The sequence below is a fragment of the Trichosurus vulpecula genome, chromosome 3, assembly GCF_011100635.1.
Source record: "Trichosurus vulpecula isolate mTriVul1 chromosome 3, mTriVul1.pri, whole genome shotgun sequence".
Classification (NCBI taxonomy): Eukaryota; Metazoa; Chordata; class Mammalia; order Diprotodontia; family Phalangeridae; genus Trichosurus; species Trichosurus vulpecula.
The window spans coordinates 207,072,229-207,216,407 of record NC_050575.1 but is presented as its reverse complement, the minus strand read 5'-3'; the positions used below and the strand labels follow the sequence as shown (position 1 = coordinate 207,216,407).

Sequence of the window (144,179 nt, the reverse complement as noted above, 5' to 3'; positions counted from 1 at the left end):
CTCTCTCCTCCTTACTATGTAGACTTACTAGTGCAATGCACTGAGGTCCTTGAAAGACACAGCACCCATTATCCACACACCAGATAATACAGATCACTATCAAAGCAAGCCTCACTATTTTTTTTCAGAAGTGCATAGAGCCTGGCCCCAATACAAAGTTCCAATTAATGACGTGAGATTGAAGAAACAAGTAAAAAGAAGAAAATACTGACAATAAACAAAGGTTTTGGAGTCAGGGATGTTCAAATCACAAATCTGGGAGAAGGAAAGAATACCAATTCATCTACAAATAAAACCTCCAAGAAAATTATAGATTTTGTATAAGCTATACTGGAGCTCCTGGAAGAAATGAAGCAAGCGTTTATAAATGATGATATAAATGAAATAAGAGCTCTAGGAGAAATAATGAGAAAGGAAAACAAAACTCTAGAGAAAAGAAGTGGAAGGAAAATATACAGCTAGTACAGAAAGTTCAAAGTCTTGCCCAAGAAATAGGTTCCTTGAAAATTAGACAGGATCAGACAGAAATCAGTGACTCCATGAGACAAGAAATATTAGAATTGAATTGGAAGGCTGAAGAAATATCAGAAAACATAAGGTATCTCTTACCAAAAACAGCTGACCTGGAAAATAGGTCCAAGGGGAGTTGATCTAAAAATCATCAGATAACCTGATAACTTCCACTAAAAACAAAAACAAAACCCTAGATGCCATATTTCAAGAAATCATGAGGTAAAACAGTCCAGAGGGCAAAATGAAAATAGAATACATTAGTCACCTCCTGAGAAAAGTCTCTAAATAAAAACTCCCAGGAACATCCTAGCCAAAACCCATAGCTTCCAGGTCAAAGTAGAAATTAAGATAGATATCTATAAAGAAAGAATTCAAGTACTAAGGAGCCAGAGCCAGGAACACATAAGACCTCTTAGATCACTATAAAGAAGAGTAGAGTTTGAAATACGACATTCTAGAAGGCAAAATATAAAGATTTAAAATTAAAAAAAAACTTAACTGGAAAACTGAACATAATGCTGTGGGGAAATGGGGAGAATAGGTCTTTAATGACATAAAGGACTTCCAAGTATTGCAGATGAAGATACTGGAGCTGAATAGATATTTTGAAATGCAAAGACAGGAATTAAAAGATGAATATATTTGAGCAATTGGAAGTTATATGTGATGGCAAAATATTTATCTTCTAATAGGAGAAATGTGTGCCCTCCAAACCCTATTGTCTTCAAGAATCAGAGAAGAGAACAAACAAGGCAGAGTTCATGGGAGAAGTTTTGTTATATTTTGACATTCTTAAAAGAAAAAATAAAAGAGAAAGAAAGGAGAACTCATTAGAAACAGGGAATAATGGGATAGAATTTATTATCTCACATAATTAGGTCTTAATTCAAGGAGGAAGGGGTAGGGAGAGTAAGATATAGATAAATTTCATTTTCATCTAAACTGGACGAAGGAGGGTTGAACATGGACACAGTCACAAAGAGTTTGGTATAAAATTGCATTAAACTTAATAGGGAGTCAGGAAGGGACAGGAAGATAGAAGGAGGGCTAAGATGGAGGGTAGTTTTAGTAAAAGACTAATCAAAGTGGAATTCCATCCAAAGTGAAGCATGAAGTACAGCATAAAAGAAAAGAAATAAATGACGAGAGCCAATGTTCAAGCACTGGGAGAGAGAAAAAGAAGAGAAATAGTAAAACAGAAGCAGGTTTCAAAAAAGTATAATGAAATATGATAGAAGAAAATACACAATTAACAATCATAATTACAAATGTAAATAGGACAAACACCCATAAAATGGATAGGGTATAGCAGAATGTATTACAAAGCAGAATGTAACAACTTGTTAATTATGAGAAATAAACTCAAAATAGAAAATTCACACAATTAATGTAAGCGACTAAAGCAAACCTATTAGGCTTCAAGTGAACTCAGAAAAGCAAGAATAGAATTATGGTTTCAGACAAAGGAAAAATAAAAATAAATTTCATTAAATGAGATTAAGTGGAAAATGTCATTATGCTTAAAGGCACTATAGTCAGTGAGTTAATATTAATATTAATAGATATAGATGTATGTGGACTGAATGGCGTAGCGCTCACCTAGAAAGGTGCCACAGAATGGAACAATCTAAATAAAGGAAAAACTAATTGATTTCTAGAAAGAAACAGACAGTAAAACTATAATAGTTTGGGATTTCAACATACCCCTCTCAGAGAAAAATCTAATTAAAAGATAGGTAATGAAGTTATGCTAGATCTCTGGAAATTACTGTGTGGGAACAGAAAAGAATAGATATGCTTATAGCTGTGTGTGGCACCCTTCCAAAAATTGACCATGTACTGGGACATGTATACCTTGTAAATAAATTCAGAAAAGCAGGTATATTAAACACAGCTTTTGACAACCACAATGCAATAAAATATATTCAATAAAGGGCCTTTTAATAAAAGATTAAAATTGACTGGAGACTAAATAATTTACTTCTAAAGAATTTGTGGATAAAAGCATAAAGCATAAAGCAAGACAAAGTAACAAAATTTTTGGAAGCCAACCAAATTTTCCTGAGGGGAAAATTTATATCTCTAAACTTTTTCTTCAACAAAAAAGAGAAGGAACAGAACAATGAAATAGGCATGCGAATAGAAAAAAAGAAAACTAGAAAACTAGAGAGAACCATTTCAGTGAAATGATGAAGTCTGCAACCACTGCAGAGAGTTGAGAGTCTTAGTAAAGGAAGTGAATATATCACTTGTAGACAAACTGCTGAAGAAATTTATCCACCAAAGGGAGGGCAGATAGAAGATAATAAATAGCAGTGATTTTTGAGAATGAGGACGACAGACACCTTTGAAGTCAGTAGAGACGCAACCAGTAGGCAGAGGCTGAAAATTAGCAAGAGAGTGGGGGTAATAGAAGGAGAAATTTATTGGAGAAGACAGAATGGAATGGGATCACTTGTACATGTAGAAGGGTTTGCCTTTCTCACCTGGTAGGCACAGACAAGGGAATTGCTGAAGATGGAGTCTTGTCCTTGTACCCTCAGAAATAATACAGTGTTTTAGCACACAGTAGGTGCTTAATAAATCCTTCTGAATTGAATTGAGAAATGAGGGATAGGCCTGTACGATGGCTGTCTGTGAGATTCTTGGGAACTCCAAAAACTATTCCTGGAGATTCCTGGCTTTCTTTTGGGCATCTTCCCTACTAGGATAAACTGACTGCAGAGGACAGAACCTCACCTGTTTCAGCCAGACATTGGTCGTCATCATCTGATTCTTCTCATCCTGTTTTTGGGTGGGGAGAAACAAGAGAGCTTATTCAGTGTGAAGCAATTGAACCAGACTAAGAAAAGGAGGGCAATTGCTGATAGCAGCCTCCCTCACCAAATGAAACACCCAATACTTCTCAGTTACCATGCTACTCCCTAATCTCTCCTGCAGACACAATGGCAGCAGGATCACTCTACTGGAGTGGATGTGACAAGGAGTGGCAGACTCCTCTGCCACTTGTATTTAGGTCTCTTCTCCATTCACATGGTCATGTCCACCTTCCCTCTCCTTCCTAAAGTATGCTTCCAAGCATGATATCTTTTTTAAAATTTTTATTTATATCTTATGTTTTTATATCACCTATATGCCCTAGTATATCCATCACCTCCTTCCCCTTCTAGGGAACCCCTTTTATAATAAAGTATTTTAAAAAGAGAAAAACAATTTAACAAAGTTAACCAATATAGTAAAAAAAAGTCTAACATCTGTAGAAATACTAGCTATACAATAAGACAAGAAAAAGAAGGAAAGGAGATGATTTCTCATCATATCTGTTATATCTTTAGAGGGAAAGGGTCCAAGTTAAGCCACACTGAGTTGTAAAGTTAGCAGCAACTGAGTGGAGCTGGAGTAGGGAGAAGGGTCTGGGTTGGATAGGGATGAGAAGGGCTGAAAAGAAAAGGAAGGAGCCAGAATGGAAGAGGAAGGACCATGTGGGTGGGAGCAGAGAGTTCAGTTTGGTTGGAAAGTAGAGGGCCAGCCTGGTAGGGTGAGCAAGAGAGTCCCATGTTGGGAAAAGACTCACCACATCAATGAGTTGGGCAATGGAGAGCCCAAAGCGGATGATCACCACATCGGAAGTGTTCCGAACTGGGCGTGACCAGCGATTATAGCCCCTAAAGAGGTGTTTGAAGAGGCGGTCTTCAGCAAGAGCATGGGAGCTATGCTTTCCTGGAGCTGTAAGGGAAGGACAAGAAGGGCATAGACTCAAAAAAAAATCAGAGGCAGGACTTGAACTCCGGCTGTCCTGTATTCAGGGGTGACTCTTTGCTATTCCCCACTGCCCCTCAGGTAATCCGAGCAGTTTATTAAGTAAAGGCAGCTATAACATAGGAGTGGAAAGAGTGATGGGCATAGAGCTGATTTTCAGATCCCTTCTTCAGACACTTACTGGAAGGGTGATCATGGGTAACTCATCTAATTTCAGTGAGACTTAGTTTGCACCAATGTAAAATGGGGATAATAATTCTTGTCCCTTACCTGCTTCACAGCATCCTTGTGAAAAAAAAAAGCACTCTGTATATTTGGTTTGTCCACACCTCTGATTTCATGGGTATGTGGAATTCCATCTGAGTTCCAGTGTTCTATATGAGTTTTCAGTGAAAAAATTCCTCCATCTATGAATGCACCTCATATTCTCAGAGTTTTCTAGAGGGCAGTGAGAGGTTAAGTGATTTGTCCAGGCTCACACTGGTAATTTATGTTGTAGGTGGAATTTGAACCCAGATCTTCCTGACCCTGAGGCTGGCTTTCTATATATTATAGAATAAATGACTCTGAAATGTGAATACAGCTAATTAAGGCCACTTACCTGCAGAGCTATGGAATGTCAAAAGGAAGCACCATACCACAAGTTTCATGATGGATGGGAATCTAAAGGTGAGGTGACCCATACTTTGGAAGGTCAGAGAACTGGTTTCTCCTGCAGATCATAAAGTGGCCTAATTATTGGATGGTCAGGCCTTTTTGCTGGTGGTCTAAGCTTGAGTCTAACTTTTCTGGGTACTCTCAGGAAACGCTCTAGAGCAGGGCTGCCTTGGGAACCTGTGCAGATCCAGAGGGTCAGGCAAGGGATGACTCAGAGAAGTCCTCCAGGAGGACTCAAGGATCTTCTTCCTGGAAAAATCAGAGACCCCATTTCAGGTACCATCTCTTCATTGTATCCCCTTCCCTCTAGCTACAAAATTACCACCCAGGTTCAGACCTTTATCATCCCTCTCTTGGACGACAATGATAACTTTGTAACTGGTCTTCCTGCCCCACATCTTGCCTACTCCAGTCCATTCTCCATATAGATGCCAAAATGATATTCCTAATTATAGTTCTGACCACTCCATTCCCCTACTCAAAAAGCTTCTGTGGGTCCCTGTTGACTCTAGGATAAAATACAAGCACCTTAAGCTTGGCATTATAAAATCTAAGATCGATTTTTGTCCAAACTTTCTTTTTTTTTAATTATAAAATTGACAACACGAACACTTCCATATAAAAGAACAGAAAAGAGACTACATATAAAACTGTAAATCCCTATTATATACAACTTGTTTCTTTTAAAGAGTGTATTAAATCAAACACAGGGTTAGCAACACTGCCCTGTCTTTTTCTGTCCCCTTCTGAGCTAACTTTTGTTCTCTATTGTGCATTTAAACGCTTCATTGATCCTTTTTTCCTTTCTATCAATATCTTTCCCAGCGCTTCTACATAAGAACAAAAGCCTTCCCTTGTGACAAGTAGGAGTAGTAGCAAAAACAGATTCACCCATAATCATTTCTAAACGCCTCTGGCTCATACGGCACATGTTCTCCATCACCTTTCTCTCAGGAGGTGGGAAGCAGGTTTCATCATCAGTCTTCTGGAGTTGTGATTGGCCATCGCACTGTTCAGAATTTTTGAGGCTTTCAAAGTTGGTTTCCTTTACAATATTGCAGTTGTTATGAACTATAAATTGTTTTTTTCTGGTTCTGCTCACTTCACCCTACATCAGTTCATATAAGTGTCCCCAAGGTTTTTCTGAAACTATCCCTTTCATCATTTCTTACCATGCAATAACATTCCATCCCTCACTATACTATACATTCCATATTATACATTACAAACTATAATTTGTTCAGCCAAGTAGTGAACATTTCTTTCGTTTTCTGTTATTTGCTACAGCAAAAGGTGCTGCTATAATTTTTTGTATCTAATGTTCTTTTCCCTGTCAGACATATCTTTTTTTAATATCATCTGCACTTCTAAATATCTCTCTCTTCTCTCCTAGTTAGCATCCCTTGCAGCAAAGATGAGACAGGGTGACAGAGACAGAGATATACAGAAAGACAAAGACAGGGAAAGCAGTTCAGCAAAACTGACTTATCAGCTAAATCTGATAGTATATTCAGTTGCATACCCATGGTCTCCCCACTTCTACAAGGAAGGGAGGGAGGTCCATTTTCTCATCTCTTCTACAAGAGCCAATTTGGTCTAGCAATCTGTCAGTCAGGGGTGGATTGGACCATCTGTTCTCTGAGGTCTCTTCTGTCTCTGAAACTTGGTGAACTGATGATGGAGAAAGGAAGACCTAGGAAGGGACAGGAGAGCTTATTCAAGTTTTGATGGGCTGGCACACAGAGGGGTCGGCTTTTTTCTGCTTCACCTAATGGGTGCAAGTTGTAGTCAGGCAGATTTGCAATCAATATAAAGAAGAAACTTCCTAATAATTAAAGTCACATAAAAGTTTAATGGGCTCAAGGCCTGGGGAAGTGGGGTCTCCCTCCCTTGAGGGCTTCTAGGTGGAAAACTATTTTTTGGAGATACTGTACAGAGGGTCCTCCTACTGGTACAGATTGGACTAGATGACTGTTGTTGTCCCTTGCTTCTTTGGGACTCTGTGCATCTCATTGAGGTCATTCAAATTCTATGTTCAGAACAAAATGAGATTTACCCATGAGATTTACACCTACCTTGCTGGGGAGAGGTTAAGGCTTGCCCAGGGCCACCTGGCCAATATGTGTCAGGGGCAGATTTTGAACCCAGGTCTTTCCAAGTCTAAGACCAGTTCTTCATCTCCTATACCATGTTGCACCTAAGAAAGGACTTTTTTTTTCCTGGAAAAGAACCTATGATTTCCTTGATGTATATAAATCATGGTGAAGAAATTCCCTCCAACCATGCATATTATTTGTTTGTCAACTTCAACCCAGGTCATCCTGACCCCAAATTTGACTCTCTACCCACCATACAATGCTGAATCTCATCATGATGAGGATGAGGATGAGAAGCTGCACAATACAGGGGATAGACAGCCAGCCTCAGAGTCAAAGAGACCCGGGCTCTGATTCTGCCTCTGACACCTACTAATTGGTACAGGACTCTCAGCAAGGCACTGAGCTTGGCTGTGTCCCAGGCACCTTTCTCAACTCTCTAAGCTGCCCAAAAGATGACTTTGGTGGTGAGAGTTTCCTCACTAGGAATTCCTCAGTGAAACCACAGGTCTGGACAAACAAGGATGGGCAGATCAAGAGATGATACATGGTCAGATTGTTCTATTGGACCCTTCGAAATGTTGGGAGAAATCCAAAAAAGGCTCTAACATTTTGGATGGATTCCCTGTGCAGGAAGTACATGGACCTGAGTTGCACAAGGTAGGAAGGCAGGAATAAGTTGCAATCTACATTGCTGGAGGGAATGTCCAAGTTGAGAAGATCACAGACCCACTTAAGTATTTACCTGAAGGACTGAGTCTGTAGAAGAAGCCAGGAGGCTTACCAAAGGTAGGTTGGGGGTAGTGTGATATAGTGGGTAGAGTGCTAGACTTGGATTCAGATGTTCCAGGGATTAAACTCCTCCATCAGATACTTACCATCTGTGTGACCCTAGGCAAGTCACTTAACTTCTCTGAGCCTCAGTTTCCTCATCTTTGAAATGGGGATAATAATAGCATCTACCTTCACAGGGGTGTTGTGAGGATAAAAAGAGTTTATATATATATATCATATATATACATATACATATATATAATGCTTTGCAAACCTTAAAACACTATAGAAATGGCAGCTATCATTACTGTTCTTAACAATGGGCTGCTAGAGCCTCCTTTCTACCCAAACTTTACAGGTAGCAGGCAATCCATGTAATAGCAGCTCTAGAGTAACCTTGGGAAGAAGTTTCTTTCCCCTGTGCTATGGCACATAATGACTAGAGAAGAAAAGAAAAGAACTTTCCCCAAATCAGAGGGAATTTCTCTGCTACGCCCAGGCAGGCAGGAGGCAGAACCTTCCCCAACCTGGCTCTCAGATGTTGTGAGCAGCTGCTAATGAACTTAAGGCATCTGAGTGGTACCAGGCAAGAGGGATCATTGCCCACTAGTAGGTGGTTTAATCTGCCTGATGTAGCTATTGGGAACATGGATATTATAGCCCCAAATCAGAACCATCCTGTATGCTAAGTCAGCTGCCAGCCTTCACATGATCTGTATTGCTTTTGGAGAGCCCTGAGGAGCTTTTACCTGTCAGTGGTCACCCCCCTACATAGACACATTTCCCTCGGTAATTGGCTCTACTCTGGCTTTCTAGTTGAGATGTGGTAAAGTTTACCTGGCTGACGGGAATGCTGATTAAGAAGGAAGAGAAAGAAAGAGAGAGAAACATAGAAAGAAACAAAGAAAGGAAAGAAGGAAAGAAGAGAAAGGAAGAAAGAAAGGAAGGAAGGAAGGAAGAAAGGAAAGAAGGAAGGAAGGAAAGAAGGAAGGAAGGAAGGAAGAAGGAAGGAAGGAAGGAAGGAAGGAAGGAAGGAAGGAAGGAAGGAAGGAAGGAAGGAAGGAAGGAAGGAAGGAAGGAAGAAAGCTTTATCATGTTCAGGTACGAACGATGACCAATGCTAGGTTTTCAGGGGACCTGCATTAATGGTGGCTAAGAATAATAGGCCACCTGACTTTTGAAACAAGCTGGAGCCCATGGGCCTCAAGTGGTAGACTGCCTCTGCCCAAGAAACTAGGAATGCCCTTCTTCATGGCTGATGCTCTCTTCTAACCCTCATGCTTATCCTTCCCTGTATGCTTCAGCCACTTGAATAATTCAGCTCTCAAATTAGCCAATACCTTACATCTCTCTGCATGTGACGTTAGAGCAGGGAAAATTCAGCAAAACCCCTTTTCCTCATATGAAATCCATGACCTTCACCTGACTCAGTGTGCATTCCTACTGTCAAAGTATTGCACTCCAGGCACTCTTTGAGATCTGGAGGAGCAGCAGAGATCTTAGTGGAACTGGGAGGGGGGCAGGGTTCAGTTGAAGGCAGGCTCTCTGAAAGACCATTGCTACTCTACCCCTTGTAATAGCCTGAAGATGATTGCCCCTGAGGCACTACACTTTACCCTCTCTACATCTTTCCTTTCCTTCAATCCAACATGTGATCACATTATCACAAATCTTCTGTTAACAAAGTCTGAATTAAAGAGATTTTACTGTATGCCCAGTCAAAGCAGGGACAACAACCCTGTAGTTCCTGAATCATAGGATCATAGATTTCTAATGAGAAGGGACTTTAGAGATTATGGGGTCTAACCTCCTCCCTTTACACATGAGGAAAACTAAATCTCAGAGATGGAAAGACCCTTATAGGACAAGGAACTGAACCCTCCTTTTTTGCAGATGAAGAAATTGAGGCCAGAGAGATTAAGTGACTAGCCCAAATCACACAGTGAATGAGAGAAGCATCATGTGAAGCCAGGTCCTTTGACTCCAAATGCATTGCTTTTCCCAGCATGCTGTGCTACCTGACTTAAAGAACAGATTCCTTAGAACTACAAAAGGCCATTCCGAAGGCTAGAAACTCAATGGAATGAGCCAATGGTCTGGACTTTTGGGCAAAGATCAGAATAATAAATACAAAAGTCTGACACTGATTCTGATGTTCAGTGGATTTGTCTCCTCACTGTGATGGGTGAGGATACACCTGAATGTGAATATGGTCACAATCTGATGTTCATCAGCCTGACTTCTAACCTTCTCGGAAAGGATCTGACCAGACTAAGATGCCTTTTCATGAGAAAACTATCTCCCAGTTGACACGTAAGAGCAATTCATGGATGGCACCTTGACAATCATTAGCTACAGACTGAAAAATGGTCCCAGGACCAAGGGACAGTGGCATGGAAAGGTTAATCAGGGATTATAGCAAAATTTTTAGGCTCAGATGGGATTTGCCTGAACATGCAATGTTCTCCTTCCTCACCTTTACCTCTTGGATGGGCCAGCTCCCCTCAAGGCTCAGATCAAGTGCTACCAGAGACCTTGCCTGGTTCCTCCAGTCTTTGGTGCCCCACCCTCATCCCCATTACTTTTGAAATTTTGTGTCTATTCTGTTTTGAATTATGTGTCTATACATTATTTCTCTCCAGTAGAATGTAAGCTCCTTGAGGGCAGGAATTTTTTTTTGGTTTTGTATCATACCACAGAGCAGGCATTTAATAAATAATTGTTGAGTTGAGCTGAGTTGAACTGAATGTATTGTGATGGCCATTCTGTAAATGGGTAGCTAAGGCTACAGAAGATTTTAAGTTTTTCTCTAAACCAGACTCCTGCCCCTCTACAATGTATGAAGTTGAGACCATCCTTGTGTGTGTGTGGGCATGAATAATAATTTGTAAACTGTGGATGCCCCCCCAAGATTCTGTTTGAACTTAGAAGATGATGAAACCTGAAGATGTGAAAATTGCCTCCATGCCATCCATACCTGCTGGTAGGTAACCCCGGGCCATGTAAAGATAAAATCCACAAAGGGGAGCTTTTAGAGAAAATAGAGGGAGATAAAATATGGGGAACCAGGAGAAGGAAAAGCATAGGGACCTTAGAGGCTGTCAGGTACAAACCTATCCCTCATTTTACAGTTGGAGAAACTGAGGCCCAGAGGCATTAAGTGATTTGTTCACAGCCACATAGGGAGAAGACATAAATTCAGATTCCCTGACTCCAGAGCCAGGGCACTTTCCACTGTACCACTCTGCCCTGCTACAGTATGATTGAGCATATGACACAACTTAGAAGACCCCTTCCCCCCAGCTCTGGATTTCCAAGAAAGGGAAAGACTGGTTCAAAATAAATTTTTTGTTGTTAAGTCATTTTTCAGTTGTGTCCAATTCTTTGTGATCCCATTTGGCAAAGATACTGGAGGGGTTTGCAATTTTCTTCTCTAGCTCATTTTACAGATGAGGAAACTAAGGCAAGTTAAGTGACTTACCCAGGGTCACACAGCTAGTAAGTGTCTGAGGCCAGATTTGAGCTCAGGTCTTCCTGACGCTGGGCCCAGTACTCTATTCACTGTGCCAGCTAGCTGCCCACACTAAATCTTTTAGGTAATATCAAGTTAGGAGTCTGTGAGCTCATCACTATAGAATTCACACCTTAAGTATACCTTTTGTGTTCTCCATACCCATTTGAATCCCAACACTTAGTACTTAGTACCTGTGTGACTACAGGCAAATTACTTTACACCTTTGGGCCTCAGTTTCCTCAACTGTAAAATGAGGAAACATGGACTCAGGGACCTCTGAGACCTTTTCCAGCTCTAAATGTCTAATCCTTTGAAGTGCTTTGCAAGTCTTAAAACCTATACAAATGCCAGCTAATTATTACACCCCTTCTTGGGGAAGATCTGATTGGGATCCTAATGTCACATGCCAAGTTCTAATTTGGGAGCAAATGAGGATGTGACCATGGCTGAGAAACTCCATTTGCACTGGGATGCCCCTTCTGGAGGAAGAAGCAAAATAAAACTGCTAAGAAACAAAGCAGGAGATGTAATAGGTCATGGAAAAGGAATATACTTGACAAGTTACTCCCTAAATTCTCAGTTCTAATCACTTAATCCTTCTCCTTTTGGGGAGGTAATATTTCACCCAAGCCTTCCAGATAGCTCTAAAGATTTCCAGGGAGCTCTCAAGTTTCCTTAGGAATCCATGCCAATTTCTTTCAACCCAGGTATGAAGGAACTCATAGGATCCCAGGATCTCAGAGCTGGAAGGGATCTCTGAAAGCCTGTCTCCTAACTGAAGCAGGAGCTTTCTCCAAAAGACTGAGAACATGGAGTATGGTAGAAAGAATGCCAGACTTGGAGAACAGAGATTACTTGGGCTGTGTCTTCCTCTTGAATCGCTATCCCAATTTCCATAACCATTGGCAGGTCAGGTTCTCAGAAGGCAATGACTATTGCCCCCCACAGAGTTCTAGGAGATCCCCCTGAGAAATTGGGATTTTTGATAATATTTCTCAGGAGCTCCCTATGGATACAGTATGATTGAGCACATGACACCACTTAGGAGACCCCCTCCCCACCTCTGAATTTATAAGAAAGAGCTGGTTCAAAGTGATTTTGTTGTTGTTAACTCATTTTTCAGACCCCATTTGGGGTTTTCTTGGCAAAGATACTGGAGTGGTTTGCCATTTCCTTCTCCAGCTCATTTTACAGATGAAGAAACTGAGGCAAACAGGGTACCTATGTGCAGGGAGGGTAAAAACCCCAGGAGGAAGAGGTAGATGTTCAGGCTCCTGTTTGGCAATTTGATAGCATCCCATAAGATAATTGCCCTGACCCTCAAGGCTTTGATCACAACATTTACAAAAACAAGCAAAACAAAAAGTCACCGTATTTCTCACCTACTTTCCCAGAAGGCAAGAAAATTCAGATTGGGAAGAAAATGGCCTGCAAAGTCCCAGTCTCTCAGATCACCTGTTTGTACGCAGCCAAGTCTTCCAGATACAAGCAAACACCATGGTATATACTCCTGGTTGTAGAGGCAACCTAATTCAAATCCCACCTCTTACACTGACTACCAGTATTGTCGTAGTGGGTGAGTCACAACTCTCCTCAGCTTCAGCTTCCTTAACTCGAAAATAAGGAAGTTGGACTGGTTGACCTCCAAGGTCTTTTTCCAGCTCTCCTTCTACAAAATCTACATCTTCTCCACATTTTGTTTAAGGAACAAGTCTTTATTTGGACATGTTTTCAGACAAGGTGAGGGTAGACATAAGGAAGAACTTCCTTATGATATGACCAGAGGTTTAGAACTATGAGGCAGAGAAGAGACCATCAAGCCTTGCCTAGGATCACACAGGTGAGAAGAGGTAGAGAAGGAACCTTAACCCAGGTCCACTAATTGCAAATCCAGCTCTCTTTTCACCACACCAAACTGGAGGTGCTGGAATGGCAGGAAATGGCAGAATGGAAAATGGCAGAGTGATTTTTTTTTCCTCAGAGGATTCTTAGGATAGGATAAGATGTATCAACAGAATAGGAGAGATTTTAGTTTTTTCTTCCAAGCTCTGTATGCATTCTTTCCTTCAGGCCTTTGCTTGTATCATTGCCCCATGCTGAAATGCCCTCCTTTGCTATCACCCTGCTGTCTGCCTAGTCAATTCCTACCTGTCCTTCAAGGCTCAATCAAAGTCCTTCCTATTCTATGAGGCCTTCTGACCAATTCGGCCCACCCTCTGGGTAGCATCACTCTATTGGCATCTTCTCATAAACCATTTAGTGTGGTTAGTTAGCTTTTCATGTAAATAGATCCTTTCTCCCTAACTAGACTGCAAGCTTCTAGAGGACAAGAACAGTGCCTTTGCATGCCTAGCATAGCATTTAACAGCTGCTCAAGGAAAATTTGCTGATAATATATTGTGAAACTCCTTGAGGCCAAAGATAACTTTATTTTGTCTGTCTCCCCAGTATACAATACAGTACCTAGAATGTATTGATGGATCAGTGGATAGATGGATGAATAGATAGTTGGTGGATTGCCTGAAAGTTCTCAGATATGGAGGCCCTCTCCTTTCCTCCTCCCACTTCACCTCCCCATTCCCTTCTTTCTCTACCCCTTCCTTCCCCTTCTCTTCTTTCCTCTCCCCTTCCCTCTCCTTCTCTCCTCTCCACCCCTCCTCCTCTCCTGTCTTTTCTTCTCCTATCCAATCTCTTCTTCTCTAATCCTTTCCCCTCCTCTCCCCTCTCCTCCCTTCCCCTTCCATTTCCTCTCCCTTCCCTTCTCTCTCCACCCCTCCCCTCCTCTCCATTCCTTTCCTTCCTTCTCTACTCCCTTACCCTGCTCTCCCTCCCTCTCCTGTCCTCTCCCCTCCCCTCCCCTCTTCTTTCCTATCCTCTCTTTCTCTCCTCTCCTCTCTTCTCTTTTCCTCTCATCTCTTCTCTCCTCTCCTTTTCTTTTTTCTTCTCCTCTCCCCTCCCTTTCTCTCTAATCCTTTCCACTCCTTTCTCCTCTTCTCTCCCTTCCCTACTCTTCTCTCTTCTCTTCTTCTTTCCTCCCCTCTCATCTCTTATTTTCTCCTTGAAAATGGGGCTAGTGAACTACTCCTTTAGCAGCCTTGGAAGAAAGAGTTTCCAGGATCCCTTTTCATGTTGACTACAAAAGTCCTTCACATGTAGTGTGCCCTGCAGAGATGTAGCTTCGTTAAGTCTCTTGGATACCATCAACAGGGAAGTAATTCTGCAGACCGCTCCTGTTCTTCCATATCTTATTATCTGTTGCTATTCTCACTGAGCACAATAATGAAGGGGAAGAGGATGAGCCATGCTAAGAATGGGACTATAAGAGAGGGGGAAATGTATCCTCCCTCCATATAATGAGATTTGACTCTGCTGGGACCTGTGTTCGAATCCCAATTCCGCAACTTACAACCTGTGTGCCCTTGGGTAAGTTGCTTTACCTCCCTGGCTCTCAATTTATTCATCTGAAAATGAAGAGAATGGATTATATGACCTCTAGGGTCCCTTCTAGCCCCCAAGCTATGACCAGCTGGGGAGGTTCACAGAAAGTCACAGTAGTACAAGGGTGATGACCTGAGTTCAAATCTCAGCTCTACCATTTGTGTGACATTGGGCAAGTGATGTAATCTCTCTGTTTCCTCATCTATAAAAATGAAAGGTTTGCTTTATGCGACCTCTGAGGCCCCTTGTAGCTCTAGATCTAGGGTCCTTGACCCCCGAATATCACTCAGAGGAATTTGAATTTATAGAATTCCAGACTTATAGCTGGTCAGAGCTGGATCAGACACCTTAGATTCATCTAATCCACCTCTCTCCACCCTCACCCTCAAGATTAGAAATGCCTTGCTCAAGGTCACACAGCCACTAGCTGTGTTAGTGATAAGCCCGGGAACTCCATCCCAGGCTTTCTGACTCCAAGGCCAGTGCTGTTGTAGCTAGATTAGAATGTTGATTTCCTTCCAATTCTGTATACGGGAGTGGGGGCTAGGGAGAGAGCTCGTCAGGAGGGTGGGGTGGGATGAGGAGTAGCAAAGAGTCAAATCAGTTAAACGCTCCAAATGGAACCAGCAAAAGTAAGACGTTCGGGTACTTCAAGGGGGTTAATAAGGAACCAGGCTTCTGTTCACACTAGGGCAATCTCAGTCTGAAAATCGTGGACTCTCGGAATATTAGAACAGAGCGGGGAGGAACCTCCGAAATTACCCCATCTGACCTCCTTCTTTGACAAATGAGGACAAGATGTTTTGATCAAATCTTCTCCCTGTCCCATCTCAAATGATTAACCTATGGGGGCAAATTCATTAATTTATAACTGGAAACCAAGAGGAAATCGTTCCAGATCTTTGGCAATAATTGGAATTGCCCTTTTCCTAAATGCAAGAAAAATATGAGGAGGAAAAGGACACTTTCCTTTGGTCCTTCAAGGAGAGGCCCTTACTGGCCAGTTTCTGCACATGTGTGGATGGGGAATGTGGATGTGAGTCCACAGTATTTTATATGAGTAAAGTAAGGTCCTTACTGAGAGTGGATGTTTGTTTGTTTGTTTCCACACTCAGGTTTCAATGATCTCTACCCCAAACCCCCAATCCATCACTCTAGCTCCTGGCTTCATTCTGGTCAAGTAATTTTCCTCTTGATTCCTAGCGCACTTTTGTTCTAGCCTTTTTGTATTCTCCCACACTGGTCTGTCTTGCAATATAGTTTTCATTTCTTCATGGGATCACAGATTCAGAATTAGAAGGGAGGGGTCACCTAGTTCAACCAAACAACCCCACCCCAACCCCTATCTTATAGATGAAGTAACAGGCCCAAGAAAGTAAAGTAACTTTCTCAAAAGCATCATAAGTGGCAGTGCTGGGATTTGAACCCACGTCCTCTGGCTCCAAACTGAGCCTTTCTAGAGTAATACAATGGATAGAGCTCTGGGCCTTTAGTCAGGAATAATAATAGCCTAATAATTAATAGCACCTGCCTCCCAGGATTGCTGTGAGAATCAAGAGATAATATTTGTAAAGCACTTAGCACACAGTGCCTGGTACATAGTAGGATATATAGAAATTCTAACTATAAATGCTAGGAAGATGAGTTCAAACCTGGCCTCAGACACTTACTAGTTGTGTGACCCTGGGCAAGTCACTTGACCTTTGTCTGCCCCAGTTTCAATTGTAAAATGGAGACGATAATAGAACCCACCTCCCAGGGCTGTTGTGAGGATCAAATGAGATATTTTAAAAGTGCTTATCACAATGCTTGGCACATAGTAGGTGCTTAATAAATGCTTCTTCCCTCCCTTCCTTTTTTTCTTCCTTCCTTCTTTTCTTCCTCCTTTTTTCTTTTCTTCCTTCCTTCCCACTGCATTACTGAGCCACATTCTACTTTGATTTAACACTGCCCTCTAATTCCATTCCCTACAAGAAGCCTGCTTAAAGCGAAGGGTAAGGCAGCAATATCAACCTCATTCAGACCATGATTTAGCTCAACTCTCCCCCAGTTTCCAGTCTGCTGTAGAAACCAAAGGCAATCCCCTCATGATGGGGAAAAAAGAGCATTCCTTTTCTGTCTTATTTTGTTCTATTAACACCTTGGGGACAAGGAAGAAGCAGTGTGGTATCAAGAAAAAAAATACTAGATTTGGAGTCAGAAGTCCTGGGTTCAAATCCCATATTTTCTAGTTCTTAGCTATGTGACCTGGAGCATGTTACTTTATTTCCCAGAGCCTCAGTTTCGTCATCTGTAAAATAAGGACATTTGATCTCTACGGTCCCTTTCTGTTCTACATCTATGTGCCAATCACGTTCACTTGATCAGCCTGCATCTATTTACTTTCATTAAGGTACACGTGGAAAACATTAATTAAAAGACAAGTACAGATGTAGTGCAGTGGAGACACAGCCCCTGAAGCTGGTCAGTCCAGTCTGGCCATAAGAAAAGTATCATCATACAGACACTCTGACATTTAGCTAGGAGCAGGCAGCTTAAAGCTGGCTTCTATCCCTCCCCCAACACCCCTACCTTCTATCTAGCTAGAGGTCAGAGCACGGCTGTTATCCCTCTAACACCAAACCCCAGCCGACATCCTCTGCCTCCTCACTGGCTGGAAGCTGGAGAACTATGAGTATCCCATTGATACCAGATTCCATCTGTTTCCAACAGGAAAGAGGACCTCGGCTGACTATCATTCTTACCTGGGGACATCAAAAGGGGTTGGCCATTCAGAGAATGTCAATGACCTGGCTGAAAGGAGGCTTCCAGGCTGCTGCTGAGAGTTCTCCTAAGAGGTCGATGCCTGGTGGAAGATATCTCCCTCCCCAAAAGCAGCAAATGGTTAGAGAGCAGAGGCGGGAGGTGGGAGGTGGGGGTGGACAAAGCAAGTTAGGAGCACTAGAATTAGATAGTCAAATCCAGTGGTCTGCTGTTCTTTTCTCTGGGTTCTTTGCTCAGCATCCAGAATGGCCAATGAAGTTTCTCAAGGAGATCAATTTTCCTATGGCTGCCCAGGGCCTGCAGAGCTCATGGGAAGCTTCTTTCCAGATGTTACAGATGTTTATTCTTCTACTTCCAGCAGCTAGAATGAAAAGCTGGCTGTCCTTACTGGAAGATGTTCCCTAACCCATGCATTCTCTTTGGTCATCTTTCTCTGTTTTTCTTTCTCTCCCTCCCTCCCTCTCTTCCACTAGCATCCCAGGATAGGGAGGAGGAGGAGGAGGAGATGGAGGAGGCGGAGCCACAGTGGCTATTGGGTCTGTGGGAGCCAGTTAGCAAATGGAGAGGGAGGGCAGAGTTGCTTCCAATTGAGCTGATAATAGATTTCCCTATGAAAGAAGAACCTAGCATTTCAGGATTTAATAGGCTGTGCTCCCTCCTTTTCATAAATGCTGCCCTTTATTATGTGTTAGCCATAGCCAGGACTGAAAATATCTAGGAACAAACAACCAAGCAATCAGATAACAAGGATTTATTAAGTACCCAGTATGTGTCAGGCACTGTGCTAAGTGATGGGGGTACAAAGGCAAAAGTAGAATTCTTACTGCCGTCGAGGAGCTTACATTCTAATGGGGGGTGGTGTGGAGAGGAAACTACATGCAGGTTTACAAGTATATAGAAAGCAGACCCAAAGTAACCTTGGGTGGGAAGGCTTACAGGACCTGAGCAGACCAGGAAAGGCCCCTGAAGAAGGTGGCTCTTGAGCTGAGTCTTGAAGAAAACCAGAGACCCCAAGTAGCAGGTGGGCAGAAGGAGACCATTCTCTGCATGTGATGTTAGAGCAGGGAAAATTCAGCAAAACCCCTTTTCCTCATACGAAATCCATGACCTTCACCATTCCAGGCATGGGCAAATGTGAATGCAGAGGCATGGAGACAGGAGGCGGCATAGCAAGTAGGCCAGTGTGGCTGGAGGGTAGGATGCGTGGAGGGAAGCATTGTATAACATGACTGGAGGGATAGGAAGAGGCCAGGTTGTGAAGAACTTTAAATGCCAGAGGAGTTTGTTTATATTTGACCCTAGACTCAGAGGGGTGGGAAACCTTCGGCCTTAAGGCCACACATGGCCCTCTAGGTCCTCAAGTATGGCCCTTTGACTGAATCCAAACTTCATAGAATAAATCCCCTTAATAGAAGGATTTGTTCTGTAAAACTTGGACTCAAAAGTTTGTTTATATTTGACACTAGACTCCAAGGGGTACCTTTTGACTGAGTGCAAGTTTTACCAAACAAATCCTTTTATTAAGGGGATTTGTTCTGTGAAGTTTGGATTCAGTAGAAGGGCTATACCGAGGATCTAGAGGGCCACCTGTATTCCCCACCCCTGTATTAGAGATAATAGGAAGCCACAGGAGTTAATAAGGTACGTTAAGTGACTTGCCCAGGGATCACACAGTTTGTGTCCAAGGTAGGACTTGAACCAATTATTTTCTTCTTCCATCTGACTGAAGACTCTTCTGTCTGCTCTAGATCTTTATCTATATCAGACTTGTTTGTCCTTTGTTCTCAAAGAGGACCATGACATCAAGGATATCAGACTTGATAACCATGAGTGTACCCCAAAGTGCTTTCCCAGAACCTCTTTTCACTTTACAGTTACTTGGTGATCTCATCAACTCCCTTGGGTATGATCATCATCTCCATGACAATGACTTCCAGATCTACCTTTCAAAGCTAACCTCTCTCCATCACCAATTGCCTACTGGACAGTCTGATCTGGATATCCCAAAGACATCTCAAACTCTATGTGTCCAAAGCTGACTTCATTACCTTTCTCCTTAAATTCAACCCTGGTCCCAACTTAATTATTTCTACTATTCTTCATCTCCATGTCTTAGAACTCCTAGTTTTCCTTCAAAGATAAGCACAAGCTTTACCTCTGATTTTCCAAGCTGTTTGTGACTCCATCCATCTATTTGGTATATGTTTATGCGTGTAATGGACGGATTGACCAATATTTCCTCATGTGGTTTCAGTTCTTAGAGCATGAATTGATATTTGCCTGCTTCAAATTCAATCACACACAATCTTTGATGAGCCCATTTCTGGCCATAAGTGGGTACTTACTATGTGATGACAAAAAGTCTTCTAAATGGGTATGAAACTGAAAAAACTAGTGGCCCAGGATGTCCCGAGCTGAAACTGAGTGTTCCTACAAAAAGCATGTTCTACCTGTCTCTCAGTCTTTTCCCTTGGTGACTTCAAGTGAACAGGGCTACTTTGAACTACTGGGTGGAAGAGGGGCAATGGCCACACTCTTTCACCAAGCTTCCATGTGTTTGCGAGCATGTGGCAACTCTGTTTCTTGCTGTCTTTATTCTTTCCTGATATTAGGCAAATGAGTATTCTGTGGTAGGTATCCAGAAAGTGACCTTGTGAGTCCTCACTGGTGATCACAGTTGGTAGCAGAGTCCAGTGGAGTTGATAATGGTAGCTTAGGAGTTCAGAGATGACCTAGCAGCAACCTTGTTGGCATTACCAGGTCTAGAGAGATAACAAAGTGGCAAAGAGTCTAGCCTGATAGCAATTGATCCCCATAAGGAATGAGCCAAGCAGCTGGGTGATGCCTGGTATATTCCCCTTGTTCAGTACCCAAGCAGAAAGAGGGAGAGAAAGCTAACCCCCAGCAGCAGAGTAGCATCAGCCTGACTCAGAAAAAGAGCCCAGTCTAATAGAAGAGAGCAATCTGTGTCCTGCCCAGTCAAGAGCTATATACCTAAGGGGAACTCCATGAGGTCTACATGAAGCAAGAAAAGTATTGCCAGGGCCAAGAGTAAAGAAGCATCCCTTGATCACATGGGTCCTCTACACATGTGCCTTGCTACAATTGTACTATAAATTTGAGCTCATTCTCATGGTGTGTGTGAAAGGAAAGAGTGTGCTTCTGTTTGGGGGGACTGTTTTATACAAATTTCCTTGTTATACCTCTTCTTGAAATCCTTTTTCTAAAAGCTAATGAAGTTCAACTTGTTGGTTGTTGATACAGAACACAGTGGTATTCAGAAGTCTACGAAATCCCAACCCCTTAAGGTAACCCCCAGACCCCAGAGAGGAGAAGTAAGCAACTCACTCTGGGGACCCCAAACCACAAGTTTGAATGGGAGTTGGGGAAGTTGTTCTATAAGTGGTGCTTTGTTGTTGTTCAATCATTTCAGTCATGTCCAGCCCTTAGTGACCCCATTTGGGATTTCCTTGGCAAAGATACTGGAGTGGTTCACCATTTCTTTCTCCAGCTCATTTTACAGATGAAGAAACTGAGGCAAACAGGGTTAAGTGACTTGCCCAGGGTCACATAGCTAGTAAGTGTCTGAAGCCATATGAGTCTTCCTAGTGCTCTGTGCACTATGATACCACCTAGCTGCCCTGTAAGGGGTGCTACATATATATTATGATGTCCCTGTGAGGAGATGGTGGATAAGTCACCTAGAAGGAAAACAAGCTCTCACAGATCACAAGTCAGGCAGTCTATCACTCATAGACATACAAATGTAGGCCCCTCCAGTTCTTCAGACCCACAGCAAGCACAGTCAGTGATGTGTATGGGTGTAGTGGGATGCAGGCTGATCAAGAGCCTAGAACTCTGGGTCTTATCCCTATCCCTGACTGCTATTGCTGGGAGAATTTACAGGGACCAAGTGGGAGGGAGACCTTGGGGTCAGTTCATCAGTGATTGGCTGAACTGAGACTCCTTCCCTCCTTATCAATTTCAAGGGCCTTGCAATTAGGAAAGTTTGCTGACATGATTATGATTGAAAGAGCCTTGCAGATCTTGTTGAAATGAAGCTGGCTTAAACCAGCTATTGGGCACATACACAGGAACTTCCTGGTGATGAGTTATTATTGCTGTCTTTTGTTTTTTTATGTTATCATAGTTTCCCCCAGTATGTCTCCCCCTCAGTGTCCCAGAGAGCCATCCATGTGAAAAACAGTTTTTTTTTAAAAAAAAAAAAGAGGAAAAGGGAAAAAAATCAGCACAACCGATTAATACATTGAAAAAAGTCAGAAAATACATGTGGAGCTCCCACCTCTGCAAAGGGGTAGGGTAAAACTGAATTCTTTTGAGCCAATGCTTATACTTTATAATTTTGAATATTCACGTTTCATTTTTTTCTTGTTTTTTTTCTATTTGCATTGTTGTAGCCATGGTGAATATTGTTTTCTTGATTCTGCTTACTTAGCTCTGCATTATTTCAGGTGGATCTTTCCTTGTGTCTGTGTTTGCATCACATTCATCATTTCTCACAGCACAGAAATATTCTATTACATTCAGGTACCACAATTTGTTAAGCCATTCCTCAATCAATGAACATCTATTATGTTTCCTATTCTTTGCTTTCATGAAAAATATTGCCAGAAATATTTTGGTGTATATGGGGACTTTCTTCTTATCAATGGTCTCCTTGGGGTATAATCCTAGTAATTGCATCTCTGGATCAAAAAGTATGCAGATTTTAGTCACTTTAATTGCATGATTCCAAACTGCTTCATTGTGGTAATAATTGTGCATATTATTTTTCTGATTTTGCTTATTTCATCACATCAGATTCATCATTGTACTCTTTTGTGGTAGCAAAAGGAAATGCCCATTAATGGGGGAATGATTAACCAAATTGTGGTTCATGAATAATAAAAATGAATGTGATGATAAATGCAGGGAAAAATTATATGAATTTATGTGGAGTGAAATAAGCAAAATTAGAAAAAGAATATACACAATAACTACCACAATGAAAATTGAAAGATGGAAAAAACTAAAATTGAATGCTGTGTATTCGTAATAACCAAGTTTGATTCAGGAGAAGAGTTGAGAAAATGTACTTCCCTCTCTTCTCTTTTTTTTGTAGAGGCAAGGGACTAGGCTCAGACAATTGATATGACCATCTTTCTGAAATCATGGAGAACAAGAGAATTTATAAAGGACTGAAGATGGACAAATTTCCTCATTAAAAAAGGAGGAAAGAATGGATCCAGAATATAGAGACTTACTATCTAGTTTGACATCAGTGACAAAATGGCCTTATTTCCATCTCTAATTAAAGTCCATATATTAGAGAGGAATAGCAGAGGGTAATACATAGAAAACCTGCCTAAGAGTCAGGACTAATGAGATCCAAGTCCTATATACTGGCCACATAACCATGAGCAGATTCCTTCAGCTCACATTCCCTAAGCATTTCTCCAAGATTACAAGTCACAGCCAAGTTGCTGATTTGCACCAGGGAAGGGTGTATCTACCTGCAACAATGGATTAACAGGTCCCAGATGTACTCCTAACTTCTCCAAAAAAAGACAACTCAGGGGAATATTACAGACATCTCGTGTTCAGCAAAATGTCTACCAAGTTCCCATCATAGGCTTGTAGATAAGACCATGAAATGTGAGCGAATGGTCATTTTTGTTGTCTATCAGTTGTCTCAGACATGTCCAACCCTTTGTGACCCTATTTGGGGTTTTCTTGGCAAAGATACTGAAGTGGTTTGCCATTTCCTTCTCCAGCTCATCTTAAAGGTAAGGACCTGAGGCAGACAGGGTTTGGTCACTTGCTCAAGGTCACATAGCTAAGAGTCTGAGGTTGTATTTGAATTCAGGATGATGATTGATTCCCACCCCAGTGCTCTATTCACTAGTGGAAAAATTGGAGGTGTGGCAACCTATGGCTCTCTATCCTTGGCTTTTTAATTAATTGCTTGGATGATAAAGATAAACTCTACCAGGCCCTAATTGGAGGCACCATCCCTATCCACTCTAGGTCCCTACCAAGCCACAAAGGAGGCCTTCCCCCAATGTCCACTCTACCTCCTGCCTAGATTCTATGCTGACCTACCCTTCCCAGTGGAGATAGGTAGGCCCCTTCAAGAACCTAGCTTTGAGGCTGACATGGCCACTCACACAGCTTCTGTGAACTGGGAATCACTAGCTACAATTATTCTGGTAAGACAAAGGTCTACTGGCCCTTACTATCTACATGCACCACAGGGACCACAGGACCTGGGCATCTGCCCTAATGCTGAACCCTGCCATATGTGAACATCTCTCCCAATTAGAATATCAGCTCCTCAAGATCACAGGTTTTCTCAATTTGCTATATGTGTCACCAACACGGTGCTTGACCCATAGTTAGTACTTAAAATTTTTTATTTATTCATTCATGATAACCTAGAAATTGTGTTTATCGAATTAGACAGGGCTGATAAAGAGCAATGGGAGGATTCCCACTTATGACAAGCCTCAACAGAGTGGTTGGCAAGGCAGAGCCTCCTTTCTGAAGTAGATGAGATATCCTTTGAGTGGACTGAATAAGTGGCTTGCTTGTAGAATCAATGACTATACATGTTGGGGAGTGGGGAGAGAGGCAGGAGAGATGGGGGAAGGAAACGAAGAGACAGGTCTAAGGTGAGGAATGAAAGACACGTCTGTATGGGTAAAAAGCATCCCTACTTCCCTAACCTCCATCACCCTTGCTGTTCTGTAATCTTTATGAGATGTTCAAGAGCTCAAGACCCTGTGGGCAAAGAGAAAGAAAAGAGAAAAACAGATGTGTCCCCAGAGGTTCCAAGGAAAGCAGGCTATATTGTGGGGTTATTGGGAAAATTGGGAAGTAGTCCCAGGTTGGAATTTTTGGAGAATAGCTGTGGAGAGGTGAGCAAAGGGAATATACAGACACTGATTCTGGTTATACATCACAGTGAGATGGAAGCAAATGCCTGACACTAGGAAGGCTTGGTAAATGCTCAATGGGTGATTGATTGATTGCTTCCAAAGCAAGTATGGAGTGAAGGCTGTTTTAGTGTCTGTAGATGGGATGGGAGGGATCAGTACCTGCTGGTGAGGTCAGTGGCTCCCAAAGCAGATGAGAATCACAGTGGTGCTTTGGTGCTTGGTATGAAAAAAGACGTCATCCCTACATAGGAATGCTACCTGACTGCTGGTGCCTTCCCTTCTTTAGGATAGGAGAGGCATTTCCTGGGCACATGGGGTTTTTAATATTGAAGCAGAATTAGGAATTATGAACTTCTTTTGAGTGGTGGGAGGCAATCTGAAGTGGTGGATAGAGAGCAGACCTTGTAGTCTAGATTAAGCCCTGTCTGGTGGATACTGTTTGGGTAAGCCAAGGCAAATTTAACCTCCCAGTTCCCTCGTGCAACTCTCTATGACCTATATATTATAGAGCAGGTGTTGATGTGCATAGGTAAAGAGAGTTTGCTCCCTATATCAATGAAAGCACAAGTTAGTTTCCTCCCTCACCCTCCTTCCAGCCCTCCAAAAAAGTGAGTTATAGGAATATGGGGAGAGTGAAGCTTTAGTAGACAGCACATGGACAAAAATTTGGATGGGAAAATGATATAAAAAGGGAAGTTGAGTTTTTTTTTAAACAATATTTTATTATTTTTTCCCAATTAAATGTAAAAACAATTTTAACATCTGCTTTTTTTTTAAACTTTGCATTACAAACTTTCTCTCTCCCTCCTCCCCCTCCCTGAGATAATAAGCAATTTGATACAGGTTGTACATGCACAATCATGTAAAACACATTTACATATTAGTCATGCAGTAAAAGAAAACACAAACCACAAAGAATTAAAGTAAAAAATAGTATGCTTTGATCTGCATTCAGATTCCATCAGTTCTTTCTCTGGAGGTGGATAGTACTTTTCATCATGAGTCCTTTGGAATTGTCTTGGATCATTGTATTGCTGAGAAGAGCTAAGCCATTCACAGCAGATCATCACGCAATATTGCTGTCATTGTGTACAATGTTCTCCTGGTTCTGCTCACTTCACTTTGCATCAGTCTTTCCAGGCTTTTCTGAAATCCTCCTGCTTGTCATTTCTTATAGCACAATAGTATTCTACCACAATCATACACCACAACTTGTTCAACCATTCCTTAGCCGATGGGCATCCCCTCAATTTTCAATTCTTTGCTTCCACAAAAAGAGCTGCTATAAATAAGGGAAGTTGAATCTTAAGACTAACGCAAAGCAGATTGCAGAGGTAAGGAGTTATTGCTGGTGATCGTGGGCACCCTGTCCTATTGTACTGAGATAATACACGTAGCCAAAGAACAGGATCATTGTGAAACTCAGGAGGTAATGTATGTAAAGCATTGTGCAAACTTAAAGTACTACCAAAATGTCAACCATTATTGTTGTCATGTGGTAACAAGAGCCAAAAAATTGAATGACTTTTTTTGGTGGGAAGAGGTTGGGATGGGGGTGGAGTGCATCCCTTTTAGAGTGGAATCCTAGCTGCATCCAGCTTTCTGCTTCACAAGTAGCAAAGGAGTTATGGAAGAAGGGCTTCTATGGGAGAGGAAAAAAAATAAGAAGGAAAAAAGAGATGAAGATGCAGAGGATCCACATCTGTGGGAGAAGTTTATAGAGTCAAATAATGAGACTGAGGAAAAGGGACAGGAGGAGGCCAGCCATGTGGTATGAGTAGAGGAGCACTCGTTATGGAATAAGAGGACCCAAGCTCAAATTCTGCCTTTTTACCTTTATTACTTAAGTGACTTTGGACAAGTCACTTACCCATCCTGGGTCTTGACTTCTTCATCTACAAAATGAAGGGGCTGGAATATATGGCCCCTGGCCTCCTCTCCAGTACTCGATTTATGGCCCTCTGACCTTACAATCGTTGAACACTTGGAGCTTAAAAGCAGACATGAAACTCTGCTTGTGGAGGAAGCTAGACATTCTGAAGAGGAGGCATCTGCTGATCCTCCGAGAAATCGTGAAGTGGACAGATTCACAGGTACCATCAGGCGAGGGGTCATAATAATACTCATAAATAATAACTGGCATTTGTATAGCGCTTCAAACGTTTCAAAGTGCTTTGCAAATACTATCTCGCTTTATGTTCACAAATGCCCTGTGAGGTGGAGGTTGTTAGTATTCCCATTTCACATTTGAGGAAACTGAGGCAAAAAGAGATTAAGTGACTCGCCCAGGATCACACACTTGGTGTTTGAGGCTGGTTTCTAACTCAGATCTTCCTGACTCTAGGCCCAGGTCTCTGTACACTGTACTACCTAGCTATTTCTAAGAAGCATTAGACCATAAGCTCATTGAGGGCAGGGATTGTCTTTTGCCTCTTTTTATATCCCTGCACTAAGTTCAGCACATAGCACATAGTAGGTGCTTAATAAATTTTTTTGATTAAAAAGGAACTAGTTGTGTATACCTCTCTCATGATGGGTAAAGCCATCAGTGAGCCAAACAAAGTAATACTCGTCAAGAGCTAGGTCTTCATAGCAGGGTCTCATTGGGCTGACAGAGGAAGCAAAGTAGTGAATCTGGGACTGAAGGTCCCCCAATCCAGTAATGTTCCAACTTCTTCATGAAGGGCGATAACAGCTGAGGGGCCCAGGTGAGCATGATCTTGAAAGTACTATTTCCAATTACTGGTAGAAGCTTCCTGTACCCTACTCATCTTAGAGGGACCATCTTGCATCGCACAACTCACAATGGGCAACCTCGGACGAAGGCTAATTGTATGAAACTATATCATTTGTTCAGTAGAACTAGGGTCCAATGACAGGCAAGCCATTGGTTTTGTTTTTTGTTTTTTCCAAAAGTATTATAGCGAGTGACCACTTCAGGAAGCCTATAGCTCTAAAAGCCTAATGGTCCACTAGTTTCTTCCTCTCTACTTTCAAATATGATTCTGTTTCTTCTCTTAAAAACTGAACAATCCTCCAGTTGATCCTGATTAACCTTCTAGCTGTCCTCCTAGTTTTGTCTTCCTTTCATGATCATACTCTTCTGATAGGTGAGAGTTCACCATGTCTAGCTAGTTCTGAAGTGCTCAAGGTGGCTAGCCACACAAGAAAAATCAAGTGGATTTAAAGTGTATATTTCCCAGGTTATGACAAACAGTAGGATGATCAGTGCATTGAGATAGTTCATAAGGACAAGTATCTTAGAAAGGTCCTCTAAGTTTGGTGCCATGGTCAGAATATAGTTTACTGACCCCTCCATTATACTTTTTCTCAACTAATCAATCCATCAATAAGCACTTATTATATACATACTCTGTATACCATCAAGCTAGGTGCTGGGGTATAGAGACAAAAATGAAATAGTCCCTGCACTCAAAGGGCTTCCATTCTATGGGAGAGACACGTTAAACCTTTCATCTCCAGAACTTCTACCCTAGGGTCCTGCTGTCCTGATTGGTATATACATCACCTCGGCATCCCAATAGTTCAAGTAGGCCCCAGTTTTGCTTCAGTTTACTCCCTATTCCTGCCTTGCCTCTGTGCAGTCTGCTTCTCCTCCCTCCCTTCACTTCTGGAACCATAATGAAATCAACCCTACCATTGTTCCTGGAAGGGAGTCTATCAATCTATTGTCCCATGGCCCTGTTCATCATCTCTGAAACTTTCAGGCCCGAATCTATCTGGTCACCACTGTCCTTTGTGTATAGTCTTCTCCTGTCAGAATATAAGCTTCCTGAGGGCAGGGCTATCTTTACTTTGTATTTGCATCCCCTGCACTTGGCACTGTTTTTGAGCAATAGTGTTTAATAATTCTTTATTCATTTATTTTCATTTGTTTCATTCATCCAGTACACATACGACTCTATGGAAAAATATATACAAGGTAAATACAGGGTAAAGGCCAAGGAGGAGCCACTAACAGTTAGGAGAATTAGGAAAGGTGTGATGAACACCAGAGGTACTTAAAGGAAGCTTTAAAGAAAGCTAGGACATCTAAGAAGCCAAGTGTGAGGAGGGAGAACATTCTAGGAATAAAGGGCAGCATGTACCAACACCTGGAGGAGAGAGGTAGAGTGTGACCAATGAGGAACAACCCAGTAGGTCACTTTGGCTGGACTGAAGAACACATGAAGGGAATTATGTATGAGCTGGGGAAGGTAAACCCAAGTCAAAGTATTAAGTCATTTAAAATGCAAACAGTAATTTGTATTATGCTAGAAGCAAAAGGAGGTCACTGGAGGGACAAACTTGCCCTTTAGGAATATTAGGTTTGAAGGTTTGTGGAGGTTGGAGTGGAGAAGACTTGAGCTGATCCTCCACAGATAACACCGAGCTCTACTGATTCAGAAGTGGGATGGCTGTGACTCTCTCTAAATCAGTGGTGATGGGATACTTGGCACAGCTAAAGTGCATAAAGTAATATTTTTACCTATATTAACAGCCTCTCATGGTACCCAGTGTCCTCCTCCAACTCCCAACTCACTGGGCATTAGGAGTAACTTTCTTCACATCTACCAGATTGGCTAACATGACAGAAAAGGAAAATGACAAATGTTGGAGGGGATGTAGAAAAATTGGGACACAACACTATTGGTGGAGTTGTGAACTGGTCTAACCATTCTGCAGAACAGTTTGGAACTTTCATAGCCCAAAGGGCTATAAAACTATGTGTACCCTTTGATCTAGCAATACAACTACTAGCTCTGTTCCCCAAAGAGATCTTAACAAAGGGGAAAGGACCTTTTTGTACAAAAATATTGATAGCAGCTCTTTTTACAGTGGCAAAAAATTGGAAATTGGGGAGATGCCTGCCTGTTAATTGGGGAATGGCTGAACAGGCTGTGGTATACGATTGTGATAGAATACTATTGTACTCTGAGAAATGACAAGCAGTTTTCAAAAAAAACCTGGGAAGATTTACACAAACTGAGGCAAACTGTGAGCAGAACCAGGAGAACATTGTACGTAGTAAGAGCAATATTAACTGTGAATGAGTAACTTGGCTCTTGTAAGCAATAGAATGATTCAAGACAATTCCCAAAGACCCCAATGCTACCAATGAGAGAGAACTGATAAACTCTAAGTGCACATTGAAACATACTTTTAAAGCTTTCTTTATTTTTCTTGTTTTTGTGTGTTTTCTTTTTGTTGTTGTTGTCATTTTCAGTTGTGTATGACCCTTTGTGACCCCATTTGGGGTTTTCTTGGCAAAGATATTGGACTGATTTGCCATTTCCTTCTCCAGTTCATTCTGCTGATGAGGAACTGAGACAAACAGGGTTAAGTCACTTGCCCAAGGTCACGTAGCTAGTAATATCTGAGGCCAGATTTGAACTCAGGAAGATGAGTTTCCCTGACTTCAGGCCCAGCACTCTATCTGCTGTGGCATCTAGTTGCCTTGTGTTTTCTTTTACAATGTGGCTAATATGGAAATATGGTTTGTGTGACTTCACATGTATAGTTGATATCACTTTGCTTGCCTTCTCAGTGGGTGGGGGAGGAGCAAGACAACAGGAGTGAATTTGGAACTAAATATTTTTTTAAATGAATGTTAAAAGGGCAGCTAGGTGGTGCAGTGGATAGAGCACCAACCCTGGAGTCAGGAGGACCTGAGTGCAAATCTGACCTCAGATAACTACCAGCCTTGTGATCCTGGGCAAGTCACTTAGCTCCAATTGTCTCCAAAAGAAAAGAAATGAATGTTAAAATATTTTATATATAATTGGAAAATATTTAACAAAATAAATAAAACCATATTTTTAAAGAAAAGAGCCATTTTCCCTAAATTTCTTTTTTTTTTCCAAAGGAGGCCATAGTGGTGATGGAATCCTAATAAAGCTGCCCCCAGAAGGTGGCCTAGCCATATCAGATCTTAAATTGTATTATAAAGCAGCAATCATTAAAACTACTTGGTATTGGCTAAGAAATAGAGGGGTAGACCAGTGGAATAGGTGAGGTACACAAGCCACAGTAGTCAATGATTATAGCAATCTACTGTTTGATAAACCCAAAAGACCCCAGCTTCTGGGATAAGAACTCACTATTTGACAAAACTGTTGGGAAAACTGGAAAATAGTATGGCAGAAACTGGGCATAGATCAACATCTGACACCATATCCAAAAATAAAGTCCAAATGGGTACACAATTTAGATATAAAGGCTGATACTATAAACAAATTAGGGGAGCAAGGAATAGTTTATCTGTCAGATTTATGGAGAAGGGGGGCCTTTATGACCAAACAAGAGATAGAGAACATTATGAAATGCAAAAGGGATAATTTTGATTATATTAAATTGAAAAGTTTTTGTAGAAAGCCAATGTAACCAAGATTAGGAGGGAAGCAAAAAACTAGGAAAGAATTTTTACAACTAGTGTCTCTGATAAAGGCCTCATTTCTAAAATATATGGAGAACTGAGTAAAATTTACAAGAATACATGTCTTTCTCCAATTGATAAATGATCAAAGGATATGAACAGGCAGTTTTTAGAGGCAGAAATTAAAGATATATACATATATATGAAAATCTATATATATATATCATATGAAAAAATGCTCTAAATCATTATTGATTTAGATGAAAATCAATACAACTCTGAGTTACCACATCACATTTATCAGATTGGCTAACATGACAAAACAGGAAAATGATAAATGTTGGAGAAGATGTGGGAAAGTTGGAATACTAATTCATTGTTGATGGAGTTGCAAACTGATCCAACCACTCTGGAGAGCAATTTGGAACTATGCCCCAAGGGCTATAGAACTATACATACCCTTTGACCCAGCAATACCACTTCTAGGTCTGTATCCCATAGACATCACAAAAATGGGAAAAAGGACTGCCATGTACAAAAATATTTATAGCAGCTCTTTTTGTGGTGGCCAAGAACTAGAAATTGAGGGGATGCCCGTCAGCTGGGGAATGGCTGAACAAGTTGTGATATATGGATGTAATGGAAACTATTATGCTCTAAGAAATGATGAGCAGGCAGACTTCAGAAAAACCTGGAAAGACATATATCAACTGATGCTGAGTGAAGTGAGCAGAACCAAGAGAACATTGTACACAGTAACAGCCACAGCGTGCAATGACTGATCTTGATAGACTTAGCTCTTCTCTGCAATGCAAGGACCTAAAACAATTCCAAAAGACTCATGATGCAAAATGCCATCCACATACAGAGAAAGAACTATGGAATCTGAATGCAGAGTGAAGCAGACTATTTTCTTTTGTTGTTGTTTTGTTTTTCTTTCTCATGGTTCCTCCCATTCGTTCTAATTCTTCTATACAACATGACTAATGTGAAAATAGGTTTAATAGGAATGTATATGTTGAGCCTATATCAGATTGCAGGCCGTCTTGGGAAGCAGGGTGGGGAGAGAGGGGGAAGAAAATTTAAAACGTATGGAAGTCAATGTTGAAAACTAAAAATAAATAAACTTTAAAAAAATTTTAAAAATTAAAAAAATAAAGCTGCCCCCAGCCCCAAGAGTCTAACTTCCTTATGGGCTCCACTGAAGAGCAGGTATGTCCAGATTTAACCACACAATCTGGCTCTAACTACACCATGGGCCCCCCCACTCAAGATAGCCACTGCCCCCCACCACTCAGTATCCTAACTTCCTCATATATGCCTCACTGCTCACTACAACAATAAGTATGTTCATGAACTATTTCTCACAGAAACAGCAGGTGTGTCCTTGTGATAGGATGTTAGCCACTGCCCCCAGACCCATTCCTCATATTTCCCACAGAAACAACAGGTATGTCCATGCATTCAACCACAACCACGTCCATCTAGTCTCAGACACAGCAGGATGTGGACCTCAAAGCAATTAAAGGGATTTTCTCTAAGTAGGTTCCTATGCAGTAATAGCAAAAGCTGTCCTTTCGGTGACATTATGATGTAGGGAAGCTTATTATAATATCATTATCATATATACAAGCCCCCCCCCCCAATGGGTTGCCCTATATGCATTGTGGGTAATTACATGCACAGTTTCATTGAGGCTGGGACCCTTCTGCCATTACTTAATCCCTTAATAAATTCCTCCTGCCTTTTTAATATTCATAATTTCTGTTGTGTAATCAACATCATTATACTATACATTTGCCTGTGTTGTCTTACTAAGTTGCTTGTTCCTCTTGGAACTCAGGCCATTGGAGGTGTCATTCCCAATAAATGTCTATACTTAGATTACACTCTGTCTGACTCAATTCTTTGAGATGGTCCCCCTACAACACACCATGAAACCACAACATTTGAACACATATAAAGGGTGATCAAAAAGGTGCTGTTTTTCTATTGATATGGCTGTATAGGAAAAATACTTTAGTCCTGGGGATTGTCTTAGTCATAAAATATTGACTAATGGTGAGTTGGATGCTGCAACTACTTCCCAAGATTTCTCTTTTTTTTCAGTTAGATGTGACTTTATGATTTTAGTACATAAACCAAAATTTATGCAACCAGAGCAGAGGCTGTGGATGATTCATATTTCCAATTGGGTGGGAGCACTCTCTTGGTCTTGTAGTACCGAGCCAGCTGGGTGAATTCGGCTCTCGTTCAGAATCAGATGGAATTTAGGATCCTTATCCTTTCTGTTTCTCTCAAGATGCTTTTGAACAGCAACAACTTTCTTGATCAAATGATAAACATCTTCAGGAAGATTAGGGGCAAGTCCCTTGGACTTTAGAATTCTCAAAATTTTGTTGCCAGTTACAAAGTGTACTTGTGCCATGCCATGAGAGTCCCTCAGGATCACACAGAACTTGGAGGGCATCGGGCCCTTCTTGGCCAGCTTGTAGATCTGCTCCTTCATGTCATCGTCATCCGAGGTGAGCTTCAGTCACGTGGGCACCCTGCGACGGTATGGCAGAGTTGACTGCGACAGGCCCTTCCCAGGAGTGTGCATGTAATCCATGATGGTGATGATCAGGCAGGGAAAGAGAGCCAAGATTTCTCTTAAGGAGAGTAGAACACAAGAGTGAGAACCCCATGATTCAGTGGGAGAGATACCTCCCATTGGCCCCTGGTCAACACCAGAGCTGGAGGGGCTGACTTTGGTCTGAACCTCGTGTTCCTTGATCCTCTGAATGAGATAAACAGAAGCCTCTTAGTTGGACTGCAAGTATGTATGAAAGTCTGCCAGTGCTTACATGAGTAAACATATAAGCCCGAACCTAAAATGAAACCCAGGAAAATATCTGGAAGATAGTGAATCCCAGGCACTCCATGTTCCCAAGGTAGCCTGAGAGAAGACTAGGTCCTTTCTGTATTGTGAATCTTGTGAGCTTGCCAAGCTCTCCTGGGGCCTGGGGGTGGAGGGTGGAGAATGTGGATAGACCAGCCTGTGGACAGACTGGATGAAATAAGAAACCAACAAGGTCATCCTAGCCCAGGATCACCTCCTGCCTAGATCTTTTCCTTTCTAAAATGTCCCCTGAAAAGGAAGCTTAGACCCATGATAAAAGATCTTATCCCCTGAGACTCCCAGAGTGAGCAAGGTTTTATCCTTGTTTGTTTGTTTTGTGTATTGTTGAGTAAGTGGGCTTGTCAGCATTGTCTACATTCTATGTCCTGACAAATCCAGCTGATCTTTTTTCCTGTGGTCTGATGAACTAAAGGAAAAAGGGTGAAGAGAGTAGAACTTTTCTGCTGAAAGTTCCAAAGTTTTCAAAAGATATGGTCTCATCTTTGTGTTCCTAATTCTGGCTCAGAGACCTCACCAGTCACCCTGATCTATGTATGTTTTGTCACTGGACTCTGATGACTCTGGAGGAGAGAGTGAGGCTGATGACTTTGCACAGCCCTGCCTCACTGAAATCCAATTCACTTGCAAGTCAAGACATTGCCCTGCTGATGTCATTGGTCCTCTTTGAGAAGGAAGGACAAGCAACAATTCCGGCCAAGTAGGGAATGAGGAGGGAGGGAGAAAGAGAGGCAGGAAGAGAGGGAAGGAGGAAGGGAATGGAGAGGCAGATCCTTTCCTCGTCTGCAGAAATTTATGGCATTACAGACTAGAGACTAAATTTGTGATTTACAGTATAATCTGTTTAACATGTATTTCTAAATTATGATGTGGGTATCATTCAAGTGTTTTTATATATGCTGAAATCTCTTAGGGAGTTTTTGGGGGTGCAGCTCCCTAGGATTGTTAAAAGTAGACTGAAATTCGCATACAATAGCATCCTGAGCCCTCTCTTACTTTTTTCCTTCATGGAGAGTGAAGGATTTATTGTTTTAGTTAGTATAGGGAATTGTGACTTCCCTTACTAGAGAATGCTCAGTCAAACAGAACTGAAGCTAGTTTAATAGTTTAATCTCCAGTGATTCTAAAAGTAGAGGGGGAAAAGAGCAAGTAGTTTTTCAGTTTGAAGTTTTAAATTCTTATAAGATGCTCAAGAACCTCTTAGATTAGCAGTTAACTCTCCAGCTTGGAAAGAAAAAAAGACTTGTTTAAATGAGAAAGCAAATAATTTGGGAGAAGACGAAATTCTGTTTAGGAGGGGATTTTACCTTACTACATGGGCAGCTAGATGGTGCAGTGGTTAGAATGCCAGGCCTGGAGTCAGGAGAACCTGAATTCAAATCTGGCTTCCAACACTAGCTGTGTGATCCTGGGCAGGTCACTTAAGCTTGTTTGCTTCAGTTCCCTCATGTATAAATGAAATAGAGAAGGAAATTTCAAACCACTCCAAGAAAACCCCAAATGGGGTCACAAAGAGTTGGACCCAACTAATTGACTAAAAAACAACAATTCACCTTTCTTCAATGAATGATTTAGTAAAATTTAATTGCTAAGGGAAATTAGAAGCAAAGTCATCTAAAGGAATTAAAATAGATTATGTATTTTTTTTCTTTTTGGTGAGGCAATGGGGTTAAGTGACTTGCCCGGGGTCACACAGCTAGTAAGTGTCAAGTGTTTGAGGCCAAATTTGAACTCAGGTCCTCCTGACTCCAGGGCTAGTGCTCTATCCACTGTGCCACCTAGCTGCCCCTAGATCATATAATTGCAAGTTCTTAAGTAAGAAACCAAATTGGAGGCATTTTACTTGACAAAACAAGAAATTGTAAATCTTGACATTTCAGTTCCGATAAGGGAAAGGGAAAGTTTTACAATAAATTTCAGATATGTAAGAAAAGTGTGCTAAATGTACAAAGGAGCAATCTAACGAATTACATGGAAAATAGTTCTGGAGACACTTTGAGAGTGAATAGGAAGCAGAGAGGTATGGGATTAAGAAAGTAGTGGGAAAGCAGAGTGTTGAATCAGTGGATGGAAAAAGGTGTAATTCCATCATCAGCAGACCTTTGATCAGTCTGTGGGTAGAAAGGGAAAGAGAACTGGAGGACACTGGAAATTGTTTGTGCTGACATGGTGTGGACAAGAAGCTCAATCAGATGGCAATGAGAAGTAAGTAACAATGCTCTTGGAAGTAGAAAAAAATTTAAAATGCAATTCAATTTTGATTTCCCAAAAACAGGAATATATACAAGTCCTCATCTTTGCCAGCTATCAGAATTTCCAGCATGGACAATCCCTCCCCAACCTCACAAAAAGGCACAGATTTAGCAAAATATTGCAGAAAGTTTAAGGAAATTTTCAACTTCATTAAGATAAGAGGAGAAGGGTCAGAGCCAAGATGGCAGCTGGGAAGTAGGGACTCACTTAAGCTCTACCCCAGGTCCCTCCAAACACTTGTTAAAAATGGCTCTGAACAAATTCTAGAGCTGCAGAACCCACAAGATAGCAGAGAGAAGCAGGGCTCCAGCCCAGGAGAGCCTGGATGGTCGCTGGGAAGGGTCTATCACACAGAGCTGAGAGCCAAGCGGAGCACAGCCCAACATGGGCCGTACCAAGACCAACCAGACCAGGAGCCAAGCAGAACAGGCCATAGGGCCCTGAATCATTGAGCTGTGGCAGTTACCAGACTTCTCAACCCACAAACACCAAAGACAACAGAGCAGGTTAGTGGAAAAACTGCTAGATCTGAGTGAGAGGAGTGCAAGGTCAGCCCCAGCCCCAGGGATGGTGGAGGTGGTGCAGCTCTGGAGCCACTTCCAGAGCTCCAGCTGTGGTTGCTTCTGGCACCAGGCCCACCTGATGGGAGGAATTAAACAATGGATCTGAGTGGGAGGGCAGAGCCTGCTTTGCCCTGCTTAGATCTGGGTCGAGGTCTGTTTCAACAATCCGGCTAGCAGCTGTTGTGGGGATGAAAGACCAACACAAGCCCAACAACAAGAATGCTATCAGCACACTGCAAAAGCACAGGTTCTTTTGATCTGCTTTAGTAAGGAAAGCAATGTTAAGGGGTTGACAAGCTTACTTTAATTCAGCATACAAATATCATTCACTTAGTTCAGGGGAAAAAAACAACACCCTGAACTTCAGAGCAAAATACAAACAAAGTACAAACATCAACAGACAGACCTTGTCTGATTCAAATCCCAATACATAGTTACCAGAGTTTCACAAAGTCCCAACATCTAGGTTATGATCTGGAGGGCTCTTAGCTACAGCTGAGTCTCCACATCAGCACACCAGCATGAGTGAGAGCCCTGCGCAAATGGCTCTGTCTTCTCTTCTTATAGCATTTCAGACATCATCAAACATCATCTGAATGACTAGAACTTAGGCTCCTATGATTGGCTCTTGGGTTAGCACCTCCCCTTCGTATCTTAATAGGGGTTTGGGCCTGGGGCTTAGCACCTAGTAAGACTCAAGGAAATACACTGAATTACTCAAAGGAAACAAAATCCAAACTCTTCAAGGGCACTTGGTTGAACCGAGTGCTAAAAACCATTTTGCTTATCAGCACAAGGTCCTGGTTTGTGGTTCTTGGGGGAGGAGGAGCGCTGGTGTGTCAGAGTTTGCTGTGTAGAAGTAGCTCTGAAAACAGCAACACAGCCCCTAAAGCTTAGAACAAAGTACTCTCTACTCTTCAAGCAGTCATACCCAGACAAAAAGCTCTAGGGTCAATTAGTTGGCTGGGAACATGGCCAGGCAGTGAAAACGGACTCAGATTCAGACTCAGACTGTAGAATCTTTTTTTGGTGACAAAGAAGATCAAAACATACAGCCAGAATATGTCACCAAAATCAAAGAGCCTACATCAAAAGCCTCCAAGAAATATATGAATTGGTCTCAGGCCATGGAAGAGCTCAAAAAGGATTTGGAAAAGCAAGTTTAAGAGAAGTAGAGGAAAAATTGGGAAGAGAAATGAGAGTGATGAAAGAAAATCATGAAAAACAAGTCAATGACTTGCTAAAGGAGACCCAAAAAAAATACTGAAGAAAATAACACCTTAAAAAATAGACTAACTCAAATGGCAAAAGAGCTCCAAAAAGCCAATGAGGAGAAGAATGCCTTGAAAGGCAGAATTACCCAAATGGAAAAGGAGGTCCAAAAGACCACTGAAGAAAATACTACCTTAAAAATTAGATTGGAGCAAGTGGAAGCTAGTGACTTTATGAGAAATCAAGATATTATAAAACATAACCAAAGGAATGAAAAAATGAAAGACAATGTGAACTATTTCATTGGAAAAAAACACTGATGTAGAGAATAGATGCAGGAGAGATAATTTAAAAATTATTGAACTACCTGAAAACCATGATGAAAAAAAGAGCTTAGATATCATCTTTCAAGAAATTATCGAAGAAAACTGCCCTGATATTCTAGAGCCAGAGGGTAAAACAGAAATTGAAAGAATCCACCAATCGCCTCTTGAAAAAGATCCCAAAAAGAAAATTCTTTGGAATATTGTTGTCAAATTCCAGAGTTCCAAGGTCAAGGAGACAATACTGCAAGCAGCCACAAAGCAACAATTTGAATATTGTGGAAACACAATCAGGATAATACAAGATCTAGCAGCTTCTACATTAAGGGATCGAAGGGCTTAGAATATGATATTCCAGAGGTCAATGGAGCTAGGATTAAAACCAATAATCACCTGCCCAGCAAAACTGATTATAATGCTCCAAGACAAAATATGGATTTTCAATAAAATAAAGGACTTTCAAGCTTTCTCAGTGAAAAGACCAGAGCTGAATAGAAAATTTGATTTTCAAACATAAGAATCAAGAGAAGCATGAAAAGGTAAACAAGAAAGGAAATCATGAGGGACTTACTAAAGTCGAACTGTTTTTTTTTACATTCCTACATGGAAAGATGATGTGTGTAATTCATGAGACCTTTCTCAGTATTAGGGTAGTTGAAGGGAATATACATATATATATATAGACAGAGGGCACAGGGTGAGTTGAATATAAAGGGATGATATCTAAAAAAATAAAATTAAGGGATGAGAGAGGAATATATTGAGAGAGGGAGAAAGGGAGAGACAGAATGGGGTAAATTATCTCACATAAAAGTGGCAAGAAAAAGCAGTTCTGTTCGAAGGGAAGAGGGGGAAGGTGAGGGGGAATGAGTGAATCTTGCTCTCGTCGGATTTGACTTGAGAAAGGAATAACATACACACTCAATTGGGCATCTTACCCCACAGAAAAGTAGGGGGAAGGGGATAAAAAAGGGGGGACAATAGAAAGGAGGGCAGATAGGGGAAAGAGGTAATCAAAATCAAACACTTTTGAAAAGGGACAGGGTCAAGGGAGAAACTTGAATAAAGGGGGACAGGATAGGATGGAAGGAAATATAGTTAGTCTTTCATAACATGAATATTGTGGAAGTGTTTTACATAATGATACATGTGTGGCCTATGTTGAATTGCTTGCCTTATTAGGGAGGGTGGGTTGGGAGGGAAGAGGGGAGAGAATTTGGAACTCCAAGTTTTAAAAGCAGATGCTCAAAAACAAAGTTGTTTTTGTATGCAACTGGGAAATAAGATATACAGGCAATGGGGCATGGAAATCTATCTTGCCCTACAAGAAAGTAAGGGGAAAGGGGATGGAGGGTAGTGGGGTGACAGAAGGGAGGGCTGACTGGGGAATGGGGCAATCAGAATATATGCCATCTTGGAGTGGGGGGGAGGGTAGAAATGCGGAGAAAATTTGTAACTCAAAATCTTGTGGAAATCAATGCTGGAAACTAAAAAATATTAAATAACAAAATATGGAATTAAAAAAAAAGATAAGAGGAGAATAGGTAGATTTCCATGAATGGAGAAATGTTTGTTTCTTCCTCAGGAAATTAAAATTAGTTTTGTGATTTATTAATTTCTAAGCTGGATTCCTCAGATTTTCATAATCTGGAGGATATAGAAAAATAACTGGAATCATGTAGCAGGATTTTAAATTGATAATTTAAAATTTCAATTTATATTGGGTTAGATAAATCAGTTGATTCAAGCATAGTTGATCTGTCCTTCTAATGGTAACTGGTGGTACCACACCTTAGTAGCTATGAAAGCAAAAGGGATAATTTCTCTATAATGGTTTTTAAATGCAATATATAGGACATTGAAACTTGGAGATGAATAGAATTTTTTCCATGTAGGATAATTTAAATATTCATTTAACTGGATTAATGTTATTATCCTGGCAACAAGTTTTTTCATCTATGTTTTAAATCCATGATATTGTTTTATGTTAATATTATGCTTATAGTTTCTTGCATTATCACTTTGACAATGCATTGAATAGAAGAGCTTAATGGTTTAGCTTAAGCTAAGATTGATTACTTTGTGCCACATTTCCTTGGTATAGTTTGCTTTCCTCATCTTAGATTTGTTGCCAGAATTGGTGAGTTTTTTTTAAAGGGGGCGGGGGGGGGGGAGTAGGGGAAAGCCAGGGGAATCAAATTCTTGAACCAGTTGTAAATCAGAGTTTGTCTTAAAGACTGATTCTGTGACATCCCTCCTCTCCTGTGCCCTTGTTCTGTCCTCACCCTCTTCTCTCTTCCCAAAAACCCTGGTTTTGTCCTTTAGCATCTACACTGGATGTGCTGCTGCTTCATCTGAACTATAGAAAATAGCAATAAATTAGCACTAAGAAATCCTATTTCAGATGCAGTTATTTTCCAAATTCTTTGAGGCAAGTAATTTTCATTTATATTTGTTTCATTTTATATACTTTAAAATATCCTTGTCATGAATTCTGCCCATCCCTTTCAGGACACTGGGCAGCATAGGTGGTACAGTGTATAGGGTGCCAGGCCTGGAGTCAGGAAGGCTCATCTTTGTGAGTTCAAATCTGGCCTCAAACACTTACTAGTTGTATGACCTTGGGCAAGTCACTTCACCCTGTTTGCCTCAGTTTCCTCATCTATAAAATAAGCTGGAGAAAATGGCAAACCACTCTGGTATCTTTGCCAAGAAAACCCCAAATGGGGTCTTGAAGACTCAAACAAGACTGAAATGACTGCCATTTCAAGACACAGCAAACAGAAAGCCGAAGTGCAGAGAAGAAAGTTAGGCAACCACAAAGAATCTTGAACCTTGTGGTCAAAACTGAATGTGAACTTCAGTTTTGTTTCCCCAGCTAAGGCATTAATTAATGCCTTAGCATTAATTAATTAATTAATAATGCCTTAGCATTAATTCTGGGGTTCTATTTTCAGTACTCACTACATGCTTCTGTCTACCACATTATTAATTTGGAGCTAATTTGCATGTTTGTTCACCATGCAGAAAACTGGTAAGTGATTAAACTTGCTCAATCATTGTGACTGGTATCTCAAAGGGCAAATATGTCAGAATCCAAGTAAAAAATTAACTTATTTAGTACAAATTGTAAGCTGGCATACCCTAGTTTTTTCTGACATGTTAAACTTCAAATACGTATATTTCTAATTGCAGTGTAAGAGTGAAAAAGTCACACCTGTTATTCCTAACTTAGTATCTTGAACAGCAAAAGCTATATTTATGCAGCTACCATTTAGTTTTTAATATAAAATTTCCTTCAAGTATTCTCTACAAAGTGTAAATAAAAGTATTTTATGTATAATCTATGTAGCTATTTTGAAGGTGTTAGGACCATCTATTTCCATATACATGGGGCAGGTAGGTGGTGCAGTGGATAGAGAGCTGGGCCTGGAGTCAGGAAGATCTGATTTCAAATTCTGTCTTAGATACTAGCTGTATGACCCTGGACAAGTCACTTAATCCTGTTTGCCTCAGTATTCTTATCTGTAAAATGAACAGGAGAAGAAAATGTCAAACCACTCTAGTTATCTCTGCCAAGAAAACCCCAAATGTCTCCATGACTGAAATGACTCAACAGCAACAATGAATATAAAGGACTCATAATAGCTAAGATTGATTAGAAGCTTTAGAACTTCTCTTGTGCCAGTGAAAACAATGTCAAAAGGTAAAGCAAAAATGATGGTCCTGATGGATATTTTTAAAAACTGATCTTAGAGGTAGTAGAGAATAACACTAGAAAGGGTGGTGTACTAATTAGAGAAATGCAAATCAAAACAACTCTGAGGTACCACATCATACCTATCAGATTGGCTAACATGACGAAACTAGAGAATGATAAATATTGGAGAAGATGTGGGAAAGTTGGAACATTAATGCATTGTTCATGGAGTTGCAAACTGATCCAACCATTCTGGAGAGCAATTTGGAACTACACCTAAAGGGCTATAAAACTATACATACCCTTTGACCCAGCAACACCACTCCTGGGTCTGTGTTGCAAAGAGATCATAAAAATGGGAAAAGGACCCATATTTACAAAAATATTCATAGCAGTTCTTTTTGTGGTGGCAAGGAACTGGAAATTGAGGGGAGGTCTATTAATTGGGGAATAGGTGAACAAGTTGTGGTATATGAATGTAATGGAATACTATTGTGCTATAAGAAATGATGAGCAGGCGCACTTCAGAAAAACCTGGAAAAACTTATATGAACTGATGCTGAGTGAAGTGAGCAGAACCAGGAGAACATTGTACACAATAACAGCCACATTGTGCAATGACTGACTTTGATAGACTTAGCTCTTCTCAGCAATGCAAGGATCTAAGACAACTACAAAAGACTCACCATGGAAAATGCTATCCACAACCAGAGAAAGAATTGTGGAGTCTGAATGCAGACGGAAGCATACTATTTGCTTTCCTTTTCTTTTGTTGTTTTCTTTTGTTTCTTCTTTCTCATGGTTCCTTCCACTAGTTCTAATTCTTCTTTACATCATGACTAATGTGAAAATATGTTTAATATAAATGTTTAAGTAGAGACTATATCAGATTGCACGCTGTCCGGGGGAGGAGGGAAGAGAGTGAGGGGGAGAAAATTTAAAACTTCAAATCTTATGAGGTCATGAAGAGTCAGATTTGATGAAAAATGACTCAACAACAACAACAACAACAACAAAGAACAGGAGATACCCGAGGGCAAGGACTGTTTTTGCCTTCCTGTTCACCTACCACAGTGCCTTTCATATTAGTGGATACTTCATAAGTGTTTTTTTTAATTCAACTGAGTTCAATTAAAACCCTCAATTGTCCTAGCTGGTTAGAAACAACCAAAACACAAAGAAAAAAGAAAAGTTGGAGCAAAGGTACTAAGCCTTCTCCAGATGGTGACGGGAAAATAAGGGGGGAAAAAGAAATTTACATGATAACTTTATTACATATTTAAAAGGAATAGCAAATTGTACATAATAGATTTGCAGTTTCATGTGAAATCATATTTTTTAAATTATATGATGTTATGAAAATGCTTTTTTTATTCCATAAATTATTTTAATTTATAAAAAATTATTAAATAATTAACTTACAAAAAACTAAATTAGATATATAATTTTCATGAAGTACTACTGTATTTTAATAGAAAAATCCAAATAAATGAGTCTACAGAATTAGAAGTTTAAAAGCTAATACTCTAGGAAACTTAGATAAATTATTTAACTTAAAAAAATATCCACCAACAAATTTCATACAAATGTCTATATACACAGGCTTTGAGGATGTTTTAGTAATCGTCAATATATTCCCAAACTGGGCTGAAGCTTACACATATTGAATCTGTGGGAAACAATATGAGGAATTCTGTTTCCACAGGATTAAAACTCCTCCCAGCTTTGAGTGATAGCAGAATGTAGGTCAGAGGTGACTGGTTCTAATCAGAGTTGTGATCTAGTACTGAAACAGGTGTCTGATCAGGTAAAAGGTCAGAAGCTTGTACGCATGCTTAACGAGATGTTTGAAGGGGACCCTATCTGGGTGGAGAGCATAAAGTGGGAGGTTTGGGAGATTGCATCTAGCCAATGGAAAGCAGGGTGGGAAATTCGAATCTGGATGAATTATAAAGGGTTTCCATAACTAGCTTAATGTGTGCTTGAGCTGGGCCCTTTTTCAGAAGGGGCAGAGGCTAAGTCACCCATCAGATAATGACATGAAATAAAAAAATCTTTTTTTTTTTTTTTCTAAATTCACTTGTGGTCAAGTGGAATTCTTGGTAAGTCTATTATTTCTAACAAATTGCTCTAATAGTTCCAAAGAAATTTCTAAATCATATCCTGTTTGAGGTCCCTTTCTGATAATATCAAATAAAGGATGGACTCATTTAATAGGTCAGTTTATCAAGGATCTTTTTGAAGATCTTACCCTAAACCATAAACTTCACTGTCCATACCCATATCCATTTCCAACTCTTCATGACCTCATTTAAGGTTTTCTTGGCAAAGATATTGATGTGGTTTGCCATTTCCTTCTCCAGCTCATATTACAGATGAGGAAATGGAGGCAAACAGAATTAAGTGACTTGCTCAGGTTCACACAACTAGTAAGTGTCTGAGGCCAGATGTGAACTCAGGAAGAAGAGTCTTCCTGACTCCAGGCTCCACACTATCCCAGGGGAGGGGAACCTATGGCTTTAAGGCCACAAGTGGTTTTCTAGGTCCTTAAGGGTAGCCTTTTGACTCAATCCAAATTTTACAGAACAAATCCTTTTATTTTTATTAATACATTTTTGTTCATCTTTTATATTTTTATTTTGTTTTTAAAATGAACACATTTAAAATACTGAAGAATAAAATAAGTTTAATGAAATAATCCTCTTAGATCAACCAGCACAATTAGAACATTAGTAAGCCATAAGGACTAAACTGATGGCTGCTTTGCTCATTATTTCATTCTAACTCTGCCCCCCCACCACCACCACTGGAGCCACTACCACACAAGGATGGTTAGTGAGAGAGTTTATGTGGGTGAAGTACACCAATCTGTTATCAGTTTTTTACAATGGTGCACTGTGTTTCTGTTTGAAGGGGAATTTGCGAATAACTGCACAGCTTAATAGTATTTTTTAATTCTGTCTAACAGCCCACCATGTCAAAGAACACCAAGAGAATGCTGAAGGAAGAAAAAAGATTTTTTAATGGGGATTGGGAATTGCAACATTATCTTGTTTCTGCTAAAGACAAGATAATTTGCTTGCTTTGTGAAACTGGAGTATCAACATTAAAGAAATTCAATGCTCATCAGCATTATAACACTCATAAGGACCACAATTATTTTGAATTAGAGGGAGAGGTGTGAAAGGTTGTACTATAGAAATTAAAAGATGAAAAGCAAAAGCAAAGACAATTCTTTCAAGCAGCAATAACACCTGGAAATCATGCCACTGAAGCATCTTACAAAGTAGCTTATATACTGAGGGGTGGGGGGGGGGAAGGGGGGAGGAAGCCATTCAGTGATGTAGGAATTGTGAAAGAAAGCATTGTTGAAATTCAAAATACAAACAACTACCTCTTTCAAGGAGAACCATAACTGATCAGCAGCCATGAATTAGTCTTCAACTTAACAGAATAACTTCTTGCAGTACTTCAAAAGGAAAACATATATTACTCAAGAGCTTTGGATGAATCAACTGATACTACAGACTCAGCACAGGTTTTATACTTCATTCAGGTCATAACAAGATTTTCTTTGCTACGAAGAGTTACTCGCTTTGGGAACTCTTGTGAACAGAAGGTGGGGAATAGATATCTTCAACAACTTTCAAAATATTGTGAAGTTGGACTGAATTTGGTAAATTTAGTGGGTTTGTATACAGACCATGAACCTTCAATGACAGGAAAACATGAAGGGTTTACTGCACAGATAAAAAAAATGTATTAACAGATGTAGATGCTCTTATCTCTTTTCACTGTATATTGCATTGGCAAAATTTCTGTGCTAAAGATACTATTTTAAATGACACTGTAATAAGTTATAATTAGTGTTAACTATATTCATGCGAATGCAACACAGCATTGTCATTTTCCTAACATGCTAAAGCTGATATTCAGTGTGGATTTGCCATGTCATTCTAAGGCATTGGTTATTGCAGGTGTTAGCCAAAAGTTTATCTTCACGAGAATAGATAGTTACATTTTATGAAGAACAGAATCAGCGATGTGAATTTTATGAAAGATTTCTAGAGGACTGTTGCATTTCTGTGTGATATCATGTCAAATCAAAATGACTTGAACATTGCAAGGTAAAACTAAATCTATATATGACATGTGGGGGGGTAGGGAGGGGAATCCAAGCATTTTTTAAAAAGCTACCTTTTTTGAAACACTTCTTCTTCAAAAGGAAATTTTCGATGAACATTTTCCCCAGTTAGCAAAGGTCACTGGTGAATAGGATGATATGTGCGAAACATTTGAAGAATATGCAGCTCTTATAGACCTATTAATTGGGGAATACAGTGAAAGGTTCACTGACTTTGAGAATCACGACATCACATGCAAATTAGCATTACCTAGTTGATATCAACAAGGCACCTAAAAAACTACAGATGGAACTGATTGAGCTCTCAGTAGATGACATTTCAAGGTCACTGTTTGATGCTAAGAAAGATCCAATTGAATTATGGAAAAATGCAGTAGAATACCCACATCTTTGGCAAAATGCTCAAAAATGCTTTCTTGCTTTTCAGCCACTTATTGTTGGAATCTACATTCTTCTATCTAACCCAAATCAAGATACCCTTAGGTTCACAAATAACTGATACCCATCTAGAGAATCAATTGAAACTGCAGACCTCCATGCTGCAACCAAATATTCAAATGCTTTCCAACAAATAGGAGATACAACAAAGTCATTAAAAGGTTAGTTAACTTTAAAATTAACAAATAGTTCCATTTTTTGAAATTAAGTACATAGATTTTTACAAAATAATGTACATTCTTAAGGATATCTAATTGAAGTTTCTTGAATGTGGCCTTACTAGATTACAGCTAAATATTAATGCAGCCTTCCAACATGAAATGGTTCTCCACCCTTGCTCTATCCACTGTGCTATCTAGCTGCCCATGAAACAAGATACATAAGGCCTAAATGGATATTGAAACACTTGCCAGGTTCCTTTTTTGTCTTCCTGATTATATAATTATGTTGATTATCTATTATCCCTGAGCCTTTTGGAAAAGTGCCTAGGAGCCAGATTGAAGACAAAAGCAGAAGTTAAAATCCAGGTCCCTTGTCCTAGTTCTTTGTAAAATTAGTGGTAATAATGCCCCACAGAAAAATGCTACCCTTGAAATCCACATTTCTAAGTGGGGATATTTTTGTCAAACAGTTATTATTATTCAAAACAATAGCTCCAGAAATTGTGTGGGTAAAGACTGAATTTTTACTTGTTATGGTGCTCCATTCTTGTCAAGAGGTTTGTTTAAGTTTGCCTTCGTTATTCCTTTTCTGATTTATTGCAATATGATTAACTGATGCTTGTTATTCAATCTGTAAGAGAATTTTTTGGATTTTGTATGACTTGTAATTCATTTTTGTTTTTTTGGTTCATCACTTTCATCAACCTCATTGAAATGAAGTTCCTATTTTTCTGTGTACTCAATTGCCTTATTGTAATATGGAGGTTTTAAAAAAAAAACCTTTATCACTGATTCCCAAGTAAAAATACTGACAACTAAAGCAATTGCTGGAAGACAAGAGTAAGAAGAGGATCTTAAAAACTTAACAAACATAGCCACAGAATAGTCCAAAACTAATGACACTTCTGAAGACGTATCAAAGGGAGGAATGCAGGGGGGGAAATAGGAACCACAATCATTTCATTCTATCCTGTTTAAATTTCCCCACCACCTGGTGGCCCAATATTAGAAAGTCCCCAATCCCTATGAAAGGCCACAGTAAAGCAGATGGCCTCATCCATTATTGTAACAATTACTTGCTGTCCTTGGATAAGGACCTTGCAGTTTTATCTACCAGGACTGCTTCCACAATCATAACCATATTTGGCTTCTTCCTCCTTTTCTCCTGCCCTTGAACAGGGAATGTTTTCTTATTCTGATAATAAATCCTGTCACGTACAATCCTAGTATCCCCCTTTTCTCCCTTGACTGATGTCCCTCTTGTTCTTCCTTTTCTATCTTAAATTGCCATGGAATACTGCTGATTGGCTCTGTATTCTGGTTGGGCCTGAAAGGTCATAAAAACCAAGGAGTCTGAATTTGCTCTTAGCAGAAGCAGATTCCTTAGCATGTTAATAAATTTCTTTACTTTCTTTGGCCTCTTATGTTTGACCCTACAATAATCCAACCTTTGATGATGGTATGCCTCTCCAAAGAGGTTGAGAGAAGCCCTCAATGTTGTACAAAGGCCTGGAGGAGGGAGGTAAGACTTCCCAGTTGAGGAACAGCCCAGTAGACCAATTTGGCTAGACTGAAGAGTACATGAATGGAAATGGTACCAGAGTTTGGAAAGGTAAGCTCAAGTCCAATTTTGGACTTGCAATGGCAAACAGGAGTTTGCATTTCATCCTAGAGGCAAAAGGGAGCCAGAACTGTGCTTTAGTAATATCACTTTGGCAGTTCTGTGGAGACTGGGCTGCAGACACCTGGGCTCACCCTCCAGATTTCACTGGGCTACACTGAGCAGTAATTTCACAAAAGCCAACACAGAAAAACAAATAAATAAAGGTGCTTAGTCTAGATTTCTCCTTTGCCCTTATCAGATTCTGCCTTGCATTTTACTTGTACGTGTAGAGTATGTGTTAATTTCTGAGTACTTCATAGGCTCCCTCAGAGAAGAGTCTGAAATAAATTTTAATCTTTATAACTCACCCCACCCCCCACCCCTTCCACCCCCCTGCCATCCACGCACCCAAGAGGCAGCAGAAAAGACAGCCTGGAAGCCAGGAATACACAGATTCAAGGTCCACTACTGATACAAATGGACTGTGTTACCATGGGCAAGTCACTGTACTTCTCAGGGGGGTCTAAGTAATTTTCTAAGACTAAACTTTGGGCAGCTAGGTGAAACAGTGGAAACGGAGTCTGGTCTGGAGTCAAGAAGACTCATCTTCCTCAGGTCAAATCCAGCTTCAGACACTTAATAGCTGTGTGATCCTAGACAAGTCACTTAACTGTTTGCCTCAGTTTCCTTATTTGTAAAATGAACTGAAGAAGGAAATGGTAAACCGCTCCAGTACCTTTGCCAAGAAAACCCCAAATGAAGAGTCGGACACGCGGAAAATGACTGAATAAGCCTCTAAATTGCAGGGAAGGGGCCAATCTATATTGGTGGTGGGAGTTTCCTCCCCAAGGAACTTATCCCGAGGAAATCATAGATTCATTCAGCGCCCAGTACCTACCACAGTACCTTGCACCAGTTTGGGACCCTGGGGTGGAGTCTAGTCTGTGTTCTGACTAGTATAGGGGCTTTTCCGATAGAAACTCACTACCACAGGTGCAGATGAGTCAGCTGGGCTGAGGAGCCCAGTCATCTTCAAATACAAATCCAGCTTTCTCTGTCTAATTATTCTCATTAACTGTTTACTAGCCTTCGGAATGGTCCTTGAAATATGTCGGTTTTATAGACCATTGGTGGGAACGTGCCCCTAGGGGCAAGGCACTGGCCCGGGAGTTCTCGATTGGGCCGGAGCATTTTCGTCCTCTCCAACTCGAGTCTCCGCGGCCTGCTTGGAAACTAAGGCGAAAGTAAAACAAACAAATAAATAAATAAAGGCTCTTATAAACCAGCTTGTGCCAGTAAAGGAAAGCCCGCAAGAACCGTTCATCCTGTCATCAGGAGTTGGGATTGGATGGGGGAATCACCGTTTGGAAGTTTCAGAGAGGGAGAAAAAGCTTTCTCGTAAAATAGGGCAAAGAGCCTGCGGTTAGCCTAGCCCAGATGGCTGGGCTCCAGGGGGCGGAACTGGAGCAAAGGCCACGCCAGAGTGCACAGCCCCAGGGCGCGGGTGTGAGCAGAAAAGCGAGCGGTGCATCCAGGCGGAGGAGAAGGAGGAGGAGGAGGAGGCAGGAGCGGTACAGAGCACAGGGGCTCCTGCCTTGGAGTAGCAGCAGCGATGGGGCTCCGCGCTGCTCTGTTCGACGTCGGCGGAGTGCTGCTGCGTCCCTCCCCGAACGTCATCTTCCGCCAGGCGGAGGAAGTCGCCGCCCTGCCCAGGTAGGGAGTGGAGCGCTTGCTCTCTCGCTCGCTCGCACCGGGCGGCCGGCCAGTCTAAGGAGCCCCTCGCCTGGGCTCTGGACCGCGCTGGAGTCTGCGCCGTGAGCCTTGAACTTCCCCCTTTTCCCTTTGCCCAAATAGTCTAGCGAGGGGGTGCCAATGTATTTCTACCTTAAAAGCCCCGCCCCTGAAAATCAGTGGACAGCCACCTCTAAGTTAAATTATACTCTTAAGAAGCTTGCTTTTTTAAAAGCGAGATTTTAAAACACAAACTCCTCTTTGTTTTAGATTAAGGACAGGGAACCTAAAACTACTCAATAAATAAAGACAAACTGGCCTTACGCTTCTAAACACATTGCCATCTCCAAACGTGCCTTTGCCCACGTTGACCATCTATGACCAGTGTACATTGGCTCCTCAGCTCTCAGTATCCCTCCTTTCCTTCCAAGTTCAGCTCCAACTGACCCTCCTACTGGAGTTCTTTCCTGGCTCCCCTAGCTTCTAGTGGCCCGCCCCTCATCAGGTTGTATTTATTTCGTAGGAGATGTAAGCTCCTTGACGGCAGGGACTATATTTTTTGATTCTGTATCTCCGATGCGTAACACAGTGCCTGGAACAGGGCAAGACCTCAATAAATGTTTGTTGATTGAATTATTGATTATAAAGGAGCTCCTAAGTTCAGCTCACCCAGTTTGGTTAGGGTGAAGGGTTGGAATACTTGGAAGGAACTTCACTGCGGTCCAGTCCAACACGTGCATGGAAAGTATCCCTATTATATAACATACCAGAAAGTGGGAAACACACCACCTATCTCAGCAGCTCTTTCCACTTTTGAAGTGCTCTAATTTTTAGGAAATTTTTCCTGACATCAATACTACCTTTGCCTCCTTGGAACTTCCACCTATTGCTAAATAAATATAACTCCTTTTTCACATGGCATTCCTTCAAATACTTGAAGACTGCTATTATGTTGCTGCCTGAGCCTTCTCTTCTCCAAGCTAAAATATCCCTAATTCCTTCTGCTGATCCTTACATGACAAGAGATAGCCCAGTGTGCAGAGCACAGGACCTGGAGTCAGGAAGACTTGCGTTCAAGTGTGGTCTCAGATACTTAGTAGCGGTGTGACTCTGGGCAGAGCCCTTAACTTCTGTCTGCCTCATTTTCCTCACCTATAAAATGGGGATAATAATAATAATGTCACCTACCTCCCACGGTTGGTATGAGGATAAAATAAGATAATATTTGTAAAGGGCTTTGCTAATTTTAAAGTACTATGTAAATCTTATTATTATCCCTCCTAACAAATAAGATAATATTTGCAAAGTGCATAGCGCAGTGCCTGACATATAGTAGATGCTTAATAAATGCTTATGGGATTCATTTCCCCAGAAAGGACAAAAAAGGAGAAACCATTCAGCAACATAAAAATCGACATATCGAAAAAGATCTACCGTCTTATATAGTATTCTGCACATAAACTTTCACCTCTGCAAAGAAATAGGAGCAAGTGCCTTCTCATAGCTTTTCTTTGAGGCAAACTTTGGTGATTACCTAGAATTAGGTTTTGATGCTGTTGATCTTTCATTTACATTGTTGTAGTCCTGGTGTGTATTATTTTCCTGGGTCCACTTCATTCTGTATCAGTTCATATAAGTCTTCCAAAGTTTTTTCCAAATTCTTAATATTCATTATTTCTTGCAGTGCCATAATACTCTATTACATTCACGCTCTACAATGTGTTTATCCTTCCCCAATCTGTACAACAACTTTGTTTTACAAGTGAGTAAATTGTGGCTAAGAGAGAGGTGAAATGACGTGCCCAAAGCTCCATAGTTATTAAGTGGCACAGCTAAGACTTAAACTGGGTTGTCACTTTGAGTCCCCAACTTTTACATTAGTCAGTAAGCATTTTATTAAGATCCTATTATGTGCCAGGCACTGTGCTAAGGGCTGGGCATACAAAGAGGCAAACAATAGTCCCTGACCTGGAGGAGCTTACAATATAATGGAGGACAATAATATATAAAAGGAAGCTAAAAAGGAGAGGGGGAAGGAGAGCATACCCAACCTTGGAGCTCAGTGAAGTCCAGATGAGTGGCCTAGGTGTGCTCTGTAAATGTAGGATTTTGGTGAAGCTCTCTTCCCTCCCATCAGAGGAAGGAAAGGGTCCCAGGGGCAGGGGATACAGATAAGATGTGAGTTCCAGGAAGATGGGATACCTGAGGGGCATGATTAAATCTAGAGTATGGCAGCTGGATCAGAAATAAAGAGGTGATGGCTTGGGTGCCTTCCTTAAGTGGAGTTCTGCGCTTTGTGTTCAGTCATTTTTCAGTTGTGTCCAACTCTCTGAGACTCCATTTGGGGTTTTCTTGGCAAAGATACTGGAGTGGTTTGCCATTTCCTTCTCCAGCTCATTTTACAGTTGAAGATACCAAGGCAAACAGGGTTAAGTGACTTGTCCAGGGTCACACAGCTAGTGTCTGAGGTCAGATTTGAACTCAGGAAGATGAGTCTTCTTGATGCCAGCCCTGGCACTCTTATCTACCGTGCCCACCTAACTTTGGGGGTCAAGAAAAACATGTCTATTCCTTCTTGCATATGACAGTCCTTTAGATACCAACGATGGCAATTGTGTACATGTCTTACCACTCCCCCCACCCAACCTTCTGTTCTCCAGGTTATCATCCCTACTTCCTTCAGCCATCTCCCTATGGGGACAGTTTTCAGTCCCTTCTGCATCCCAGTCACCCTCCTTCATATGTGCCGCAAGACCAGTGATCTTTGCAGTACTCTGTACTTCATTATAGCCATGATCATTAATTCACCATTAGACAGGCCTGTACTTTAACTTGTGTTTCCATTGTTGCCCTAATTCATCAATTACCCTTGTAACTAAGGGCTTTTCTGGTGTAGTTTAAGATTATAGATGTTTGCCATCAGTTGATAGAGCACAGCAAAGCTCAGTAACCCCCAGGAAGAATTGTTCATGACCTTGACCTTATTAGCTGTGTGCTAACCAGCAGTGGAGTTCTACACATGCAGGTGTTCTTGGGGGTATCCCTGGGGTTCTGGCTGTTGAAGTGGCAGTTACCATAGTAACAGAGGCTGACAGCATCAGTGAGTAAGAGCCTTGTTAGGGGCTTAGTGGAAGAATCAAACGAGCCAGTTAATGCTGTAAACCATAGGCCCTTTAATTTGGCATGTTTAAGAAAGGGCCTGAAATAAAAATAAATGGGCTTAATTGGAGACACTCAAGATGGCAAGGGGCAGCTCAAAGAGCCTGAACGCTCCCAAACTAGGGTAGCCCATTGGCCTCCCAATAGGACTGAGACTAGCATCTCCCAAGAAATGGGAAGGGCTCTTTCCTTGGCCTATTTGCTGACCATTGAGGGATAATTGGTTTACCTGCCCCAGACATCACAGCAAGGTAACTTCCAGACATCTAGAAGACTGGAAATTTTTAACCTGGAATGCTCCAAGTATAAAAGTTTCCAGAGAAGGGGAGGGTCCAGAGAGTAGACAGGTAAGGTTAAAAAAATGGTTAGCAGGCAGGAGAGGGGGTCATGACTAGGGAAAAGATAACTTCTTAGAGAAAGAGGAGGCTAGCAAAACAAGATTTTTGTTAACTACAACACACCTTGGTCATTCCCAACAGACATTAATTAAACACCTACCATGTGCCAAGAGTTATGCTAGACCTCATAAATACCAAAAAGAATGAAATAGCCCCTGCCCTCAAGGAGCTTATATTCTGTATGGGGAGACAGCATGCACATATATAATTATAATATATACAAAATATGTACCAAACCAAGGCAATTCATGGGGAAAGGCATTAACAGTTGGGGGATCAGGAAGGGCCTCCTGTACCAAGCCATTCTTGAGCTGAACTTAAAGGAAACAAGGGATTTTAAGACATGAAAGTGAGGAGTGAGTGCATTCTGGGCACCTGGGAGAGCCTGGGCAAGGGGATGGAGGCAAAAGATAGTCATTGGTGAGGAACAGCAAGAAAGCCAACTAGGCTGCATCAAGAGGTAATGTATAATAATTCTAGAAAGGTAGGGTAGAACCAGGTTGTGAAGGATTTAAAAGGCCAAACAGAAGAATTTGTATTTGACCCTAAAGGTAATAGACCCCAGAGTGTATTGAGCTGGGGTAGGGAGAAGGGGTCGGGAGCAGGTGGCAGGGATGGGGGTTGACATGGTCAAACCTGTAATTTAGGAAGATCATTTTGACAGCTATGTAAAGTACCAACTACATAACTACACAATTATATAGATTATTTGTGACTGACCTGTGGTAGAACCTTCCAAGCTCGTATTGGTCTGATCAACCACAGTTGGACGCTTTGTACCTTGACCCCAATATAAGTGGTGTCAGTTTGGTTCTCTTTGATAACAAAGGACAACAGCCAACCAACTGCATAATTGACATTTAGCAATATTTAATAAACTATCCTTGATAAGATAAATGGGATTTAATTCTTAAAGATTTGTATTCAAAGGTCCAAATGCTGTTTTTGTTTGTTTGTTTTGGGGGCCACTGACTATGTTACCATTATTAGAGAAGTGTGAATTTGGCAAAGTGTATTCAAGATCAGATATGCAGATATTTGAAAATAGTCTGTGGCCGCTAGGGAAATCTTTCCTTTTATAGTTGATCGTGTGACTTTGTGAACACAAAAGTACCATTGGTTGTGACCAGTGCTTAGCATAGCACCTGGTGTGTAGTAGTTGCTCAACAAATTCTGATTTACTGACTGACTGTTGTGAGGTGAGGCCAGGTTCTGACATCCAGAAGTGGTTGCCAGACAGGATTAATCAGGGTAGCATTAAGCCAGTTTTGAGGCAGACCTTTGGTTCCAAGCCCCATGGATTTCCTTAGGAGTAGCTATAGACATCAACTTCCTGATTGGGTAGCCCGCAAACCCAGCACTGTCTACTAGAATGTAGGACAGCAAGAATGTTGGCCTTTTCTAGAGTCTATGACCATAAGTCACAAATCAGGAAATACTGCTAAAGAGGGGAGCAGCTGGAGTGAGGAGTGGAGCGTCAATTCATTTCTATCTAATTCATCACAGAATAAAGACTGGGTAACCTTGGTGGTGGGTCTAGTTACAGTAAATAAGAATGATAAATGAGACCCAACTGGGACTCACCATTCCCCTCTAAGTATATCAATCACCATGGAAATTTACCAACTCAGGTGATCAGACTACCCATGGTTTCTGAGGTTCCAAGTGGTCTTGCTCTTGATCTTAAATAGGCTTCCAAGAAAAAAGTCAATGGGGGTGGGGGTGGGAGACTGTTTTTATCTTGTTCACAAATTAGCAGGAGGGTGGTCGTGCCAGGGTAACCATACTGGAGATATTGGGGTTCAGGAGGGAGTCTCATCCATGACTGCATCTGAGATGGTCCAAGAGGTACTATTTACAATTTAATGGACTCAAGTAAAGGCTTGAACCTGAGGCTTGGAGGAGAGCATGTGGGGGGTAAGGTGCAGACCAGAGGAAATTGTAAGCTGAATAAGGTAAAGTGTTGATCAACCACAAGCCAAGAAGATCCAGGCAGTAAACAAAGAACAGGCATTGGGGCCAGTGAGAAACAGCAACCCAGTTAATAGCATCTATCTTCTCTCTCCGCCCCCATCCTCTTAGTCCTTCTAGTGGGAAGCCATTTTCTTTCTCATTTGCCAGTCGGTCCCTTCTGTTCCTGGTTTTTCCAATAACCCTCCTTACCTACTGGGTAAAGCTACTGGCATTGGGGGTTCAAGTTTCCTTAACTATTTAATTTCGTGTCTGTTATTTGAAATCTTGCTATAAAAACTTGAAGGCTCTCGGGCTGCAGCCTACTTAGTTATTAAATGCATGGGGAAGGGGCATAGGGTCTCTGCTTGGGGTGGATGTCATGACTGTAACAGATGACAGAAAGAGGGCATAGCTGTTCAAGTCCAATTGTGTTCCTGTTTTCTCTTGAAATGACAGCACAAAAATGAATAAGAGGGAGTTAATACCCAAGATAAATAAAGAGATAGTAAGAGAGTACTTAGCTACCCTTAATGAATGATTTCAAGTCACCTGCCACAAGTGAAGTATATGCTCAGGTCCTATGAGAACTGGTAGATGTTATTGCAGCCAGGTAGTGTAGTGGATAGAGCACTGGACATGGAATCAGGCTTTTATGAGTTCAAATCTGGCCTCAGACACTTCCTAGCTGTGTGACCCTGGGCAAGTCACTTAACCCTGTTTGCCTCATCTGTAAAATGAGGTGGAGAAGGAAATGGCAGATGACTCCAGTGTCCTTGCTAACAAAACCCCAAATGGGGTCATAAAAAGTGGGACACAACTGGACAACCCACAGCAACAAAAGATTTGAATGCTGAGCCAATTATTAGTAATATGTGAAAGATCATGGAAAACAGAAGAGATACCACAAGATTGGAGAAGAGCAAATGTCCAATTTGGAACCCCTCTAACCCTCTGCCAAAAAAAGTAAAGAGAACAGAGTCTATAAATTCTCACCAATAAACTTGACTTTCATTCCTGAGAAAAATCTAGAGATATTTGACAAACATCTAAATGAGGAAATGGCAATTACAAAGAACCAGTATGGCATCATCAAGAACAGATCATCCAGATGAAATCTTATTTCCTTTTGCTCCTTCCCAACCCATCCCCCTTTATTGAATTTTCTCCCTTGACCCTGTACCCTTTCGAAAGTGTTTGTTTTTGATTACCTCCACCCCCATCTGCCCTCCCCTCCATTGTCCCCCCCCTTTTTTATCTTCTTCCCTCTTCTTTCCTGTGGGGTAAGATACCCAATTGAGTATGTGTGATATTTCCTCCTCAGGCCAAATCTGATGGGAGCAAGATTCACTCATTCCCCCCTCAACTGCCCTCTCCCCTCCTCCCACAGAACTGCTTCCCCTTGCCACCTTTATGCGAGACAATCCACCCCATTCTATCTCTCCCTATCTCCCTCTCTCAATATATTCCTCTCTCATCCCTTAATTTGATTTTATTTCTTTTAGATATCTTCCCTTCATCTTCAACTCACCCTGTGTCCACTCTCTCTCTCTCTCTCTCTGTGTATCTATATCTATATATCTATATATATATATATTTATATACACACATACATATATACATACATGCACATTCACTTATATATATATACATAAACATATATATATATATGCATATTCCTTTCAGCTACTATGATATTGAGGTCTCATGAATCATACACATCATCTTTCTATGTAGGAATGTAAACAAAACAGTTCAACTTTAGTAAGTCCCTTGCAATTTCTTTTTCTTGATTACCTTTTCATGCTTCTCTTGATTCTTGTGTTTGAAAGTCAAATTTTCTATTCAGCTCTGGGCTTTTCACTGAGAAAGCTTGAAAGTCCTCTATTTTATTGAAAGTCCATATTTTGCCTTGGAGCATGATACTCAGTTTTGCTGAGTAGGTGATTCTAGGTTTTAATCCTAGCTCCATTGACCTCGGGAATATCGTATTCCAAGCCCTTCGATCTCTTAATGTAGAAGCTGCCAGATCTTGGGTTATTCTGATTGGGTTTCCACAATACTCAAATTGTTTCTTTCTGGCTGCTTGCAGTATTTTCTCCTTGATCTGGGAGCTCTGGAATTTGGTGACAATATTCCTAGGAGATTTCTTTTTGGGATCTATTTGAGGAGATCGATGGATTCTTTCAATATCTATTTTGCCCTGTGGCTGTAGAATATCAGGGAAGTTCTCCTTGATAATTTCTTGAAAGATGATATCTAGGCTCTTTTTTTGATCATGGCTTTCAGGTAGTCCAATAATTTTTAAATTATCTCTCCTGGATCTATTTTCCAGGTCAGTGGGTTTTTCAATGAGATATTTCACATTGTCTTCCATTTTTTTCATTCCTTTGGTTCTGTTTGATAGTATCTTAATTTCTCATCAAGTCACTAGCTTCCACTTGCTCCAATCTAATTTTTAAGGTAGTATTTTCTTCAGTGGTCTTTTGGACCTCCTTTTCCATTTGGGTAATTCTGCCTTTCAAGGCATTCTTCTCCTCATTGGCTTTTTGGAGCTCTTTTGCCATTTGAGTTAGTCTATTTTTTTTTTATAAATTTCTTTATTTATTTTTAGTTTACCACACACGGTTCTACATAGTTTTGAGTTCCAGTTTTTCTCCCCTCCCTCCCCCCTCCCTCCCCAAGATGGCATGGAGTCTTATATAACTGTCATGTATGACTTTGCATTGAATTAATTTATGCACTAGTCAAGTCGTGGAGAAGAATTTTGACCAATGGAATGAATCATGAGAAAGAAGAAACAGAACCAAAAAAAACCCCCAAAAACAAAAACAAAAGAGAAGCAGAAAAGGCGAGCATGTAGTGTGCCTCAGTCTGTATTCAAACTTCGCAGTTCTTTGTCTGGATGAAGATAGCATTCTCCATCGTGAGTCCCCTGGAGTTGTCCTTGCCCCTTAGGTTGCTGAGAAAAGCGCAGTATGTCAGGGTTGGTCCTCACGGAATCCACATATCTGTGGCTGTGCACAACGTTCTCCTGGCTCTGCTCCGCTCACTCAGCATTATGTCGTGTAGGTTTTTCCAGGTTGTTATGAAGTCTGCATCATCCCCATTTCTTATGGCACAATAGTATTCCATCACCTTCATATACCACAGCTTGTTCAGCCATTCCCCAATTGATGGGCATCCCTTTGCTTTCCAATTCTTGGCTATCACAAAGAGAGCTGCTATAAATATTGTTGTACATATGGGTCCTTTTCCCGCTTGCGTGATTTCTTTGGGATACAACCCTAGAAGTGGTATTGCGAGTTAGTCTATTTTTTAAGGTGTTGTTTTCTTCAGTGTATTTTTCAGTATTTTTGGGGGTCTCCTTTAGCAAGTCATTGACTTGTTTTTCATGGTTTTCTCACATCCTTCTCATTTCTCTTCCCAATTTTTCCTCTATTTCTCTAACTTGCTTTTCCAAATCCTTTTTGAGCTCTTCCATGGTCTGGGACCAGTTCATGTTTTTCTTGGGGGCTTTTGTTGCAGGCTCTTTGACTTTGTTAACTTCTTCTGTCTGTATGTTTTGGTCTTCTTTGTCACCAAAGAAAGAATCCAAAGTCTGAGACTGAATCTGGGTGCGTTTTTGCTGCCTGGCCATATTCCCAGCCAACTAACTTGACCTTGAGTTTTTCAGTGGGGTATGACTGCTTGTAGAGTTTAGAGAACTATGTTCCACGTTTGGGGGGGAAGTGCCAGCTCTGCCACACCAGCACTGCTCCTTCCCCAAGAACCCCCAACCCGAACTGGGCTTAGATCTTCAGCAGGCTCTTCACTCCTGCTCTGATCTGCCACTTAATTCCTCCCACCAGGTGGGCCTGGGGCCAGAAGCAACTGCAGCTGTACTTCTGTAGCTGCCCCACCTCCACTGCCCCTGGGGCGGTAGCCAAACCGCAAACTCCTTCCACTGCCACAGCTTTTCCCACTAACCTTCTCTGTTTTCTTTGGTGTTTGTGGGTTGAAAAGTCTGGTAACTGCTGCAGCTCACTGATTCAGCGTGCTAGGGCACGCTCTGCCTGGCTCCTGGTCTGGTTGGTCAGCGCTGCTCATGCTGGGCTCTGCTCCGCTCCAATCCACTCTGCTCCCAGCTCCATGAGGGATAGACCACACCCAAAGACCATCCAGGCTGTCCTGTGCTGGAGCCCTGCTTCCCTCTGTTGTTTTCTGGGTTCTACAGTTCTAGAATTGGTTCAGAGCCAATTGTTATAGGTTTTTGGAGGGACTCGGCGGGGAGCTCACGCTAGTCCCTGCTTTCCAGCCGCCATCTACCAGAGATCTTTAATTACCAAATCCAATGGCCTTTTTTCTCAATCCTCATCTTTCTTGACATGAAGATGATAATTGAATCTATAGGAGCTGATGAGACCACCAAATGAAATAAGATGGAGGGAGAAGAGAAGAAAGCCAAGAACAAAAGTTCTATGGGACACTCATAGTTAGTGGGAATGACGATCCAGGAAAGGAGATTGAGAAGGAGCACTCAGATGCGTAGGAGGAGCCCCATGAGATAGTAGTATCTTGAAAACCTAGAGAGAAGAGAGTATCAAGAAGAGAAGAATGATCAGCAGCATCGAGAGCTATAGAAAGGTCAAGGAGAAGCTCAACCTCATCATGTGGGGAGTAAACAGTGGTAGAAAGCATCTGAGTGATGTGAGATAAGGAAGAAGGGAGAAGACGGAGCTCTTGGAGAATGACCTCAATTTTTCCAGTAAAATATCAGACAAGATTCTCATCTGAGAAGGTCAGAGTAAAGAGAGCCATGGAAGGTTAAAGGAGTGATGGAAGGCTTGGAAGAGCTTCTGCAGTGAGTGTTTTAATGAGTTAATTAAGGAGATGTAAAAGGGTTGCTTGGCAGCAGGGAGGGTCCAGTTGAGGTTGTATAACATAAATTTGTAGTGAGTCCAGTTGAGCTGTTTGTGTGATGCCATGGAACGACACAAGAGGGCGGTGGTAGCCTCGGGTATAATTGAACACTTAGTATAAGACTTCTTTCCTAGTTTGTAAGGTTTCCAGGGGGCAGTGAGTAATTTTTTTAAAAGGCCAAATAAGTTTGGGAACCTATGGTTTAGAAGCAAAGGCAACAGATGGTGGGAGTGATTCAAGGCTGAGATTTGGCAGGACACAATCAATCATGTATGGTTAGGGGACAAGGGACTCAAGACAAGACAACAGTACAGAGTTGATCTGGTTACTCAAGGGGTCAAGATGTGAAAAGAAGGAGAGAGTGACTAGTACAGGAGCAACAGCCTAGGAGAGAACTGGAGCAGGGGGCGTCGAGAAATTGGATGGAGGTCATGGTGTGACTTGCCCGGAGTCACATAGCTAGTCAGTATTTGAGACAGGATTTGAACTCAAGTCTTTCTGACTCCCAGCTCAGCACTACCCAGATGCCTCTAAGTGTTCAAAACTGAATATGTATAATATGTCACCACACCAAATACCCATTTGCCATTTGAGTTAGTCTATTTTTTAAGGTGTTGTTTTCTTCAGTATATTTTTCAGTATTTTTTGGGGTCTCCTTTAGCAAGTCATTGACTTGTTTTTCATGGTTTTCTCACATCCTTCTCATTTCTCTAGCTATATGGAATGAAAGTTATGGAACTATTAAGTGCTAACAGAAAAAATTTTAAGATGTGGAGATGGGATAAAATATATTATCTGTTCCTGGAAATTGTTCCCAAGATATTTTTAGTGAGTCTGCATCCCAATACTTGTGAACCTTAAGTACAAAGAATAATGACAATAAGATACTAACTTGTCCCAAGACTCTTTTTCTCTGAACTCTGTCAAACCAACAAAAGGACAAGATAACAGCAGCAATGGTGATGATAATGAGCTGACCTTTAAATAGAGCTTTGAGGTTTACAAAGTATTTGCAAAGTATCTCAGCTGTGACGTTGGACAAGTCGTCTCATTTCTCTGAGCCTCAGACAATTCAAAGGCTACAAACTAGAGGGAGGTTATGAGCTCCCTCAGTGGAGAGGATTCCCATCTGGACAAAATCAGAGGTTCTTGGCATATTGATATTGTTTTTCTTTTAAGAAAAGAATTTGACATTAGAGATGTATTTGGAGTAGTTTGCCATTTCCTTCTCCAATGGATGAAGGGAAACGGCTTGGGCATGTCACTTAACCTCTGTTTGATAAGGATATAAAATGACTTCTCCAACTCTAAATCTCTGTTCCTGTGAATCTTTTTAAACCACCTTTATCAAGTGGAGGCCTGCAGCTCTTTCAAAATGTAGTTGGAGTAAGTGTGGTGTAATCTTTTGGATTTTCAATGTCTAACACGGTGCTTGACACACAGTAGGCACTTGATAAATGCTTGTTCAATTTAATGGAGGAAACTTAGGCAGAGAAAGAAGAAATGACTCACTCTATGGCCATACGATGAGTATTTGAAAGGGCAGGTATTAGAAACCAGGTGTCCTGAACTTCCAGCACAGTGCCATTTCTGTTATGCCATGCTCACTATCCAACAGGATAAACTAGCTGTGACTTTAACATTCTGAATATTCATTCACTTTTTTGTTTGTTTGTTTGTTTGTTTGCTTGAAACATCCAGCGGCTTTTTAAACAAAGTCGTTACTCAAGAAGGCCTTGATAACCCTTACCAGTGCCTCATCAGAGGAAAGATCACATTTTTACAGGTAAGACTTCCCTGGGTGAGATAACCAGTAGTGGGATTTCTGGGTTGAAGAGTATGAATGTGTTAGTTGTATTCCAGAATGGTTAGAGCGGTTCTCCCCAAGTGGGGAGAACCGGTTTTTCCTCTCCAACATTGGCATATCTGTTTTTGTAGTGGGTTTCTCTCGTGGAAGAAGATTGTAGGAAGCTTTCTGCAGCCTCTGGTTTCTGCCTTCCTGAGCAATTCTCCATACGGAAAATCTATGAAGATGTCATTTCAAAAGGAAAGATCAATTACCCTGTTCTTCAGGCTGCCATCACTTTGAGGAAAAAGGGTAAGAGCCAAATGCTTTACACTTTTTATCCAAGGGTCACTACAAATACTTAGAGGCATTTAGTCCAAAACAGAACAAAATGCTCCCTGATATAATAAATAAAAGCCTGGAGGAAGCTGTAGAAGTAGGTTATAGACCACACCAAGCCTTAACAAAGAGTAAATGCAGAAAAAAAAACTCTGGTAGGCCAAAAACTGATGATTTCATCCATGTAGCAACTCCCTCCACTGATGCATACCATAACCTGCATTAATTCATTGTCCTACAATCTTCCAAAGCTCAGAGAGATTAAATGACTTGGTCACACAGCTAATAAGTGGCACTATCAGAAGCGGTATTTGAACCCAACTCTTTGTGACTCAAGATTCAAGCATTCGATCTTCTACACCAACTTCGAATTTCATCTTTCAGATTTTCGCTTTAGAGGTGGAGTGGTTGACTTGTTAGTCGTGAGGCCTGAATTCATTCACTGATATGGGATGGGATAGGGCAGAATGCTCTTGCATTTAGGTATATGGAAGCCTGAAAGCGCTCTACTACCTTTTGGGCAGCAGGCCATGAACATACCACCCTACTTTCTTATTTTCTCACTCAGAACAATACAGAAATCATTGCATTCATTGTTTTCCTCTTACTTCAAGAACTGACTGGCTTTGTTGGGTACCTGCATCCAGGAAATATGTCTCAGTTTCCCCAGCTATAAAAGGAGAGAAACAATCCTTGAATTCCAGAGCAAGGGTTATAAAGAAGTTTGATACCTGGTGGTTATGGCAGAGTGCAGTGTATTTCACTTAAACACATATTGAGGAGATTTAACTCATTTTCATACCCGTGACTTAGGAGGAGACCAGGGGAAAGAATTCTAGATTATCACAAAGCCATCTTCAAACCTAAATTATAGTACTGAGAACTGAAGATCTGGAAACAGTCACAGAAAGGAAATTGTGGTAGAGGGGAGGCTACATTTGCTATCCTGATGCACCTTAGTTTGGTTCTTTTCTTGTAAATCAGATAGCATCCCTATAGGTGGTTTTGATCTTTCCAAAGGCACTGGTGACAATCATTACCTGTGTGTATTTTATATCTTAGGATATAAAACCTGCATCATTACCAACAATTGGCTTGATGATAGTTCCCAGAGAGACACTTTTGCCCAGTTGTTACAAACCCTAAGGAAACACTTTGACCTAATCATAGAATCATGCCAAATTGGAATGGCCAAGCCAGACCCAGAAATTTATAAGTTTGCCCTGGAGGCATTGAAGGTGGAACCACATGAGGTGAGTTGAAATTTCCCTATTGCAAGAATATCTTAATTTGAGGGGGAATTAAGTGACAACAAGCAATATAGAAAGCTCAGGGAAGCTTAAGGAATGTTGGGAAAGGAAGGTTGGGAATGGGAATAGAGAGGGAAGGGAGGAGATAGAAGTAGAGTAAGGGAAAGAGAGAAAGGCCTCTCCAGAGGACTTTGCTCCAACCCTGAGTGGCATAGAGTGAGAGAGGCAGAGCATCTGGATATTAGAAGGTCTTAGGGGTTGATTACCGGTTGAAATCAAACTTGAAAACTGAAGAAAAGTAAAGTAATTTCGAAAAATGGAGTTGACATATTTCTTGCCTTATAATGGGTGTGGGAAGGCCTTGAGGGAAAGAGAGTATTAGGAACTTAATATTTTTTTAAAATGCTAAAAATAATGCATTTTTAATTTTTTTTAAAAATTTGAATTATCTTCTTTAAAAAAAAAGAAAAATGAAGAACTCATATCATATTGGCAAAGACGGCAAAAATGGAAAGTGGACATTGCTGGAGGGGCTGTGGAACAACAGGCCATAAAGATTTTTTTTCTTCTTGTTAATCATTTGCCTTTTAATCTTAGCTACATTGGATTTGCTTGTGCAAAAATTTCTTTTTATATGATAAAAATTTTCTACTTCATCTTTTATAATCCTCTCTTTCCCTTGTTTAGTCATGAAATGATGCCCTATGCACACCTGTTTGGAGGTTGTCTTGGCATGTGGTATAGGGTGTTCATCCTGATGCTGGCTTTTCTGGTGGCCCCTCCTCCACCATGCTGTAGGCTTCTGGCTTATCTTTTTATACATTTCTCAGGGTGGACAAAGTTACTTACTGTAGTTTCTTATTAGATTTCTTGATCATTGTTCACTCTGGTCCTATTTTTAGGCTGTTGCCAAAGCAGATATATGGGAATTAGGCTGCTGCTTCTGTTTAAACAGCCATCTTAGGCAGAAGCCAATTCTGATTAATCTTCAAGCAGCATAGTTGAGTGAGAAGAAGTCAGGGAGAGAGATAATGGTATGCATTTATTAGAGCATCAGCCTTGGAGTCAGGAAGACCTGAGCTCGAGTCCTAAATCTGTCCTATTTTAGTTGTGTTATCATGGGCAAGTCACTTAACCTCTAAATATTCCAGGTAAATTTCTAAGACTATCATTTAAGGAGGAGTTTGCAGATATGCTTGGGTGGAGTGATCAACTCCAGGCCTGGCACTCTATCCACTGTGCTACCAAGCTGCCCAGAGTATAATGATAGGACTTACTAAGTTATAGACGAGATGAGGACTGCATTCATGGAGGGAATCCCTGTAAGTGGGAGCTCCCCATGATAATGCTGTTGCATTCTTCTTGTCTTTCCTTCTGAATTGTATTTTGCCCTGGAAGGGATCTTGGAGGGAAGGCCTCAGGTAGTATGGTGTGTTAAAAAGATTGATGCATTTGGAGTTGTAGCCTGGGCTTACATCCCAGCTCTGTGTTTACTTGTGTGGCCTTGAGCAAATCACTTCAGTTATTGTCCCTTTCTGGATCTTGGTTTCCTATTTTGTAAAGAAAGATTTGAATTAGATAGTTTTGGAGGGCTCTTCCACATTGGAATCTATGATCTTAAGATTATTATACTCTTGGAAAATATCAGGTATAAGCTGAAAGCTTTTTAAACTTCCAAGATCTCTTTCAGAAGCAAGTATGTATTTGGTCCTATGTTAGAGCCCTACTTAAGAGAATGGCTTTCATGGTTAATTGGGAAAAGGCAAATACAGAGGTTCACATGACTGACATAGAGATGCCAGGGTTACTGTAAAATCTCTCTTCTGCTGTGGTTGGGGAGGAGTGAGTGTGATGATGGAAGGGGAGAAGAGGAAGGGTAGGGAGATGGGAAATGTGGGAATAATTTCCGAGGTAGACCCTGGACATGGTGGGGACTAAATGATACCATATCTGCATATCCATGTCTATAGCCATATTTATGTCTATACATCTGTGTGTGTATATATATATGTGTGTGTGTGTGTGTGTATGTATATATGCATGTGTTATGTGTGCATGGCTATATATTTGTACACAGATATAATATTTTATAATATACATGCATGTGTGTGTATATTTTATGTATATATTTGTATACATGTACATATGCATGCATGCATGCATGCATACATACACACAGAGATTTATGGTGTGCATGTATGTACATGTATATGTATACATGCACATACACATGCATATTCGTACAGAGATAATATTTTAATTAACAGGCAAGACTTGGTATTGATACGGAAGTTATCTTCCAGTTTTCTGTGTACAGCAAAATTGTTGACTCAACAAAGGTCAGAATTAGTAAAAATCAAGAGAGAATAACAGTGAGAAAAAGAGATGACATATAATTAAAACTACTCAATCTTGAACTATTTAAAGAAATGAAATAGGATTTAAGGCTTAATATTTTGACATGTAATCTACATGGGTAATCACCTTTCAGCCTGCTATTGAACATGTTACCATATCATCCCCAATTCTAAGAAAATCTAGATTTATGTTTGAATATGTTCTTATTAACTATGAAAATTGGAACACCATTCCTACTCATTAAACAGTGATCAGAACCATCACCCCCAGTTATTAAATATAACTTACTTAAACTTTTAAAATCTTTTTTCCACATAAGCAATTGTTAATCTCTCATTATTTATCTTTTAAGCTTGAATAACACACCTGTACCATTACTGCATAAACAAACTAAGAGCGTAATGCATAAAACATGAAGACATAAAGTAATTATTTACAGCGTTTTGGTTGTGATAAAAATCATAGCTGGAGTCACTTTTAACATCCCTGCTACTCTTGACTTTTACTTGCTTTTGGAATAAAGTCCTACCATTCATCTGTGAGGAAAGCAGCTAGAGTCTCTCAAAAATCTTTTTCTTGTTTATTCACAATATAAAGGTTAAACACATTCTCTCAGGTTCTCTTTATTCTCTCAAACTTCTGGTCATGATATAATCTGTGACTGACAGTTAATCTTTTTGCCCCTTCACAGATAACATTTAAGACTCATTTTCTTTATAGCTGACAGGTGAGGCTCTCCATTCCTCAACATCTCATCAGAGAATGACAGTTAAGCTGTGACTGTCCAAAGTTCCATTAACATCTTTTTAAAAAAATAAATAAGCATTATTTATTTTTAACATTTAAAAAAAATTTGAGTCCCAAATTCTCTCCCCCAACTCCACTTCCTTCCCCATCCATTGAGAAAGCCAGCAATATCATATCAATTACACATGTGAAGTCCTGCAAAACATATTTCCATATTAGCCATATAGCAAAAAAAGGAAAAGTGAAAAAAATTATACTTCAATATGCATTCAGAGTTCAGCATTCAAAGTTCATTAGTTCTCTCTCTGGAGGTGGGTTGCATTTTTCATCATGAGTCCTTCAGATTTGTCTTGGATGGCAGTATTGATCAGAGTAGGTGTCTTTCACAGTTGATCATCATTACAGTCTTTTACTGTGTAAAATGTTTTCTTGGTTCTTCTCGTTTCACTTTACATCAGTTCATGTAAGTCTTCCCAGGCTTTTCTGAAACTATCCTGCTTGGCATTTCTTACAGCACAAAACTTGTTCAGCCATTCCCCAGTTGGTGGGCATCCCATCAATTTCCAAGTCTTTGCCACCACAAAAAGAGCTGCCATAAATACTTTTGCACAAATAGATCCTTTTCCTTTTTCTTTGATCACTCTGGGATACAGACCTAATAGTGGTATTACTGGGTCAAAGGGTATACACAGTTTTATAGCCCTTTGGGTGTAGTTCCAAATTATTCTCAAGTTCAAAGTTGCACAACATCTTAAAGAGAAAGCGGTAGTATTTATAATCTGGGAAAAGCTATTGAAGTTGGAGTTAAGTAAGTAATTGTCAGTCAAATGGGAAATGGACACAGAAATTATATCCACACTGCTTACAATAATTTGATGCAGAAGTCCAAGCAATGTAAATAGATTGCCACAATATGGAGATTAGTAGAGCCCACGAGGTTCTGACTTACTTGCCAGATAGAAAGAAAGGGCTGGCAAAGTCAAAACCAAATATATAAATTCATTTGTAAAATCTGATGAAAGATAATGGATGATCATGGACAACATGTTCTCATAAAGCAGAGAGAAGCAGTGGAGGATAAAAACAATCTTATAGTCCAGGACTGATTGTGCCTGGTCTTGTATTTCTGGTTTGTGATTACAAAAAAACAAGACATTTGTAGACCATTTAACAAAGTTTGCTTAGCTGTAGGAGGCAAAAAAATATTCAATAAGAATACAATATTGGTTCAGCTGAACATAGCTTCCCTGTTTCTGTGTTGGCCATGTGGGTTCACTGGTCAGAAGCTTGAGGGAGAACCTCCTAACTCCAGGTAGTTAGGCCATCAGGAAGCTTCATCAATGATTTAAAGATTTAGCTTCCTGGATTGGTTAAGTGCTGAGGAGGCTTCAATACCTTTTAAGGAAAAAAAAACTAGCCTAGCTTGTATGGAGTAGGGCCCCTACGAAGAGATAGCCCAGCCCTACATGACAGGGCCTTCGAAGATATGATTCTTTCAAATCCACTTTAAAAAAAGTTTGGCAAGACATCCAACTTTGCCAGGGGCTATTAACCTGCTATCAATTAACTTATCTTTTTAAATATTTTGATAACTATATTCCAATATAATTGATTTTCTTTATAACCATATATATTTTATTTTTTGCATTTGAAAAACAATATTCTAAGAAGGCTTCACCAGAGTGCTGAAGGCATTTATGACAAAAAAGCAAAAACAGTTAAGCACCCCTGAACTAAGCAAAGTCATGCTAAGGGGATTTAAGAACAAAAACAGAAGTCAAACAACAAAGAGAAGAAAAATAAAAAATATTTGTAAAAATTATTGTAAAAGTTTTCTCCATCACGGACAATGGAATCACCATACTTCAGCCCTAAGACCATTTCCTAGCTGTGCTTAATAGAAACAATATAAATGACACTAAAGAGAACAAAGATGGGAAAAGCACTCAAATTAGACTAAATGTATACAGAGGGCATACATGGTAGCACTGAGACAATTGTGAAAGTGTTGAAAGATTGATATCTGAAGGAGGGAAAGACACCAAAGGAGTGAAAAATCTTAGACTATTAATACTGAAAAAAGCAACCAAGAGAACTATCAATCTGCAAGCTACTCTCCCATATACACAAAATCTTAATGAAAGTCATTTCACTTTGAAGAAGAACAGGAATAAACTATGTCACCAAGTAATTTTGTGATGGGAAGAGCTGATAGGCTAGTCATATGTGAAGACAAAGGGCGATAGTTGGATAGCCAGAGTTCTCCCTAGGTACCCTCACTAGGTATCCAACATGTTGGGTGGACCACATGCAGTAAACTTCTGAGAGGACATGGACAAGATGGGCAGGTATAGATGGGATGTAGTCTTCATCATTAGATGGAATTTATGAATAGATGAGGTCACAGATCCATTTGTGTGTGGAGTATCAAATGAGAAAATATATGTAAAGTGCTGTGGAAACCTTGGAGCTCTATGGCTATCAGCCACAAGTCATGGGCAAGTTACTTTACCTTCAAGTTAACCCACCCTGTCCTGAATAAACCCAGCCTTTATATGCTTCACCTGTAGAATGGGGATCAAAATGAATGCTGCCTCTAGGGTTGTTAGGATCAAGTGAGATAGTATTTGCCAAGTGGTTAGTTCAGTGCCCGGAACATAGTAGGTGCTTAACAATGCTTATTCCCTCTCTTCCACTCTCTCTCTTCCCCATAGGTTTCAGTGGTACCTTAAGCAGGTATTAGAAAAAAGTTTAGTGGTCTTTTCATTATTGACATAAGTAAAAGCAATTAGACTACTTCTTCTCTTCCTAATGTTTAGAAAAGAAATAATTAAGTAAAGATGATTTCAGTTAATATCTCAAAGCTGAGTTCATGAAGACATAATGGAACTATACCCACAGATTGTACTCTGTTAAATATAAGATCAGCACATTCCCCACTATGCTTGATCTGTAAATTCCCTGAGCTACATAGTATAGTTTCTCCTTGCTAGAATTTTTTGACTAGCAGAATGATGTGGTAGAAGAGATGGAGTGGATCACTATAAAGTTTTTGGAAGGCCGATAGGCTAGATAACTTGGGTTATCACTGATAGAAAAGTTGTGAGGTGGTCTATATTCCATGCTGGTCCATATATATAACACTCCTCCCATCTCCGTGACTTTGCATAGGCTGTCTTCATGCCTGGACTTCTCTCCCTCCTCACCTTTGCCTCATTGAACTACCATTCCAGTTGTTAATTTTTCCCACTGCCATCCTGAAATGGCAGTGGGGTAGAGAGGGACTGTACTTGTGATTTAATTCCTCCTGAAATGGAGGAATGACTCCATTTGTCAATGTAGATCTACATCTTCTTGATGAGTAATTGTCTTGGAGAACTGCCTGGTTAAGTGACTTGGCCAAAATACTGGAGCCAGTTTATACCTGGCATGGGAGTTGAAACCAGGTCTCACTTACCTCCAAGGCGAGCTCCCCAGGCACTACGCCATGTAAAGAAAGAACTGTGAGGCTGGCCTGAAGTAAACACAATATATATTTGTGGAATTGAACTGGAGCCAGTTTTGATAAAAGAAAAAAAATAGCTTTTTAGATTTAGCCCTTGTGGATGATTTTTTAAAAATCCTTTATTATTCTAAGTCCTTAGGCATTTATTTATCATTTTGACTGTTTCATTGGGAGAGAGTAAATATTTTTATTACTTTTTTAAAAATGGACAAACTGAGAGTACAGCATAGTTCCTGCATCAGAAGAAAGACTCTAGAGATCAGGGGTTCTTAATATTTTTTTGTCATGATCCCCTTTGACAGCCTGGTGATACCTATGGACCTCTTCTTTTTTTAAATTAAAACAACTTTTTCAAACTTTCCCTCTCTCCTACTTTCACTCTCCTCTCTTGTCTCCTCCATCTTTCCCCACCCTGATCCACCACTGATAAAAAATAAGGGGAAACAAAGAACTTTTACAGTCATGTATAGCCAAAGAAAGCAAAGCAAATACCTGCATTGGCCATATTAAAAAACAACAACAAACTATATCTCAGTCTGCACTCTGAAATTTTAGCTGCATTGGCTTTCCTTATGAAAAAAAAAACTTTTTAATGTTATGTAATCAAAATGGTCCATTTTACCTTCTGTGATCTTTTTTATCTCTTGTTTGGTCACAAGCTTCCTCTGTCTATAGATCTGACAGGTAATTTCTTCCTTGCTCTTCTGATTTGTCTATGCTATTGCCCTTTATGTCTATGTTATGTACCTATTTGGCGTATGATGTGAGAGGTGATTTCCAGTCTGCCAGTTTTCTGCCAGACTGCTTTGCAGTTTTTCCAGAAGTTTTTGTTGAACAATGAGTTCTAGCCCCAGTAATTAGAATCTTTAGTTTTATCAAAAACTAGGCTACTCTACTCAGTTGCTTTTGTATATTATATGACTAATCTGTTCCACTAATCACCCTCTCTGTTTCTTAACAAGTACCAAATTATTTTGATAATTATTACTTTGTAGTATAGTTTAAGATCTGGTACTATTAGACCTCCTTCCTTCCCACTTTTTTCCATTAATTCCCTTGAGATTCTTGCTCTTTTGTAACTCTAAATGAATTTTGTTATTATTTTTTATAGTCCTACAAAGTAATCTTTTGGTTGTTTGATTGGAATGGCATTGAAAATTAATTGTTGTTTTTATTATATTGGCTCAGCATACCCACAAACAATTAATATTTCTCCAATTATTTAGAACTGTCTTTACATGTGTTTAAGAGTGTTTTGTGGTTGTGTTCATATAATTCTTGTGAGTGTATCTTAACAGATACAAGTATTTTTATATTTTCTTTATTTTAAATGGACTCTCTCTATCTCTTCCTGCTCAATTTTATTTATATTATACAGAAATGCTAGTTTATTTTATATCCTGAAATTTTATTGAAGTTGTTTATTGTTTAAGTTATTTTTTGTTGACTCTCTAGAGTTATCTAAGTAAACCATTGTATCATCTGCAGAAAGTGATAATTTCATTTGCTGTTTTCCTATGCTTATTCCAGTACTCTTATCTTTAAAAAATAATTTAAAAACTTTTTTTAAAAAACTGCTTCATCTCTTTCAAAAATTCTAGAATTTAACTTGTGTCAAAGATGTGCCTTTTTTTGACCCTTTGCTTATAAATGTTTTGAAATATTTTTCTTTTGGATTTGTGTCTTGAGCATTGATGTCACTATAATAACCATTTATAGTAAAATTCTTTTTTTATTTGCTCTTTCTTCCATTCTGCTTTCTGAATTTGGACTTTATGTTAGGGCTCTATGCACTCCTGAGGGGTGGGGAGGGAAGATGACTGAGCTGAGCTTTTCTTCTCTGTTATTCCAGAACCTCAGGGACAGCTCAGGTTGGAACCTGCAAGCTGTCGATTTTCCCAAAATGATGTGATCTAGGACAAAATCTGATCACTACCTTCCTAGTCTGAACTCTGTAAGTCCTGACCTGGTTTTGAGTCTGTGAAATACTCTTATTGGATAATCCCTGCTTGGAAATTCCAGTAGACTGCTGCTGAACTCAGCCACTGTCAGTCGATTGTAAAGTTCTGCAGGTTCAGAACCACAGAACAGCAGGCTCCCCTTTGGTGTTCCTGGTTACTTCATTAGCTATTCATTGTAGGCTTCAGACTGGGCTGGATGCTGGAACTGTAGGAGGTAGGCTTAAGTTGATTTTTTTTTATTAAGTTTACTGTAGGAGTTATATATCTTTGAAGTATGTTTGATAAGTGCCTTTGTTTTAAAACTTTTTATGCCATATTTTAACCTTCTCTCTTCTCATCTCAGGCTGTTTTCTTAGATGACACTGGGGCCAACCTCAAGAAAGCTCGTGAAATAGGAATGGTCACCATCCTTGTCCAAGATATCGACACGGCCCTGAAGGAGTTGGAAAAATCAACTGGCATTCAGGTAATTATGAGCTTAAAGTTGTCATGCTGCTTAGTTTTGTTAATCAGTCAAGTCCCTCTGTGTGTGTGTGTGTGTGTGTGTGTGTATTTGGAGTCAAAGGACCACGATTTTGAATATCAGCTCTCTTGCTTGGCATTCAAAGCCCTTCATAATCTAGCCCCCTACCACCTGTACAATCTTCTTACAACTTAGTCCCAACATGTACTCGTTGATTCAGTGACACTGACCTCCTTTCTGTTCCACAAGCAAGACACTCCATCTCTCAGCTCTGGCATTTTCTCTGGCTTTCCCCCATGACTGCAATGCTTTCCTTCCCTTGCTCTGACTGCTGACCTCCCTGGCTTCCTTTAGGTCCCAGCTAAAGTCCCACCTCCTACAAGGAAGCCCTGCCCAATTCCTCTTAATTCTAGTGCTCTTCACCTGTTAATTATTTCCTATTTATCCTATATATAGCTTGCTTTATATATATATATATATATATATATATATATATTGGTTTCATGTTGTCTTCTATTTGTCTATTGTCCTATTTGTATGTTGCCTCCTACTTATCTTGTATACATTTGCTTTGTATATATTTGTTTGTTTGTTGTCTCCCTTACTAGATTGTGATCTCCTTGAGGCAGAAACTACCTTTTAACTCTTTTTGTATCCCCAGAATTTAGCATAGTGCCTGGTACATAGTGAGTGTTTAATACCTCCACATATCCAATAACTGCTGTATCTTATAATATTTCTCCATGACTGCTTTGCATATATCCCCTTCTCTTTATTTATACAACCAATACCCACATTTAGGCCCTTGCCATCCCTTGCCCAGACTGTTGGATTAGTCTCCAAAAATAGACTCCCTTCCTGCGCCAAGTCTCTCCCCAATCCAATCCTTCATAATGCTACCAAAATGATTCTCCTAGAGCATGTCTCACCATGTAACCTCTTACTCACTGAATGCCAGTGGTTCTCAATTACCTCAAGGACCAACTGTAAACTTCTGTGTTTGGCTTTAATAGCTATTCTCAATCTAACTCCTTTTATCTTTCCGGTCTTCTTACACATCACTCCTCTCCATATATTCTGCAATCAAGCCATATGGACCTAGTTACTGTCCCTTGTACACAGTACTCCATCTCCCTCTCCATGCCCTTGAATTGGCTCTCCACCCTGCCTACAATGCTATCCCTCCTAATTTTCCCTTCTTAGAATCCCTGACTTCTTTTAGGACTCTGCTCAAGTGCTACCTCCTAGAGGCCTTTCCCAGGTCCCCCAAGTTGCTGGTACCATTCTCTCTAAAGTTATCTTCATCTGTTCTCAACGTATGTACCCATTTATGTATACTGAGAGCAGGGACTATTTTTGCTTTTCCTTTGAATTCCCAGTGTTTAGCACCAGTGCCTGGCTTGTAGCAAGCAATTAATAAAAGTTAATTGATTGACTAATTGGTTGATTGGCATTACTTTTATGAAATTAATACCACCTCCCACATTGTCTCTCTTAACAAGATATCTTCAAAGATGTGGCTTAACTGCATTAGGTGGAAAATGTCTGATGTGTTCATAAGTGGTATTTTAAATAGCCTGCAAATGTAAGAGGCCCCTCTAGCTTTTCAGAACCAAGATGTAATATACTTGAAAATACTTCTGGGGAGAATTCACCACTTCTAGTTTGCTACTCACAATTTTTATTGCATCATGATCTGAAAAGGATGCATTTAATATTTCTGTCTTTCTGCTTTTGATTGTGAGGTTTTTGTGCCCTAATCCATGGGTAGTTGTAACACTGAGAAAAAGAGACATTCTTTTCTATTCCCCTTTATTTTTTTCCCAGAAGTCTATCGTATCTAACTTTTCTAAAATTCTATTCACCTCCTTAATGTCTTTCTCATTTATTTTGTAGTTAGATTTAGATAATTCTGAGAGGGGAAAGTTGAGGTCTCCCACTAATAGAGTTTTACTGTGTATTTCCTCCTGTAACACATTTAACTTCTCCTTTATAAATTTGGATACCATCTGTTGCATATATGTTTAGTATTGATATTATTTAGTTATCTATTGTACCTGCAAGATGTAGTTTCCTTTCTTATCTCTTTTAATTGGGTCTATTTTTGCTTTCGCTTTGGCTGAGATCATGATTGCTACCCCTGCTTTTTTTTTACTTCACCTGAAGCATAATACATTCTGCTCTAGCCTTTTGCCTTTACTATATACGTGTCTCTCTGCTTCAATTGTGTTTCTTATAAACAACATATTTTTGGATTGTAGTTTTTATCCACTCTGCTGTCTGCTTATGTTTTATGGATGAGTTCATTCTGTTCACATTCATAGTTATGATTACTAACTTCTAATTACTAATATTCCTTCCCTCCATCTTATTTTCCCCATTCATCTCTCTCTATCCCCTCCTCCCCCTCTCCCCCTTTCCTGTATCCCTCCTCAGCAGTGTTTTCCTCCTGACCACTGCCTCCTTCAATCTCCCCTCCCTTCTATCAGCACCCCCCATTCTTTTCTCTTTTCCCTCCTACTTTCCTAGAGAGTAAGACAGATTTCTATAACTGAGTGTGTATGTTATTCCCTCTTTGAGCCAAATTTTTGAGCCAAGTGGGAATAAGGTTCAAGTGATGCTCACCCCCTCCCATCTTTCTCTCTGCTGTAATAGATCTTTCACACCTCTTCATGTGACATAATTTACCCCATCCTACCTCTCCCTTCCCTCTTCTCCCAGTGCAATTCTCTTTCTTACCCCTTAATTTTTTTATGTCATCCTATCAAAGTCGACTTATACCCATACCATCTGTCTAGGTATACTCCTCCTAACTACCATAATAGTGATACAATTCTTAAGTATTACAAGTATCATCTTCCCCCATAGGTATGTAAACAGTTTAATCTTGTTCAATCCCTTATGTTTTCTAGGTATGCAAACAGTTCGACCTGGTTGAATCCCTTATATTTTCTCTTTCCTGTTTACCTTTTTATGCTTCTCTTGAGTCTTCTTTTTGAAAATCAATTTTTCTGCTTAGCTCCAGTCTTTTTATCAGGAATGCTTGAAAGTCTTGTATTTCATTGAATATCCATTTTTTCCCCTGAAGGATTATGCTCAGTTTTGCTGGGTAGGTGATTCTTGATTGTAATCTGAGCTTCTTTGCCTTCCAGAAAATCATATTCCAAGCCCTCAGCTCTTTTTAATATAGAAGCTGCTGAATCCTGTATAAGCCTGCCTGTGGCTTCTCAATATTTGAATTGTTTCTTTCTGGCTGTTTAACAGTATTTTCTCCTTGATCTGAGAATTCTGGAATTTGGCTGTAGTATTCTTGGGAATTTTCATTTTCTGGAGGTGATTGGTGAATTCTTTCAATTGCTATTTTACCTTCTGATTCTAAGGTATCAGCACTGTTTTCTTTCATAATTTCTTGAAAGACGTTTTCCAGGTTCTTTTCTTGATCATGGCCCTCAGGTAGTTCAATAATTCTTAAATTATCTCTCCTGGATGTATTTTCCAGGTCAGTTGTTTTTCCAATAAGATGTTTCACATTTTCTTCTAGTTTTTCATTCTTTTGATTTTGTTTAATTGATTCTTGATATCTCATAGAATCATTAGCTTCCACTTGCCCAATTCTAATTTTTAAGAAATTATTTTCTTCTGTTAGTTTTTGTACTTTCTTTTCCATTTGACCAAGTCTACTTTCTAAGAAGTTTTCTTCACTGAATCTTATTCCATTTTTTGTGTTTCCATTACCAAACTGTTGACTCTTTTTTCATGATTCTCTTGTCTAACTTTCACTTTCTTTTCCTAATTTTTCTTTCACTTTTCTTATTTGATTTTAAAAATCTTTTGAGCTCTTGAAGCTTCAAATGTAGACATTTTGACATTGTTGTCCTATTCTGAGTTTGTGTTTTGATCTTCTCAATCATCACAATAGCTTTCTATGGTTAGGGTTGTGGTAGTTGTTGTTTGCTCATTTTCCAGCCTCTTTTGTTACTTTTAAAGTTAGCTCTGCTCTTGGTGTACAGGGAGCCCTCTCCCAATCTTCTTGCACTGCGGCCAAGGGATATGGCCACTGGTCTGCTGCCTGGGGTCTCTGGACCTTGCTTGCTTCCTGTTCTAGGGCCATTTGGCTACTTACCTGCTGGGCCAGGGACTCTGGGCCTGCCATGCCTGCTGGGTCTGGCCTTGTGCCTGCTCTGCCAGGAACTGAAAGCATCATACCTGGCCCACTGTATTGCTGGCAAGGCCTTGGTTATTGATATATGCTGGGGTGTGGGGCCTCCTGCTGATTTACCTGGATGCTACCTGCACTGAGCTGTACTCCCCTTTTCCCTGAGTGAGACAGACCTTTCCTGCAGTCCTTCTAAATTATCTTGGGCTGGAAAATTGTTTTGTCCCATCCGTTTGTGGGTTCTCCCACTCCAGAATTCATTTTGAGGTATGATTTAAAGTTATTTGGAGAAGAATTTGGGAGAGCTCAGGCAAATTCTTGCCTTCTCTCTGCCATCTTGGCTCTGCCCTCCCCAATACTAATTTTTAAGCAATTGTTTTCCTTCAGTAGATTTTTGTACTTCTTTTTCTATTTGGCCAATTCTACTTTTTAAAGAGTTATTTTCTTCAGTGAATTTTTCTATATCTTTTTCCATTTTATCAAGCTGTTGACTCTTTTTTCATGATTCTCTTGCATAATTCTCATTTCCTTTCCCAATTTTTCTTCTGCCTCTCTTATCCGATTTTAAAAATCCTTTTTGAGCTCTTCCAGGAGTCCTTTCTCGGCCTGAGACCAATTCATATTTCCCATTGAAGCTTCACATGTAGGCATTTTGACATTGTTATCCTCTTCTGAGTTTGTGTTTTGATCTTCCCTGTTGCCATAGTAGCTTTCTATGATCAGGGTTTTTTTTTGGGGGGGGGGGGTTGATTATTTTCCATCCTTTTTCATGACTTCTAAAGTTGAACTCTGCTCCTGGAGTGCATGAGGCACTGTCCCAAGCTTCTTGCACTGGGCTGCAGGGCCTGGCTGATTGTCTGGTGGGCCAGGACTATCAGGCCTGCCATGCCAGGCTGCTGGTCTGTGCCAGAGGCTGGAGTCCTTACAGCTGGCCTGCTGTGTTGCTGCCCTGTCTCACCAGGGCCAAGAGGCCTTGGTTGCTGATCTGTGCTGAGGCTAGGAGCATCCTACTGTGTTGCCTAGATGTTGCCTGCTCTGGACTGTGCTCCCCCTTTACCTGAATGAGATAGATCTTTCTTGTAGTCCTTCTAACTTATCTTGGACTGGAAAATTGTTTCACCCCATTCTTTTGTGGGTTCTCCTGCTCCAGATTCAATTTTGAAGCATGATTTAGAATTTTTGGAGGGGAATTTGGAAGAGCTCAGGCAAGTCCCTACCTTTTTTCCACCATCTTGGCTCTACCTTTCTGAAAAGGGTTTTTATATTCAAACCTCATTCATTTTATTTTGGTCAATAGGAATTGTTTCTTCAACTCACTATCTCAAATTTTTCAGATGCACTGTAATGCTTCTTCCCTTTTCTACCCTTTTCCCTGCCTCCTCTTTGTTCTTTCTTCAATTCGCTTTTACTTTTTTACTACACTGCTAATTTTGGTGTATTTCAGTATAACGATAGTTATTTACCAAATATTTTCTGTATTTCCTTGACAAACTTCTTGCATACTTCCTTTGGGTGGGGAATGGTGTATGTGCCCCAGGTTGGAAGCCCCTTTTTGAAGTCTTCTCCAATCCAAACATTATGGATTCCTTTGACTAATCCTTATATGACAAGATCTCAAGGCCCTTCTCTGTTCTAGTTGCCCCTTCCATGGTTTAGAGATTTCCTCGCCAACCTCAATGCCCTATAAAACACTGAGAAAACTTATGGAAGAAAACTAAGGGCTTTTATTTTGTCATACATTTTTTACTTTCAGCTTCTCAATGATGTGGTGGTGCAGCCTATCGCAATCAAGCCAAGTGATGTTGCCCATGGATATGTCGAAGTCAAGGTAAGGACCAATTATTTGTGAATGAAGGGCTGAGCAAGCTCCTCACACTAGGTGGGCAAGAGTGAGAAATGTGAGTGTTTGTTCAGCCTGTTGTAGCATTTCAGGGAGTAAAGTGTACCGTATAACCACCAGTCACCGTATAAAAAAAGGAAATGAATGACTAATATGGTCACATCTTCAGATAATCTCAGATATGGCTGGTTCTATCGATATTCAGGAGACTCCGAAGCCCAGATTCTAGGGTAGAGATACTGAGAAATGCCAAAATATAGCCATAGCACCCTTCTGCACAAATTAGAGGTATCGAATTTTTGCTTTAGGGTTTCACTCATTTATCATTGTCCAATATTCAAGTGTGTCATTAATTGGAAATGTGGCATATTAACAGCAATAGCAGCAATGATGATGGCAACAGTGGTGATAGCTAGTGCTTATATAGTGCCTTGAGTTTTGCAGAGGGTTTTTACAAGTGTTTTTTGAACTTCGCAACCACCCTGCGATGTAGGTGCTATTATTATCCTCACTTTAAAATGGGGAAACCAAGGCAGACAAAGTTAAAAAACTTGCCCAGGATCACACAGTTAGTGAATAACTGAGGCCAGATCTAAAGATAAAAAGGACAAAAACAATCTCTGCCCTCAAAGAGATCCCAGTCTAACATTTTTTTCTAACTTGACAACCAGGTCATATGCAAGGTTATTTATTTTTGCACATTTTCAGTCACTTGTCCTTAGGTACCTTCTTCTAGACATGTTTACCCAGTAACGAGATCTTGCTACAATATCCTTGGATGGGAGAAAGGAACTCTTAAAGCTAGATATTGAAGTGTCCTGTTATGGACTCAGGGGAGCTGTAACCCCATCACTGTGGGCATTTGAGCTAGTGATGTCTATGGCCACCCACCCAAGCCTGCCATCTTGGGTGATTCTTGCCTATGTCCTCCCCACAGTTCACCAGAGAGGGTCTACCCCTATGGTGGGGGCCTTCCCCAATTTCTTTTTCTCTTGACGTTATAAATATTCCATTGTCCATAAGTTAGTTATCCCTTCTTATCACCACATGACCAGCCCTTCTTCTTTTTCATACATACCTTACTTCGATGACTTCTTTTATACTCCTTTGCTGTAATTCGTATTGCAGCCTGCTTGTGCCCAGTCACCTGTCTCTCCATTGCCCTTGAGTCAGTCAACAAGCATTTATTAAACACCTACTGTATGTCAGACTTTATGCTAAGTGCTGGGGACACAATTCCTGATCTCAAGGTACTCATAGTCTAATGGAGAAACAACGTACATGAAAATAACTATGTACAAACAGGAATAATCATCAGAAGAAAGGGTAGGGTAGGGTAATCATAATTTGTGATTCTCTGGGGAATATCATACCTTATCTCACAGCCATGAAACATACAGATGCGTCTCTACCCTTTTTTGCCTCAATTTTCTCAACTATAAAATGGGAATAGTAATAGTACCCATCTCTCAGTGTTGTGCAGATCAAATGAGATAATTGTAAAGTGCTTAGGAAAATGTCTGGCACATAGTAGGTGCTATATAAATCTAAGTTTATTATTATTATTATCATTATTATTATTATTACCTACTTCTCAGGGCTGTTGTCAAAATAAAATGAAATAATGTATGTAAAGCACTTTGTAAATCTTAAAGCACCATATGAAATGCTAACTATTAACACTTAAGATGGAAACAGCGCTGGATTTGGAGTCGGAAGAACTGGATTCAAGTTCTCCTGGTTACTTACTACTTGTGGGACCCTGGACAAATCATTTAATTTCCCTGGGCATCAATATCCTATAAAATGAAAGGTTGAACTAGGTGGCCTCCAAGGTCCCTCTCCTTTCCCTCCCCCTCCTTCTCCTCTCTTTCTGCCTCTCTCCCTCCCCTCCCCCTCCATCTCCTTCTCTCTTGCCCCCCTTCACTTCCTCTTTCTCTCTTCCCCTCCCTCCCCCCTCTCCCTCTCCCTCTCTTCCCTTCCCTTTCTATTTCTCTCTCTTCCCTTGCTTTCTCTGTCCCTTTCTCTCCATCTCATCTTTTTCTCCCTCTCTCCCCCTATCCCACTCTCTCTTCTTCTCCCCACCCCAAATATCCAATATATGCCTAGAAATGGGGAGGAGAGGAGAGAGAGTGCCTGCTAGAACACATGGATGGCCAGCAACCAACCAAGGTCCAGCAGTGATCTGAGAATTTAGGGACTGTGCCTTTAGTGAGCATCCATCGTCCAGCCTAAGAGCTTGGTGTTAGTCACAGCCTTCCTGTCTTTCACACAGCCTGGTGTCCAGCTGCATTTTGTGGAGATGGGGTCTGGCCCTGTTGTGATTCTCTGCCATGGCTTTCCTGAAAGCTGGTTCTCTTGGAGGTATCAGGTAAATCTCATCCCAGGTTTACTACTTTTTTGTGGGGTTGAATTGCAGAGAAAAGCAGGTGGTCTGACCCAAAGATTTGGAGTAGTAAAGAGAGTGATGAGCATGTCATATGGGAGGGGCGTTGATCTCTACACAGCTGATAATGGTGTTCAGAGATGCCCTATAGCCTTAAGCCGGCCCCTTATTTATAATACTGTCTTCCCTCAAAACCCTACATCCCATCATGGTTATACTTTCCATCAACCTAGTCCATATCTGGCTCAGGAAGAAGGCACTGTGACCTTCGCTTCTGTCTCTTTTTTCCCTGGATGTCCTCCTACTCCTTTTGCTATTAACCTAATGGAGTGCACATTAGTCAGGGCATGTAAGGAGCAATGATGGCCATATCAGAGGAGGCAGAAGGAAAAGAAAGAACTTTCAGAACACAGGATCTGGGAAACTGAGGGACTGCAGCCTGGGTGGAGGTTTTGTTGAGGAGTCTGAGGATGCTGTCTCCGGTGTATGTATGGTCCCTTCTGTCCTCACACTTGGGAGTGAGGTAGGAATTTGGGAATCTGGACTCATACAAGCTACAGCTCAGGACTGGGTTCTCCAATCCCCCTCATGATTTGCCTCTGGAGCACCCAATATGATCTAAAAATAAAGCAGAGATGGGGGTGTATATGTGACATTTCATCAGGAAGCTCTACTGGGTAATTCAGCCTGAGAGGAAAATGCATCACTGGGTCCACACTTGAAACCTTTCCAGCTTAGTAGGATTTCTAGAGCATGAGATCTATAGCATTGTCTTAGAGAACCTAGGATCTTCTCTGTCCCGAAGTGGGACATTGAAAGAGTGCTTTTTTTGGAGGTTAGAGTTGTACAACCCATGGAATGTTTTGAAGTTCTTCTGGGCACTGGCACTGATCTATGAGGTAACATGGTATAGTTGGTTGTTATCTGATTCCAGAGTTGGGTAGACTTGGCTTCAAATCTTGCCTCAGGCACTTACTAACTATATGATAGTGGCCAAGTTATTTAGGGAGCATCGGGAAAGTTTGAGAGACATAATTTCTGGGTAATTTAGTCATTTTATTAACAATGCCAGCATGTTTATTAATAAAAGGATGGTCATTTGGCTGTCGCTCTCAGACCAAAGACCCCTCATAGTGGTGGGCTTACCGTTTACATGCCCTTGTCCCTTGTTATATGCAGGTATTCCTGAGGGTGGCAGTCAACTCTGAGTGGTTAACAATTAATGAGAAAATGAACATTACAATGAAGGTCTTGGGTACGTGACTTGGAAAACCCAAACCTTGATCAAAGAGAATTGGTAATTTCCATATCACCTGACAAAACAGAGAAGTGCCATTTTCCCAGACCTGAGTAAACACAATAGCTGGAATGCACCCATTAGCCCAAACTTAGAATTTCTTTTACTATCTTTGATCAGATCTCAGCCATCCTGGCTGGATAAGACTTCCAGAAAGATTTCCCGCACTGATTGGTTTCTGAATGAGGAAGCAGAAAAGGGGAAAAATCTTGGTTCTAACAGAATAACTAGTTATGAATACAAGAGAAATAATCATTTATAACATTTAACTTCTCTGAGCCTCAGCAACTGCCTAAGACTGTCTTCTAAATTACAGGTAGGTTGTGCTTTGTGTTGGCACATGGAGTGTCTGAAGTGATGAAATCCTAGATCCTTGAGGTATGGCTCACTGATGCAAATGGAATGCTCAGTCTTCACATCTGAGCCATATGAAAATATTTAATTTCACATTCCACTGCCAAGCAAACTCCTTTTGCCTTTCTTTATATCTGCATTATTTTTCTTAGTATCTGGCACATAGTAAGCACTTAATAAATGCTTAGTAACTGACTGAATAGTCCCGTAACTCTCTAAAACAATAAGTGACAGAGACCTGGATGAGTGGAAGGAGTTTACATACTAGGATTTCCCTTGACTATTGAAATCACAGGTCTGAATACACACACCCCGCCTCCTTCAAAAAGAAAGAACTAGACTAGAATCCAGTGCCATGCAAGTTTCTTCTGAATTTCTTTTTAAGTACTTCAAGCCAATAGGGAAAGGCCAGAGCAAACCAAGCCAGGCTAATTAATACTGAAAGCTTTATCTCATTCTTTAGATCCCTGCTCTAGCAGAAGCAGGCTACCGAGTCATTGTTCCAGCTATGAAAGGCTATGATGGTTCTTCTGGCCCCCACGGTGAGTTCTTTTTTTTTATAGATGAGATAACATTATAAAGTGTTTAGCATAGTGTTTGGCATATAATAGGCACTTAATAGAAGTTTATTCTCTTCCTTTCTTCCTCTTAAGTAAATAATTCCTTTATTCATCTTAAGTATTTCCAGCCTTCCTGATCTGTCCTAAACTAAGCCCTCTACAGAACTATAAGTCTAGGGACTGGGTTTCAAGACTGGTTCCACCATTTACTAGGAGTATGACCTGAAGGCAAATCATCTCACCCTCTCTGAGCCTCCCTGTCCTCACTTCCCAATTGTAAAGGTCCGACTACTTGACCTTTAAGGCAGCTAGGTGACTCAATGGATAGAGCACTGGGCTTAGAATCCGGAAGACTCATCTTCGTGAGATCAAATCCAGCCTCAGACACTTACTAGCTAAGTGACCCAGGGCAAGTCATTTATCCCTGTTTGCCTCAGTTTCCTCATCTGTAAAATGAGCTGGAGAAGGAAATGGCAAACCATATCTTTGTGAAGAAAACCCCAAATGGGGTCATGAAGAGACAGACATGAATGAAATGACTCAATAACATCAACCAAAATTGGTCTCTAGGGTCTCTTTAATCCTTTCAAATCCTAATGTACTGAGCAAGCAACTTAGTATGATGGGAACAACATTGGCTCTTGAATCAAAGATCTAGGTTCAAGTCCTGATTCTGATGCTTACTATCAGTGTAACCTTGAATCAACAAATGTACCTGTATCCCAAAGGCCCTTCTCTTCATGGATCCCGCAGTGTGTGGTTTAGCTAGATTGAACCCACTTATCAATCCACTCCTTTTTCAAGAGCATGCTTCCCATTGAGTTATAGGCCTCCTTGCCTTTGGTTTGAAGCCACCTGGCCATGGATAAGATCATTCCCTACTTAGTTTTGTGGTGCTGGAGAAATCAGTTATTGCTAAGGAGAACCCTGCCCCCAGCCCCTAACTAAAAACCCCAGTTTGCATAAGAAAAACGGACTTAGTTCCTGCCATTTGGCGTTTAGCAAATGTCCCTGGGCCCCGTGACTGTTCTAAGGAATGTAGACTAATTAGCCAGAGGAAAAGCCTGATGCTAAGTCTCTTTGTTTTGTGAGTGGGCTCAGAGATGTCTTTATCTTGTGTCAACAAACCCAGCTGGAGCATCCCTTGGTCTGTCTTGGCCATTAAGGATGAAAGCCTCAGCCCCAGACATTCTCTTGAATTATATGACTTATCTTATGAGTATATACCAAGTTGTAGGATGTAAATGGCAAATTTGGACACAGAGATCTTGGGTTATAATTTCATTTGAAATGATATATATGTGTATATATATATATAAAATTATATATATATAATTATATATATATATATAAAATTATATATATATATTATATATATATAAAATTATATATATATATATTATATATAATTTCTTTCTTTCTTTCTTTCAGAAATAGAAGAATATTCCATGGAAGTCATGTGTAAGGTAAGGAAGGACTATATGGTAACATTTTTTCCATCTTATTTCTTGCAGACTGCCCTCCAAAGCCTAATTGAATTCCCTCCTAGAAAGCTGGAATGAGCCACATGCTTTTCTACTTTTCTATCCACTTAGTCTTCACTCGGGTTACCTAAAGCTGCCTACTCAGTATAATGTTGAAATGTGGGAATTCCCTCTTTACTACTCCCCAAGAGGCATGAAGAATCAATCCTTTTGGCATTTTCTTCAGCAACTGGCCAGCTGGTCAACTAGTTAGCAATGTCTGTTGAACCTGTGACATTCTTATCTAGAGGCGTTATTAGGATGGTAAAAATGCAGAGAGATCCAGTGGAGCCTCCAAGATTCAGAATTAATAAGGAAGTTATTTTACTACTTGGATAGTATGGAATTGCTACCCTTGACACATAAGGAGGTGGTAAGAGAACACCTAGAGTCTCTTGATGACTACAAGTCACCTGGCTGAGATGAACTACTACATCATTAGGGAAGGAGAGAATTGGTACATGTGATTGTTAAGCCACTGTCAGTGATGTATGAAGGAGCCTGGAGAATGGGAGAGGAACAGAAGAATTGGAGAAGGACAAATGTCCTACATTTCTGAAAGGAGGAAAAGGTGCTCATAGTGGCCTGTGAACTCGACTTTGATTCCTGCAGAACTCTAGAATTTATTATTAATGAAATGGTTAGTGGACATCTTGAAAAGGAAAACATGATTATTAATAGCCAGTAACACTTAACCAGGAATAGGTGATACCAAACTAACCTTGCTTTCTTTTTCTGTCAGAGTTAGTTACTAAACTGACAGACTAGGGGAGTTCTGCAAGGCATTTGATAAAGTATCTCCTACTATTTTTGTGGAAAAAATGAAGATATATGGATTGGCCAGTAGAATGGTTAGTTGGATACAGAAATGGTTTCTCTAATAGAATGTAAGCCCCTTGAGGACAGGGACTAGTCTAGTTGTTTTCATCTGAGCCCTCCACTTCTCTTCTTCTCCTTTGTTTGTTGCATATTGTCCAGAACTAGGAAAATTATTATATGTACTCTAAAATTATATATGTACTCTATCTTGATTAGAGGTATGTAGTCTGTGTACCTCTGCTTTCAGGGCTGCTTTCCACCTTTGGTATCCATTCATCCTGTGGCTCCAAGAAGCTGTAGCATTCACAGTGGCCCCATCCTGGTAAACCATTTTGGCAGATGGGCTCAGCCAGGTTGAGGGTAACCAAGGGGTCTCAAACCCTTCAGTGAATTAGGAGGGTGGCTACCCTATGCATGTGAAGACTTGCTCCTACAGAGTGGGTGGATGAGAACAGTTTGTTCCAGCAGCCATAAAAGTGGCTAAAGCAGGTGCTGTGGAACACTTAGAGCTTGGTTAGACATCACAAATACCAAGGTCATCCACTGCATCCCAGGCCAACACCATTCATCTTGACTTTTGTCCTGCCACTGGACTTTGATGACTCTGGAAGAGAGAGTGAGGCAGATGACTTTGAGCAACTCTACCTCACTTAAATCTGATCTATACATGAATCAAAAGACATCAGCCATACCATTTTACGATTGTTACCTACTTCAAAGTCCTGTGGCAACAAACAAGTAACAAAACAGCAGGTGCAGATGCACTGGGAACTGTAGTCACAGCCCTGCATACCGGTGGCCCAGGCCACAGGGTCATCTTCTCACTGGACTGAAGCAACAGTGGGATTTGGTAGCCCCCTGGGTATTTGAGCAGCCTTTTTGAAAGACCACACTGCTTACCTCCTGGCATGAGGAAGGGGCTAGAAAAGGTGTCCTAAAAATTCTGTTTCACCGAACCCTGGCCTTCTCATTGCAGCAAATGGGGATTTATCCTGCAGTCAAAACAGAAAAAAATTTACAAAAACTTTTGCAATGATAATTCCATTCACCATCAGTACATGAAATGTCCATACACTTATGGACAGCATGAAATTCAGTGGACCTGAAAGATAAACAGCTTTTGTTTCAAGAGAACTTAGCAAGTATCACATTGAAATAGCAGCCCTGAGTGAAACAAGGCTGGCAAATGAAGGCCAGCTCACCAGAGTTGGAGCTGGATACACATTTTCCAGGAGTGGTCGCAGTGAAAGAGTGTACCGTGAAACTAGCATAGGTTTTGCAATCAAAACTAATCTAGTCAACAAGCTTGTATGCCTACCAAGAGGAGTGAATGACAAGCTCATGACAGTGCAATTGCCGCTTGCAGGAAAACTCTGTGCTACCATCATCAGTGTCTGTGTCCCATCATGATGAGCCCTGATGAGTTCAAAGAAAAATTTTATGAAGACCAAGAGAGCATCATCAGTGTGCCAAAAGAGGACAAGCTTATGGTTCTGGGTGACTTTAACATAAGAGTAGGCACAAACTATCAGACATGGCAGGGAGTACTTGGAGGAATGGAGTCAGAAACAGCAATGGTCACTTACTACTGAAGATTCGTGCATCTCATAACCTCATCACCTCCACTGTCTTCCATTTGTCTACATGCAATCAAACTTTGTGGACGCACCCTGGCAACAAGCATTGACATTTAATAGACTATGTCAGGGCTGTCCAGTAAGTTTTTATTGAAACAATAGACAATATATTTAGATTTGCCATTTTAGTGACAGCTGTGCTGGTAGCTCGGCTTCATTTACTAAAGCACTTATGTAAATTTCTATGCTTGTAGGTGGGCCGCATAAATCACACTGCGGCCTACATGCAGCCTGCGAGCCACATTTTGGACAGCCCTGGACTATGTCATTGTAAGGAAAAGAAACAGACAGAAAATGAGAGTGACAAAGGTAATGTGTGGTACAGAGTGCTGGAGTGATCATAGACTTATCCTCTCCAAGCTAAATAATTGCATTCAACAAAAGCAGTGGCCCCAAGGAAAGACAACTACCAGAAGACTTAATGTCAACAGATTAGAGTGCCTCTCTGAGTAGGAACACTTCATTGCTAACTTGGAGGGAGAGTTGAACGAACACATGGTTGGCAACAGTGGAACAGAAAAGGAGTGGGCAGCTTTCAGAGGTTTGGTGTATAGCACTGCGTTTACTCATCTGGGCCAGAACACTCACAGACATCAACATTGGTTTGACAAGAGTGATGGGGAAATTCAGAGGCTGCTAAATGAAAAACAAGAACTTCACAGGGTTTACCAGCAGAATAGTTCATCTGTCTTTAAGAAGGCAGCATTTAAATCCTTCAAAAATAAAATGCAAGCAAAGCTTAGAGAGATGTGGGATTCTTGGCTCAGTAAGAAGGCAGATGAAATTTAGTTTTACACTGACAGTAACAATCCAAAGTGCTTTTATGATGTCCTAAAAGTTTTTTATGGAGCAGAGACCTATGGTGTAGATCAACTACTCAGTGCAAATGGAGCCACATTGATTAGTGATAATGCCATGAGATGGGCTGAACACTTCCACATTGTTCTCAACAGACCATCATTGATCAATGCTGAAGCCATTGATTGTGTACCTCAGGTTGAAGTCAATCCTTCTCTAACTGAACTTCCAACTGAAAAAGAGGTTTTGAATGCCATTAGGCTCTTGTGTGGCAAATCACCTGGTGCTGATTCTATTCCAGCTGAGATTTACAAGGCAGGGGGTCCACTGCTCATACAAAAGCTGAATGAAATTTTTCCACTTTATATGGCAAGAGGAGGTTATCCCCCAGGAGTTCAAGGATGCCTCCATTGTCCATCTCTAGAAAGGTAAAGGAAATAGATTGTCCTGTGACAATCACAACAGTGGGGGACTTTCTTAGTCACTGCTGGCAAGATACTTGCCAGAGTCTTCCTTAACAGGCTGATCCTTCACCTGGAAGATGATCACCTACCTGAGATCCATCATGGCTCTAGAAAGGATAGAGAAATGCTCGATATGGTGTTTGCCACCTGACAACTCCAGGAGAAATGCCAGGAGCAGAACAGAGGTCTGTACACAATGTTCATTGATCTGACCAAGACCTTTGATACTGTTAGTCATGAGGGCTTGTGGAAAATTATGGCAAAATTTGGATGCCTGGAGAAATTCATCAGTATTGTACATCACTTCCATGACCACATGCTTACTTGGGTTCTGGATAATAAGTGATGCTCTCAAGCTTTTCCAGTCACCAGTGGAGGGAAGCAGGGCTGTGTACTTGCCCCCATGCTTTTTAGCGTGATGTTTTTAGTAATGCTGTTAGATGCCTTCAATGAGAGCAAAAACAACATCAAGGTCAGTTACCACCACATTGGTGGTAAATTATTTAACTTGAACAAGCTACAAGCCAAGACAAAAGTAGAGGGAAGGTTGGTGCATGATTTTTTGTTTGCAGAGGATTGCAGACTCAGTGCAGCCTCTAAGGCAAGATGCAACAAAATATGGATCAATTCTCTGCTACTTGTGCCAATTTTGGCCTAACAATTAACACCAAGAAAACACAGGTTCTCCACTAGCCAGCCCTGTATGATCCCTATGTGGAACCATCGATTACAGCAAATGGAAAAATATTGAATGCTATGGATAAGTTCATTTACCGTGGCAGTGTAATTTCCAGGGATGTACACATAGATGATGAGGTTGGTGCATGTACTGCCAGACCTAACTTGGTGTTTGGGAGGCTCTGAAGGAAGGTGTGGCAGAGAAGAGATATTAGACTGTCTACCAAACTGAAGTACTACAGAGCCGTTGTGCTGACTTCATTGTTGTATCCTTGTGAAACCTGAACAGTATATCAGTGACATGCCAGGAAACTGAATTGCTTCCATTTGAATTGTCTTAAGAAGATTCTGAAGATCATCTGGCAAGATAAGGTGCTGGATATGAGGTCTTCTCAAGCTAAACTGTAAAGCATTCAAATTCTGCAGAGAGTGCAACTCTGATGGGCTGGCCATGTTGTTTGCATGCCAAATGTATGTTTCCCTAAAAAGACTATTTTATGGAGAACTCACACAAGGTAGGTCACACAGAGGTCAGAATGTAAGGACTCTCTCAAGGTCTTTCTGAAGAACTTTGGAATAGATTGTATGATATGGGAGACACTGCCAAAGGACTGCCCAGCATCATGTGCCTTCATCAAAGAAGGCTCTGTGAGCAAAGCAGAATTGTGGTAGCCCAAAAGAAACATCAGATGCACACGTTTAGAGAAATCTCCATTCCAAATCTTCATGTGGACTATTTGTACCCAACATGAGGGAGAACCTTGTGAGCTCACATTGGTCTGATCAGCCACAGTCGAACACACATTGGCTCCAATATAGTGATATCATTTGGTCGTCTTGGAGAACAAAGGATGGCAACCAACCAACCTTGATTAGACCACATCTGGAGTACTGAGTTCCATACTAAGGAGAAATCTTCGGAGTGTCATTCGTAAGCCAGAGGATATCTAGAGGAAGGTAACTAAGGACTGAGGGTCTTGAAATCGTGACCATATCAGGATCGTTTAAAGGAAGTAGGGATGTTTAGCCTACACAAGAGTAGACCCTCATAGAGCAAGATAGCTATCTTCAAGTATTTTCAGGATCGTCTATGCAGATAAGGGATTAATTTTTTTCTGTTTGACCCCAGAGGACAGAACCAGTAACTGTGGGTGGAAGTTGCAATGAAGCAAATTTAGGCTTGAATTCAGGAAATAAGTTGGATCAATTAGAGGTATCCAAAAATGGAAAGTACTGTCTCAGGAGTTTGTGGATTTCCCCTTATGAGAGGTATTCTAGAAGAGACTGCACGACCAATTATTGGATATGTTGCAATGGAGATTCTTTTTTCAGGTATGAGTTGGATGAGATGGCTACCAAGGTTGTGGATGATGCTAAAATTCTGTGTTTCTATGACAATCCAATAAGCATTTGTTAGACACCAACAATGTGTGAGGCACTGTGCTGGGAACTGAAAATACAGAGACGAAATAAAAAACAGTGCCTGCCCTCAAGGAGCCTCCATTACCTTCAGTTTATACTGTATGTATCCTGTATATACAGAAATGTTTGCATGGTTTCTCCCATTTGATTGTGAGCTTCTTGAGAGTGGGGGCTGTTTTTACTTTTCTTTGTATCCCCAATGCTTAGCACAGTGACTACATATTGTAGGAGCTTAATAAAAGTTTATTGACTGTGATTCCTAAGGGAGATCCTAGAGTATAAGTGAACTCCCTTGCCAAGCCTGTGGACTTTTGCTAGTAATGACAACAGTCCCTAATTGGGCAAAAGAACATATTCAAAGAGGTAAAGAAATACTTGAAATACGGCAGATTACACGATCTCTGTCTTGGAAGAGTTATAATCTAACAAAAGAACAGGACTAAGACATATGACAAAGAACACATCCATGGAAGGCACAAAAATATGCGCTAAAGAAATTGCAGCAGGGCAGAAAATGTCTGTAAATTACTTTGTAGACCTAAAAGTGCTATTTAGCATTTTCTCTCCGAAACTGTTATTCTCATTAGCTCATTCTTCTCATCTGTTTCAACGTTTAGCTGGAAATGACCCTGAAACAAGTGGCCGTCTTGCTATTATCCTCTTATAGTCAATCTTCTATTGACTCTTGCAAGGTGAATGAAAGAACTGCCTTTTTTTCAGTTGAATAAAAGTATGTGCATTCCTGTTATTGTTATCCCTGTGGAAAGAGGAGAAGGGCTAGAGTGATTCCAAAATCAAGATTCTAAGACTAGATACCTGAATGAAGGGGAATCAGCATGTTGAGGTATTGAGGGGACATTTCTAACTTTTCTTATTTTTTTTCTTCCTTAGGAGTTTACTACTTTCCTGGATAAGTTGGTAAGAAATTCCAAACCTTGGGCCAGTCATTCTAGTGTGGAAATAATCAGTGAAGTACTCATGGAAGGAATGTGTGATTTGAGGTGGACCTTGAAAGGTAGCAGAGGGGGCAGAGAAAGGAAGGAGGAAGGTATACTATGGTATACTATGGTGAGGTGGTGGAAGCAGGTGATGGGAAAGGAATACGTGATAGAATGATAGATTTAGAGTTGGAAGGTATTTTGGAGATCATTGAGTTCAAGTATCTCACTTTATACATATGGAAATGGGGAGCCAGTGAGGTTGAACAACTTACCCAAGATCACACAGGCAGTAAGCAGCAGAATGGATATTCCAGCCAGATCCTCTGATTCTAATTCCCATGCTATTTCCAGGTCAGGGCTGGGAAATATAGTTAGCCACATGTTAGTTATAGTTGAAGTAATCAGAGCAAATGAAATCTCCAAGGAAAAGATTGTTAAAAAGTATTGAAAAGTAAAATCTTAGGAGCCTTTTAGGGTACATTTAGGGTATGAGAACAAAAGTAGATGGAAGAAAGACCAGTGGTCCTACTGATAGGAAAATCAGAACAATGTAGTGTAGAAGCTAAAGAGAAAGTTTCTTTTTAAATTTTTTTTCTTTCAATTAACAAGCATTTATTATCTCTCTCTCTCTCACCTCACTGGATAAAAAAAAGGAAAAAGGAAAAACCTTTGTAATCTATATGCAGAGTCCAGGAAAACAGATTCCCACATTGGCCATTACAAAAATACGTCTCTCCTTTTGCGTCTTGAGCCCATTGTCCCTCTTCCAGGAGATGGGTAGCATACTGTGTCATTGATTGGTTCTCTGGAATCATGATTAATCATTGCATTGATTAGAATTCTTAAGTCTTTCCAAGGTTTTTGTCTTTACAATATTGTTATTGTAGAGATCGTTTTCCTGGTTCTTCTCACTTTGCACGGTATCAGTTCACATAAGTCTTCCCAGGTTTCCCTGAAACCAGAAGGACTTCACAAAGGGTCCACTAGGACGTGGGGAATATTCAGTGATACCAGAGGTCAAGAAGAATGAGCACAGGAAAAAAGCTGCTGGATTTGGTGACTATTAGGTGGTTATTGGTAACTTTCTGAAGTACAGTTCTAGAAGCATGGTTGGGATGAAGCCAAACAATTAGTCAGTCTACAGGCATTTGTTAAGTGTCTGCTGTGTGCCAGGCACTGTGCTGGGCATACAAAGAGAAAAATAATCCTCCTCTTGAGGAGTTAACATTCTACTAGGTTAAGCCAAGAATGTTAAGGTGTCATAGACAGGGCAGTGAATATTGACCACTTGTCCAAAAAGTTTGGAAGGTGAGAAACAGGATGCAGGCCTCAATGATTTAGAATTATGAAGTGGAAACTTTTGGGGATTAGGAGACCCTTCAAATTTGAAAGCAAGGCAGAAGAAGCTAGTGGAGACAGAGAGATCAACCAGGGGTGGATAACTGAGAGAGCAGAGTTCTTGAAGAAGTGAAAACAAACAGGAACAAGAAACAGGAAGGCTGTTCATTTTAGAAAAGGGTTGGGATAAGTCCCTTTAAAACAGTGTGGAAGAGGGAATGGGTGGGTCTAGCATCAGATAGATTTTGAAGGACAGAAGATGAAGGATCTCATCTAAGTTGGGGCTAGAGGAGGATGGAGGTTGGGATAGCTGTTATGAGGATTATTTTAGGAAATCCATGAGAGATAAATCAAAAAACCTTGAGCAGCAATATGAGACAAAACTCTATTTTGGAACTTCTTTTAGTTCTTGTTCTTTAAGGCCTGGGTGTTGCCCCTTTGCTTCATCTCATATATGTTTCTATTCTTCAGGGCATTTCCCAAGCGGTGTTTATTGGCCATGACTGGGGTGGTGCCCTGGTGTGGTACATGGCCCTCTTCTATCCAGAGAGAGTAAGGTAACTACAGAACACAGAAAATGGGTGGGGTGGAAAGAGCACCCCTTTCTGGGTCTCAATGTCTGAAACCAGGGGTGGGGAAACTGTGGCCTTCTGGGTCCTTGGGTGCAGCCTTTTGACTAAGTACAAATTTTACAGAACAAAGAGTTAAAAAAGAGATGAGTGGCAGAGGAAAACTTGTGAAAAGAAATTAGAGTGATGCAAGAAAATTATGAAAAGAGAATTAACAGCTGAGTAAAAGAGACACAAAAAAGGTAATTAGAAGGCACAATGGGTAGATCACCTAGCCTGGAGTCAGGAAGACTCATCTTCCACTAAACTCTGTTTGCCTCAGTTTCTTCATCTCTATAGTGAAATGGAAAAGGAAATGGCAAACTACACCAGTATTTTTGCCAAGAAAACCCCAAATGGGGTCACAAAGAGTCATCCATGTCTGAAAATGACTAAACAACACCAACAAATGAGGCACAAAAAATACTGAAAAAATAATACCTTAAAAAACAGAATTAGACTAATGGTAAAAGAAACACAAAAATTCACTGAAGAAAAGAACTCCTTAAAAAGCAGAATAGGCCAGGTGGAAAAAGAGCTATAAAAGCTCATTGAAGAAAATAATTCCTTAAAAATAAGAAATGGCAAAGTAGAAACTATGACTTTATGAGAAATAAAAAACAATAAAACAAAGTCAAAAGAATGGAAAAATATAAGAAAATGTGAAATATCTCATCAGAAAAACAACTGACCTGGAAAATAGATCAAGGAGAGATAATTTAAGAATGATTGGACTACCTGAAAGCCATGGTCACACAAAGGGCCTAGACATGATATTTCAAGAAATTATGAAGGAAAACTGACCCAATATCTTAGATCCAGAGGATAAAATAGAAATGGAAAGAATTCACTGATCACCTCCCATTCAGGATCCCTGAATGGGATCCCAAAATGAAAACTTCCAGGAATATTATAGCCAAATTCCAGAGATCCCAGATCAAGGAAAAAATATTGCAAGCAACTAGGAAGAAATAATTCAAATATTGTGCAACCACAGTCAGGATCACACAAGATTTAGTAGCTTCCACATTAAAGAAGTAGAGGGCTTAGGATATGGTGTTCTGGAAAGGAAAGAAGCTAGACTCATAACCAAGAATAACCTACCCAGCAAAACTGAGTATAATCCTTCAGGGGGGGAAATGAATATTTAATTAAATAAAGGACTTTCAAGCATTCCTGATGAAAAGAACCAGAGCTGCACAGGAAATTTGACATTTAAACATAGGACTCAAGAAAAGTGTAAAAAAATAAACATGAAAGAGTAATCATAAGAGATTTGACAAAATTAAACTGTTACTTTCCTATTTGAAAAAATGATACATGTAACTCCTAAAAACTTTATCATGGCAGTTAGAAGGTATCACAGACATCACAGGTATGAGTCAATTATACTAAAATTTGTATAATTATAATTGTATAAATGGGGCCATGAAGAATCAGACACAACTGAAAAATGACTAACCAACAAAATTCCTAGTAGTGATGAACTGGCCTTAAACTGCTGTCTTAAACCCTTCCATTTCCACACATAAAAATCCACCTGACTCTGCCATTTTGGATGCTTCTTTATTGATCAATAGTTGGCTAAATTCATGCAGACTTTGCTCATTGTTGTTGTACTTTTATTATCCTGTGTTTTCCTCTCTTTCTACTGTGTTCTGATAGAAACAGCTCTGGGATTATAACTTGTTATTAGTCCTTTATATTCATTGCTCTGTACACTCTTGCACAGGTGAATAAAGTAACTGCTTTTTTGGTAGTTGAATAAAAGCATTAAAATGCAAGTGCATCCTCATTACAACTCCTGGATGACAGGGACAATATGCACCTCGTCTTATCTGCATATGATTTTGATCTCCGCTTCTGGTCTTTATATTTTGAAATATTTTTTCCATGTAGCCCGGAAATAATGAGTATTTGGTATGACAACTTCTATTAAAAATATTGTTTTTGATTTTTTTATCCAGACTATGGTGGCAAGAGATTGGTCTGTGATGATTGTATAGTTCTAGTACAGTTTATTGGCTCAGGTCTCCGGTATATTTTGAGGCTTATGTTTGTAGTATGATCCCAGTTCATGAAAGAGAAAGTGCTTCTAATGTACAGTTCTAGGCACCAGGTAATGTGGTTCTAGATACTTTTTTGTTGTTCTTCAGTTGTTTAGTTGTGTCCATCTCTTCTTGACAAAGATTCTGGAGTGGTTTGCCATTTCCTTTTCCAGTGTGTCCCTACTTTATAGATGAGGAACTGAGGTAAATAGGGGTGAAGTGACTTGCCCAGGATCACACAGTTAGTAAGGTCTAAGCCCAGGTTTGAACTCAGATCTGTTAGATCTTCCTGACTCCAGGCCCAGTGCTCTATACCTTGTGCTATCTAGCTACCCTACCTACCACTTAGTAAATCCCGAAGTTTTACAGCAGCGTTACCCTATCACCATTGTTTCCTGTCATAATCTTCATTGATTACTGAGCCCTAACCTCTTGCTGATAGCTCTCCTGTAGTTTCAGTGGTGATGACCTGATCCTGAATTACCATTGTAAGCCCCACCCTTTCCAAAACAAATTTCGCATTGCCACTCATATATTTGAGGCTTTATCGTCACCATGTTGTTGGCTAAGTTCATGTATATGTCATCTGTGGGGAGCCCTTTGATTCCACAATTGGATCTTGGTTCTTTTGTGGGTTCCAACTAGAAGCCATTTTTAGTTGCAGTTAACCAATCTAATGGGATGTGTCTATTACCAGCTTCTACTATTTCTCAGCGAAGTGACATCTGCTTATTGTAAGAGTATTTCTATAGATTTTTTTAATGCATTCTAAGAATGTCTGTCAGGTTTTTTTGGAGTGAAAATTTTAATCTTTTATAACTACCTTTGGGTAATAAGCCCTGTGTTTTCTTAATACCATGCAGGTTTTTCTTAGGATTCTTACAAATCTGTAATGGTCTATTTTATAATTCCAAGGAAGTACAATTAAAACCAAGATTGGATAGGGGTCAGTTGTTTTTTTGTTGTTGTTGTTTGTTTTGTTTTTTTATTTTTAGTTTGCAACACACGGTTCTACATAATTTTGGGTTCCAGATTTTCTTCCCTCCCTCCCCCACTCCCTCCCCAAGATGGCATGGAATCCAATATAACTTCCATGTATAACTTCACATTGAATTAACTTACACATTAGTCAAGTTGTGGAGAAGAATTATGACCAATGGAATGAATCATGAGAAAGAAGAAACAGAACCAAAAAAAAAAACACAACCCAAAAACAAATACAAAAGAGAGAAAAAAAGGAGGGGGGAGAAAAAGGCGAGCATGAAGTGTGCTTCAGTCTGCATTCATACTTCACAGTTCTTTCTCTGGATGTAGATAGCATTCTCCATCGTGAGTCCTTTGGAGCTGTCTCTGCACATTGTGTTGCTGAGAAGAGCAAAATCTGTCAGGGTTAGTCCTCACAGAATCCATATATCTGTGGTTGTGTATAATGTTCTCCTGGCTCTGCTTCGCTCACTCAGCATTATGTTGCATAGGTTTTTCCAGGTTGTTATGAAGTCTGTATCATCCCCATTTCTTATAGCACAATAGTATTCCATCACCTTCATATACCACAGCTTGTTCAGCCATTCCCCGATTGATGGGCATCCCTTTGATTTCCAATTCTTAGCTACCACAAAAAGAGCCACTATAAATATTTTTGTATATATGGGTTCTTTTCCCACTTGTGTGATCTCTTTGGGATACAACCCTAGAAGTGGTATTGCTGGGTCAAAAGGTGTGAACATTTTTATAGCCCTTTGGGCATAGTTCCAAATTGCTATCCAAAATGGCTGGATCAGCTCACAACTCCACCAGCAATGTAGCAATGTTCTAATTTTCCCACATCCTCTCCAGCATTTACCATTTTCCTGTTTTGTTATTTTAGCCAATCTGACAGGAGAGAGATGGTATCTAAGAGTTGTTTTGATTTGCATTTCTCTAATCAGTAGTGATTTCGAGCACTTTTTCATATGCCTATAGATAGCTTTAACTTCTTCCTCTGAAAACTGTCTGTTCATATCCATTGACCATTTCTCAGTTGGGGAATGACTTGTATTCCTATATATTTGGTTCAGTTCCCTGTATATTTTGGAAAAGAGGCCTTTATCAGTGACACTAGTTGTAGAGATTTTCTCCCAATTTTCTGCCTCGCTCCTAATCTTTGTTGCATTGGCTTTTTTTGTACAAAAACATTTCAATTTAACATAATCACTATTATCCATTTTGCATTTTGTAAGGCTCTCAATCTCTTGCTGGGTCATGAATTCTTTTCTTTTCCATAAATCTGCTAGGTAAACTATTCCTTGCTCTCCCAAATTGCTTATAGTTTCAGCCTTTATTCCTAAATCATGAACCCATTTTGACTTTATTTTGGTATATGGTGTAAGATATTGGTCTATGCCCAGTTTCTGCCCTACCATTTTCCAATTTTCCCAGCATGTTTTGTGAAATAGTGAATTCTTAGCCTAGAAGCTGGCCTCTTTGGGTTTATCGAAGAGGAGATTGCTATAGTCATTGACTTCTCCATCTTGTGTACCTATCCTATTCCACTGATCCACAACTCTGTTTCTTAGCCAGTACCAGGTAGTTTTGATGACTGCTGCTCTATAGTGCAGTTTAATATCTGGTATGGCTAGGCCACCTTCTCTAGCATTTCTTTTCATTAATACCCTAGATATTCTAGACCTCTTGTTCTTCCAGATGAATTTTGTTATTATTTTATCCAGCTCTGTAAAATAATTTTTTGGTAGTTCAATTGGTATGGCACTGAATAGATAGATTAATTTAGGTAAAATTGTCATTTTTATTATATTAGCTCAGCCTAACCATGAGCAACTGATATTATTCCATTTATTTAGATCTGACTTTATTTGCGTGGAAAGTGTTTCATAATTATGTTCATTTAGGCCCTGGGTTTGTCTTGGCAGATAAACTCCCAAATATTTTATAGTGTCTACAGTAACTTTGAATGGAATTTCTCTTTCTATCTCTTGCTGTTGGGCTTTGTTAGTAATGTATAGGAATGCTGAGGATTCATGTGGGTTTATTTTATACCCTGCAACTTTGTTGAAGTTGTTTATTATTTCAAGTAGTTTTTTACTTGATTCTCTAGGATTCTCTAGATAAATCATCATATCATCTGCAAAAAGTGATAATTTATCTTCTTCTTTGCCTATTCTAATTCCTTCAATTTCTTTTTCTTCTCTTATTGCTACAGCTAATGCTTGTAGTACTGAATTGAATAGTAGGGGTGATAATGGACATCCTTATTTCACCCCTGATCTTATTGGGAATGCATCTAGTTTATCCCCATTACAAATAATGCTTGTTGATGGTTTTAGGTAGATGCTATTTATAATTTAAGGAAGACTCCTTTTATTCCTATGCTTCCTAGTGTTTTTAATAGGAATGGATGTTGTATTTTGTCAAAGGCTTTTTCTGCGTCTATTGAGCTGATCGTATGGTTTCTGCTAGTTTTGTTGTTGATATGGTCAGTTATGCTAATCGTTTTCCTAATATTGAACCAGCCTTGCATTCCTGGAATAAATACTGCCTGGTCATAGTGTATTATTCTGGTGATAAGTTGCTGCAATCTTTTTGCTAGTATTTTATTTAAAATTTTTGCATCAATATTCATTAGGGAAATTGGTCTATAATTTTCTTTCTCTGTTTTGACTCTAGCTGGTTTGGGTATTAGTACTGTATTTGTGTCATAAAACGAATTTGGTAGGACTCCTTCTTCACCTATTTTCCCAAATAGTCTACAAAGTATAGGAATTAGTTGTTCTTTAAATGTTTGATAGAATTCACATGTAAAACCATCTGGCCCTGGAGATTTTTTCCTAGGGAGTTCATTGATGGCTTGCTCAATTTCTTTTTCTGAGATGGGGTTGTTTAGAAATTTTACTTCCTTTTCTGTTAACCTGGGCAATTTATGTTTTTGTAGATATTCATCCATATCTCTAAAGTTGTCAAAATTATGGGCATACGGTTGGGCAAAATAATTCCTATTTATTGTTTTGATTTCCTCTTCATGAGAGGTAAACTCACCCTTTTCATTTTTGATACAGGTAATTTGATTTTCTTCTTTCTTTTTTTTAATCAAATTGACTAAAGGTTTATCAATTTTATTGATTTTTTCATAAAACCAGCTCTTTGTTTTATTTATTAATTCAATAGTTTTCTTGATTTCAATTTTATTAATCTCTCCTTTGATTTTCAGTATTTCTAATTTGGTATTTAATTGGGGATTTTCAATTTGTTCTTTTTCTAGCTTTTTCAGTTGTATGCCCAAATCATTGATCTCCTTTTTCTCTATTTTATTCATGTAAGCATTTAGAGATATAAAACTTCCCCTAAGAACTGCTTTCTCTGCATCCCATAAGTTTTGGTATGTTGTCTCATTATTGTCATTCTCTTGAATGAAGTTATTAATTGTTTCTCTGATTTGTTCTTTGGCACACTCATTCTTTAGAATTAGATTATTTAGTTTCCAATTAATTTTTAGCTTATTTTTCCATGGTTCTTTGTTACAAACAATTTTTATTGCATCATTATCTGAAAAGTATGCTTTGACTACTTCTGCCTTTCTGCACTGGATTGTGAGTTTTTTATGCCCTAGTACATGGTCAATTTTTGAGTATGTGCCATGTACCGCTGAGAAGAAAGTATATTCCTTTTTATCCCCATTTAGTTTTCTCCAGAGGTCTATCTTATCTGCCTTTTCTAAAATTCCTGTCGCTTCCTTAACTTCTTTCTTATTTATCTTGAGGTTAGATTTATCAAGTTCAGAAAGGGGAAGGTTGAGGTCTCCCAATATTACAGTTTTGCTGTCTATTTCTTCCTTAACTCCCTTAACCTCTCCTCTAAGGGGTCAGTTGTTTTAAATATAATGTGACACCAAACTCAGAGTCAGAAAGACCTGGACTCACATACTTCCTCAGGTGCTTGACTGTGGGCAAGTCACTTAAAATCTCTATGCCTCAGTTTCCTCATCTATAAAGTGAGAGAGTTGGTCTCAGTGGTTTCTGAGGTCCCTTTTAGCTCTGACTCTGTAATCTTAAATCCATGTTCTTCCAATAAATCTCTTACATATTCAGCCACAGTCTTTACATTGGTATCTTTGCACCTGATGTATCTTGCTTGGAGGAGACTAAGGTATTATTAGATAGTGCTGTCAATCATTTAGTTCAACATGACTTTTAGATTCAAGCTTGAAACCTTTAGTCTTAGCTTAATTTTTATTTTCTTTTATGTTAGAGTTATTAAATCCAAATGACATTTATTTTTATTATTATTAGCATTATCAGTGTTAGCATTATTATCAGCATTACTGTCTCCTTAGGGTTCACCAAGATCCTGCCTCTTGTTTTCTAGGGCAGTGGGCAGTTTGAATACACCCTTCGCACAAGTAGATCCAGCTGTACCTTCTATAGAGAGGATCAAAGCCAATCCAAGGTTTCATTACCAGCTGTACTTCCAAGAACCAGTAAGTTGAAGGATGTGGGAACAATAATTCTCACTTGTTTCTCTCCCATTTTCTTCCCCTCCTCCTCTACCCCAGTCTCTGCCAAGGTGTTTCATGTTTCCATTTGTTAGTATTATCTGGCTTCATGAGTCAAAGAGAGTGTCCTATTTCTCCCAGATTCCTCTGATGAGATCTAGAGCTTAGGTGGTCCCTTAAAGCATTGTGCTGAGTGCTGGGAATTAAATAGCCCCTGCTTTCAAGGGGCTTACATTCTATGGGGGGTGATACAATGCCAGCACATATAAATAAATACAAAGTAATTGGGGAAGTCAGGATTTTTGACAACTAGGGGATCAGAAAAGGCCTTGTCTAGGAAGTGGCAGCCCTTGAAGGGAGCTTGGAGTTCTAAAAAGTAGAAATGAAGAGAGAATGTATATCGAGGCAGAGAATGCCATTTATGGAGAAAGCATTTGCTGAAACATGAGTATATGAGGGATGATAATGTGAAATTAGTCTGGAAAGATATACTGGAGACAGATTAGGAAAAGGTTTTTTAGTATTATTTTTTTCCAATTACATAAAAAAACAGTTTTTAACATTTGTAAGTTTTGAGCTCCAAATTCTATCCCTCCCTCTCTCCCTGAGATGGTGAGCAATCTGATATAGGTTATATATGTGCAATTATGTAAAACATTTGCATATTAGTCATTTTGTGGAAGAAAGGAAAAAAAGAAGAGGAAGCAAGGAGGGAAGGAAAGAAGGAAGAAAAAGGAAGGAAGAAGAAAGAAGGAAAGGAAGGAAGGAAGGAAGGAAGGAAGGAAGGAAGGAAGGAAGGAAGGAAGGAAGGAATTGAATAATAGTTTGCTTTGGTCTGTATTGAGATGATATCAGTTCTTTCTCTGGAGGCAGATGGCATTTTTCATCATGAATCCTTCATCATTATCTTGGACCATTGTATTGCTGAGAATATCTAAGTCATTCACAATTAATCATTGTACAATATTGCTGTTACTCTGCACAATGTTTTCCTGGTTCTGCTTACTTCACTTTGCATCAGTTCATGTTAGTTTCCAGGTTTTTCCGAAATCATCCTGATCATCATTTCTTATGGTACAATAATATCCCATTACAATCATATACCACAACTTATTCAGCCATTCCCCAACTGATGGGCATCCCCTTGATGTCCAGTTCTTAACCACTACAAAAAAGAGCTACTATGAATATTTTTATCTTTCTCTTTTTTATCTCTTTGGGATACAGACCTTCTAATGGTAATGCTGGATCAGAGGGTATACACAGTTTTATAGCCCTTTGTGCATAGTCCCGAATTGTCCTCCAGAATGGTTGGATCAGTTCACAACTCTCAACAAGTGCGTTACTATAGTTTTCCCACATCCCCTCCAACATCTATCATTTTGGGGAAGGGTTTTAAATGCCAAACAGAGGAATTTGCATTTTATCCTATGGGGAATAGGGAGACACTGAAGCTTCTTGTGCAAGTGAGTGACATGGTCAGACCTGGACTTTAGGAATGTCACTTTGGCAGCCATGTGGAGAATTGGGGTGTGGCTCTAAGGTGACAGGAGACAAGCAGAGTCAGCACCTGATATTACAATATTACATATTGCACTCAGGTCTCTTGAAATGATGCTTAGGAATAAATAGGTAGGTTGTAGAGTTGCATGTCTCTGTGCCACAGGGCCAAGATCAACCTTTCTTTGTGATGAACACTGCCCCACGAGTTCACATTGTTCTAGGGACAGGTGGTATGGGGTGTCTTCTAGGCATTTAAAATCCCCCAACTGGGCACCTTAGAAACCACTTAAGCCAGTATCAGTGGACAGTGACTACTGGGGGAAAGGGGGAAAAGATAATCATTTATATAGTGCCGACTTTGTGCCAGGCACTGCGCTAAGTGCTTTACAAATATTATCTCAATTGATCCTCACGATAAGCCTAGTAGGTAGGTGCTGTTATTATTCCCATTTTATAGGTGAGGAAGCTGAAGGAGATAGTGACTTCCTTCGGGGCAGTGTCTGAACCTGAGGCCAGCTTCATTTGGTCTGATTACCCTGAACCCTCCTAAGTGAAAGGCAGATGAACGGGATGTCAGTCGGCTTAGTGCCTGCTTGGGGCTTTCTCTCTGATCCAAGAGGCAGTGGTCTTTGGAGTCAAATCCTCTCTGGCTGAATGGCCTTGGGAAAGCTCCTTCACCCTTCTCTGTGCTCCCTTCTCAGGGAATGGTGCCCAAAGGTGACCAAGTGTGACACCTTCCCCTCCACTGACCCTAGGAGTCCCAGTGACATTGTCATTGCCCCTCTGAACCTGCTGTGGCCACCAAGGTTCCCCATCCTGGACCATGGTTTCTATCCCGTCTTGCTTTCCACCAGGCCTGGGGGGCTTCTGTCTCTCTTATTTTTCTCGTGCTCAGAACATTGCTCTGCTCTGCAGTCTCCTATTTTGTGATTTCACATACTGAATAAGTGAATGAATGGATGGATGGGTGGATGAACAAGCATTTATTAAGCACTTGCTCTGTGCCAGGTATTGTGTTCACTTTGTTGATCTCTTGTCACTGCCTAATGGGTATTGGAATGGGGGAATAAGAATTTCTTTTAATTTAAAAAATGTTTTTATCAATTTCTTTTGTTTTCACATCTCCTTCATTTCCAAACAAATGCCGTGAGCCATCCCTTGTAACAATGATTTGAAAAGGAAGGAAAAAAGCAAGTCAGCAAAAGCAGACAACACGTCACCTGCGTCTGACAGTCCGTGCAGTATCCCACGCCTAAGCATTTTCTCAGCTCTCCTCTTGAGCACTGTCATTACACACATTTGGTGATGGGGTTTTGTGTGTTTATGGATTTCCTGGTTTTGCTCCTTGTCAGTTCATAGAATCATAGTGCAGTGAGTTATTCTGTTATTAGTCCTCCAGAGTAAGACCTACCTGCTCCATTTAACCCTGATGGAAGCAGGGGTAAACCAAAGGGGATATAGTCACCAGTGACAAGTATCCCAGTTCCATTTAAATAATTAACTTCAATCAACTTTTACAAGAGGATATTTGTGGATAGAGCACCAGCTCTGGAGTCAGAAAGACCCAAGTTCAAATCTAGCCTCAGACACTCATAGCTGTCTGACCCTAGGCAAGTCATTTTGCCTTCCCCTCCCACCCCCCAAACAAAAAAGGAGGATATTTATTTTGAAGATATAGCAAGAATGGAAATGTAAGTGTTTTCCTATAACACTATAGGGCACAATCTCCCCTGTACCATCTTGGTCTCTGGAAAGAGTGAACTCAGACTTAGCACAGTTTCTACGTAGCATTAGTCCCACAAGTTCATGTCTAAATCATAGCCAATGCTGCTGAATGAGCCCTTGTATCTGCTTCTGCTGAACTGGGCTTGAAGGTTACTCTTCAGCTCAAATGTGAATTGGCTGGCTCCAATACCAGCACAGTCACCATTCCTAAATGTACCAATGAACTACAGGCCCTGGCCTCCAACCGTCACCTAAAATACAAGAATAGTTGCTAAGGCAAAAGAACCAAGGTTCATGTTCATGTTGGCTTCGGGATGGGGGGGGAGGGTCCCTGTCACCTCTCCCTTTATAGCTTGGTCTCACACCAGAATGCCATCAGACTATAAGGAGCCAGACCAAGAAAAGAAGGGATGAGTTCAGCTAGGACCTTTTGAATGCCATTCGCACCCTCACTCCTTGCCTAATTCTGGCTGTAAAACTGTAGCCAATCACAGATGCTCCCATTTACCACATGTTTAGCAAACAGAGCCCATTAGGGAATGTCTCCTTGTCTTCTAAAGTCCACAGTACTACAGTCCCCATCAACTAAGCCCTCTGCACATGCTTGTAAGAACTGAGTTCGTTGGTCATGTGTTCTTTGCTTCCTGATGGCCCAGAGACCCAATATCTGTTGCAACAGGATCATACTTCTGGGACTGGAAAGAACCTTCAAGGTCATCTCACCCAACCCTCTCATTTTACAGTTGAAAAAACTGAGGCATAGGAATGTTGTGACTTGCCTAAGATCATCAGAGGAATTAGAGGCAGGATCAGGTGAAGCCAGAGTTCCTGTACATCTTCCCATGTTTCTCTAAGTTCTTTACATTTATTATTTGTTATGGTACATTACTTTTGTATTACATTCATGGACCACAATTCTTTTAACCATTTCTCAGGTGTTGGCTCTCAGTTCTTTCCTACCATAGAAAGTTCTGACTTAAGCATTTCAGTGTATAGAGGACGTTTCTTTCTGCCTTTGAATTCCTTGGGGGCTGTGCTTAGCCAGCAGAGCTCTCGGTCAAAGTTTATGGGCATTTTAGTCTCTTTTTTAAGGCATAATTCCAAATTGCTTTGAATGGGAATTTCTTAGGTGCAGAACTCATATGATGAAAGTGGCATCCCAGGATTATCAGGGGTGTGGATTGAAGATAGGAAACACTGGCGGCATAGACACAAGCCAGAAGACTGTCAGAGAAACCTAGGCTCAAGGTGATGACTAACTGGGCTCGGCTCATATTGATCATTATTCTCTCTAATTTTTTTTAAAGTTAGAGACAGGGTAAAAGGCCTTGGATAGCCTGCCAAGTGCCCTGCCACATGGGAAGCTCAAGGTCACTGAGTCACCCTGAAGATGTCACAAGGGAGCTCAAATCCCTGTCCAAGTTAGACCCACGGCAAAGAGACAAAAGCCCTCTTTTCTGCCCGTGGAGAATTTGATTAACTAGGCATTTTCTACCCCACAACAGCTCTGGGATCCCTGCTCTCTCCTCCCAGTGCCAGTTCCTGCTCAAACCTCTTAGAACTCACCCTGCTTTACCATTTTTTTGCCACATGATTCTACCCAGGACTCCAGCAGACCTGACCTGTGTCCATTCTCCCTGACTGACCCTTTATTGGCAATATTCCCCCTCAACTAGGCTTACTTGCTTCATTTTCTTTCTACCTGTGCTTATGTCCTGCTGGTCAGCTCTGTAGAGCAGTGGACAGGATGCTGGTCCTGGACTCAGGAAGTTGTTGTTATTCAGTCATTCCAGTCTTGTCCGACTCTTTGTGACCCCATTTGGGGTTTTCTTGGCAGAGATACTGGAGTACTTTGCCATGTCCTTCTCCAGCTCATTTTACAGATGAGGAAACTGAGGCAAACAGGATTAAGTGACTTGCCCAGGATTTGCAAATCCAGCCTCAGACACTGACTAAGCCATGTGACCCTGGACAAGTCATTTAACCTCTTTTCCTTCAGTTTCTGCATCCATATAACGGGGGTAATAATAGCACCTACTTTCCAGAGTTGTTGTGAGAACCAAATGAGGTAATAGTTGTAAATGAGCGCAATATAAATGTGGCTGTCGTGGTTCTGTTTTGTGGTGCTCCGCCTCCAAGCACGCCAGTTTTCTCCTTAGAAGCATCAGCCAAATGACTGGAGCTGTAACTAATGGTCTCAGCAGTCACCCCATCTCCCAAGCCATGCCTTAGGGAACATAGAATTCAAGGAGTAGACTGGAACCTACAGTAGCACCTTCCCTTTCTCTCTAAAACCAGGGCTATTACTACATTATTGAGGAAACTGAGGGGAAAAAAGGTTAAGTGACTTGCCCAGGGTCACACAGCTAGTAAGTGTCTGAAGCCAGATTTGAAATCAGGAAGATGAGCGCGCCCCAAACTACCTACCCCTCGGACTTGTTAGCCACAAGAACAAACCCCAAAATCTGAAATGGTTTTAGAAAGAAATGTATTTGGTCATTTGGCAGAGGAGAGAGTAGGAAGGTGTGTCTCCCTCTTTATTTTCTGGGAGCTTTTCAATATAGGCAGTTCAAACAAAGGGTTTAAGGGCATTTACCTGATTGGCCTCTTACGTAGTAAATACTCTTCAGAGAAGGGCAGTTTGAAACATGTATCAGCAGGTAAATTAATCTAATTTGGGGAACCCAAAACACAATCTTTGGGTGGAACCCAAAATAAAACAAAACTCTGGGTAGGATCTAAGAATGCCTTACAGACATCTGGCTTCCCTAGAGTGTCTCTGAGGTCAGCCTGACTCTACAATGAGCTTTGGGGTTAGACAGTTTTTTAGCCACATAAAGCTAGGTTCAAACAATATTAATTAATAATAAATAATAAAATATTTTCCCACAGGATCTTGCCCCTGGCACCATAAGTGGCATATAAAGCGTATTTCATCTTTTCTTTATATTATCCCTTAGAATCCCAAATCTCAAATGGCATTAAGATGTAGTTGAGCATTGTAAGTTATATTTTGTCATAGCAGAGTTAATTTATTGCAGTTTTAATGACATGCACAATTAGGATTGTGTAAGTACAAAAGGTATACTGACACAAGTGGACCTAATTACTGTTACTTTTATAGGGCTAAACTAAATATTTTTAATATATATTTTATTTTTTCCCCAATGACATGCTAAAACAGTTTTTTAAGCAATTTTAATAGTTTTGAGTTCCAAATTCTATCCTTCCCTCTTCCCCCTGAAAGATGGTAAGCAAACAGGTATAGGTTATATATGTGCAATTATTTCCCTAGTAGTTATTTTGTACAAGAAGACTCCAATAAAAGAGAAAGAATGAAAGAAAGAAACTGAAAAATAGCATGCTTCAGTCTGTATTCCAACAAAGTAATTTCTTCTCTGGAGGTGGATATTATGCTTCATCATTAGTCTTTTGAGATTGTCTTGGATCATTGTATTGCTGAGAATACTAAGTCTTCACAATTCATTGTACAATATTGATGTTACTGTACACAATGTTCTCTTGGTTCTGCTCACTGCACTTTGCATCAGTTCACGTAAGTCTTTCCAGGTTTTTCTAAAATCATCCTGCTTGTACTTTCTTACAGCACAATAATATAACATCACAATCATATACCACAGCTTGTTTAGCCATTCCCAATTGATGGGCAGAAACTAAATATTTTTAAAATTAGTAGAAAAAGGAAAAAAGGTAACTGAAAGTACAGAAACCCACTCTTATGCCCCCTGGACCCTGACTTCCCTGCTTTTCTAGCAGGGACTGCTTATATAGTCCGGCATCTGAACAGGGGAGCCAAACACACTTTTTTCCTTTCATTCTTCTTGGGGCTAACCTTATGTAGGATCCTTTGAACATAAATAGAGAGCTGAAAGGACCTCTGAGGCCATGTAGGCAGAGTAAGCAGAGTAAGATGATAAATATCTCATTCTTTTAAAAATTATAATGAATCCTCAAAAGCAAACAACAACACTCATACACTAATCCTGGGGAATTAATTTTTTTCCAGGTTTTCCCGTGCTTGTGCTTAAAATACTTCTTGGCCTATTTGTATAGTCATATCTTGTCTTTTGCTCCCCTCTGACCTTTAGCCACCACCAGGACCAAGTTTTTTTGCTCCTATTCTGTGTCTATTCATTGATTTCTGGTCCTTAGCCATTATCTTAACATATACCTAAAGTATCTCTTGAGGGCAGCTAGGTGGCACAGTGGATAGAGTGCTGGGCCTGGAGTCAGGAAGATTCATCCTCCTGCAAATCCATGCTCCGGTACTTACTAGCTATGTGACCCTGGGCAAGTCACTTAACCCTATCTGCCTCAGTTTCCTCATCTGTAAAATGAGCTGGAGAAGGAAGTGGCAAACCACTCCAGTATCTCTGCCAAGAAAACCCCAAATGGGGTCAGGAAGAGTCAGACACGACTGGAATGAGTTACCAGTGGTATGTTCAGGTAGAGAATTCCCCTAAATAGTTGGGCTGAAGTTCTGGAGAGACATTAAAGCTTTAATTATAATAATAACTAATTAAATTCTAGCATTATACAAATGATGCTGTCTTAAGGTTCGCAAAGCATTTTATATATGTTATTTCATTTGATCGTCACAACAACCTTGTGAGTTCGGTACTATTATCATCGAACTTTTCAATAATGGCCACAAGCTGTCCCCAGTGCCTAAAATGCCCTCTTCATCTCAGTCTTTTCGATTCCTTGTCTTCTTTCAAAGTCCAGCTGAGATGCCACTTCTTCCAGTATGCCTTCTCCAATCCCTCCAGGAGTTAAGACTCTTCCCTTCCTCAAATTTCTGAAGTTCACTTTGAATGGATCTCCCCTTTGCCCCTTCACTCTCTGCCTTTTATCTTATTCATGTTGTATCTCCAAGTAGAATGACCATAAGCTCTTAAAGAGAAGGGACTTTTTCAAGTCAAGTCAAGTCAAGTCAAATCAACAAGCATTTTTTTAAAGATTTCCAATGTACCAGGCCCTGGGCTAAGAATTGAAGATAAAGAGAAAGACAAAAGATGGTCCGTACTTTCAGGGAGGTCTCAGTGTAATGTACAACTGTACAAGCTATGTACAGTTTAAATTGGAGATAATCCACAGGGGCAAAGCACTAACGTTAAGGGGATCAGGAAAGGCTTCCTATAGAAGATAGGGTTTTAGCTAGAACTTGAAAGAAGCCAAGGAAGCCAAGGAGCAGAGATGAGGAAGAAGAGTGTTCAAGGTATGGGAAGAAGCAAGTAAAAATGCCCAGAATCTGGAGGTGGAGTGTCTTGTGTGAGGAAGGAAGCCAGTGTCACTGGATTGCTGAATGTGTGTTGCGGAGTAAGGTGTAACAAGACTGGAAAGGTAAAAAGGGCCACACTGTGAAGGACTTTGCATGCCAAACACAATTTTGACTTTTGACCTTGGAGGTGACAGGGAGCCACAGGAATGATGCGGAAGAAGATTAATTGGGCAGCTGTTTGGAGGATGGACTAAAATGGAGAGAGACTAGAAGCAAGGAGACCCACCAGCAGGCTATTGTGGCACACATCTGTAATTCTTACTACTGGGGGAAGATAAGGCTTTGCTGTTCACTTGTTTAAGTTATATCCAACCCTTCGTGACCCCATTTGGAGTTTTCTTGGCCAAGTTACTGGGGTAGTTTGCCATTTCCTTCTCCAGCTTATTTTACAGTTGAGGAAACTAAGGCAAACAGGGTTAAGTGACTGCCTCAGGGTCACACAGCTAGTAAGTGTCTGAGGCTAGATTTGAACTCATTAAATCTTCCTGATTCCAAGCCCAATTCTCTACCCAGTGAGCCACCTAGTTGTGGTACCTAAGACATCATGGTATAGTGGGTGTGGGAGAAAGCAGAGTACCTGAGCTCAAATTCCAGCTCTGCAACTGTGACCTTGAGTATATTATTACACCCCTTCCTGGCTTCAATTTCCCAACTGTAAAAGACAGCGGTATGACTTAATGGCCTCTGAGTATCCTTCTGGCTTTAAAATTCTATGATCCTGACTTCCAGGGTTGTTAGAAGGTTCAAATGGGGACATGGGGGTACAGATCTAGACTTGGTAGGGACCTCAGAAAGCACCTGGTCCAGTCCCTTTCTTTTACTGTTGAAGAAACAAAAGCTGGGCAGGGAGAGTGATCTGACTGAGATGACACAGGTAATATACAATAGAAATGGGACTGGAACCTAGGCCCTCTCAACTCCAGAACCAGTATTCTTTCTACTGCACCATGATGCTTTCCTTTGTAAAATCTTTGTAAAAGTGGCTCCTATGACTGCTCTGATTCTTATTGTTCTCCAGGTTAGGAAATGGAAGCCTTCGAGGAAAATGACTCAGTTAAGGCAACCTAGCAAGTCGTTTGGCCCACCTAGGCCTCCGTCAGGAGAGGTGGGGCTCGGAGCAGCCCTCTTTCTGTTGGCAAATTCTTCACTTTGCCTCCATTATCTTTTCAGGGAGTGGCAGAGGCTGAACTCGGGAAGGACCTGACCCGGACGTTCAAAATAATGTTCCGAGCAAGTGATGAGACGCAGGTATGTATGTATATGCTGCATTTGGGGACCGTGGAGGGCAGCAGAGGGTTGTGGCTCTGGGGGAGGAAGCAGGAAGCATGATAGGTCTCAGTGTGTGGTAGACACCCTTGAGGATCTGAGCTTGATCTTCTCTACTCTTTTTTTCACTACTTTTGTTACTAAACGAGTACCTCTAACCTTCTATTTTAGTTCCTGCCTGTCCCACCCCTAGATGGAGGGAAAAAATTTGCCATTTCATATCACAGTAAAATGGAGTGAGATGATAACAGTGAGGGTTTTGCTATTACCTACCCTAAGATCTTTTATTTTTATTTTTTTTTTGGAGGCAATAGGGTCAAGTGACTTGCCCAAAGTCACACAGCTAGTAAGTGTCTGAGGCCAGATTTGAACTCAGATCCCCCTGACTCCAGGGTCTGTGTGCCGCTTAGCTGCCCCACCTACCCTAAGATCTAAGGGTTGACCAGGAGACCCTACAAACTGGTGTCATGGAAAGAACACAGATTTAGAGTCAGGTCTTGGGTTTGAATATTGGCTCTGCCACTTCCTGGCTGCATAACCTTAGGCAGGTCACTTAACCTCTAGACCTCAGTTTTCTCATCAGTAAAATGGGAGGGTTAAACTAGATGGCCTCTGAGGCCCCTTCTGACTCCAAGTCCAGAGACCTAATCTTTCTTCTGCATTAAAGCCAGCTTATCCAAGTCTTTGAAACTCTCCTCCTAATCTTATTTTCTCTAATTGTGTTGTAATGATTTTATAGTATTTTATAGACTCTTTCTCCCAAGGGTTCCTTCAGTTACTAAATTATGTTTACTTTAGAAATAAGTGATCTTAAAGCCAAAAAAGAACTAGAGTCCAGGAGACTAGTCTATTAATTATCCTCATTCTGTAGGTGAAGTAATTGAGGTCTGCAAAGGCTGGGTAATTTGGGATATATAACTGTGGGTGAGATCTCTGGGTTAAAGGGCACAGATGTTTTAGTTACTTTCTTATCAGAATTCTAAATTGCTTTCGAGAATGATTGAACCAATTCACAGCTGCACTAGCAATGTATCTGTGTGTCTGTCTTTCCATAGCCCTTCTGACATTGATTATTCCCATGTTTTGTCATCTTTGCTGGTTTGCCAGGTGTAAGATGATGCTTCAAAGTTATTTTAGTTTTCATTTCTCTTATTATTACTGATCTAGAACAATCTTTCACAGAGTGGCTAATAATTTGTAATTCTTTTGAGAACTGTTTGTTCATATCCTTTAAGAACACCCATTGGGGAATGACTTTTAGTGCTTAAAAATTCTTATTAGTTGTTCATTATATATCTTGTATCTTAGACCCTTATCAGAGATTTTTGATTCAAAGGTTTTTTTCCCCAATTGGCCACATCCTTATCCTAATTCCATTGATTTTGTGAGTGCAAAAGTTTTTCATTCATATAATTAAAACTATCTATTTTATTGTTTGTGATCACCTCTATTCTTTATTTGAATTGTGAAAAGTATCTGATCTGATTCTCCTCTTTTTTTAATGCTGTGACCTTTAAAATTCAAACTGAGTGTCCATCTTGAGTTTATTATGGCATATGGTGTAAAGATATTAGTCTAACCCTAATTTCTGCCTAACTGTCCTCTTTTGTAAGGAAGTTGTTTTTTGTTTGTTTTCTTTTCCTTGCAGTATATGACAATGGGAAATCCTATTGAAACAGGTGAGAAACATCACTGATGAAGGATGATTGGAAGGGTTGGGGGAGGAACTGACAAGACCTGTGAGAAATCTCTCCTTAAATGTTTTTTTCACTCCCAAATCTCTCTCTGCACTCAGACTATAGTGATCTTGAGCTGAAAAACAACGAAACCATGGAATAAGAAACTTCTTGTTCCCTTTTGTAGGCTCAGTAGCCCAAGCCAAACAAAACATGCCCAAGCTCATCCCTCTTGAGGGGTGAGTGGATCAGTGAGTGGTCCTGGGTACCCAGGTCCAGGTGAAGTCTCTCAGTGAAGTGTTGCTGGGTATGTCCAACCCAACCTTCCATAGAGGGTTGCAAACCAAATCCTAAATATAGCCTCATTCCTCTGAGGCTTAAAGCTTAAGTTCAGCGGGTTGTCTCAGCACCCTCCCCCTATCTCCATCAACGCTCTCCCTCCATTTGCTAAGCTGAGCAGTGCTGACCTTCTGTAAAAGGAGAAGAGTCATCTTGACACTCAGAAGGTAAATGTCTGATGACAAGTCCCAGGTAAAGGTGGGAAAATGAAGGTTCTGCCAGGGTGAGTCAGTTGCTCAATGTGCTTTGGTCACCTGCAGGGTACAGAGCTCTGGGAGTCACCAAAGAAATTAGAGACACAGGCCTTCTTACTGTCCCTCATGCCTGACCTTCCATTTCCCTTTGCATAGGCCTGAAATGTGCTCTTTCTAACATATGACATCTGACAATATTGTATATTATATATGTGCCACGTCTATCTCTTATAATTCTAATTTCCTTACAGACTCAAGCCCAACTTGTTACATGATTCTTTCTTAATCCCCTCCATAGTACCCACTCCTTGCACCCATACACAATCTCGTATTTACTTTGCATACATCTTGCATACGCCTATATATGTACATACTGTTCCCCAAAATAGAATGTAATGTCCTTGAGGTCAGGGACTATTTAATTTTTTTGCCTTTGGATCCCACAGTACTTGGTACATGGCTTAGGAAACACAGGTTGACTGATTGATAGGGGAAACCAAACAAGCATAGATAAAAAATATTCAGGAACACCAACCAGGAAATGCATAATTATGGGCCAAACCAATGATGACTGTGCAGGATCATGGAGAAATAGATACATTAGTGATACAGGGTTGCTAGAAGGATTGACATCACTGGAGCTGGCCAAGCTCATTCTGAGAGAGCTACCTGGTGTTGGAGTTTCCAGTAAGTTTTTGAAAAGAAGGTGTGTCGTGGCTAGACAGAAGAGTGGGGAATGGAAAGTAGGTTGGCTTAGTGCATGGGACCAAGGATATGTTGTGGATTATGGTAAACAGGGGAAAAGGAGGAGTAGGATCTTTTCTACAACCAGAAGGGACCCCAGAGGCTACATAACCCAACATCCTCATTGTACCAATGTGGAAACTACAGCCTAGGAAGATTAAGTAACTTTTCTAAGGTCACACAGGTAGTAAGTACCAGAGGCAGACTTTAAGCTCAGGTCCTCTGACTCCATATAAGGTGAAATGGGAAGTAAGGGCATTTTGATAGTGGAAGCAATGGTTGGAAGGCCCTGGGTAGAACCGCATGGTATAGTGGGAAAAGTAGTGGATTTCAGGTCTCACCACTTAGGGTCAAAATTTATGCCTCTGCTACTTATGTCCAGTGTAACCTTGGACAGGTCACCTCAGGCCCTCTCTGGGTCTCACCTCCTGCATTACAAAATGAGGAGGTTTTGGTTCCTTCCAGCTCTAGACCTAGATTCCTAGATATAACATAAGAAACAATTAGGTATCACAATATACTTCTGAAACAGGAGAGTGACATGGTCAAAAGGATGAGGGGCTCAGGGTCACCCATGGAACAAGTGACATCACTTAGGGAAACCTATGAAGCCGGAGTACAGGGATGCAGACGGGTGTCTTTCTTCCATAGGAATTCTGCAAAAAAACACGAATCCCGAGTTCAGTAGGATGGTAACAGAGGAGGAGATTGAAGTCTATGTGCAGCAGTTCAAGAAATCTGGCTTCAGGTAAAGTACAAATGATTTCCTGTCATGTGGGAGGATGGGCAGGGAAGAAAGGACGGCCTTCATGGAGAGAAAGTGAATTAAGTCTGCTTCACCTTTAAGGGCTGTTCTCACTACCGAAGCCTGACAGCTCAGTTGCTCCCTTCCTTTTCCCCTCCTGAGGGGCACCCCTCAAAAATTAATATTTCCAGCAGCATATGGATGCCCCTGTATCAGAATGGTGTAGCCCTCCCTTTTAGCCCTGCCACTGGGAAACACTTTTGAGGGGAGTGGGGTACAAAGGGGCTCAAATTAGTATTCTTTACAGATAAGGAGACTAGAGCCCAAAGGAGTTGTGACTCAGCCAAACTCACATAGCTAGTAAGTATCTGAAGTGGGATTTGAACCTAGGTCTAACTCTCTATCCCAGGGGTGGAGAACCTGCAGCTTGAGGCCACGTGTGGCCTTCTAGATCCTTAAGTGTGGCCTTTTGACTGAACCCAGATTTTATGAACAAATCCTGATTTGTTCCCCACCCCTGCATCCACTACATCATACTGTCTCTCCCTGGTGAGGGTATGCCTTTTTTCAAATTATGGGACTGAATATCCTCATGTTGTCTGGACACTGCTCAAACACCAGCACCAGCACCACCCTCTCCCCCATTTCCTGCCCCATCCCCCACCCAGACAAAGGAATCCTTAGGATTCATAAAGAGAAAGGTTTTCTGGGAGAATCTGAGTCCAAAATTTGCTTCTTTCAGGTATGTGTTAGACATTCTTTATTGGGTAATTCCTCTTGTGACTCCTCTCCCCAATCCCTCCCATAAGAGACAATGTGGTGTAATGAGTAGAGAGCCAGCTTGACGTTCAGGAAGACCTGGGTTCAAGTCCCTCCTCTGGCATATTCTGGCTGTGTGACTCTGTAAATGTCTCTTAGCTTCTCAATACTCCTCCCCAAATCCCTTAAATTGAAGAGAAGGTAAGAATCTATATTGGAAAAGAGAGTTTCCACATTGGAAACTCCTTTCACCAACGAAATCAAAGGGAAGATACTGATGGGGGAGGCATCTTCAGAGTGGTTTCACTGACCCTGAAGAAACGCACAGCACCCAAAGTGATGAGCAGCAGGAAGCCAAGCCCAAGTTCCTGTAGACTAAATGCAGATGCTCGTGTGTTTCAGAGGGTACAGAGCATACTATAGCACTCGCTGGGTACATGGAATCTGAGATAAGTGACATCAATAGCTTTACCCTTCAACCTTGAGAGCAGGCCCAGTTTTGATTTTAACTTTCTATCCTTAGCACCCATCACAGTGCCCAGCACATAATAGTCACTTAATAAACGCGTGTTGATTGGTGATTGATCAATCAGGAGAAAACAACACATGCTCTGAGAAAGGGGACCACCCCTTATTTCAAACTTGCTCTCATTGAGGTTCAGGTTCAGTAGGAATAATCCACTGAAAGAGTTTGCCAACTCTCCTTCTTTTGCTTCCCTAGGGGTCCCTTGAACTGGTATCGGAACATGGATGCAAATTGGAAATGGAGCTGTGCTGGAGTAAGAAGGAAGGTGAGTGTTATCTTTAGGAAATGAGGCAGTGTGGTACACAGGAAGGAATACAACACTTGAAGTCAGGAGGGGCCTGAATTCGAATCCCATCTCTGACACTTTACTAGCCATATGACCAAGGCAAGTTATTTCATCTTTCTGAGCCTCAGTTTTCCTCATATGCAAAGTAGGAATGACGATACCTGTAGTACCTGCTTCACAGAGAAGACTCAAATGAGATAATGTATAGAAAGTGATTTGCAAACTTTTAAGCTCCATATAAATGTCATTTATGCCCCTGTACCTCATTGTGGCATGGAGGTGACTCTGGGTCCTTGAAGGCTCTGCCAGTGGATCATAAGCTTTGGCAGGTCCTCTCATGATGGAAAAGCTTTGCATATGGTCCCAGCAGCAGACTGCTTTGTGTGGTCTGGCCTAATTAAGTTCAGAGAGACTCAAAACCTTGGGCTGGCCACTCAATGATCAGCTTTTTAGGTATAGCAACCCATGAAACACCATTACCATGTCATCATCATCGTAATCATCATCATCGTCATCATCATCATCATCATCATCGTCATCATCATCATCACCTGTTTTCATTCTTTTAAAGTAAATTTTATTGATAGCTTTTGTCTTTTGCATAGCCACAATTCCCCTATTATGTATCCCTCCTCTCCAGCCCGAGTCATCCCATATTAGAAAGCTTTTTTAAGAGAGAGAGAAAAAAAGAAAAGAAAAACCAGACAATACATTTTAAAAAAAATATATGCAATGGACCCTCTGCCTTGGGCAGAGAGGGAGAAGAGGAGGGGAGATAACGACTCTTTGTAATGATGTGACATTCTTTTTTTATTGTTTTGTGCTAGTTGTTCTTTCTGTTTACATTGTTATAGTCATTATGGACATTCAGTGTATCCCAAAAGTCTTAGTGCAGTCTTAAGGTTTGATAGCTTTAATAATCAAGCTTTTAAGCTGTAACAGCTCCAAACTACACTAAGGCTTTTGGGACACTCTCATGAGTCCAGACTCCTTAAGGGTGACTCTCCTGCAATATCCAATGGCGAAGTTCTGCTCCTGAATCACCATCACAAACTATTCCATTTCCAGAAAAAAATTTATTATTCAAGCCATTTCTTTGATGCTTTGTTGACATATTTTTGGTTGAGTATGGAAAGCAATTTCAACAATTCAAAACCAAGTTTAATTATCTTTTTATACAGATGAGTCTCAGACTTATATACCCAGCCCTAGTTTCTCGCCTGAGCTCTAGTAATGTATCATCAACTGTCTATTGAACATTTTGATTTAGATGTCTCATAGGCATCTCAAACTCATCACGTCCACATCTTTCTAATGACTCAAGTTAGCAGTCTTGGAATCCTTACTTTTCTCTCCTTACTTTCCCACACCCTGAATTTCCAATCAGTTGCCAAGTCTTGTTGCTTCTCCTTCTACAACATGTCTCAAATTGATCTCCTTCTCTCCACTCTAATTGATATCCCTCTCACCTCTTGAATGGCCTATTCCAATAGCCTTCTAGTTGGTCTCCTTGACTCCAGTCCCTCACCACTCCAATGTTTAATTGATATGTGTAAATGATGTTTACATAGCCACCAACATTTTCCTAAAGTGTGACCGTGTTACTCCTCTGTTCAGTAAACGCTAGTGGTTCCCTGTTATCTTGAGGATCAAATATAAAATCCTTTGCCATGTAAGACCTTCACAACCTGGTCCCAGCCTGCCTTTCTAGCCTAATTACAAGTTCCTCCCTTTGTGTATACTAACTATAATCCAGCCAAATTGACCTTCTTTATACATAGCATTTCCATCTTCTATATATGGCAGCCCATTCCCTGTATTTGTACCTTTGCTCAGGCTACCCTCATATTTAGAATGCTCTGACGTGTCCCATCACTCACAACCATAAAGCTGGGGTCAGGGACATCAACCATAGCTCTGCTGGGTCCATCATGTAACCCTTGTATACATCCCTTCCAACTGGGACTGAGGGAGATTTTAAACTATGAAAGTGTAGAAAGAAAAAGTGTCCATTTTCGAGTCTCCTTCCTTCTCCTCCAACTACTATTTTTTGCTATGCTCTGTCCCCAGATCTTGATTCCAGCCCTGATGGTCACAGCTGAGAAAGATAAGGTCCTCCTTCCAAAGTATTCTGAGCGCATGGAAATGTGGGTAAGTGTCCTGGGGCCCAAAATCAAGGCAAAAGTAGGGGGTGGGGGTTGGGAAATGCTTTGTGACAGAAAAAGAGCTATCCAAGAGAAAAGAACACCCCCTGAGGGAGGAGTGACAGAAGCTGAGGGAGAAGGTTGGCCATTTTTGCACCAGTAACATGGTATCTAATTTGACAAAGCAAAGCAGAGGGTGAAGTGATTTTGAAGTCCATTTGAATCATCTGCCAAGGTGGGCATCTTGAGGGCATGTTCCCTCCACAAAAGTCCTCTTCAAGTGCTTTGTGGCAGACTGGAGATGTTGATAGTCGGGCCTACCTGGTTCAGATTGGAATGAAAAGAAACACCCACAGAATATATAACAGTTAATAAGAGGAGTTTTATGTAGTTCTATTAAGGGAAGGATGTTCAGCAAAGATTCAGCATTGATTCAGTTGATCACAGCTTCCTTCCCTCTGTGTTGGTCATGCTGGTCTACTGGTCAGAGACCTGACAGAGCAGAGAAGCTCCTGCCTCCTTGTGTGCTGGTTTTTATTTAAGCCACCAAGAAGCTACATCAGTTTCCCCAGTTTAGTTCCCCTGAGCCAACTAAGTATGGAAAATAGTTAAAGGAAAACTTGCCTAGCCTACATGGAAGAAACTGCTTTTACAAGAGGAGGTGACCCTTCTTGGGGACTTGAAGGTGATACCAGTGGGTCACAAGCTCTTAGGGGTCCTGGAGAGCCTTGGAGGATAAACGGGGGATCTGTCTTTAGATCATGTATCTGGTAGCCAGGCTCAAAGAGGCTCATGGCCAAGTTGTGTGCAGGGTGCTCAGGAAATTTACTGACCTAGCAAGTCACAAAACCCCAAAATCTTGTCTTCTAGGATGTAGAAGGGTGATCCCCAAAGAAGTATTGAAGAGCACAGCCATACCGTGTTTTCTATCTCACCAGAGCACCTCAGGAATTTCTGTTCACTAATCTAGGCAAAAATAAGAGGCATCGTGGCATAACAGATAGAGGGTCAGCCTTAGAATCAGGAAGAAAGGGAGGGAGGAAGGAAGAATGGAAGGGAAGGAGGGAGGGAGGGAAGGGAGAGAAGAAAGAAGGAAAAGAAGGAAGGAAGGGAAGAAGGAAGGAAGGGAAGAAAGGGAGGGAGGGAGGAATGGAAGGAAGGAAGGAAGGAAGGAAGGGAAGAAGGAAGGAAAGAGAGAAAGAAGAAAGGATGGAGGGATAGAGGGAAGAGGGGAAGAAGGAAGAGAGGAATGTCGTGATCCTTACAACAACCCTGAGAAGAAGGTGCTATTACAATTGCCACTTTATGTATGAGGTAACTGAGACAGAGGTTAAGTGACTTGCTCAGGGTCACACAGCTAATAAATGTCTGAGGTCAAATTTCAATTCAGGTCTTCCTGACTCTGGGCCTTGCACTCTCTTTTTGCTTCACCTAGCTGCCTTTAGGTGCCCAGGAAGGCCTCTATCCTGCATCTAACACAAGCAGGCCTTATGACTCTGAGCCGGTCACTGGCTAAGCTCTTAGTGCCCCAGGTAACTCTGTAAGACTGAAAGTCGCAGAAAAATACCTGTCTTAATTATTGGAGGGTATTTGCTCACTGGGAACTCTCCCATCTATTGGGAAATAATCTTTTGCAAAATAATTTGTTTTGCCCACTTAATCTGCCTGCATTGTAGCCATAACCTACTCAGAAACTGCAGGGAAGGGAGAACAGGCCCATGAGTAAAGTCTGTGATGTACCTTCTAGTCCTCTAACTTAGTGGATAGACTTCTGACCTGGAGGGCAAGAAGACCTGGATTCAAATGCTGTCTCAGTCACTAGCTGTGTGACCCTGGACAGGTCACTTAACCTCTCTGAGACTTTGACCATCTGTAAAGTAGAGATAATAATATCACCCACCTCATGGGATTGTTGTGAAGATGCACTGAGATAATGTACTTGGCATACTTCATAGACCTTAAAGTGCTGTGTAATTTAATGCATGCTAATGACAACGTGGTTATGGTGATTTAGGGCCACTCCAAACCCACTCCAAACTTACTCCACTGAAATTGTGACCACAAAGTTTAGCAGTAGTTGATTGGCCTACCTGCTCCTGTGCTAATTTAAAAATAAAGCCCCATACATTGTCTCCTCCATGACCTCCCATGCCTACCCTGCTCTGAGGGACAGGATTTTATGTTATTTGTTGTTGGTCAATTGTTTTTCAGTTATGTCCAACTCCTCATGACCCCATTTGGGGTTTTCTTGGCAAAGATACTGGAGTGGTTTGTCATTTCCTTCTCCAGCTCATTTTACAGATGAGGAAACTGAGGCAAACAGGGTTAAGTGACTTGCCCAGGGTCACACAGCTAGTGAGTATCTGAAGTCAGATTTGAACTCAGGTCTTCCTAACTCCAGAGCCAACACTCTATCCACTGGGCCACCTAGCATGACTTTATACTTTAAGTTGTAAAAGACAATCAATGCCTAACATTAAGAAATCCTCACTTTCTTTGGCATTTTCTTTCTTTTCCAGAAGAGGTTTCATGCTGTGCTAGGACTTTACAAAGAAGGAACTTGTAGGTGTTATTAGCTGGGTTCCTCTCCAGATCAGCTTTAGATGGTTCAAAATTTTCCATCCTCACTTATATCTTCTGTGATCAGTGGTCACACTTGCTGCAGTAAGTTTGGGACCAAACTAATCCAAGTCACACATAGAGAGAGGCACATATAGATTTGTAGAAAGAGATTGTTGTTGCCGCTGTTCGGTTGTTTCTGACTCTTCATGACCCCTTTTGGGATTTTCTTGGCAAAGATACTGGAGTGGTTTGCCATTTCCTTCTCTGGCTCATTTTTACAGATGAGGAAACTGAGGCAAAAGGTTAAATGACTTGCCCAGGGTCATACAGCTAATAAGTATCTGAGGCCAAATTTGAACTCAGGTCTTCCTGACTCCAGAAGTCTATTCACTGTGCTACCTAGTTGCCTCCCAAGGCAAGGTGGTGGGATGCTATTGAGGAGGTAACATGTAGGAAGAAGGCCTGCCTTGATCTGAAAGCCTGGTTTAAGAGTTAGGGCCTATTACATTAGATACATGGTCTATTTAATGACAAATGATGCTAATTTGAACCTAGTAAAGAAAGGTATGCTTTGAGACCAGAAATATCAAATACTCATCTCATACTATAGCCTAAAGAAAATTAAAATGTAATTAGGCAATGTTTAGCAAAATAAATAAAAATATACTACAATATGGATAATGTTTATTTCTAGGTAAATATACCACCATAGGATCTGTTTCTATTTGAATTTGACACCTTCAGTCTACAGGGACTAGAAAGGAATGTATCTGCTGCCATACTAACCTGCCCCTGCCTCCATTGCCTGTCCCACAGTCGAGAAGGCAGATTTATGCCCAGGTTCTGCATTAAAGATAAAAGTGGCTTCCTCTCATTTTGGTGGTTCTTTCTTTCAGATCCCCAACCTAAAACGGAGACATATTGAGAACTGTGGACACTGGACTCAGATGGAAAAGTAAGGAAATGCTGGACAGCCGCTTAGGTGGGATTCCTTGGGAGGCATCTCTGGTGTAAAGTGGAAAGCATGCTGGATTTGGGGTTAATCCATCCCGTTCCCCTGCCCCTCCCCACCACATTCAGACCCTAGGTCTGATGCTGACAAGCTGTATGACCCTGGACAGGTCACTGTGACCTCTCAAGGCTTCAACTTCTCCCACTGAAAAGGAAACGTTTAGACTAAGTAATCTCTAAGATTCCTTCCGATTCTAATATCCTATGAAATTTGGGATAATATTATTTATGTCACTTGGTTGTTGAACGGATCAAGTTAAATAATGGATATCATGTATGTAGTGTATGATATAGGATGTCCCAAAAGCCATTGGGGGGGTGGCAGAGAGAACTGCACTAAGACTTTTGGGACACCCTGCATAAAGGGCAGCTTGATCATTCAGATGAACGTAGAGTGTGTAGAATTCTAGATTCCCTCATCTTCACTCAGTTGCATTCAGATATGAATTATCTTGACTTTGGTCTTAGCTATGCCCAATTTCTGGCTTCACCATTTACCACGGTGGGCCAAATGGCACCAGCAGAATTGCTGACAGCTTTTGTTTCCCTCACAGGCCAAGAGAGGTGAATCAGATCCTCATTGAGTGGCTACAAGATGTGGTCAAGAATCCGTCATTGGTCTCTATGCTCTAATGTGGGATGTATGTGAGCATGTGTGTGTGTGTGTGTGTGTGTGTGTATGAGGTCCTGCAAACACCTCTGTCATTCATATGGGGAGATATCAAATGATGGCTTTCTCTTCCATCTACCCCCTTTAAGCAACAACATTATTAGAGGCTGGTGGGATACACCAGAAAGGCAATGGCGCTTCCTTCTCTTCCTGCTACTGCACACATCACAAATAAGGGCTTCAGTTCTGGGTAGGGACGGGTGGGGAAGGAGGTCAGTTGGTTTAGTGAGCAAAGATAAGAATCTATTTGAATTAATCCCATTAACATTTTCTTCCTTATGATTGTAATTGGAATAGGGAATTAAATAATAAGGATTTAATTTAGAAAGTCAGATTGGGAAAGGATAATCATTATCAACTGGTCCAGAAGTCAGAAGCTCCTGGGTTCCAGTTCTAGCTCAGCTACTTATTAGTTTAATGACCAAGGACAAGTCATTCAACCTTTCTGAACCTCAACCATCCAGTGAGAGTTGGACAAGAACTAGATAATCTCCCTGGTCTCTTCCATCTCTAGCATAAATATATCAATCAGGAAATTTAAAATGGAGCAAATTTTGCAGGATAAAGAAACCACTAAATGAATAAGATCTCCTGATTAGTCTTGAGGTGTGAGATGAGGGAGGTAAAACTGGGGTTTCTAATTTGATTGAACCTTTAATAGTGTTGCAAATTAATTTGTTAATCATGGTTGTGACTACAATAAAAAATTTTGTCAAAGGCAAAGTGGCATTGGGTTTACTTTGTTTGGGAGGTAGAAGCCAGACTCATGCTTGGAGTAAAGTCAGTGATGGTGAGCACAAGGGAATTTGGGTTAAAGGAGGGACCTTGGGAAATTCTGCCTGTGGTTATGGGACACCAGAAAATAAGTGGAATTAAAAGAAGACTTTAAGACTCCTGGGATTCATGTCAAGCAGGAGGAAGGAACCTCAACTCTTGGCCTGGCCTTTCTCAGAAGCCTATTCAGTGGCCATGTTTTCAGGACTTCCTTCCAAGGTATTCAGCTTACTCCAAACTATCCTCCAGATAGGGGCTTGAGGGCCCAAAGGAAGATCACATTGGACATCTTAATTGTGCTGTAGTGACCAGAACAGGGCAGGTAGGTGGCTCCATAGTGCATAGAGACCCAGGTCTGGAATCAGGAACACTCCTCTTCCTGAATTCAAATCCAGCCTCGGGTACTTACTAGCTGCGTGACCCTGGGCAAGTCACTTCACCATGTTCGCGTCAGTTTCCTCATCTGTAAGAGCTGGAGAAGGAAATGGCAAGCCACTTCAGTATCTTTGCCAAGAAAACCCCAGGCAACAGCTCTGATTTTAGGGGCCAAGGACCTGGCTTTGAAGCCCAGCTCAGCTGCTTGCTGTATGTAACAGTGGACACATTGTTTAAATCTCTTAGCTTTCTTACTTGTAAAAAGAGAAGAATTAGGCTAGATTATAGGTAATAGCTTATAAGCTAGAAGGGGTCTCACAGACCATCTAGTTGGCTCTGCCATTTTATAGATGTGGAGTCTAAAGGTGCAAGAGGTCAGGTGATTTGCCCAAGGTCACACAAGTAGAGCCAGGATCTGAATCCACAGCCTCTGGCTCCAAGTCCAGTGTTCTTTCCATTATATCATGCAGCTTCCCCAATTCCTCCCTTTCCTTAGATGATCTCTACAGTCCTTAGAAGCATCCAGGAAGCAAAGTGGGGAGAGCTCAAGGGCTGGAAGTTCTTAGTCCAGCTTTGGCTTCGGATACTTCCTAGCTGTGTGACCCAGGAGCAAATCACTTAATCTCTGTCTGCCTCAGTTTCCTTCACTGTCAAATGGGGATGATAATAAAAATTAAAAATATAAATATAAAATTACAATATACAGTATAATATTAATATAAATATAAAAATAATATTAAAATGAGATATTTGAAAATTGCTTAGCACAGTGCCTAGCACATAGTAGATACTTAATAAATGCTTATTTTCTTATTTTCTCCTTCCTTTCCCATACTAGATCATATGACTTTGTTAGCCTTCCCACACTCCTCTCATTTTTATGAATATCTAAGGTATGACCTTGAAAGGGAAAAGGGGAGGAGATAACACAAAAGGGCAACATGCATCCTGATTAGTTGTGTCAAAAAGGGAGGGAGGTCAAACATCTGGCCCCATCATGCTGATGATAACATTCCCTAAAATATCTGATTTCATTGGGGCAGATTCAAATCATAACCCCCTCTTTTCCCATGCCTTAGTGGGTGGCTTAAGGAGTGAAGGAGATCATCACCCGGTAGCCAGTTGTTTAATGATAAGCCTCTCTGAGTTTAGCCTGCTGGTCCTCAGAGGACATACCCAGTCTTTATACCACGGGCGCTCTACTTTTATAGTTCTTTAGCCATTGCCCTACGGGTTCCCTAGGTTCCCAACTTTATGCCATTCCCAACCTATGGATCCTCACCCTCTACCATCTGATTTCTTCACTCTTGGTTCTGAACTGCTGAACACCATGAAAGAACATCACAAAATTGAACTGATTTCATTCATATTTCATTCATCAATCTTTCTGTCCTACTCCTGGTGACTCCCCATTTCTTACCCCTTAATAACTATTCCAAAACATCTTTCTCAGAAATGCAGATTCTAGAATTAACAAGTATCCCAGAGGCCATCTGTTCCAACTCATACATGCAAAGGAATTCCTACTGTACCATATCAAAGGATCATTAAGCTTCCGCTTGATGACCTCTGATGGGAAGAACTCGCCTTCTCTCAAGACAGCCCAATCTACTTTGGGGCAGCTCCAGTTGTTAAGAAGGTTTTCCTGATATCCTCCCTAAATTTATTCCTTTGCAACTTTTACCTATCACTGCTAATTGGAACTAAATGAAACAAGTCTGATCCTTCTTCCATGATAGCCTTTCTAATACTTGGACACAGTTAATACCTCCTTCTCCAGTCTTCTACAGGCTAAGTATTCCCAGTTCTTTAAATGATCTTAATTAAGATGACATGTTCTCAAGGCTCTTCACTTTCCTGGTTTTTGTTCTCCAGGTTATCAATGTCCTCCTTAAACTGGGAGGCCCCCAATTGAACACAATGCTCTAAATAAGGCAGAATCACTTCCCTATTTCTGGAAGCTATACTTCTGCTAGCACTGCCCAATGTTGCATTAGCATTTGTAGCTGCCACACCACACTGATGACTCATGGGTATGTGGCTTGCAGTTCCCAAAACCCTCAGATCTTTTTCAAACAGTTTAATAATGCCTCCCACTCTATCCTTCATAAATTGATTTTTGAACCCAAGTGCAAGACTTATTACACAGATCTCTATTGAATTAAATCTTATGAAATTCAGGTCCAAGTTCTAGAACCTCTTGAGATCTTTTTTGGATCCTGAATCCATCTTCTATGATTAGCTATAACTCTGTGATAACAATTAGACTTGAAGATCTTTCCCACCCATTAATAGGCCATGTGACCTGCTTATGTCACAGGAAGCCTAAATTACATGTGGTGGGAGGAGCTTCCTGACAGGAAAAGGAAGTTATGTCACAGAAAATGCTGAAAGAGAGAGAAAGAGAGGGAGGGAGAGGGGGGGGGGAGTGAGAGAGAGAGAGAGAGAGAGAGAGTGAGAGAGAGAGAGAGGGAGAGAGGGAGGGAGAGAGAGAAAGAGAGAGAGAGAGAGAGAGAGAGAGAGAGAGAGAGAGAGAGAGAGAGAGAGAGGGAGGGAGAGAGAGAGAGAGAGAGAGAGGGAGAGAGAGAGAGATTGAGAATGTTATGGCTGCTGGTGGCTGCTAATGGCTGCCCTTGTGATTGTTAGAACTGAACAGGCTGGCTTAGCTGTACTGTGAGTTTGTTTTGGGGAAGACCCCAGCAGGGGGTCAGAGAGGTTTTGGGATGGTGAGGCTCTAGGTTGTGATATCATTTATTGAATGTTTTGGGTTCCTTGCTGTTATGATGAAGTGGACTGACTGGCTGCGGGAGCTGAGCATTTGGTTATGGGATATGGTTCTCTGGTGTCTGAATAAATGGTTTACTTCTTCTACCTTCTACGTGGGAAGTCTCGTATACTTTGCGATACAGAACTACATCGGCGTTTTGACAATTATCATCTACATTGTTATTATTGTCTTACTGTTTCAAACTCCCACCCTCATGATGTTGTGGATCCTCTTCAAGAATGAAGGACCAACAACAGCAGCATCTGCAGATTTGATCATTGTGACATCCCTCTCTTCTTGCTCCTAACCTTATGCTTGCCCCCAACACTTTCAGCAAATGGCTTAACCTTTTCCACTGAGGGGACTGAGGCCATCTAATATGAGTTCTCCTCAATTATTCCTCAGAATTTCTTGCTCTCTCCTTTTTCATAGTAATTAATAATGATGATGATGATAGCTATCTAACATCATGTAGTTCTACTTTTTGCCAGGCACTGTGCTAAGCACTTTACAAATATTATCTCACTGAATCCTCACAACAACCCTGGGGGTAGGTGCTGTTATTATTCCCATTTGACAGTTGAGGAAACTGAGGCAGATAGTGGTTAAGTGACTTGATTAGGGTCACCCTGCCAGTAAGTGTCTGAGGCTGGATTTGAATTCAGCTCTTCCAGACTCCAGGCCCAGCACTTTGTCTGCTCTTCTACCTAGCTGCCTACTTACAAACAAGTAGGTCTTTTCCTCACTGAGGCTATTCTCTCTACCTGAACTCATAATCCCACCAAATCATTACCTCCTCCAAGGAGCCATCTCCAGTTGTCCTGATCCATATCTGGCCACTGGACCCAGATGGATCAGGAGGAGAAAGTGAGGCTGGTGACATTTCATTGCCCCGCCTTGCTCAAATCTAATTCACTTGCAAGTCATGGCATCACCTTCCTGATGTCCTGGTCCCCTTTGAGAACAAAGGACGAACAACAACAACCTCCTCCAGGATCTTTCTCTAGCAACCTTTCATAAGCATGTCCTATCCCCGCTCTATTAGCTCTTTCCCATCAGCCTATAAACATGCTCAAGTCTGCCCAATCCTAAAATGACTTCCCTTTGACCTTTCTAGCTCATCTAGCCACCTACCATGCCCTGAATCCCCTCCCTTTCATTGCTCATTTTTTTTTTGCAAAAGCCATCTATATGCACTCGTTCTATGTCATTGAGGCCCAGGAAAAACAGGACATTTGGGCAGTTATGTCAGCCTTCTCTCCTTCAGCTTCCTCGCCTGCAAAGTGATAAAGTTGGACTAGATAGTTTCTGAGGTTCTATTCTGGGATTTTGTAAGTCTATTAAAAATTTGTCTAATTCCAGTGCCTGAATTAGTTTTGCTGCACTATACATCCTTGCAACGGTTTCTGTTTTTCTTGCTTTCTCAATGGGACATGGAGGTGGAAGGAAGAGAATTTGGATCTGAAAAGAAATGGAATTTATAAAAATTGTCTATGGGACAATCCTGTGGGGGACAGGCCCCTAGAGGAGCCATAACAAAGGCAGATAAAAGAACAGGAGGAACCTTAGATGTATAGAATCTCAGGGGCGGAGCCAAGATGGCAGCCGGAAAGCAGGGACTTGCATGAGCTCCCAGCCAGGTCCCTCCAAACACCTATAAAAATGGCTCTGAACAAATTCTAGAACCACAGAACCCACAAAATAGCAGAGGGAAGCAGGGCTCCAGCCCAGGACAGCCTGGATGGTCATGGGGTAAGGGCTATCGCATGGAACTGGGAGCAGAGTGGAGCTGCACCTGGACCAACCAGAGCAGGAGCCGGGCAGAACAGGCCCTAGTGCCCTGAATCAGTGAGCTGTGGCAGTTACCAGACTTCTCAACCCACAAACACCAAAGACAACAGAGAAGGTTAGTGGGAAAAGCTTCTGGGAGAGAGTAAAAGAAGTTCTCAGTTTGGCCACCACCCCGGGGCGAGGTGGGGCAGTGGAGGTGTTGCAGTTCTGAGGCTGCTTCCAGAGCTACAGCTACAGTTGCTTCTGGCCCCAGGCCCACCTGGTAGGAGGAATTAAGTGGCTGATCAGAGAAGGAGTGCAGAGCCTGCTGGGATCTGAGTCATGGGCCGTCATGGGTTGACGGTTCTTGGGGGAGGAGGAGTGCTGGTGTGGCAGAGCTTGCTGTGTAGAAATACCTCTGGAAACAGTAGTGCGTCCTCTCAAGCTTGGGACAAAGTGCTTTCTACAAGCAGTCATACCCCGACAAAAAACTCAAGGGTCAAGTAAGTTGGCTGGCAACATGGCCAGACAGCGAAAACAGACTCAGATTCAGACTCAGACTTTGGAATCTTTGGTGACAAAGAAGACCAAAACATACAGCTAGAAGAAGTCAACAAAGTCAAAGAGCCTACATCAAAAGCCTCCAAGAAAAACATGAACTGGTCTCAGGCCATGGAAGAGCTCAAAAAGGATTTGGAAAAGCAAGTTAGAGAAGTAGAGGAAAAATTGGGAAGAGAAATGAGAGTGATGCAAGAAAACCATGAAAAACAAGTCAATGACTTGCTAAAAGAAATCCCAAAAAATACTGAAGAAAATATCACCTTAAAAAAATAGACTAACTCAAATGGCAAAAGAGCTCCAAAAAGCCAGTGAGGAGAAGAATGCCCTGAAAGGCAGAATTAGCCAAATTGAAAAGGAGGTCCAAAAGACCACTGAAGAAAATACTACCTTAAAAATTAGATTGGATCAAATGGAAGCTAGCGACTTTATGAGAAACCAAGATATTATAAAATAGAACCAAAGGAATGAAAAAATGGAAGACAATGTGAAATATCTCATTGGAACAACCACTGATCCAGGAGAGATAATTTAAAAATTATTGGACTACCTGAAAACCATGACCAAAAAAAGAGCCTAGATATCATCTTTCAAGAAATTATCAAGGAGGACTGCCCTGATATTTTGAAAGAATCTACTGATCACCTCCTGAAAAAGATCCCAGAAAGAAAACTCCTAGGAATATTGTTGCCAAATTCCAGAGCTCCCAGATCAAGGGGAAAATACTGCAAGCAGCCAGAAAGAAACAATTTGAGTATTGTGGAAACACAGTCAGGATATAACACAAGATCTAGCAGCTTCTACACTAAGAGATCAAAGGGCTTGGAGAATATGATATTCCAGAGGTCAATGGAGCTAGGATTAAAACCAAGGATCACCTACCCAGCAAAACTGAGTATCATGCTCCAAGGCAAAATATGGATTTTCAATAAAATAGAGGACTTTTGATCTTTGTCAGTGAAAAGACTAGAGGTGAATAGAAAATCTGACTTTCAAACACAAGAATCAAGAGAAGCATGAAAAGGTAAACAAGAAAGAGAAATCCTAAGGGACTTACTAAAGTTGAACTGTTTTGTTTACATTCCTACATGGAAAGATGATGTTTATAATTCATGAGGCCTCAGTATTAGGGTAGCTGAAGGGAATATACATACATACATACATACAGACATACACACACACACACACACACACACACACACACACACACACACATATATATATATATATATATATAGACAGAGGGCACAGGGTGAGTTGAATATGAAGAGATGATATAAAAAAAATCAAATTAAGGGATGAAAGAGGAATATATTGAGAGAGGGAGAAAGGGAGAGATAGAGTGGGATAAATTATCTCACATGAAAGTGGCAAGAAAAAGCAGTTCTGTAGGAAGGGAAGAGGGGGAAGGTGAGGGGGAATGAATGAATCTTGCTCTCATCAGATTTGACCTGAGGAGGGAATAACATACACACTCAATTGGCTATCTTACCCCACAGGGTAAGATACTTTCAAGAAGGGACTGGGACAAGGGAGAAAAATGAACAAAGGGCGATAGAACAGGAAGGAGCAAAATATACTTAGTCTTTCACATCAGGAGTATTGTGGAAGGGATTTGCATAATGATGCACACGTGGCCTATGTTGAAGTACTTGCCTTCTTAAGGAGGGTGGGTGGGGAAGTAAGAGGAGAGAGAATTTGGAACTCAAAGTTTTAAAGCAGTTGTTCAAAAAAAGTTTTTGCATGCAAGTCGGAAATAAGATATACAGGCAGTGGGGCATAGAAATCTATGTTGCCCTACCAGAAAGTAAGGGGAAAAGGGTAAAGGGAGGGGGAGTGGGGTGACAGAAGGGAGGGCTGACTGGGGAATGGGGCAATCAGAGTATATGCCATCTTGGAGTGTGGGAGAGGGTAGAAATGGGGAGAAAGTTTGTAATTTGAACTCTTGTGAAAATCAATGCTGAAAACTAAAAATATTAAATAAATAAATAATAATTTTAAAAAAGAAGTATAGAATCTCAGAGTTGGAACCGACCTTTCTTAGGCAGTCACCTAATCCTGTCCCAATCTGAAGCACAGAGTCTCTGGTGCTAACATGCAGCTCAGTGGCTGAAAAATGTGAATGTGATATAATTTTATCACTCCACAAGAAATGAGGAATATGATGGATTTGGAGAAATTTGAACAAATTTGTAGGAGCTGGTTCATTGAGCAAAATCAAGAGAAGAATTTTATATAATGACTGCAATAATAAAACGAAAGGAAAAAGCTTTAAAAGACCTCAGGACTCTGATCATGTCTGCGACCAATCATGACTTCACAGGACTGATGATGAAACACACCAACCACGGTGGGGAGGGGGTATGGCCTGGAGGTGCAGAATAAGGTGTGCATTGTTAGGCTTGGTCATTGTGTTGGATTGGTATTACTCTGCCATCCATGTTCGTTACAAAGGAGGGCTTCTACTGGTCCAGGAGGAAATAGGTTAATAGGTAGGGATAGACATGAAAAAAACATCAATAAAATATCTTTTTAATGCACAGAAAAAAGCACAGAAAAGGCCACATGTAGACCAATATTGTTGCTACCTCAATTGCACACACATATATGCACATAGACACACACACACAACATATATTTGTATACAATTCTTGGCACATATTGCTTAAAATTTTTTTCTTTCATTCATATACCTACATTTAAAAAAAAAACTTTTATAGAAGTTTACAATTTCTTATACGATTTTCTTCCTTATTTTTCATTGATTGAAATGTTTGTGTTTGGCAGTGAGGCTGAAGTTCACAATAAAAAAGAAAAAAATTAATGGATTTAGCTCTCTTTTTCAAGAGCTGCCGCAGATGGTGTATGTCAGAGGAGCAACTGAGAATGGGAACATCAGTAACCTCTGTTAGTTCCCAGATGTCTTCAGGAATATTCAAGCATTATTGTTATTCAGTCATTTAAACTACGTGTGATTCTTCGTGACCCCATTGGGGTTTTCTTGGCAGAGAACCTGGAGTGGTTTGCCATTTCCTTCTCCAGCTCATTTTACAGATGAGAAAACTGAGACAAACAGGGGTAAGTGACTTGCCCAGGGTCACACAGCTAATGAGTGTCTGAAGCCAAATTTGAACTCGCAAAGAGGAGTCTTAGTGACTGCAGGCCCAGTGCTCTATCCTCTAGGCCACCTAACTGCCCCATCCAGGTGTGTCTCATCTGAACGGTAGTGTAAATTCTATGGGGGGAGAAGCAGCATCCTCCAAGCCTTGTAAAAGTGATGCACCACTTTATTTTTGGTTAGACTTATAAACCCCATCTTAGTGCCTTGTGATCTCTGATGGCAAACAATAAAATCTTCCATCTTTCCCTCTCCTTTTCAAAGCGAATCTTTCCATCTGTGCTCTTGACCCCCATTCCCTCTAGAAATTCTATTTCCTTTCTCACTCTGGGCCCTCTTCCCATTTCTGTTTGGCAAGTAACTCATCTGACCTACTGGGGGATCCTAGCCATGCTTCACTTTACTGCTCCCCCACCCCTACCCCCGTACTCCCCAATCATCCTTTTACCAGCCTCAGGCTGTCTTTTGATCACCTCCACCCTCTTTCCCCTTTCCAATTCTGGACCCACAGAGGTTCAGGGTCAGAGGTACCCCAGGGAGGTTAGGGAAGGGAGTGAGAGCGTGTGATACAGGTTCCCTTTACCAATAGATGTCTGCATATTTTTCTGTGACTTAAAAGCCTTCCAGAATTGTCTAGAGCACTGAGACGTTATCTTTGATTTGTCCAAGATTGCATAGTCAATGTATTAGAAGTTGTCTTGAACACAGGTCTTCATCACTCTATTCCTGACTTTCTGATCAGATATTTATTACTCCAGACTACCTTTCTCTGGAGCCATAATGAAACTAATAATGTCAGTGCTACTGGAAAGGAAATATCTGTCGGTCCACTTCCTCATGGCTCCGCTCACCATCCCAGTAAATTTCCAAATGAAAGTATCCCTCCATGGCCACTGAAAAACTTCTTGAGGGCTGAGAATGTCTTTCTTTGCAAAAGTATTTGTATTTCCAGTGTCTGACACAGTGTTTGGCACATTTTAAGCACTTATTAAATGCTTCATTCATTCTAGGCTCTTAAATCCTTAAATTCCTCCCTCCACTGCCTACTATCACCTCCCTCCCCCCATCCTGATCTCCAAACATCTCTACCTTGAAAACAAACATTGCCGCCTCCTTCTGCTTTGCTTGACATCCTATTTTCTTCCTTCATTTCATGGCCAAATTTTCCAATGAGTGTTCTCCACCTGCTGACCCCATTCCTTCATTGCTCACTCCCTTCTGCATTGCCTCTGAGATATGGTTCATAAATATTCATTGATTGGATTGGATTAAATTTTCTACCATTCTGCTGAACCTACAAGAGTGAAAGTCACTAGTGACCTCCTTGCCAAATCCCTTGGCCTTTTCCCAGGCCTCTTTCTCCTTGACCTCTTTTTATTTCAAACTGGTTGCACCTCTTCTTAAAGTTCTTTCCTCCTTTGTTCCAGTGGTATAGCACTGTCCTATGATCTCAAAGGTTTTCTCACCTCTTGAATCATTCTTCTGTCTCTGCCAGGCCAGGGAATATTCCACAAAACAGTACGATTTCACTACTTCCGCCATCATTCTTAGCTGTGGAAACTTGTTCAGTCAGTCAGTCAATAAACATTTATTAAGTGCCTACTATGTACCAGTCACTGTACTAAGTGCTGGGGATTTAAAAAAAAAGGCAAAACCAAAAGTTATTATCCTCAAGGAGCTCACAGTCTAATGAGAGGGACAAAATGGAAGTAAATAGGTAGAAAGAAAATATATATACAGGATAAATTGGAGATAATCAATAGAGGGAAGGCCCTAGCATGAAGGGGGATAAGGAAAGAATTCTCCTAGAAGCAAGGATTTTATCCTGGACTTGAAAGAAGCCAGGAGGCAGAGATGAGGAGGAAGAGTACTCCAGGCACAAGGGAGAGCCAGTGAAAATCCCTGAAATTGAGTCTTGTGAAAGGATCAGCTGCCAAACTGATATTCCCAAAGCATAAGTCGGACCATGTCCCTCATGTGCTCAAGAAATTTTATCAGCTCCCTATGGCCTTTGGAATAAAATGCATTGTCCTCTGCTTAGTGTTGATAGCTCTTCACATTCTGGATCTCGCCCATCTTTCTAGGCTAATTTCACTTTATTCCTGCCTCACATAATCTATATTAAAGCCAAACTGGCTTATGTGATATTTCCTACCCATGACACTCCCATCTATAGCCCTTCTACTAAATTTTCCTTGTCCTTCTCATCTCTACTTCTTGACATCCCTTCAAAGCTCAACACCAGGACTACTTACAAGAAGGCTTTCCTGATTACTCCTCTTGTGAATGCTCCCTTCCTACCACCAAAATTACTTTGTTGTTATTCAGTCATATCTGACTCTTTGTGACCCCATTTGGGGTTTTCTTGGCAAAGATACTGAAGTGGTTTGCCATTTCCTTCTCCAGCTCATTTTACAGATGAGGAAACTGAGGTAGACAGGGTTAAGTGACTTGTGCAGGGTCACACAGCTAGTCGGTGTCTGAGGTTGAATTTGAACTCAGGTCTTTCTGACTCTAGGCCTGGCACTCTACCCACTGCGCCACCTAGCCAGGCCCAAAATTACTTTGAATATATTCTATGTAGAGATTTTACATTCACTTTCTTTTGCACATGTTGTACCTTTTTCCTGTTAAAATGTAAGTTCCTGAAGGACAGAGACTTTTCATTTTTGTCTTTGCATCCCCAGAACCTAGCATAGTGCCTGCCACAAAGCAGGTGCTTAAGAAATGTTTGTTAAATTGAATTGAATTAAATACACACACACACAGACCCTTACATGCTGTCTTGTACTCTGCTCATTCACAACATTGCCGCCTTTGAACTGGAGTTGATCAATAGTAGTGGCCTTGACCCACAGCAGAGTCATAGGACAGGAGATGATAATAAAACTGGCTGATATCAGTTCAGAACTTAGTGGTCATCACCCATACTGACCTTGGCTGTATCTGACCACACAATTCTAGCTACCTTATCAGAACGGAGCCAGAAAAAAAAGCCAAGCAGTAGCCAAAGCGAGACCTCCCAATAAAAATAAAGAAAACACTCAGAATTCTTAGGTAACTTCTTCTTCCTTATGAGGCATGAAGGCCACATGCAAGCCAGTTCCTCCCAACACAACTCCTCCCAAAATGCCTCTAGACTACAGGCTTCTACCACAATCTGGGGGCAGCCTCCCCCAGTTAGCAGCATAAACTTTGCCTCTTTGCATCTCTCTCCAAGAAGGAATATTTGTATACGTTGTCTCTGACAGACTTCGAAAGTGCAGAATGTTGAGGGGTTTTTTTTTCTATGTCTTAAAATCAAATGAAACTTACCCAAAAAATGAATTAGAAGTACTCTGGACATGAATAATGAAAAGGAGAATCTGTGATTCAGGTAAATGCAAACAAATCTTCAAAGGAAAGTGCTAGATTTGGAATTAGAAAACCTGAGTTCAAACTCTGGTTCTGGTTCTTACTCCCTGTGTCAACATGGGACTTAATCTTTCTGAGCCTCGGTTTTTTTCATCTATAAAATGTAGGGCTTGAGCAAGATGACTTCTACGGTCCTTCCCAACTCTGAATCTTATGATCCTAATTCTTTCTTTTTTCAGAAATATGAATGAAAATTCTGCCAACTTGATGTTGCAGAGGCTATGAGTACAACCTTTTCAGACAGAGTAACAGAGCTGTTAGCAATGCCTAGATTTCTTGTCTCTCCTGAACTCCAGTCCCACAATAGCTACTGCTTATTGGACATTCGAAAATGGATGTTTCATAGACATCTCAAACTCAGCATGTCTAAAAGAGAACTCACTATCTTCTTTTTTTTTTGAAGAGGGAAGGCAGGGCAATTGGGGTTAAGTGACTGCCCAAGGTCACACAGCTAGTGTGTCAAGTATTTGAGGCCAGATTTGAACTCAGGTGCTCCTGACTCCAAGGCCAGTGCTCCACTCACTGAACCACCTAGCCACCCCCTAGAACTCCCTATCTTCCCTACCAAACCCACCCCTGAATTTCCATATTGCTGTCTAGGGAAAGCATCATCACCCTTGGAGTCACAACCTTGGCGGCATCCTCCAATCCTCACTTTCATTCACCTTATGCATCCAATCAGCTGCCACATCTTGTTTCTGTCTTCCTAATATCACTTGCACAGGCACTTCCCCACTGCCACCCCCACATTTACACAGCCCGTTCAATCCTTTTCATCGCTTTACCTGATCTGATGCAATAGCCTACTAATTGGTCTCCTTGCTTGCTTGGGCTCTCTTCTCATGCCAATCCATTCTTTACACAGCTGCCAAAGTGTTTTTTGTTTGTTGTTCAGTTGTATCTGACTCTTTGTGATGTCATTTGGGGTTTTCTTGACAGAGATATTGGAATGGTTTGCCATTTCCTTCTCCAGCTCATTTTTGTTATTGTTGGTATTCAAGTAGTTTTTCAGTTCTGACTTCATGTCATGACCCCATAGCTTAGCAAAGAAACTAGAGTGGTTTGTCATTTCCTTCTCCAGCTCATTTTATAGATGAGGAAACTAAGGCAAACATTTAAGTGACTTGTCCAGGATCACATAGCTAGTAAGTGAAGTCAGATTTGAACTCATGGAGATGAGTCTTCCTGTCCACATTGGCACTCTATCCACTGTGCCACCTAGCTGCCCCACACCAAAGTGATATTTTTTTAAAGTACATTGTACAATATATTTTACACTGTAAAATGTAGGTCTGCCCATGTCACCCTCCAACTCAATGAACAACAATGGCTCCCTCTTACCTCCAGAATCAAAGGTAAAGCCCTTCAGCATTTAAAATTCTTAAGAACCTGGTCTTTCCTAACTTTCTAGTTAAACCCAGTCCACTCTGGAGCTCACAGATTGGACAATAGGTCCCTGCCCTCCTAGCACAGAGTGAATGTGAACACTAAATAGTAATTGTTTCTCTTTTGGCCAGGAATCCTGAGGGTCTTCCCCTCCCAGTTTTATTTATTTTTTTTTTAGTTTTGATTCAAGGTGCCATCCCTTGATTAACTTCTTAAAGAGGTCTATTCACTGAATGGGTATTACCTCACTCAAAGTGAGAGCCTGAAAAGACCTTAGCCTGAAAGGGCCACAGTTTCCCAATGCATCCTGGGCCATCTCCAGTTGTCCTAGTCAATATCAGGCCACTGGACTCAGATGGCTCTGGAGGAGAAAGTAAGGCTAGTGACCTTGCACAGCCCTCCCTCACTCAAATCAAAGTCAGCTGCAAGTCATGTCATCATTTCTCTGATGTCATGGTCCTCTTTGAGAACAAAGGACAAACACACACACACACACACACACATACACACACACACATGCACACAGTCTTCTTTTTTTGAAATTAAGATTGTTTATTTTTAGTTTACAACACTCAGTTCCTCATGATTTTGAGTTCCAGATTTTCTTCCCCACCCAAGACAAAATGGAATCCAATATATTTTCTACATATAACTTCTCATTAAACTTATTTACACAATAGTCAAGTTGTAAAGAAGAATTATGACCAATGTAATGAATCATGAGAAAGAAGAAACAAAACCAAAAAAAGAGAAAAAAAGAGAAAAACTAAAGGAGAGCAAATAGTTTGCCTCAATCTGCATTCAGACTCCATAGTTCTTTCTCTGGATGTAGATAGGCTCTCTCCATCATGAGTCCTTTGGAGTTGTCTTTGAACCTTGTATTGCTGAGAAGAGCCAAGTCTGAAAAAAGTTAGTCATCACAGAATCAAAATATCTGTGTTTGTATACAATGTTCTCCTGGTTCTACTCTGCTCACTCAGCATTACATCATGTAGGTTTTTCCAGGTTATTATGAAGTCCGTGTCTTCCCCATTTCTTATAGCACAATAGTATTCCGTTACATTCATATACCACAACTTATTTAGCCATTCCCCAAATGATGGCCATCTCCTTGATTTCTAATTCTTTGCTACCACAAAAAGAGCTGCTATAAATATTTTTGTACATATGGGTCCCTTTCCCACTTGTGTGATCTCTTTGGGATACAGCCCTAGAAGTGGTATTGCTGGGTCAAAGGGTATGTACATTTTTATGGCCCTTTGGGCACAGTTCTAAATTGCTCTCCAGAATGGCTGGATCAGTTCACAACTCCATCAACAATGTAACAGTGTTCCAATTTTCTCACATCCTCTCCAACATTTATCATTTTCCTGTTTTGTCATGTTAGCCAATCTGACAGAAGAGATGTGATACCTAAGAGTTATTTTGATTTGCATTTATCTAATCAATAGTAATTTAGAACATTTTTTCATATGCCTATAGATATCTTTAATTTCTTCCTCTGAAAACTGCCTGTTTATATCCTTTGACCATTTCTCAACTGGGACATGACTTGTATTCCTATAAATTTGGCTCAGTTCCCTGTATATTTTAGAGATGAGGCCTCTATCAGAGACACAGTTGGTAAAGATTTTCTCCCAATTTTCTGCTTCCCTCCTAATCTTTGTTGTATTGGCTTTTTTGTACAAAAACATTTCAATTTAACATAATCAAAATAATCCATTTTGCATTTTGTAATGCTCTCTATTTCTTGTTGTGTCATGAGTTCTTTCCTTTCCCATAAATCTGATAGGTAAGCTATTCCTTGCTCTCCCAAATTGCTTATAGTATCAGCCTTTATTACTAAATCATGAACCCATTTTGACTTTATTTTGGTATACAATGTAAGATATTGATCTATGCCCAGTTTCTGCCCTACCATTTTCCAATTTTCCCAGCAGTTTTTGTGAAATAGTGAATTCTTAGCCCATAAGCTAGATTCTTTGGGTTTATCAAAGACTAGATTACTATAGTCATTGACTACTGCATCTTGTGTACCTAACCTATTCCACTGATCCACCACTCTGTTTCTTAGCCAGTATCAAGTAATTTTGATGACTGCTGCTTTATAATACAGTTTAATATCTGGTGTGGCTAGGCCACCTTCCCTAGCATTTCTTTTCATTAATTCCCTAGATATTCTCGACCTCTTGTTCTTCCAGATGAATTTTGTTATTTTATCTAGCTTTGTAAAATAATTTTTGGTAGTTTTATTGGTATGGCGCTGAATAAGTAAATTAATTTAGGCAAAATTGTCATTTTTATTATATTAGCTCAGCCTAACCATGAGCAACTGATGTTTTTCCATTTATTTAGATCTGACTCTATTTGTGTGAAAAATGTTTCATAATTATTTTCATACAGGCCCTGGGTTTGTCTTGGCAGTAGACTCCCAAATATTTTATAGTGTCTACAATAACTTTAAATAGAATTTCTCTTTCTATCTCTTGCTGTTGGGCTTTGTTAGTAATGTATAGGAATTCTGAGGATTTATGTGGGTTTATTTTATATCCTGAAACTTTGCTAAAGTTGTTTATTATTTCAAGTAGCTTTTTACTTGATTCTCTAAGTAAATCACCATATCATCTGCAAAAGTGATAATTTAGTTTCTTCTTTGCCTATTCTAATTCCTTCAATTTCTTTTTCTTCTCTTATTGCTACAGCTAACATTCCTAGTACCAAATTGAATAATAGGGGTGATAATGGACATCCTTGTTTCATCCCTGATTTTATTGGGAATGCATCTAGCTTATCCCCATTACAAATGCTTGTTGATGGTTTTAGGTAGATGCTATTTATAATTTTAAGGAGGGCTCCATTTATTCCTATGCTTCCTAGTGTTTTTAATAGGAATGGGTGTTGTATTTCTTCAAAGGCTTTTTCTGCATCTATTGAGATGATTATATGGTTTCTGCTATTTTTGTTGTTGATATGATCAATTATGCTGATAGTTTTCCTAATATTGAACCAGCCTGGCATTCCTGGAATAAATCCTACCTGGTCATAGTGTATTATTCTTGTGAAAAGTTGCTTCAATCTTTTTGCTAATATTTTATTTAAAATTTTTGCATCGGAAAGTGGTCTATAATTTTCTTTCTCTGTTTTGACTCTTCCTGGTTTGGGTATTAATACCATATTTGTGTCATAAAAAGAATTTGGTAGGACTCGTTCTTCACCTATTTTCCCAAATAGTCTATAAAGTATAGGAATTAATTGTTCTTTAAATGTTTAATAGAATTTAAATGTAAAACCATCTGGCCTGGGAGATTTTTTCCTAGGAAGTTCATTGATGGCTTGCTCAATTTCTTTTTCTGAGATGGGGTTATTTAGGTATTTTACTTCCTCTTATGTTAACCTGTACAATTTATATTTTTGTAAATATTCATCCATTTCCCTGAGGTTGTCAAATTTGTGGGCATACAAATGGGCAAAATAGTTCCTAATTATTGTTTTAGTTTCCTCTTCATTGGAGGTGAATTCATTCTTTTCATTTTTGATACTGGCAATTTGGTTTCCTTTTTTCTTTTTTAAATCAAATTGACCAAAGGTTTATCAATTTTATTGTTTTTTTTTTTCATGAAACCAGCTCTTAGTTTTATTTATTAATTTAATAGTTTTCTTGATTTTAATTTTATTAATCTCTCTTTTGATTTTCAATATTTCTAATTTGGTATTTAATTGGGGATTTTCAATTTGTTCTTTTTCTAGCATTTTCAGTTGCATGCCCAATTCATTGATCTCCTTTTTCTCTATTTTATTCATGTAAGCATTTAGAGATATAAAACTTCCCTTAAGAACTGCTTTCGCTGCATCCCATAAGTTTTGGTATGTTGTCTCATTATTGTCATTCTCTTGAATGAAGTTATTAATTGTTTCTCTGATTTGTTCTTTGGCCTACTCATTCTTCAGAATTAGATTATTTAGTTTCTAATTAATTTTTTAACTTATTTTTCCATGGCTCTTTATTACAAATAATTTTTATTGCATCATGATCTGAAAAGGATACTTTGACTACTTCTGCCTTTCTGCACTGGATTGTGAGTTTTTTATGCCCTAGTACATGGTCAATTTTTGAGTATGTGCCATGTACCACTGAGAAGAAAGTATATTCCTTTTAATCCTCATTCACTTTTCTCCAGAGGTCTATCATATCTGCCTTTTCTAAAATTCTATTCACCTCCTTAACTTCTTTCTTGTTTATTTTGAGGTTAGATTTATCAAGTTGAGAGAGGGGGAGATTGAGGTCCCCCACTATTATAGTGTTGCTGTCTATTTCTTCCTGTAACTCCCTTAACTTCTCCTCTAAGAATCTGCATGTTATACCACTTGGTGCATATGTGTTAAATAATGATATTGCTTCATTGTCTATGGTGCCTTTTAGCAGGATATAGCATCCTTTCTTATCTCTTTTAATTAGATCTATCTTTGCTTTTGCACACACTGTCTTCTTATGCTTTTACACCACTCCATACACTCTACAATCCAGCCATATTGGTCTTCCTTCATCTCTTCACAAACAGTCATAAGGCACTATGTAAAGATTAACTATTATTATCATTATGATGATACCATGCAGCTTTTCACATAGTAAACTTTTAATAAGTACTTCTTGACTGGTTGTCTGAGAACTCCACTTAGCGGAGATGTCTTAGAGGGTTGTCTCAGGCTCAGAGAATGTATGCAAATTGCCCATGATACCCCAGTTGGTATAAATACCAAAGACAGGACTTGAACACACATCTTGATTCCAAGTCCAGTACCCCATCTCCACTGCCATGATGACTCTACTAGGTTTCTCTTATCTTCCCACTCATAAGCAGGAGATATTCTTAAATTTCCTTCCTCCTAAACAGGAAGTTAGAGCCCTGGAGGCTGTTGTATTCCAGGTAGTAACTAACATACCAATGTAATCACAAATGAGGGAGTAAGAACCCACCCAGGAGCAATTCCTCTGAATGGGGAGAGGACTGGATAAAGATGGAGCATGTTTCCACAACATCTTGGAGTCTTAGGCCAAGAGGAAAGAGATTGGACATTGTCAGGGAGACAAACCTCAGCCATCAGCCAGGTAGTAGAACCTGTACTCTAGCAGGATGGGCTTTGGGGCCTAGACCTGTGTTTCAGAACCCCAGACACAGACTCCAATCCACAAGAGTTCTGGAGGTCAGGTATCCCATAGTTCAGACTTTGAAACATAGTTGTGGTACAGAGGGAAGAGCACCACTCCAGGAGACATATAAAAGGCTTGGATTCTAATGCTGGCCTTGGGATTCAGAAAGAATAGAATTCAAATCCCGCCTCAGACACTTGCTGTGGGACCCTGGAGAGATCACTCAGCTTCAGTTTCCTCATCTGTAATACAGGAATAATAATAGCAACCACCTCACCAGACTGTTGTGAGGACCAAATGACATAGCATTAAAGGACTTTGTAAACCTTTTGTTCAGTCATTTCAGCCACGTCCAACTCTCTGTTACCTATTTGGGGTTTTCTCTCCAGAGATCCTGGAGTGGTTTGCCATTTCCTTCTCCAACTCATTTAGCAGACGAGGAAACCGAGGCAAACAAGGTTAAGTGACTTGTCCAGGGTCATACAGCTAGTCAGAGCCTGAGGCCAGATTTGAACTCAGGTCTTCCTGACTCTAGGCCCAGAGCTCTAGCTACCGTGTCACCTAGCTGCCTTTGTAAATAAATGCTAGTTATTACTATTACTCCTGACTTCACCCCTACTTGGCGCTGTCACCTGGGACAAGTTATTTCCTTTCCCTGGGCCTCATTTTCCCCATTTATCAAATGAGAAGTTTGAATTAGATCTCAGGCTCTTAACCTGAGCCCCTGGAATAGTCTGGTTGAAGCCTATTTCCTATTTCTAAATGTTTCTAAAGGCATAAAACAAAATATGTTGGATTACCAATTACTTTGTATTTGTATTCAGTTACAATGTAACTGAAATAATAGTTGGTATTGCCAAGGTCAGGACACTGGAATTGGGTACCAGCTGGTCTGGGGAAAAAAACAAAACCAAAACAAGCCAGTATAAGTGTGGACTTATTACCAGTGTGATCTTAGACAAGTCACCCTGCTGGGCCTCAGTCACTTCATATGTAAAGGAAGCCTCTGAGATCTTCTCCCAGCCTAGATCTGTGATCCAGTGATCTATCTAGTGATGAAGTTGGCTCAGATGATCCCCCAATCCCTTCCAGCCCTAAAGCTATGCCAATTCCAGGGGGAAGGACAGAGGGGTCAGGGAAGGGCTGAAGCAGGGCATTTTTTTTTTTTACCAATAGGGTAGTATTGTTGAACAACAACGGTCCTCCACATTCTTCTTCCCACCCAATTTTCTCCTTTGTCATGACACTTGAACTGTCCCATTCCATAATCTGTGCTTTTCTCAGGCTGGGAGAGCTAGATCAGAACAGATGGCAGCCAGTCAGTCCATAAGCAATATTAAATGCTTACTATGTGCTAAGTGCTAGGGATACAAAGAAGAACAAAAACAGTCCCTGCCCTCAAGTTCAACTCAACTCAATAAACATGTATTAAACCCCTACTATGTGCCAGCCGCTGTGCAGAACAAGAGGCTAAATATAGTCCCTGCCTTCAAGGAGCTTACAATCTAATGGGGAGAGGAGGAAGAACAACATGCACACAAATATATATGAAGCAAACAATATACGGGATAAATTGGAAATAATTCAAAGAATTGGAATTGGAATTAAGAGGGGTTAGGGAAGGCTTCCTGCAGGAGTTGGGAGCTCACATTCTAATGAAAGAAAGAAAGAAAGACTGTCCAGGTTGCACCAGGCCCCAAAGGCATATGAGGTTTGCCTTTTGAGAGCAAGGCATATCAATGGATGGAGCAGCTTCTTCGCCCCTTTCTCCGGTCACAGGCCCCTACTGCTCCATAGCCAGCATCCCCCAAGACTTGCTGTTTCCAGTGGCCATAGTTGGCCAGAGGTGTCTCCTGTGCCTCCACCTTGTCCCCTGGAGGGTTAGGAAGCAGAGCCCAGTGACTTGAACCCACTAGGCTGTACCTGATAAGGTCCTTCATCCTTCTCCATGGTCTCCAGGGGAAGACCTGGTTGCAACAGACCCAAGCAAAGAAAGACAAGGTTGGACTCGTCGACCGCCCTCCCAGCTCTGGGGCACACAACACTTGACTCCCACCACCTTCTCAGAGGTGCTTCTGCTACGGAGCTCCAGCTTCCCCTCACCTTCACCCTCCCTTACCTGGCAGGGAAGACATTCTGCATCCCCTTCCTTACCAGCACATTTCAGGGGAAGAGAGGCCACATCAAAGAAGCAGAAAGTAGATGGCACCAAAGGTAAACTCTATTTACTTCTCCTTGCCACACTGGAAGTGGGGCAGGCAGATAATTTTGTCCCTGGAGGATCAATATCTGTGCCACTGATTTAGCAGGAAGATTGGTCCCAGGATCAACTGGGCAGTGGCCCATTTCCATAGCTCCCTAACCTTCTCACTTTTCTGCTGCTCCTTTT

General features: G+C 40.7%; 2 protein-coding genes and 1 pseudogene across 2 annotated transcripts in view; 1 reads left to right on the top strand and 2 right to left on the bottom strand.

Annotated features, from left to right (window-relative positions):
- Positions 1-4,955, bottom strand: part of CHRNA2 (cholinergic receptor nicotinic alpha 2 subunit) — a 12,352-nt gene extending 7,397 nt beyond the window's left edge. The window contains exons 1-3 of the mRNA XM_036750721.1: positions 4,874-4,955; positions 4,088-4,239; positions 3,253-3,297 (exon numbers count right to left, since the gene is read on the bottom strand). Coding sequence (XP_036606616.1) covers positions 3,253-3,297; positions 4,088-4,239; positions 4,874-4,955 — 279 coding nt within the window. The remainder of the gene's footprint in view (positions 1-3,252; positions 3,298-4,087; positions 4,240-4,873) is intronic.
- Positions 4,956-32,976: 28,021 nt separating this feature from the next.
- Positions 32,977-33,439, bottom strand: LOC118843888 (annotated as a pseudogene).
- Positions 33,440-49,601: 16,162 nt separating this feature from the next.
- Positions 49,602-123,202, top strand: EPHX2 (epoxide hydrolase 2). The gene is made up of 19 exons (XM_036751677.1): positions 49,602-49,837; positions 61,966-62,050; positions 62,203-62,362; positions 63,452-63,642; positions 72,554-72,676; positions 78,583-78,657; positions 80,945-81,040; positions 83,170-83,248; positions 84,698-84,732; positions 91,499-91,525; positions 93,358-93,443; positions 100,901-101,012; positions 110,728-110,805; positions 112,472-112,502; positions 114,428-114,524; positions 116,002-116,071; positions 118,163-118,243; positions 121,695-121,753; positions 122,364-123,202. Exons 1-19 carry the CDS (start codon positions 49,737-49,739, stop codon positions 122,440-122,442), a joined length of 1,665 nt encoding a protein of 554 aa, XP_036607572.1. The 5' UTR covers positions 49,602-49,736; the 3' UTR covers positions 122,443-123,202.
- The last annotated feature ends 20,977 nt before the right edge of the window (positions 123,203-144,179 follow it).

Bases quoted from the DNA above. Each gene is read 5' to 3' on its own strand.
- EPHX2 (XM_036751677.1), top strand. From the start codon at position 49,737: ATGGGGCTCCGCGCTGCTCTGTTCGACGTCGGCGGAGTGCTGCTGCGT. The intron at 83,249-84,697 runs GTGAGTTCTTTT...TCTTTCTTTCAG, and splicing joins TGGTTCTTCTGGCCCCCACG to AAATAGAAGAATATTCCATG. The intron at 93,444-100,900 runs GTAACTACAGAA...CTTGTTTTCTAG, and splicing joins TTCTATCCAGAGAGAGTAAG to GGCAGTGGGCAGTTTGAATA.